This window comes from Danio aesculapii, chromosome 20, assembly GCF_903798145.1.
Source record: "Danio aesculapii chromosome 20, fDanAes4.1, whole genome shotgun sequence".
In the NCBI taxonomy this organism is placed as follows: Eukaryota; Metazoa; Chordata; class Actinopteri; order Cypriniformes; family Danionidae; genus Danio; species Danio aesculapii.
In genome coordinates, this window is record NC_079454.1 from 18,278,825 (window position 1) to 18,416,627 (window position 137,803).

Genomic DNA, 137,803 nt, shown 5'->3' on the forward strand with positions numbered 1-137,803 from the left:
TGACAGCAGATAATTCCTCCGCACTGGCTCCGTTAGACTGCGATAAAAACAGAATGAGAATTGAACTGAGCGAACAAGCGTGACCGTCTGACAGATGAGGCACTGGCTCTGATGAGTGGAATAAGCCTAATTTTTTTTTTCTTTCTTTCCACCCTATCCTTATTTGGGACGTTTATGTTTTAGTACACCCTGAACCAGTCAGCGCTTTGGGGGAAGTGACATTGTAGCTCTAGTGAAAGGCTAATTGTTTTTGGACCTAACCACTGCAGTTACGCATAAAAATTGGACGCAATCACTGTAAGGTAGAAATTTGGCCAATTATCTTGGCCAGGCATGGCTATTTTGTTTAGAGCTAATTGATTTTTTTCTCTTATCTGTGCGGACCATTTGACAGCTTGGAAATTGGAAAGGGAATGAAATTATTCCCATCTTTTGTTGTCATTCAGATGGTGACGAATCTCATGAATTGATCAAGACGAGCATTGTGAGAGAGCATTCTGTCCTATTCATCTAAGAACAAACAAAACCTTTACTTACTTATTCACTGGTGTGTCAATTCTGAAGAGATCCTGCAAGGGAAAAAAAAGAGAATTACTAGGAAAAAGCAGGGAAAACTACTGTAAAACTGGCTCTTTCTTTTCAAATAACATCTCCTTGGCAACCCAGCATGTCTTAAAGCTTTATAGTGTCCTATCAAAGAACCCCCACATGTTCCTGTTGTGAGTGACTGGTTCTTCACCGTGTAATCAGTAATCACTGTACCTCTAGACTCCTCACTTGAAGGTCATTAAGTCAAAGAGAGCACAGTATTGTTATTCATTGCAAAAAATATTGTTTTTTTAGCATTAAAAAAAATACAATGTGCAACCTAAAAATCAATTCCTATTACATTTTAGGCATTTATCTATGGCTTCCGTGCAGTGGATTCATGATTTGATTCTTTTCTGATAAGTAGCAAAAGAGGAAATTGCATATTGTCAGAAGGACAAACTGTCATTCAAGAAACCCACCTGCTATGTGTCTGTTTTTGTGTAATACTGTGGAAATAATTCTTATTGGCAAATAATCTTACTGCTAGATTGACTTTAAATTTATTGGTGCAGTAGGCTGCACAACTGGCAATACCTTTTTAAGATCTGATAATAACTGATGTATTGCCTGTGGGTAAAAATTATTACTTTATTTTTGACAGTGAATCAATCATATTACTCCTGACAATTGCAGCAGTGCATTAATATAGCATGTCAAGAACACTATGAATAATTATTATGGTTTTTATTGTTGGTTTGGCACATTTTTCCAAGCAATTGGTCTTTTTTTTTACTTTGTCCTTAAATCACAACATATCATCAAATGTACACATTTTGCAACATTTAAGTATATTTTATTAAGCTGTTAATATTAAACTTTTGATCTCAGCTCTTATATCATTCAGTTTAATAAATTTGTCTGTCATTTATTTCAACAGATCTTAATGGTTAATCAATTAATCATTTATGTCAATAGATTTTTTTAATTATGTCTAAAAAATTGCTGCCAGAGCTTTCATTCAAGAAATACCAATTACTACAGTTATTGTTTGTTTTGTTTTGTTTTTTGCTTGCATATATACAGTTGAAGTCAAAATTATTAGCCCCCTTAATAATTCCCGCGTTGATTTTTCGTTTTTTCGTTTTTAAAAATTTCCCAAAGGATGTTTAACAGAGCAAGGAAGTTTTCACAGTATGTTTGGTCATATTTTTTTCTTCTAGTGAAAGTCTCATTTGTTTTATTTAGGCTGGAATAAAAGCTGTTTTTAATTTTTTTTAAAAACATTAAGGTCAAAATTATTAGCCCCTTTTAAGATTTTTTTTCGATAGTCTACAGAACAAACCATCGTTATACAATAACTTACCTAATTACCCTAACCTGCCTAGTTAACTTAATTTACCCAGTTACGCCTTTAAATGTCACTTAAGCTGTATAGAAGTGTCTTGAAAAATATCTAGTCAAATATTATCTACTGTCATCATGGCAAAGATAAAATAAATCAGTTATTAAAAATGAGTTATTAAAACTATTATGTTTAGAAATATGTTGAGAATCTTCTCTCCATTAAACAGAAATTTGGGGAAAAATTAAACGGGGGGGCTAATAATTCAGAGGGGCTAATAATTCTGACTTCAACTGTAAATGACTTGATGTGATCTTTGATCACATAGTCATCTTTGTATGAATGTTTTTTTTAATATAGCTTTTGTCAGTTAGTCTGAACAGGTGTAATCTTTGCTGTGTTCACTGGAAAAAAATGTTAGGTTCCACACAATTGATTTGTGTTGGGACAACATGAAGGAATTAAGTTAACTTTATTAATTTTAACAAATTTAAGTGGATTGAACATAAAACAATTAAGTTGTCCCCGAAAAACCTCAAGAATTATATTGTTTGAGCTCATTTTAAATAGGTAGTTTAATATGTATTTTTTGAGTGTCTGTGTTTACAGTTTTACAGTACAGTAACATTCATTCAGCACTGACGGTGATGTGAACCTTGTATTGTTTGCTACTGAATGAACTGATTGTTAAAGTACTAATTTGAAAGAAAGATCTTACTGTTGTATTTTGGTGTTTAAACCACATGTTCTCAATGTCACAAAGATCTTGTGTTGTTAAAAACGATTATGGGGAATGAAAATATATGCAAATGCAATAAATCAGGTTTTGAAAGAATGACTAGTGTCATTACAAGTGTCATCAGTTTAAAGATCTGTACTAGGAGATTTGAAAATGTACATCGTAATTATGAACATAGTACCAAACCATTAAAAAGACTGCAATGCTTCAATTCAAGTTAACTTGTATAGCGCTTTTCACAATAATTACCTTCCAAAGCACCTACCTTCACACAAAGTGCACGTCATTACATTAATGTCAAAATCAGAAAACTTAAAGGTGCAGTAGGTGATCTGCCTAAATGCGATAAGTTAGCATAATATCTTTGAAACAGTCCCTCCCCTGCCGTCTAAAGCCACGTTTCCTGAAATCACGAACGCACACATTAAAGATGACCGTAGACAAGCCACTAGATCATGTCATTCACCAGTTAGAAAGCTTTACAGTACTTTATAATACTACAAATCTGAACAAAACATTTTATTATATCTAGCACGTTTTCAGTTGTGTAGCAAGCAAAACTTGTCAAAATGGTATCTCTCTCTCATGCACGTTGTCCTAAAGCAATTACAGTATGCTTAGTGGTTGGCTGGCGGCGTGCAGGAATTACACTTATTAGTAAGCCAAACTTACATGCTATTTCAGACTGAATATTCTGAGTAGCATGGTAAACAATATAGGGAGCGCGTCACAGGTTGTCATTGTTCAAAATGAACAAATGTGATGCGAATATAAAAGCAACTTCACCTTAGTAAAGCAGGCTAGGCGGAATAGCTAATAAACTATTCTGTTTTGTTGTTAAACTAAATAAAAATCTACATTATTGATGCTGTAAAAGGTCCCTTATGAAACTGAAAATAGTCACATCAATCTATCGCCGGAAGATTTCAGTGGCTGAACAACACTTCCGTGCATATAACCCATTCATAAGACAATACAATCTACATAACTTTGCGTGACTAAAATAGTTAAAAACAAAACATGACCTGTCTAAAAGAAATGCTTCAGCAATGGAGTCATCCTTCCTCCAGCAGACAAAAGTAACTCCAATATTGATTCAGGATTTAAAAAAATTTTGATTCAGCATTTGTTTTTACTGCTCTTACTGTCTCGTGTGCACGTGAACACGGTGCTCGTGCATGCGCAAATGGCAGATCTGCATGAACAGCTGCTCAGATATACAAGACTATATTTGCTGACAGACAGTTTGGGCTACTTATCAGAATTATGGGAGTTATTGGCCTGACAAATTTCAACTGGATGAACATTTTAGTCTTATGCCTCATACAGAATGTAAAAATACATATAAATACATTTAGATCATTTACTGTAATAATTACTACTGGAACGTAAAGAGACTTTCAACCAGCACAACAAAAATGTTTCTGAAAACAATCACCATCTGCACCTTTAGGGAGTTGTGTAATGGGTTGGCAGTATATAAACATAGTTAACCTGCAGTTATACAGTATATAGTGTCTTTCCAAAAGAAAATGTATTTACATGTAATTGTACTAATATAATGTTAATAATACTATATCTAATAATAATACAGGGTGATTCAAAAAGAATACCACAACTTTGAAAATCGGGAACTCTGCAAAGAAGAAAAGGAGAGCTAAGCTCTTTCTGTCATCGATTTAAGGAAGCTCTGAAGTTTCACACTAAGGAATTAAAAGAAGGAATAACTGCAGCTGTCCAAATGGTTACGCCGAAGACACTACAGAGAGTGTAGAACGAGTTCGAGTATCGGGTAGATGCCACTCGAGTTTCTGGAGGGGGTTATATTGAACATTTATGAACGTGTTTTCAACTGAATAAAAACTTTTAAGTGAACTTCACATTGGTTGATTACCCATTATGTTTCTTTGATTAAATACAGATTTTCAAAGTTGTGATATTCTTTAGATTCACCCTCTATATAAGGATACTAATATAATGGTTAACAATAAATATTCAATGAAGTGTATTTGTGTATTAAGTGTTTGTTGTTCTCAAAGATCTCTGATGGTTGATGTCATCTTTTCAAGCCACACAATTGAATGACACTCTTGCACCTTTTTTATTATAGTACCGTATGTTGCTTTAAGTGAACATATACAAATAATCTAAATGAGTATTGCCTACTGTATATATACTCCACTACAGTATCTGTTGAAATGAATCTCAGTGATTACACTGTTTAGTCTCTATTGTGTAAACCTCCCACCATAAAATACAATACAATTTAGTGTGTTCATGCAGCCAAGTGGTTCGGTCAGTGAACTATTTGTCTGTTTTTGTTTTTTTCACATCACAGAGTCAACAATTATAACAATCATTACAATGTTATATTCTGCCAGCATTTCAAACTGTTCCTTTAGCATCCGTTACTTTGTTTCATTCAAATGATTTCTTAAAAGTAGTCATTTAAAATGTCTTGAAAGAAATAAATGCTCTACAAATGGAATGGGAAACTCTTTTAATGCTCTGGTTTTTGATGCTTAGTTTATTAATGTTGTTTATAGTGTGTAACATGCACAGAGCATTCGAGTGATTTTTGTCAGGAGGGGCTCGAGTCACAGGACTAGTGAGCATGTGCAGTAGCAGTATGGCCTCTAGCTGTTTACAGGGCGTGGGAAGAGAAAATGGAAATTCACTTTTCTCAGAGGGATGTTTTTCAACCAACACACACACACACACACACAAACACACTAACACACAAAAACAAGCTTATAAATACTACTTTTCTCATTCTGGTCATCATAAAATCTGTCAAACAAACTATACAATTCTGAAGTGGTCTAAAGTTAAGTTGATGGAAAAAATCTGGAAAATAATAATAATTATTATTATTATTAATATTATTATAAAGCACCAATAAACTTCAAATAGCTAAAAATGGCTTTTAAAAGTTAATACACTGTAACTCTTCTGATGGCTTGAGTACGAGTTACAGTTTGAGTATGAGTTTAAATCATGTATAAATTATATATATATATATATATATATATATATATATATATATATATATATATATATATATATATATATACACACACACACACACACAGTTAATTATTAGCCCCCCATTGAATCTTTTTTTCTTTTTTAAATATTTCCCAAATGACGTTTAACAAAGCAAGAAAAATTTCACAGTATGTCTGATAATATTTTTTCTTCTGGACAAAGTCTTATTTGTTTTATTTCGGCTAGAATAAAAGCAGTTTTAAATTTTTTTTTAATTAAATTTGTTAACCCCTTTAAGCTATAACTTTTTTCGAGTCTACAGAACAAACCATCGCTATACAGTGACTAGCCTAATTACCTTAACCTACTAACCAAGTTAAGCCTTTAAATGTCACTTTAAGCTGTATAGAAATTGGGAAAAAAAATTTAAAATATCTAATAAAATATTATTTACTGTCATCATGGCAAAGATAAAGTAAATCAGTCATTAGAAATGAGTTATTAAAACTATTATGTTTAGAAATGTGTTGAAAAAAAATCTTCCCTCCATTAAACAGAAATTGAGAAAAGAAATGAACTGGAGGGCTAATAATTCTGACTTTAACTGTGTATGAATATATATATATATATATATAATAAAAATATATATATAAAAGCTTGTTTTGCTTTGGCAAAACAATCTTTTAAATTGATTGTATTGCATTTACTGACTGTACTTTTACATTTTTTTCCTCACTAATATACTCAATTAAGTATAAAAAATGTGGTTTAATCTTTACATTTAATAGATCTTATACAGGCATTAAACCTAATTCAGTTTGTTGGTGCATTCAAACGTCTTGAAATTGGAGGTAAACACAGTCTGTATTATAAAAGGGATCTACACAATAGTGAATCAGTAGTCTGTGGTGCAGGCAGAGACTGTATATCAGTCATTAAACAATGAGGGCTGCTTGTCCCAGCACAACCCTGCACCGTCACTGCAGAAACCACTCATTTACCTCCAGAGCTGCTGTCGCGGTCACCTACCGTCCCATGAGAGGCAGCATTGTTCATTAGTTGTTGTGTTCTGAATTGAGTGTATGAATTTGTTTTGTCTTCATCTTTATATAAAAATATTGCCTGTGAATGTGAATTACATTTCAACATTTTCCATGTGATATTTAACAAAGGAAGGACATTTTCACAGGTTTTCCCATTGCTGTATATTTTCCTTCTGAAGAAAGTCTTATTTCTTTTAGTCTGGCTGGTATTAAATTAGGGCTGCACAATATTGGAAAAATTGGACATTGCGATATTTCGTTTTTCTGCCATATACATTGCAATTTATCATTAATTTAGATTGAGATGTTCAATGATTATGCATTACATCTGCTTACAATATAATAAATAAATTGCATAAATAAATTCAACAGAGCAAAGATAAAAGTCAGGGGAGTCTAACAGTGTTCAGGTACAGAAACTAAAACAAATCTAATGTAAAATTACATGGTCTTCATTGTATAAATCATTCGAAAATATTTATTTTTATTAAAAGTTATAAACCAAACAGTTTTTTGTGTGTCTAAATGCTTTAAATGTTAAAATTCTCTGTTTTAAAAGTTCTGAATTGTGTGACTGATCAACCACTTTATTAGGTACACCTGTCCAACTGCACCTTAACGCGGATTTCTAATCAGCCAATCACATGCCAGCAACTCAATGCATTTAGGCATGTAGACATGGTCAAGACGGTCATGGTCAGTTCAAACTGAGCATCAGAATGTGGAAGAAAGTTGATTTAAGTGACTTTAAATGTGACATGGTTGTTGGTGCCAGGCAGGCTGGTCTAAGTAGTTCAGAAACTGCTGATCTACTGGGATTTTCAAGCACAACCATATCTAGAGTTTACAGAGAATGGTCAGAAAAAGAAACTATCCAGTGTGAGGCAGTTCTGTGGGTTCAAATGCCTTGTTGATGCCAGAGGTCAGAGGAGAATGGCCAGACTGGTTGGAGCTGATAGAAAGGCAAGAGTAGCTCAAATGACCATTCGTTACAACTGAGGTATGCAGAAGAGCATCTCTGAACGCACAACACGTCCAACATTGAGGCGGATGGGCTACAGCAGCAGAAGACCACACCACTCCTGTGCCACTCCTGTCAGGAAACAAGCTACAATTCACACAGGCTCTACAAAATTGGACTATAAAAGATTGAAAAAACGTTGCCTAGTCTGAGGAGTCTCGATTTCTGCTGCGACATTCAGATGGTAGGGTCAGAATTTGGTGTCAACAACATGAAAGCATGGATTCATCCTGCCTTAAATTAACGGTTCAGGCTGCTGGTGGTGGTGTAATGGTCTGGGGGATATTTTCCTGGCACACTTTGGGCCCATTAGTACCAACTGAGCATCATGTCAACACCACAGCCTACCTACTGTAAGTATTGTTGCTGACCATGTCCATCCCTTAATGACCACAGTGTACCCATCTTCGGATGGCTACTTCCAGAAGGATAACCCGTTATGTCATAAAGCGTGAATCACCTCAGACTGGTTTCTTGAACATGACAATGAGTTCACTGTATTCAAATGGCCTCCACAGTCATAGATGTGCAGCCCTCAAATCTGCAGCTACTGTGTGATGCTATCATGTCAATATGGACCAAAATCTCAGAGGAATATTTCCAGTACTTTGTTGAATCTATGACACGAAGGATTAAGGCAGTTCTGAAGGCAAGGTGGGTCCAACCCAGTACTAGTAGTACCCAATAAAGTGGCCAGTGAGTGTATAATTCCAACTCAACATTGCACATCCTGCGATGTGACTATTGTGGATGTGAACATTGCAATATTGATGCTGAAATGGTATATTGTGCACCCTATATAAAATAGTTTCTTTTTAACAGTTAAGGTCAATATTATTAGCCGCCTTTTAAGTCTGTGTGAAATAAAATTTACAATGTTTATTTTGCTACCGTACTTTGTTGTTGTGTTTATCCGCTGAAAAAAGAAAGTTTGTTTTGTTAATATTCAAAGTCTGACCGTTTGCTTCCTTCTCTGTTGACATCAGTTTGCCCGCTTCAGCCAAAATGTTCTTAACCATGCTCCTTCACTGTGCCATCAACATCTCCAGGTACAAATTTGAGAACCAGACAAAAAAATTATGTGCACCCCTGAGAATGACATTTAAAAATACCTGTATTAAAAATAAATTGCCCTGCTATAAAAACTAGGTTAATTAGGCAGGTTAGGGTAATTAAGCAAATCATTGTATAACAGTGGTTTGTTCTGTAGACTATAAAAAAAAATGCTTAAGGGGGCTAATAATTTTGACCTTAAATTTTTTTTTTTTTTTTTTAAACCGAAATAAAACAAAAGACTTTCTCCAGAAGACAAAAATATTATAGGAAATACTGTGAAAATTTCCTTGTTCTGTTAAACATACTTTGGGAATCATTTCAAAAACTTCTGTGAGCTTCTTTCATAATATTAGATCAGAAAAAGCTCATGAATACCTGCCTGTAGATGATCCCCAAGAAATCTGAAATGTGGTGAAAAGTAAACAAGTTGTAAATGGGAATTTGTCTCCCGTGAGCAGTGATTGGATCAAACAAAATGGATCCTACCAGGGAAAATGAGGGCCTGAGTGGGTTTTTAACACATTGTTAGTGGTTGCTGAAGTGTTCTGAGTGGTTTTTAACACATCATGCAATGGATGCAAGGTGTTCTTTTTAACATGCTGCTTTTTCACCACACTAAAATGGATGGTGGTGTACTGTAAGTGAGTGATATTGAGGATGACCATGTTTTGGGTAGATTTCTGTGTGTGACTATTCCATTAGTGATAGAATTAATTGTCATTATGGTTGCTAAGATGTTTTGTGCGATTTTATCAGTCCTGTGTTCTGAAGCTGCAAACATGCTTTGCACAGTTTTAACTATGCATTTGGTATGAAGTTCTTTTTTTTTAGCATTGTCAGTTTATTTAAATGATCATTATTTAACCCTATTAATTGATTTAACAATATGTACAAATTCTCCTATTTTTTAAAATCACATAAAATATATCCCATTAAATCCACCTGTATTGTTCTGTTTATAAGTTTCTAGAGTAATCTAATGCTAAATTAAAAGTAGGATAGAATGTCTTTATTGCCATTTTTCAAGTACAAAGAATCTGTACTCAAAGAAAATGTGAACCTTTATTGATGAAATTAATCATGTGGCTTTCTCTTTCCCATTTTTTCTTTAAGTAGAGGTCATGAATATCATCTTACATAGAGGTTTCTCAAAACTAAACAGCTTAATGGTGGTCAACTTGGTGAATTTAACAAACAAATCAATGTGAAATTGTTGTGTAATTCAAGAATTAGTGGGAATTACTGTTAAGATTTTCAATTTGTATGTTTTGCAGAATGTCAAAAGTTAGCATGACCGGGTGGTTGAGTTAACAGGTGTTTTCTTCTTTCTTTTTTTTTTTTTTTTTTTTACAGTGGCTTCCAAAAAACCTTCCTAGAGAGGTCTGGATGCAGACCTGGTGTAGTGCAATCTGATCTGCATCCAATGCTTTTTAATGCGCTCACCTAACCCCACCCCTAACCCTACCTCTCACAGTGACATCACTAGCTTCGTTGAGTGCATTGTCTGACATTGAATCACTATATGCAGTCTCAGCTTGCATCATCAAGGCTGCATCTAGATACTATTGACACGTCCATACCACTTCCAGTGTCATACCACTTCTTGGGATAACTTATAACTGCAGCACTGTCTGAGATCATTTCAGTTTTTTGTTGTTGTTTTTTAGTTTAAATTCAAGCAATTGTTCACTTCAGTTTCTTGTCAATCTTATTTAGCAGTGTAAAATATCCTTACTGTGGTATATCTTTTCTGCATCAGTCTCTCTGCGTAAATCCATACAGAGTAGATGGAACTGAAATCAAGCACATGCAGAAAGCGTTCAGTTTAATTTTAAAGGGCACCAATTTTAACCATTTTTCAAGATTTAATATAAATCTTTTGTGTCTCCAGAATGTGTCTGTAAAGTTTCAGCTCAAAACACGCATCAGATTATTTATTAGACCTTTTTAAATCTGGGGGAAATGCAAGCTGTTTTACCATTGTAGCTGTTTTTGTTGCCAGTGCCTTTAATGCTAATGAGCTGGTTCTCTCCGCCCACTATTCTCACATGCTTGTCACAGCCATAGCCTTCACGTAGACAAACAGCCCAGTGACAGACAGGAATAAAGCAGATCTCCTTTACTACAGTAAGAACTTTCACAACGGTTATTTGATACATTTGTCGTGAAGTTAATTCAAGCCTTTCTAAAGCAATGAGTCACACACAATGCTGTTATAAAGTTCACTTGCGTGCACGCATCCAATTGGTGTGTGTGAACCGTTGTGTGCACTGTTTGTATGTTTATAACCACCTCCGAGGATCGCCAACCTGATTTCACAAAGTAGGACATGTTTCTGAATTAACATCTATGTAATCCTATGTAACAACATTCCAATCAGCCAATCAGAATTAAGGCATATGTTTACCATCTATGTTAAGTTTAGGCTTACGGTTAGGTTTACGAACTTCTACATGATTGTTATCCAACTATTATTCCCCTCTGATTTTGGGAGTAATCAACAGTTTATTTGAGTTTAGGGGTTCCAACAAAAATTATGTTCCAGGATCAACATAGATGTTAATCCAGGATCGCATCGTACTTGGAAAAATCATGACGTGCACAATTGGGGATGTGTGTAAACATAACATTCTTTAGTGCATTTAGTTATTGCCCAGCAAGCACACAACGTCATAAGATGTTATTATTAAGTTAGATTTAGGTGTTGATGTCAGGTGACCAAAATTAAATGTCTAGACAGCATCTAAGGACAATGTTATTTTGATGTCCAATAATGACGTCAAATGACGTTGATATTTGGTCGATTTTTAGGTTGTTAGAAAGTAACCAAAATCCAATGTCGACCCAACATCTAAAAGCAACATCATATTGACGTCAAATACTGACATTTATTCATCAGGTATGGCAACCAAAATGTCAATAGTGGTAACGTCCACACAATGTCAAGCTGTTACATCATTAGACGTTGATATTTGGTTGGATTTAGGTTGGTTGTTGGACATTGATGTTGACCTGATGCTGAGTTCTGAGGTCAACTCGATTTTCATTTCCATACAAAATGCAACGTCCCCATGACGTTGGGGTACAGCGTCAATCTGACATCTGCCTGCTGGGTGTTTAAAGCCATTTTGGTCAACATAAACATCCGTCATCTTCTCATCAGTGACATGCATCAAAACAGTCTCTGTGTCAATGCGTGTAAAGACTTTGGACATCTTCTTGGACACTTTGAATACTTCCAAACAGTTTGCTGCAAATAGAAACTGCCCAATTTCTTGAGGTAGTTCATTATGATGCGATTTACCTCTTTACTTTTATGTGTGATTTGACTGGACTCGCAGGACTGATTTTTCTAATTCGCATAGAAAAGAAAAAATAAAGTAGTGACTGCAGGTTGAAGGAAAGTAGTGAAGTAAAAGTACAGATACAGCACTAAAAATGTACTCAAGGGTAAGTAAAAGTACACATTTTTAAAACTACTCAGTAAATTACAATTCCTGAGAAAAACTACTAGATTACAGTAATTTGAGTATTTGTAATTTGTTACTTTATGCCACTGCCCCTGACTTATACTATAAGCTAGGCGTTGTACTTCAGTCATGTTTCAATATGCAAAGCATTCTTCAAAATGTGTTTAGCAGCATGTGAGACAGTGGTTGCATTAACTGGCCCAGACTGACCATTTAAATTAGGCTGGGTAACTTTTTCTACAGTATGTATGTTTGCTTGTTTGACTGCATTTTAGTTCACCCATCTCTGTATTCCTGAACTTGTCGAGTGCATCATAAAAAAATGTGTATTAAATTATTTTATTTTGTACTTTTGTTGATGCTTAGTAGGGGCGACACAGTGGCGCAGTAGATCGCAGGTTCGAGCCTCAGCTGGGTCAGTTGGCGTTTCTGTGTGAAGTTTGCATGTTCTCCCTGCGTTCGTGTGTGGGTTTCCTCTGGGTGCTCCGGTTTCCCCCACATTCCAAAGACATGTAGTACAGGTGAATTAGGTAGGCTAAATTGTCCGTAGTGTATAAGTGCGTATGGATGTTTACCAGAGATGGGTTGCGGCTGGAAGGGCATCCGCTGCGTAAAACATGTGCCGGATAAGTTGACGGTAAATAAAGGGACTAAAGCCGAAAAGAAAATGAATGAATGAATGATGCTTAGTACATTCTTTCTTTCTTCTTTTTTTTTTTTTTTGATAAATCACAATATATTTTTGTTCTTTAGTATTTGGATCCTCATCTTCGGCTTTTTTGCTGATTTTTGTGCATGTATAATGTGCATAACCAAAACCATAAAAAAGGCATTTGTGATGTCTTTAATAGGTCAGACACACACCCTTTGAAACCTTTTCACAATTTAATTTAACATTCTAATCTTGAAGGTTAACTGTTAAAGCGATTGTTCACCCAGAATGAAAAGGATCATCAGTTACTCATCCTCCACTTGTTCCAAAGCTTTTTGGGTTTTTTTTCTTCTTCTGCTGAGCACAAAATAATACTGAAGAATATTGGAAAAACTGCCATATATTTCAGTTTTAGTTTTTTCATAATATCTTGTCTTATCAGAATATCTTGTCCTGTCAGAATATCTTGTCTTATCAGAATATATTGTCTTGTCTTCAACAGAAAAAAGAATTGAGTGAGTACAATGTGAGTAAATGGAATTTACATGTTGGGGTGAACTTTCCCTTTAATTATGGGAATTGCTTTTACGCACATTTGAATCATAACTGTGTTTTGTAACATTGCATTGTTTATATTTGGGAATGAAGTTGCATTGTATTCACCTTTGCTGTCACAAAAAAAAAAACTACTTTGTGTTGTAGAACATAAGTGACACAATCTGTTTGTTAGCTCTCTTCATAACTAAATATGCATATACGTTCATGGTTAAAAGTGAGGATGTAAATAAAAACAAAAGCTATTAAATGACATCATTTACAAAAAATAAAGCGATGGATAATAATAGATACTATACAGTACATCTGTTGAAGATTAAAGTTCTTTTTAGCATGGTCACAGTTTTTAAAATGCAAAAATGGTCACACTTTATTTTAAGGTACAATTCTTGCTATTAATGAACCATTAACTAAGCCTTTTAGCTCAAACTCCTAATTTCCTACTTTTAAGAGGCTGGTTTTGGGTATTGGGTAGGATTTGCAATGTTGAATAAGATCACACTTGATGAGACTTCATAAACAACCAACATCTTAATAACAGGCATGTAATAAGCCAGTAGTTAATGGTACTTAACCTAAAGCGTTGCCATGAAAATTGACGCACAGCGTCACTGCTCATCAGTTTCTTTGATTTTATTATTATTTTTAAAAAGTGCCTATTTTGTTACTTACTTTAAAACTGAAATGAAGGTTAAAAATAGATCTTAAAGAAACACTTACACAATTACTTTTGGAAATATGCTCATTTTACAAGTCCCTTAGAGTTTTACCATTTTTTAATTCTTAAATAAATAAAAAAATAAGAAGAATTTAATTTCATTTTTTTATTTATTATTTTTTAAGATCTTCAGGTATAGTGGGAGCGTTTATAGCTTAGCTTAGCATAAATAATTTAATTGGATTAGACCATTAGCATCTCACTTTAAAATAACCAAGAGTTTTGATAACTTTCCTTTTTTAATCCATATCGTGTACTAAGACCAACGGAAAATGAAAAGTTGCAATTTTCTAGGCCAAACTGGCTAGGAACTATACTATCATTCCGGCGTAGTAATCAAGGAACTTTGCTTCCATATCATGGCTGCAGCAGGCGCAAGGATATTTATGCAGTACTTTAAAATCAGCTAGCCTAATACACACTGTAACTACAAAAGAGTCAAGCTTTAAATGAGAAAATTATCAAAACTCTTTGGTCCTTTTAAAGCAACATGCTAATGGTCTAATCTGATTCAATGATTTATGCCAAGCTAAGCTAAAAGTGCTCCCGCCAGAGCTAAAGATTAAAAGATGAAAAATGCTAAACCCCAAATGATTAACTTTAAGGGACTTGTAAAATGGGCATATATATTAAAATAATTGCTCCATATATATCAAAACAATGTGCTCCTCTAAAAATCTACAATTTGACTTCATTTCAGTTTTTAATTAAACCACAGAGTGAGCAATTTTTTTAAATAATAATAACAGACAAACAGTGACAATTTTCACAAGAATGATGATGATTTATGCTAAACTAAACTAAAAGTGCTCCCGGAGACCCGGCGATCAGCTGAATGGATTAAAAAAATGGTAAAACTCAGGTGACAAAAATACTTTAACAAAGTAAAAATTTCACTAACCTGGAATATCTTGACCGCAAAAGCCAGAACACACCTACACATGTGCGGTCAGCAAGAACACACAAACTGCATGGTGTCCAAATAGTAAAAGAGAGAGGCATTTTCTTAAGCTCGACACCAAGTAATCAGGCTGAGCGCAGCACATTCCAGCTGCAGCGTCCAATCCCATAGTGCCCGGCCAGACATCTTCACATTACTTTCACTGTCCCCTCAAACACTTTCCCTCTGATATCCCCAGTTCCAGCAACCACCTGTTTCATGTCTCTTGCTCCTCACAATCAGAAGACCCAAAAACTTTAAAATGAGATCCAAAACAGCTATTTCAGAGAATGATGAGGCTGAAAAGCAAGCCAGAGGGTCCAGCAGCAGGCTTTAGAGAGAGGGAAAAGTATCTGTAGGCAGTGGCGGCTCTGTTCTGATTACTTCACCAGTCTGTCAGTCTGATTTGAGAGCAGACGGAGGGCAGGGAAAGCTCCATGTAGAGCCAGATCCAGCTCTCTCCACTTCCCACGCTCCCTCCATCAGAAAAGACCCGTCCCCGGAGTGTGTTTGCACTCTTCCTGTGGCTGCTTCTGTTGATAAGGATGGAGTCTCATTCAGCGTTTATGTGCTGGAGAAGTGGGCCGTCTTTATGGCCCACCACACATGTGTTACTGTGGCAACAGGAGATTGGGCTGCTCTGCCATTTCCATAGCATTCATTTGCTTTCTGTCCTGCATGTGCTACTGAGGTGTTCAAGTCATATTACTTAAAAGTCTAATGACCCGAGGGGGGGAAAGTAGACCACTTTTTTCATGTAACAGCATGAGAGCTTGGTTAATTTATTTTTAGGTGACATAGTCAGTGTAACTATTCATTCAGGTGATATTAATTACCTACATGTTCTTACTATATGGTTGTGGTAAGGTTTAGGGTTGTAATTTTGTTTGTAATTACTATAAGTGCATGGAATGTGTAACCACATAACATTAAATTGTTACTGAAACTTTTACCATTTAAACTTCGCATTGGACTTTTAGATATTGTCAACAGTTCTTAATGTTTCTCAAAGATTCTACAATTACAATTTCATTAAGGGCGTAGTTCACAATTGTCATTATTTATAAACCCTTCACTTGTTTCTTCATCCTACATATTTCAATAAATGTTAGAAAACTGGTAGCCTAGTCAAAGGTCTCAATTGATTGATTGGCCTCAAGAGGATTTGTAGTATTTTCTAAATTACTCTGGAATGCTGCTCTTATTATTAATCAATAAACAAATATCCCCAAACACAAATTCATTTGTTCAGTCATTCATTGTGATTGTCCCAGCCAGAGCCCATTCTTCAACCAGATTGAGCATCATATTTGTCATTGAGAAATTGGTTGTATTTAACCCATTTTGGTGTGAGTCTAACTACAGTGTGAATGGAAAAATATTTATATATAATTAATTAATGCAACGTTTATTATATTTATTTTAAATTTTGTGTAAGTGATTGAAAAATGAGATTTTTTTAATTCATTGCAATTTTTAATGAGAACATGAGCTCTTTATCACGGAGCCAATAATATTCGGTCACACTTTATTTTAATGTACAGTTCACGCTATTCACAAACCATCGACTAAAACTTTTAACTTCTAAATTGCTATTTATTAATAGTTACAATAGGTACTATTTGGGTTTAGGTTTTTTAGGGATGTAAAATAAGATCATACTTTATAAGTGCTTATAAACAGTTAATATCTTAATAATAGACCAGTAATTAGCCAAGAGTAAATGGTGTGAATTGATACTTAAGCTAGTGTTACTTAAATATTCTTAGTTTTCAGTGGCAAGACCACGTTCTCGTATACCTGAGAGGTTACATGGTTACTATATGTGTAAGTAGTATGTAACTATACTGTATTTACACATTGAAACATAGTATCTACAGGTGTAATACTGGTGTAATTACTCACATGGAACTTACTGAATATTATTATATTTGTTGAACTTACTATTATAAGTACAAATGTGCAACAAGACATTGGTAGCTACACTTTTTTCACATTGGAAAAGTTCACATGTAAGAAATGTAAATGTTTAATGTTAATGTTTCATTCTTATTTGATATATCTTATTCATATTATTAATTAATAAGATATTATAAATCTTATTACAGACAATATGTTATTGTTGTATATATATGAAAAAGCCAGGTGTACCTGAAGTGTCACAAACACCTTTTAAGAGCTCACACTTATATATTGACTGAAGCTATTAGCAGGTTTGGCATGCTGTCCGGGAAGAGAACCCTGGGCTCAATTATCACTGAGCTCAGGGTTCTCCCCCAAACAGCATGCCAAACCTGCTAATAGCTGCCTGGTCAGTTGACATGTAAGGGGGTCCGAGATCAGCTACAGTAGGTCTCGAGCTCCCCCTGGTAAAGGAGAAAAGGAGGAGATGGGGTGGAAGAGGGCATTCTTCCAAAACAAAGATAAGGCAATACGGGTAAAACCAGTCTATTTAATGTAGGCTTAGATCAATCTGATTGGATTATCGCTGATTACGGATGAAAGACCAGCTATGATCAATAATATCACATGCTTCTCTCAAAATTAGTTTGTAAAACTTCACTTAATTTTGATGTTTGTGTGGCATGCACTATTTGAAACTTTTTTTATTTTAGTTATATAATTAACAAGCTGCTTATTTCATAAATAAAATAAGATATTTCAATTCACGTTGGAAACATCTTTAGTATGTTTTTTTTTCATACTATAGAGGTCAATGGCAGTTACCAACATATTTCATAAATTATTCAACACTTTTTTGTGTGTTAATCAGAATAAAAAGACCTAAAAGTTTGTGATATTTACTTCTTTTGGGTGAAGAAGAATTTTTGGGTGAAATATCCTTTTAAGATGCTGTAATTTCTTATTTATTACTGAATGCTGCTCTTACTATTGGTCAACCAACAAATATTCTCACACAAAGATTGACACCATTTGTTCAGCCAAAACATCTTTATTCATACATTAAGATCACAATTTTAATAGAACATGAGCAGTTTATCATGGAGCCAACAATATTCATACACTGAAAAAATTGCTGAGTAAACTTGACAGTATTACTGGCTGTTTTGGTGGAAGCTAACACTTTTTTTGTACAAGTGCACTGTAAAATATTTATTACAATTGTGCTGTAAAAGTACATTTTACAGTATTACTGGCAATTTCTATACAGTATTAATAACAAAATTTACAAGCATACTGTAAATTAACAATTACAACAGTGCTGTAAAGCTACCAAAAAATTGTAATTGTTAATTTACAGTATGCTTGTAAATTTTACTTTATTACTGGCAACATAAATTGCCAGTAATGCTGTAAATTTTACAGCAATTTTTTACAGCTTACTCTTCAGGTTTCTCTAGTAGTCAACCACACAAATAATTTGCACATCTTAACAATTATTATTGTGTTCACATACTAAACTGAGATTAAATATTTAATAATAATAATAAATAACAATAGTAAATTTGCAAGATGCATATTTGAAAATGTCCCACTGACCTACACTAAAATTATTTTAAAAAATCAATCCATTACTTGAAATGAAATTAAATGTGTACTGAAAAGGCGAAAACAAACAAAAAAGACAATTTTACATTTATTTGGGATATATAGAACTATATATTATACATTATTATAGTAATATATTATTATAGTACATTATATAGTACATTATTGTAGTAATATAAACATACATTTTATTATTTATAAAATAACCATTTATTAGCTATGTTTTCATCCAAAGATGCGAATTAAATTTATGCGCAAAACAGAAATATTGCAAATAAGACACATGAGTAAAGCAGTGTTTCCATCTCAGTAGTCAAAGCGAACAAAATCGTCACTTCCTGATTAACTGGTGCCAAATATCAACAGTAAAAACTGAATTTGCTGCAGTAGGAGAAGCTGAGTCAATCTTTTCCTTATTTATTAAATGACTTGCGTCTCAGAAGACAGTATGCCAACACGCAATGAACTCGTGGTAACATTTGAAGGTGTAAGACGTGAAGCACAGATGCTCTTGACTAATCTGTAGCTAATAAAACACTAATTCTGAAACGGTTTAAGGCATTTTAGAATGACCAAAACATTTCAGATGTTTCACAATGTGCTCAGCCAGCTGGTTTATCCATTCACACACAATTTTATCATCACATGATCTCTTATAACAAAATCACATGACCTTTTTTAATGCGCATACTGGAAACTGTTTTCATCTTAGTTTATGCACATCTTTCTTATCGAATTAAACGTTTTTCCTACTCAGTTATGCGCATATGTTTTAGATGTACATCTTGGCTTTTTATCAAGCAATTTTTAATGCCTATATCCAAAATGCGCAAGAAATTGGTGAATGCAAACATAGCTGATGATAGTAGTTACTCGAAGCGGCTAAAATAAACCAGAATTACACCGATTAATGTTCACCATTCAAAATCTACTCAATAAATGTCTTCTGCCTTCTAAATCTTTACATACTTGAAAATTTCAAGCTTAAATTTAGATGTCATTTAATTAATAGCTTTTCTGGAAGTTTGAAAGTCTCCCATCCATTTACTTAAATGAAGTGGTCAAACTTAGGTTCACTTTTCTGTTTGCACACTGATATGCAGCTGGTGTTTTTGCATTTCTTTGACTCATGATTTGACTTCTCTTTCCTGTAGGTGTTAAACTGTCTATAGCCACCACTGTGCCTTTACAGAAAGTATATTTATACAACTAGAGTTTGCTTAAGCATTGAAAGGTAAATTTTTTAACTATCATATCACTATGTTGAAGAACTAAGCTTTGAACCACTAATAATTAGTATAAAGTAAAAATTAGCTCACTCGTGGCACTGCGAATTGACAATTTTGAATGACTTTGTCACTTTGTTGCTGTCAATCACCATAAACATGCACTGTTGACATAAATGAACATTATGCATCACAGTTTCTGCGTTTCAAATATCCAAAACCAAAGTACTAAGCTTGTGTAAAACTTCACTCTTTTTTTGCTGCCTGCCAAGCTCCGGCACGGCTTCTAAAAATGCAAATCAAGTTGGATTTTGTGGTATGTAACACCCCCAATGCTCGTTTCAATCGAAAAAGACAAAGAAGCATGTCATCAAAGCCCACGTACATAATTAACACAGACCCTAAAACTCCCGAACAAAGAGCACTAGAGAAAATTGGGTGTAATTATGACTCAGTTTTTTTTTTCTTTCATTTCTTTCTTACAATTTTTTTTGAAGACAAGGTTGGTGTTGCTGAGGGAGCCATTCAGATAGAAAGAATGAATCGACAGAGCTGCACTTCTCTTATCTGCTGATGGTTGTTTATCTAGAATACTGCTATAATGTTTTTTAAAAAGCTCAATATATTTACATACTAAACTAAAAGGTCTTAATGGTTGTCCATGTGTTGTACAGAAGTGAAAATAAATACGCTCAACCGGGAAAGTAAACACTTCTCCTTTTCCCTCTCTCTCTATATATGTATATATATATGTATATGTATATATATATATATATATATATATATATATATATGTATATGTATATGTATATATATATATATATATATATATATATATATATATATATATATATATATATATATGTATATGTATATGTATATGTATGTATATATATATATATATATATATATATATATATATATATATATATATATATATATATATATATATATATATATATATATTTAAATATATATATTTAATCTTCATATACATGAATATCTTCTCCCCTATACCCTTAAATAGTGCACTATTTGAGGGTACAACCATTTTTAATGATGTCTGATACCATAGAGAACACTCTGATGTGCACTCAGTCAATTCCACAATGCACTGCAATAAGTGTGCAACCCTGGCTCACAATCATGTGATGAATGAATTTCCACATCTAACCACAAGATTGCATCCACAGCATCCACATTGGTGTATTTTTTAAAAAAATTTGATTAAAGTAACGTTTGTGCTGACACAGTGGCTCAGTGGCTAGCACTGTCGCCTCACAGCAAGAAGGTTGCTGGACCAATTGGCATTTCTGTGTACAATTTGCATGTTCTCCCCTTGTTGGTGTGAGTTTCCTCTGGGTGTTCCGGTTTCCCCCACAGTCCAAAGACGTGCTATAGGTGAATTGGATGAACTAAATTGGCCGTGGTGTATGTGTGTATGGGTGTTTCCCAGTACTGTGTTGCAGCTGGAAGGGCATCCGCTATGTAAAACAAATGCTGGATAAGTTGGCGGTTCATTCCACTGTGGCGACCCCTGATAAATAAAGGGACTAAGCCAAAGGAAAATTAATGAATTAATGATTGAATGAGTAAAGTTTGTTTACATGACAGAAATCAAAATACTTTGTCACTAGTAAGCAGTTCACTAAAAAGGAATTCAGGGATTTAGCAACCAACAAAACCTAGTGCACATATCCACCTGCATTTTTCTTGATTTTTCACCTAAATTTGATGGCCCTCAGACTATTTTTTGTTTTGCTAGGAATATATGACCATATTATATATATATCAAAATAAAGAACTAAGCCTCTGCCCAAAAAAAACAAACAAAAACAAGTATTTTATTTTATCTTTATGTGTTCATGTTTTATCTCCACTTGAATATAGATAGGTTTCATCAAAAATGTCACATTTCAGACAAAAAAACAAACAAAAAAAACATTTTCCTCAATGTAGGGCCTTTTCAAGACATGTAGTATTGTAGGGATTATTTAGAGTTTTAACCCAAAGAATGACCAGTCTGTCAGATGAAGAGAGTCAGAGAAGTTTACTGAAGATAGTTTGCAGTTTCATCAGCAGAATCCAGCTTCAACACTCGCAATGAGTTCCTAGGCGGCTCTGCTTACAATCACAAATCAATAACAATTATACTCTCACATAATGTCATTAACTGTGTCATACATATGGGCGTTCCACGTGGAATAAATTTTAATAAGATATTGTTCAGAATTGTACGCAGGCACCCACGTTGAAATTTTATTAAGTATATAAACATCAGACATCCACAAGAGCTGACTCCAGACCTGTGAAATGGATCCACAATAAAAAAAACAGTATAATCTACATTCAGGCAGTTATATCCTTACTACACAAAGTCTATCTTCAATAAAAAGTAGAATCACTTTAAAAGAATTAACCGTAAAAATAGCAAAATCCCTTTAGACATTTTAGATAGTATTAACTCATAGAAATAACAATAGAACAGTTGTTTCCAGTCATCAGCCCTTTCATTCGAGGTCTCCGTGACCTCGGACCTAGTTTGGTTACAAAGAGACAGGCAAAGGCACTGAACGTTCTTATTTTAAGCAATGTGTTAACTTTATTCATTATTCAATAGTCATATTAATAAAAGTAATGAGGAACAGGATGATGAGAAAAGGATACATGCTGAATACATGTGACTTTATTCTCCATATGAGAGGTGTCTTTAAGCTGCCATCACCAAACATGCCTTTTATATAAAGTATTAAATATGTTTCAGTAGTTCAGTACTTTCTCCTTGTGTCATTCCATTGTTTTAAAAACATAACAATTTTTTCATATGTTTTTGTGTTTGTATTGTTTTGGTTTTTACCAAAATCTGGTTCAATTCCATGTCAACAGCTTCTTTGTAAATATTATTTTCAGGAAAAAACATGAACAAACGTGTTCAATACTTTTTTCCACCACTGTATTTAATAGCTAAGGAAAAACGGTTTTCACTATTTGAAGTTTAGGCTTTTTTGGTGATGGCAATGGAGAATGAAGTCACATGAATTCTCAGGTGTGATTTTATTTTTTATCTTTTTGGCTGTGTTTGTTTTGTCCATCCAAACTGATCTTTATTTTGTATTTTTTGTTGGATTCGAGTCAGGTGATTGGCCAGGCCATTCTACAGCTTGATTTTCTTTCTCTGAAAGCATTTATGTTTCATTGGCTGTGTTTTGGATCATGGCCTTCATGAAATGTCCACTCAAGTTTCATCTTCATCATCTATCAATGTAAATGTTGGACTGAAGCAGCTAATATTAATTTACACTGATGAAGGTCAGAGGGTTGCTAAATAACTTCTGAGAGATTTCAGCTGCTGTCTGGGCTTTCACTGCCTTTTTACTCCTCCCTTTCTTAAAGTGTTCAATATTTTTTTCCTGTGTCACTTAATTTTACTACACACAACTTCATTTGTAAATTAATTAAATTTGTTTTGATGTGTTTATTTGCTTGTTATTAATATTTGGCGAAAATTTCCAGTGAACAGCACCTTTAGAAATATGTTTTCTGAGAAAAATTCTGACATGTTCAAATACTTATCCCTTTAACTGCCCCACCAAGAAAAAAAAATGGACTGCATTGCTTGACTCCTAAGGTTATTAGTTAACACACACAATGCATTTGTTTTCAACACATCCCATCATTTTTAAAATATCAACTTCTACCAAATGGTTGACATGTCGGTTTATGGTAAAAGTACCGGAGTTAATACATATACTATGAAAAATCTGAAAATATGAAGTGTAAGACCAATGTATTTTACGAAATATTCAAAATAAAACATATTTCAATACTAAATAATCTTTATTTTTAGAAGTATGCCAGAAAATATTTCAGATTTTCATTTAACATGTTTTTTTTGTAAATCAACAATGCTGTGTGTGTAAATTATTATTTAAAACAGTTATCATTTAAAACAGGAAAAACACGGTCATACACATGGTATATATATATATATATATATATATATATATATATATATATATATATATATATATATATATATATATATATATATATATATATATATATATATGTCATCATATATACTGATGACAGTAAATAATATCTTAGTAGATATTTTTCAAGACACTTCTATACAGCTTAAAGTAACATTTAAAAGCTTAACCAGGTTAATTAGGTTAACTAGGCAGGTTAGGTTTTTGTTCTGTAGATTATTGAAAATATATATATAGCTTAAAGGAGCTAATAATTTTGACCTAAAAATTTTTTTTATTAAAAACTGCTTTCATTCTAGCCAAAATAAAAACAAATAAGACTTTCTCCAGAAGAAAAAATATTATCAGACATACTGTGAAAACTTTTACCTCTGTAAAACATCATTTGGGAAATAGTTAAATATATACTTTAATTTTGCTCCCATGACTCCTCACTCAGGACATTTGTTAGGGCTTCCCTTACTGTAATGCACCTAATACTAGTCAATTATAAGAAAATGCTGCTGCTTAATTAAAGTTAAGCGCACAGCCAAGTTAACAAAATGGTGGCTAAGGGACAACTTTGAAAATGTGCCATTGTGATCGTCCTAGCCAAAGCAGAGACTTGTCATTATAGGGCACTGGTTGTATTTAACCCATTTTGGAATAAGTCTGTAACAACAATGTAAATGTATGTACATAAATAAATACATTTAAATTATAGGTATTAAATGCAAAATGTTGGTATATTTGTAAATTAGATGTTTATAAAAATGTACAATTTTAAATATTTTAAAAGGTTACTATGTGAGTCTTTTAATGTGTCATTCTCATTCTAAATATACCCAACAAGAGATTTTACTGATTAAGTTTTAACTGTTGAAGTTTACGGTTACTGAATGACAATTTAGGTGTAGATCTGAACCAAAATCTGAAACATTTTCACACTACCAGAAAATTATATGCAATATTTATTAAATATTCAAACAAAAACATTTTCCACAATGTTTTTAGTTAAGTCATATTTTTACAAATAAATTACAAATTCCAAAACTGACAACAAAGCATATCAACATTTATATCTCAACCACAATAACAGTATGTTGAAGCTTGAACTACAAAGAAAACTTTTTTCCTTAAGCTTTTAACTTCAGGATGTAAGACATGCCTATTGAATACATTAAAAAATCCGTAAGAAACATATACAGGCATAATTTAGACAAAATAATTTGTATTCAGACTTGTGAAATCAGCTCTGAGAAAAGTCTTTGTCAAACAAGCAGTACAAATGTAAAGCAACAATATTCACATACAGTAAAACAGTCTTTGCTGGTGTATTAATAACACACGTGGCAGCTCATATATGCTATGATCTGGATACGCTGGGATTTAAAGGCAGGATCATCAAGTTGTTCACGCACACATATGCAGAGGCTCTGTTCCAAACTCTAGTGATGTGACTACCCAGATTAACACACTAATACACAAATACATTTAACACAAACTACTGTCTGGAAATTAATTATGATTTTAAAAAGTATAGAATATCATTTATATGCGTGAAAGAGTAGAATTCTTTTAGGGATCGTTCTCTCTTTACCCAATGAAATTACTGAATTTTTTTTATTCAATGAATTTACCATAGGCGACATGTCGGCTCAGTGGTTAGCACCATCACCTCACAGCAAGGTCACGGTTTCGAGTCCCGGCTGAATTAGTTGGCATTTCTGTGTGAAGTTTGCATGTTCTACCCATGTTTGCGTGGGTTTCTTCCAGGTGCTCCGGTTTCCCCCACAGTCCAACGACATGCACTATAGGTGAATTGGGTAAACAAAATTGGCCGTAGTGTATGTGTGTGTGAGATCGAGTATGTATGGGTGTTTCACAGTACTGGGTTGCAGCTGGAAGGCTCTATATATATATATAAAAAAAAAAAACATAAAAAAAAATAAAAAATTATATATATATATATATATATATATATATATATATATATATATATATATATATATATATATATATATATATATATATATATATATATATATATATATATAAATTGTTTTATTTTTTTTTATTACATGACTTCTACTGATCTAAAATCCACTTTTAGAATTACAATACATGATAAATGTAAGGGAAATAAGTCTTCACTAATTTTAGTGTTTGATCACCAAGCCTGATGATCAAAAATATATAGTAAAACAATTAATCAACGGTAAAAAAATGTAAACCTAAAATAAATGTGGATATCACTAAAAATAATTTAATATTTTACATTTTAAATATTATAGCTAGTATATCTATATTTAATCTTAATCAGAATATTACACTGGTATTTGAAGGATCATTTAAAAACTGTAAAAAATTCAGCACTGCCTTTATAGGAATAAAACAAATTGTCCCAGCCAGAGCCCAGACCTCAACCTGATTGAGCATCACATTTGTCATTATGGAGCATTGATTGTATTTAACCATTTTGAACTAAGTTTGTAACAACAGTGTGTGTACCATACAATTTTTTTAATGAAACATATGCAGTCTTGATGTCTTAAAGGTTAAATGTGATCATAATTATTCAAAACACATTTTAAAAGTGAACTTTAAATATTTATACTTAGTCATATTGTTTCTCCAACTCTACCATCTTGGCTAATATCCATTAAGAAATCATGGTCCTTAGAATTTAACCAAAGCAAGGTATAACCCAAAGGGGCAGTAATTGTGTGCTTTAAAATGGCTTCCTAGGTAGGCAGCTCACTAGATTTTGCAACCGATATAAAAACGTTCTGCGTAAGGCACAGTAATCTTATTTTAGTGCATTTTAATGTTCAAAGCAGCTGCTTCCTCTACAAAGTGGGAATGGCAGCTTTTTGGATGCCCATGAGCGTGTCGTAAAAGCAGTCCTCACTGACCACTGAACCCAGGCTCTGTACGCTATAGTCCCTGACCAGCAGAGAGTTGAGGTGCAGGCCTGAAGGGTCATCCAGCTGCTGACTGCTGCTACTCTTGCTCATTCCCTGAGCTTCATCTACAAAGTTCAGTCTCTGGAGTTGAGCTTCCAGTGCGCTAGTCAGAGAGCACAGTGTGGATCTCTTGCTCATGCTGTTGGACTGCTCTCTGGAAGCCCTGAGCGAGTGGCTGGGGATGGGAGGTTCAGAATGAGCGTATCCCTCTGGCAGTTTTGGGCTGTCTGGTGGCCTCTGCCAGGAGTGTGATCTGAGTGCTCCTGGGTGGCTTCTTCTGGGAAGGTGAAGTTAGAGTTGAAGTCTCTCAGTCGCCGTTCAACTGGAGCGATTCTCTTGGCGTTCTCTCTCAGCAGATTGCGGATGGCCCGCACCGCACTGGCCTTGTTCTCCAGATTACTGCGCACAAAAACAAGACGACGCTACATTTAAAGTTTGAGTGAGAAAACTGAATATTGAGTTGGGGGCAGTTTCTGCACTTCTCATCTTTCACGTGCAGGAAAAGTTGGATGGGGCAAGGCTAAGCATATTTCAGCCAAACGGTCAAACTGACATCATCGGAAATAGACTGCTGTTCAAAAGCAGAAGCAAATGGTTCCATTTTGATTGAAGATTACCAATACAATGTTGTATTGCAAGGATTAACTGTTGACATAGGATGCACCATTTTTTTTAGAAAAGCAACCAAAACACAACAACGTAATAATACAATTACCAAAACCAAGAACAAAATCTGCTGTATGTCCTCCATTGTTGTTTACAAGGGTGTCTAAAAACTTTGGAAAACACGAGTGTTAAACATACAAACGAAGGCGTGAATCGTGAAAAACTAAAACTATCTGTTCTCCTATTGGTCAACAACACAGTCACAGGCTAATATAAAACATGCCACTCTGGTAGCCTCTTGTTTGACAATAATTAACAAAAGAAAATTGCATAATTTGACACAGTAATATTTTTGCCAGACAAAATATTTAGCAGTTAAAATGCAGCATGTGTGTGTTTTACTTAACGTTTTTATTTTTATTTATTTATTTTCAATGAAACTTAGCTAGTTTACCTGCTGCAGAGCTGAAAGAACATCTCCGGTCGTCCTTCCACTTCAGATTTGGTGTGAACAACTTCCCAGACACAGGGGTTTTCTGACCCTAAAGAATGTTAGAATAAGGAGTTTAAGCAAAACATGGTCTGGATTTTACATTTTGTCAACATACAGTTCATTTTCAAATGGGCTTGAAGCTTTTATGATAGGTGGATTTTAAATTATGAGCACTGAATGATACATTCGAGTGGTCCTTGAAATTCTTTACTTAAGTTCCATATTTTCCTTGGAGTTAGAGTACACAGATGGCCTCTGTTTAATGCATGTTAAACTCATGTTCAGTAGAGATATCTCTCAGATAAACACACACACCTGCTGAAGTTCCAGGTCGGACCTGAAGGGATGATACAGGAATGAGCCAGCGGAATTTAAAAGGATCCAGATCCCCGAGTCGAGAAGTCTATTATCAAAGAACATACACATTACAGTATTAGCGGTCATATTCAAACTTATTTTTTACTTTAGAAAATAAATGAATACAAAACATTCCTGCAAAGCTTTAAAATGGCCAAATATGAGTTAAAAGATCATGTGACTAAAGACACAAGTAAAGATCATCACAGGAATAAATTAGACTTAAAATATAATGGATAATGGTGCGTTGACACTAGACATGGTTAAAGCATCAGGCGTAAGTGATTAAAATGTTAATGCAAAGATGCGAATAGACATCCTGCATTCGTGCTGTGCTATCAATCAGGAGCTTGCTCGTGTAGGGGCGTGATTATGACATGGCGCCAGTTGTTTGTGTCCTCAGGGGAAATCCTCTTGCCGACACCAAACAACACTTCTTAGTCTAAAGCCTCCATCATCCAGGTACAGTTTCTGGAGGATTTGATGGACTCACAGAGCTGGATGCACCTCTGAAACGATCTAGTGGACACAGATATGGCACCGAACAAAATCTGTTTTTTAGCCTTCCTAAATCACACAGCCATTTAGGAACGAAACTAGAGTCACCGGGCAGACAGAAGCCCTGCCTATTATGCGAATCTGCATCTATCGTTAAGTGAAGTGTAGTGACACATGAATTAAGCGAGTAAACTCAAAATGTTCACGCATCTTTTTAAGCGCCAATATCATGATTTGTTTGCGCATGCATCTGGTGGGAACACTTTACTTGAAAGGATGTTAAAGGGGAAATGAAGCACTCAGTCAAGTTTACATCATTTTGTAAATGGGTTTCCACTTAACTGAAAATATATTAAACAAACTCTATTAATGTAACCATTTAGCAGAAAACGGCATGTTTTACTATAGCTTTTAGACCAAGGGGGCTACCTTCTTGGAATATCGCTGTTTCTGAAGTAGGCATGGGTTTTCAGGGTATTGTGATTACTGCTCTAAAATATGTTCTTTTTAAATCCCTGGGTAAAACACAAGAACTTTTTTCCAATTTAAACACAATGAATTTTATATTGAAAAACATTTCAAATATTTTGAAACCGTAAAGATGTCATGTTAAATAACTCAAATGAATCATTGACTTCTGCTGTCTTTATTTATTTCAAAAACAGACCTTTTTTTTTTACAATTTAAAGTGACATCTTTGGATATTTTTTCTGCTGGAGATACTGTTGTTATAAAAAAACAACAACAAAAAAGTTAATTAAAAAATAATACACATACCTTAGGAACGGTATTGCAGAAAATTTTGATGGTTTTAAAACCTTGACTTTTCCAAACCGCAGTATAACTTGAAAACATCCCATGCCTAGTCTGACATTACAGGGTTAGTTCCGTTCCCTCAGCTGAACAGACACAGTGGAAGTAAAGGACTGAACACGGAGACTGGACAGCCTAATTTAACCCAATGCGTGATGTTGTGGGTGTAAAGCTGGTGAAAATACAAGCATCAGATGTGTGTCTTATATAAAAAAAATATATATATTTATTCTATTGTTCTTTTTTCCCTTTTAATTATTGATCATTTGATGCGCGTTGGTCCACTCTCTGTATTACGCTGCCTGACTGCCTGTATAGGTTTCAACAAGGTCCGTTACTGACGTAATGGGTGCGGGTACTTTCACTTTTCACTACTACAACCTTCACCTCTTTTCGTGTTCAAACCAAACTAAGATTGGCTTTTCACATGGCATTTTTTTACATCCTTCATACATGTTGAGATGGAGTTGATCGACTTGAAAAGGGAATATGTCTTGACATAATCTACAAAGACGTGATTTAGTAAAGTCATATGCTTTAATTATTGCATTAGACTGAATGTAAATCCCCTCGTCAGGCAGCGCTGAAGCAGCGTGAGAGAGAGTGAACCACAGCGCATAAAACGAAAGGTGTTAACAAAAGAAAAATACACAACTTAAATGTTTGTATTTGTTGTATTTGCACAAGCTCTGCGATGCACGTCTACAATTTCATGCATTGTGTTTAATTTGGCTGTCCAGTCTCTGTGTTCAGTCCGTTACTACCATGGTTGAAACCTATACATGCAGTCAGGCAGCGTAATACAGAGAGCGAACCAAAGTGCATCAAAGGATCAATAATTAAAAGGGAAAAAAGAACAATAAAATAAATATATATATTTTATATTAGACCCACATCTTTGGGTTAAATTAGGCTTTGCAGTCTCTATGTTCACTCCTTCCAATGTGTCTGTTCAGCTGAAGGAACGGAATCAACCCTGTGACCTCAGACACAGTGACATTCCAAGATGGCAGCGCCCTAGGTCTAAAAGCTATAGTAAAACATGCCGTTTTTCTGTTTGTTTAATATATTTTCATTAAAGTGGAATCCAATGTAAAAAATAATGTCAATTTGACTGAGTGCTTCATTTCCCCTTTAAAATCATAATATGTCAAGTTGGCATAATAAACAATGTCATTGCATTTAAAATGACATAACTGAGCAGATCACACTTAATAACTGTTGTCATTATTGTCTAAAATATCATTCACATTTATGATGTGCCATGATTATAAAGGTTTCATGACAGCCTTATGAACACCCTTTCAAGTAAAGTATTACCATATATTGTGACCAGAAAATAAGGAAATTACTTCACACGTTTCATTGCTTTTGTTTTATTATTGATAAAACACATTGAGTTTAGGCGAGCATCAAGTATTAATGTATATTTCAAAAGCAGGTTTTTTTTTTTGTATATTTAGTGCTACACATATCTTCCGCATTGTAATATCATGAAATGCTCATAAACATGAGGATTTCCTTCTCCAAATATTAGCAAGGTTTCCATCCTAACATGTAACAAATCTTTTCAAAGTTTGCAAATAAAAACAAAATCCCACATGCGAATGGAGTGCATTTTAATCAAGTTAGAGTGGCTGACTGTAGTATTGGTAACCTAGCAACCAACAGTAAAAAAGGCAAGTATAATGGAGTCACGCTATGTCACTACTTCAAAGCAAGTTTATTTAGCAAATGTGTTTCAGTCTCCCATCATTCACATTAACCCTTTTTCATACAAGTTTAAAACAACCTCAAGTGAGTGTTAAACTTTTTTTTGTAAACGAATACATTTTAATTTGGTATTTTGGTATTTAGTAACACTCATTTCTTGTATGATTTTCCAAAGAATGATAGAAGATATTGATATACTTGAATTATTATTTACATGTCAAATAATGAACTAAAATGAACACAATTGCTTCATGTCACAACTCACCATTCTTTTCTTTAGCTTGCTTTCCCGATACACCAAAATGAGCGCTTTCTTGAAGACTGGAGGAATAAGAGCACTGACTTTAAATACCACACAGATTGTACAGTAAAATATGTGTGTATAGAAGCTTATTCAATCTCATCTGACTTACGGAAAAGAGTGAGTTCAGGGTCTTTCCTCATGCGGCCCAAAGAGGGCAGGGGGTTTTGCCAGAGCGCTGTGCTGTGAATGATGAACTCGCTCATAGAGATCTCCGTGACCTGAGACGCACAACATATTCATTCATTCATTTATTTTCTTTTCAGCTTAGTCCCTTTATTACTCTGGGGTCACCATAGCAGAATGAACCTCCACTTGTCCAGTATATAATTTATGCAGTGTATGCCCTTCTAGCTGCAACCCATCACTGGGAAACATCCATACACACACATACTATGGACAATTTAGCCTACTCAATTCACCTATACCACGTTTTTGGACTTGTGGAGGAAACCGAAGCACCCAGAGGAAACCCACGACAACACGGGGAGAAAATGCAAACTCCACAAAGAAATGCCAACTGAACCAGCTGGGGCTCGAACCAGCAACCTTCTTGCTGTGAGGCGAATCACAAGCCATGCACAACACACTGTCTTAATAATCAGATTATAAAGGCAAAAAACACAATGTAAGTGGAATTGTGCACACCTCCTTCTCCAGGCCGCTCTGTTCTGCCACAAGCTGGTCAAACACTGTGCCGTAGTCCTCGTAGATTTTCTGCATCTCATTAATGTGACTGGCCACTTTCTCCATCGCCTTTAATGCCTCTGTATCAGAAGTTAATAAAAAAAGGAAGAAACGAGGCTTTTGTTAATGCCATTTCTCAATACTTAGTAGGGGTGACAAGACACAAGATTTTTTTCAGAAGATTTTTATACAATTTTTTGGAATCCTCAATGATGAAATATATGAATGGAAAATAGTCTTTACTTCTATTTTAATAAATTATGCCTTGAAGGACATGCAAACACTGCTAAATATTTTGCTATAAACTCTACTGACTGGACAAACTTTGAGCTACTGGATGCGAGAAGTAAGAACTGATAGGAGAGGGTTGTTTTAATGATATTTGATACCACAAGCATACTGAAACTTCCAATTTTTTTCCAAACGGCACAAAAAATTATTTTCTTAATTAGATTTTTTGTCTTGATTATAGGCCAAATATCAAAACATTCTTAAATCAAAAAGCATTTTCTAGACAAGCAACACACATTGTCTTGTTTTAAAAAACAATATGCCAAAATTAAGTGAGTTTTTCCTTAAAACAAGCTAAATCTGCCAATGGGGTCAGCAAAATAATCTTATGTCAAAAGGAAAAAGTCAAGTAAATCAAGTAAATGAAATGGAGATTATCACAGAACCATTATGTAAATAACAGCACAATTATACTCTGGTAGAGTTTAAAAAATAAAAATAAATAAATAAAAATCATAATAAATGAAATGCTTTCTGAACAATAAGATGATGCTCAACACCTACATTGGTCTGCACAATGTAAGAAAAAACTTAAAAAATTTTTACTGCAGTGTAAACATTGATACCATGCACTGTGTTGACCTTATTCTTCAATGCAGAAGTGTGCTCAATTTTGAGATTGTTTTAGAACTTTCGATTCAGTTTCCTATGGGAGAAATGACTATGAATAATAAACAGCATAAAACAGTCAAACTGCTTGCTCTACAACCAAGTGTGTTCATGATTATACAGACAAAGCAAAATAATATAATACAAAAAAATCAGTTTGCAGGATCAAGCAGTATAACAAGCTGTTTTAACGCGTTAAAATGAATGGAAGTAAAATGAGACCGGAAGTCTCAAGCCAAAAAGATTAAATGGCTGCACCCGCTTGTATGCGAAGAATAAGGCAAATACTGCAGTGAATATACTTTAGAGAATGCTGTTTGAAACTTTAAATGAGAAAACCCTATGTAGTGCTACTTGTTTTTGGTGTTTATTGGGTTGCTGTAAACTTTGGGATGCTAACAAAGTCATTTTAAAAAGTCATTACAGCTGTAGATCAAAATCGGGTTGATGATTACTGAATTAGCATTATCCCATAGACAAGTTGTGAACTTGGAACAATAATATCCAAACCATGAAAGAGTGATGCAGCTAAGTTACAAGAGTAAAGGAGCACATAATAGAACATAGAGCATAGAGCACAAGAGTAAAGGAGCTGCATTTACACTGCAGTTCTTGATTATCAATTCCGATTTGGTGACTGAATTGGTTTTGACTATCTTTTAAAAGTGACTCCTATCCAGTGCTTAATTTGTAAATTGTGAGGTCCCAGAACAATTTGGGGTAACGGATGCAGCATGTGACTAGAGGAGAGAGAGAGGTAACGGAGCATTCATGCAATCAATCTGGTGGGCCAATTTAAGTGAATTACAGCTTGCATTAGTAGCTTTTATAGTGTGCATGTACTGTAAAAACTATTCTGTTTTTATTCCAATCTTTATGTATAAAATGTTTTCCCTCGCTGTAAATCTATTATGAAAAAATGTAACAACATTTATGCAAAGGGAAACTACAAGGACGCACTGTCTGTCACAAGGCAGGCACGTATCTTTTTTAAATACTTAATTTTATTATTATTAGTTTAGTTTTTTGCTTCTAAAATACTTGTTAAATGAGTTTAAATGATCTTTTTTTTTGTTACAGGTCAATTTTAACCCTTGATATCATCTATAGCCTAGAAATATAGCTTGTTTTGTTTGAGACATTGTACTCTGTTTAAAATAATCTCGTAAATTTGTCTTTTCGCCATTGATCTACATTTCAAATTAAGCACTGCTTTTTAAGCACCGTTTTATATCTATTTTAAATATAAAGTTAAATGTAAACTTATTGACATCATCATCATCATTAATTATATGGGTTTTTAAATTAAGTTTCTGCAAGCTACAAGTGTGCAGGAGCATATTTTTATTGATCTGAGGACGGGGATCAGTAAAATGAGGTGCCAGATCCGATTTTAGAGGTGACGGATCTGGCTTATTCCAGCACAAATTAAGCCCTGCTCCTATCCAATGCACACCTCGAAGACCCTCCAAAAAAGTGCGGGAAATAGGAAAATAAAGACCTGTTTAAAATGATTTAAGACCTACAACACAATATTTTGTCAGTCAAATCCCTATTTGCATTCTATCCATCCTAAATAGTATTCAAAAATAGAATTAGTATGTCCCAAACCGTAGTATGTTGAAAAGAGTATGCCAAAGGTTCCCGGATGGTTTACAGTACTATTTCCAGTAGAAGTTCGAAGTGTAGAACTGTTCGCACTCGATCCTCTAAGATTGCACACAATACATTGCGTGTTGGACGTTAATTCTAACTAGAAACTTGGGTGAAAAAGTGTAAAGGAACTACAAACATAGCGGACACGTGAGACCAACAGTCAAGTAGAGAGGCTTCGGTAAATTAGTTTGAAAGATGTTTCAGGTGAATTACGTTTACGGTGTTATATTTAATCTGCAACAACATGAACTTATATAAAGACCTAACTTCTAAATGCATAATTATACAAAGACCTGAGGAGATTTTTCTGCAAGAAAGACTCACGAATGACAGATTAACCTCCTGCTGCATCTCCAATATGGTAGGTTATTAAATATGAAAGAAATGTGGATGATTTGTTGAGATGATTGACATGGGGATGCAGTTAAGCAGCATAACAGTCTATTATGAGGAGCTAGTATGTCCCAAAGTTTGCATACTCTTCTGTTACGCACTCAAAACTACAGTGTGGACTTTTCTTTACTTTTAGAACATTGTATAAGTATGCGAATCGTGATGCAGAAAAAGACCCCGCAGTTCCCTTGTGATAACTGTTTGATTTTGGCTCACCTGTGAGGTGGGTGTGCTGGTCGCTCTCAGGGTCAGTGAGAGACACCAGTTCCCTCAGCAGCAGCGGATACTTCAGGACCCTCTGCACGGGTTTAATGAGGTACGACTCCAGCGTGGACGAGTGCTGTTTGGTGGGATTCCTCGCCTCCAGGAACTCCTTGAATGCACGGTCTGTTTTGGCTGTAATCCGAGAATGAAACAAACCATGCACATCAACTTTATTCTTGAGATGTCAGTCGGTAATATACCATGATACATTTGTCAGATGACTTATGGCTTATGTTTTACCTCTTTCCAGAACTTTCTGCACCTTAATGTGATTGGCGCAGAAGCCGCTGTAAAGTTTGAAGTGATCTGCATAGTATAAGAAAGATCCGCCCAAGGAGAAGAGAAGTTTCTGGAAGGGAGATTGAAAGATAAGTATGCAAAACAGATCATCTATCAAGTTTAGATCGAATTAAGACTCAAAAAATATCCAAACCACTGTAAATGTTAAACTAAGACTTGTTTTACTATTATTTATATAATTTTATAATTGTTTTAAATATTAGAATTAACTTTTATTTTAATAATGTAAATATTTCAGGGGAGGAGAATTTTTTATGAATCAAAAAGACAAATATTGTAATCATTGCCAATGAAGTTTTTGTCTAATAAAGTGTCAATATAAAAAAGAATCACTTATAATAATTGTAGTTGAAATCTTAGTCGTTTAGAAACATTAATTCATTTAATTTCTATTTGTAATTGTTTAATTTCAGTTTAGTTCACAATAACAACACTGGCTTAACTTGACCCTTGCACCCAATTCCAAATGACCTATTTAAATATCCCTCAAAAATGCCAACAAAATACTTTTATTCTAATATTCTAGGAAATCCAGACTTTTGTACGTTAGCGAATAAATCATACTTGATTTTCAGCATAATTTTTTACCTTGAGTTTCTCTGGAGAGTCTAGCGCATGGTAGTCTGGTGAGGAAGTTGTCCTGTCCTCTAGGGTCTGTAGGAAAACCCTCTGGAAGTCCAGCATCTCTGGCAGACTGCCGAACAGTGACTCCATCTATAGGAAAACAATTACCAACATGATGTGCAAAAACAAAATGAGTTTAGTTTCAGTTTAGTGGCCACTAAAACGAATCATTTTACACACCAAAACATACCTCATCATGACTAAGGAACGTTTCTCTTTGTAAAGGCTTCAGATAGATCTCAAATAGTGATCCGAGGTCCTGAACAAGACAAGAAGGGTATAATTGTGTAAAAGGAACACGTTGCTTTTTTGGAAAATAGCCTCATTTCACATTAGATCATTGAATCGGGTTAGAACATTAGCATCTCGCTCAAAAATGACCAAAGGGTTGCGATAATTTACCTTTTAGCTACTTTTCATTTTTCCACCAGTCTAAGTTCATGATGTAACTACAGAGGAGTCAAGTTTTAAATAAGAAAATTATTGAAACTCTGATCATTTTTGAGAGAGATGCTAACGGTCTAATCCGATTCAATGATCTATGCTAAGCTAAGCTAAAATTGCTCCCACCATATTCAGAGATCGGCTAAACTGATTAAAAATTATGAAACTCAAATGTTTATCTTTAGGGGAGTTGTAAAATGAGCTTATTATCTAAAATATTAGTGTTCATTTAATATAAGAAACACTATGTATTGATTAATGTCTTACATGTCTGTAATATTTTTAAAAATCTGTAATATTTAAAACGCCACAGCTATATACCTTGACATAAGATTTCTCTGTGTCAACCAACTCTTGAATGACCATGCGCAGGCGCTCTGTGACAGACATGTGACGTGGAGAGGACCTGGCAAGAGTATTTTCAGCAGAGTAAGGGTTCTTGTGGCCATCTGCCATGAGAACAGGTCCTTCAGGCAACGTCTGGTAGAGATTACACACCGTCTCTGGGTTCTACAAGGTAAAGGATAGCAGGTGATCATTGTCTTTTAATTCTCTTTTCTACTAGTGCTTTACTGATGACAGATTCGCAGTCCAAGACCAATTTGTAGCCAAATTGTAGCCAAAAATCTGAATTTTTTCATAAAATAAACTCCGTGACCAACAAAACTTTATGATTCGTAATTATTTAGAAGATGAGTTTTCCTGTTTGGCATGACGATACTGAATGCCTCGGAAAACCTTTGTGGTAATGGTTTATTGTATGTTGACACTTGACAAGAGATTGGCCAGACGGGTTTAAGCTGATAGAAAGGATAACTTGAAAAGATAGTTCACACAAAAATGAACTTACCCACTTCATGCGTGATTCATAAATTGGTGTTTTTCTTCTGTTTAGCACAAATATATTTTGAACCATGTGGGACACCGATACAAAATACTATGGAAGTCAATGGTTTCCAATTAAGGCCTTTCTGAAGGCAAAACAGGGTTCACAATGCAGTTCTTTTAGGGTGTACCTATTAAAGTGGCCATTGAGGACATTTTGTCGTACCACGAAAATATGGGAATATATATTAAGCATGTCTTAACCACAAACTGTATTTAAGCCTATTAAATATCTTATTTAACTGAAAACCCTCAAGTCTATGAAACCAGAAGTGTGATAATGCTTACTCATTTCCAGGTTTTATGGGACTCATTCCTGCAGCACTCTGGTGTTGATAAAAGCAAGAACAAGTTTGTTCCAACTAAAACATAATTTGAGTTGAGAGAAGCTGCTACTAAAGTCGAAATCAGTCACTCATCACATTCATCTTTTTATTTTTTCTTTATTTACATTGTGCCCTACCCTGACTATATCTTATCTTCAAACATGGTGGGATAGTTCACCGCAAATGAACATGTACTTACACTTAAGTGGTTCTGTTTTTGTTAAACACAAAACAGGATATTATAAAGAATGTTGGAAAAGGCTGCCATTCACTTCTATAGGATTTTTTTTATGTATTTTAATGTACTACATCCAACGTTTTAAAGGAATAATTCATAAAAACAATAAAATGAATGTTGCTTACTTTTTTATTTTATTATTATTTATTTTTTTTTTAGCAATAGCCATTTACTTCTATTTTTTGCTTGTCTCTACTAAGGATGTCAATGGCTATTGCTTAAAAAAAAAAAAAACATTTTTGGTTGAACTATCCCTTTTAAAAAACAATGTTGCTTTTTTTTTAATCAATATTATTTGTCTCCAGTGTCCTGTCATATATAAACTCCAGATGCTGTTCTACAATTATTAATAACATTTCATTTTAAGATGTCATTACACGTTCCATGTACTAACTACAGAAATTACAATTATTTATGCACACATACATGCAACTAACCCCGTATTCTAACCATACAGAAAGTAATTAGTTCATACAGCAAAGTAGTTAAACTAATATTTACACTGTAAAAGACCTTTAAATAAATCCAACTGTCTGATACAAGTTGCAGAATCCAGAATAAGCGTACCCTTTGAAGCCACGGGTATTAATTTTGTTTACCTGTTATGTTTTTTTGACTCTCAAAATGCAGGAAGTCATTGAATTGACAAATTTTAGCTAAAATAAAAAAAATAAAATCTATATAAGGGATTTCCTGAGGATGAGTAAATTAACAGCACATGTTCATTAAAAGTAAACAACCCTTTAATGCATTGGGTTACACTTTATTTTTAGGTGACGCAATTACAGTGGAACTATTAATTTAATGGAGTGATAATTAAATCGCATGTACTTGCTATATGTTTGAGGTTAGAATGTGGTTTTGTTTTAGGGTTGTAATTATGCACAGTTCATTGTAGTTACTATAGTAAGGGCATGGAACATGTGTAACTATGCCTTGAAGTGTTGAAGTAAAACAAGCTTGTCTTACTACTCGTTTCAAGTCCAAATATCTAAAGATTCTTAAATCAAGAGGCAGTTTCTAGACTAACAAAAAAAAGGTCTCGTTTTTCAGAAATAATGTCAAAAATAAGTGGATTTTTCTTTAAAACAAGCAAAATAATCTTATTTCAATGCAAAAACTAAATTTATTTTGCTTACCCCATTATTTTAAAGAAAAACGTACTTATTTTTAACATATTATTCCTGAAAATCAGACTATATTTTTTACTTGTCTAGAATTTATTTTTTGAAATTTGGGCTAGAAACAAGGCAAAAACTTTAAGAAAGAAAAGCATGTATGTTTTTGGGGGTTGAGGCCATTTTGTGTTGAACTATCCCTTTAAATGCTACTGGAATCAAAAGTATTTGAAAACACTGCCTGCCCCATCACTGAATCCATTATGAACGATGCATTCTCTATCAATGACCTGCTTCTTCATCAACACAACCCTGCGCTGCTGGATAAAACAAGCAAAAGCATTAGAAACCAGCTCCAGCAGTGCCAGAGGTCGAGAAATGTTCTCTCAGAAATGCAAATGCCATCCTGAAGGCTTTATCTCTTGAGCACATGTGGTGCACCTTCACCACAGTACATAAAAACCAGCATCAGTGCTGGAAATTCAGGCCATTTGTCATCGTAATCTGTGCTGTCAGAGGGTAATAAAGTGCTGACAAACTGATAAATCCCTCTGGGCTGCTCTGCAGAGCTGCTCTCAACATAGAAAGGATAAAAACATGATAAAAATGCATGAAATATTCACTCTTTTTTTAAAAATTCAATCATAATGAAGTGTGACTGAGAGTGTTTTAAGGCCATCGATGAGTATGTTCTGTTTTGACACACAATGCCCAATCAAGTAAGACCATTTGGAGGCCTATGATAATTATAGACCACTAGAACACAATCACACAAGGTGAACTGGCCCTGTGCATCCAATAGGCAGAACAAAACCATTTAACCACCAAGGTAACATTTAGTAATAACACATCATTCTGTATTCTGGCCGTTTGAATGATGGTAATTTCTGAGAAAGATAATAAGATGGTAGCAATCTTTCTTGTTGACAGTATTATTTCTAGTAATAATAAAATTTATTTTTATATAGCACCTTTAAAAAGTAGCATCTCAAGGCACTTTACAAACAAATAAATTGTGCAAAGATTTATACATACAAGGATAAATGCAAAAAAAAATGAATAATTAAAATAATTTTAAACACATAAAATAATAATAATTGATCTTAAAATCAAATAAAAGTGACCCTAAAATGTACGTTTTAAGAGATGATTTAAAAATACTCTACATTGCAAACATTACGTTATGATTGAATCGCCTCTTGCTACAGTTATGAAACACGACAAGCAGGAAATGTTCACAGGCCAGTGACATCACTACATGTATTTGTAAATATGTTTAATCATATTTTACTCCTGTGATGCAATATAATGGCATATAGTAATAATCAGCAACACAAAATACTGTTTAAAGTCTGGGGTCGATAAGATATTTGAATTTGCTTTTTTATTTTCTATTATTTAGTTTTTGTTTGCTTTTTGAAAGATTTGGAAAAATTAAATAAAATAAACATTAAAAATCTTTCTTTAAGGAAGGAAAATTAATGAATTATCTGGTCCTTAGTGTCACATAATCTGTCAGATATAATTCTAATATACATTTTAATAACATTATTGAAAAACATTGTTCTGTTTTATTTATTGGAACATCTATTTTGTTTCAGGATTCTCTAATGGACAGACAACAGCACTTCTTTTGAAACAGAAGTCTTTTCTAACATAAACCTTTTTTACAGTTACTTTATATCAATTTGATGTTTTCTGAATAAAAATATTCATCAAATCTTAAACCAATTGTACCAAATCTGCCCCCAAAAACTGATTTTCTAAAGGATTTATGTGGAAACTGAATACTGGAAGCAAGTAAGATTTCAATGAATATTTAAATTACGCAATGCTCCAGATACGCATCAAATAAATATTAGCAAAACATTCCTAGAATGGACATTTTAAACCAGACAATAGTCAAATATTATTGTTTGTGACACCAAGCATGCAAAGCTGTAAAATTCATTGAACAAGTCTCCCTCTCTCTAATCCTGATCATAGCTTCCTGTTTTCAACACATGCAGCTCACACCTCCCAAATCTGTTCTCTTACCTTTCTGTCCCGCACAGCCTCCTCCAAAGCAGGCACTCCTGAGCCCTCACCAAATTCCTGCTCCTGACACTGATCTGTGGGAGAGAAGTTGAAAGGTGGACTATTAACTAAAGTAAGACATGCAGTGGCATAAACACACGGATCGACTATGAACATTTGACCTTTATTAACCACCATTGATCTGGGTCTGAATCACAAAACATCTTGAGGCTACTAGCCAATGTAAAGGAACATTACACTTTTTTAAAAAAATAGGCTCATTGTATAACAGCCCTATATAAATAGTTGAGTTGTACCATTTTTGAATCCATTTAGCCGATTGTTGCGTCTGCTGGGAACACTTTCAGCTTAGCTAAGCATAAATCATTGAATTGGATTAGACCATTAGCAGCTCACTTGAAAAATTCCAAGAAAAGTGTTTCAATAGTTTTCCTATTTAATGCTAGCCTCTTCTGTGTTTACATTGTGCATTAAGACTGACGAAAAAATAAATGCTTGCTACTTTCTATTGCTATTTTCTAGGCAACTTTTCATACTGTATAATTGTGCCAGCTGCAGCTACAGTAGCAGAAGTCTTTGATTATGACACCAGTATGAGAGTATGGTTCCTAGACATATTGACCTAGGAAATAGTAAAAGGAAAATTATCAAAACTTTTTGAAAAGAAAAATTAAGATGCTAATGTTCTAATCTGATTCCATGATGTATGCTAAGCTAAGCTAAAAGTGAGAAAACACTAAGAGAAAACTCTCTGCTAAAAACAGACTGTTATTTGTTGGTAAGAATAAATATTTTGTGAATATGAGCCCAGATTTTTCCAGCTCTGCATGAATTTTCACTTCATCTCTACAATGCTTCGCATTGCACCAATTGGGATATCCTAACATGTAGATTTACAGTTAGAAATGTCATCCTACACTGTAAAAGCGAATAGTATTCCTTACTATGAAAATTCTAGTGTGTTTACTTAATTTTAAGCAAATTGTTGAGTTTACTAGAAATGTATTAGTGTTACTGACATAGTAAGGTATAAAGTTCCCATAACTAATGTAATTTGAGTAAAATTGCTTATAAGGGCTAAGTCATGCTGTTACGCATGCGTACTATTCCTGATGTCTGCAAATGTTGTGAGGTTTAACTTTTCCTGTCTGGGCGTTCTGACAGCTTCATGCTGTGAAACAAGTCATCCATCATTAGGTTCTCATCATAAAAACAGCAGGCGTCATTTCATTGTTTTCAGTCTGAATAAGACCAAACAGACTGCCCAGTTTTCACATTCACAAATGGCACAACTTGTGACTGACTTGCAGCTCGTTGCTTCTTTTTTTGACTTGGAAATGGAGAACGTTTACAGGACAATGGTGTCCTAAAAATGAAAATGTTTTACTTTGTGTTTTTGAATTGTTTCTGATACAGACAGCATTTATAAAATGTTCACAGACCTACAGAAATCATTTTATAAAAATCACTTCAGAAAGAAAAGGAAAATGCCAGTTGTCATATAGAATGCATGCACATGACCTCACATTTCACTTTTTTTGCTTATACATAGAAATAACACTGGCAACACATTAAGTTCTGTTATAAAAATGTAGCATTTTAAGAGACCAAAATGCAGTTTTTGATATAAATGGCCAAAATACATGAAGTTTTCTGTTGTTGGTTGACAATAATGCTGTGGAAACAGTCCCAACATTTAAAGTAAAATGAGGCATCACAAGTTAGAATTTAAATAATATTTGAATTTAATTTCATTACTAAAGATAAAATAAAAAATGTCTAAAACAATATTTTATAATAATGGAATATTTTCATATTTATTTATTCATTCATTTTTCCCTCATGAAAAGGGGAGCAGATGAGACATTATCATGTACCGCTCCAGCAAATGACTGGGAATATTATGCACAATTATTTACCCAGACCCCCCAGAAAAGTGTCGCCCTCTGCAGGTCATGTGAGGTTAATGCAGTTAAAGTACAGCACTTGTGATTGTGAGCAAAAATTAAATCCTAATATATGCACTTGCCATTACAATATTTTAGCTTGACAGCAAAACATTTTATTTAAATAAAACAATTTTAATGTTTAAAAACTGTTTTATAATTTCTAAATACTCTATTTTTAATTAATAAATACAGTCCTGATGAGCACAAACGTCTTCACTCAACTATATTAAAAGTCGCTGATGGGCAGTCCCACTACTGGTTGCCTACAGTAATTAAACTTTAATGATGTTGACTCTTTATGTATTGAATGAATTGGTTTTCTTGCCACGAAAAAGTAGTGAGGAGAATTGGTACATAACATGCTTAATATCAGTAATGAATGAGAAACAAACACAATTTTGCTATTGCATCTATATATCTATATATAAAGGCCAAATGCCTGTTAAATCTATTCATATTTATAAATATTTGGCATAAACCAAATTCTTTTTTATTCATTTTTTGAGGGAAATTACTGAAAGTGATAGTATACGATTTTCAAACCTTCTGATACCCCCGCACTGCAGTGATACATCAGACAAGCTCTTTCCCTTGGCATGCCACAATGTTACATTCTTTTAAATATTATTTGGAGTGGACAGACATGAAATGAATCCATGTTTAGAAGTTTAAAAGATATGGCTCCTCTAGTCTAATGTGTGACCCCCTTCTGAGAGTCTTTAAAATCTCTCTGCTACTCGGTTTAAGAGTGAATTTGTGTTGTTAACTTGGTGTTGTTGTGTTGGATGTTGTTCTCCTGTCTAACATCTGTGGATATGCAGTACAAATCCATATCATGTCAAAGAAGACAGAGTTTCAGAACACACCCACCCACTAATGGTGTTTAGGAGCTAAAACAAACTCCCCAAAAGTTTGCTTAGGTGAGCTGTTTCGAACTAGTGAAAACAAACTTGGATTTGGATGGATTTTGTTTTATATTCTAATAACTAGTGAAACCAACTTTAAAATAACTTCAATTTTGCTGGATTTTGTTTGAAAATAAAAAATAGCAAAACTAACTAAAAAACAAACATCGATTTGGCTGGATTTTGTTGTTAGCGAAATCAACTCAAAACAAACTTGGTTTTGCTAGTTATTATAATTTAGAACAAAATCTGGCCAAAACTCAAATCGAACTTCGTTTTGGCCAGATTTTATTTGAAATTCCAATAACAAGCGAAACCAACTCAAACCAAACTTCACTTTGGCCAGATTTTGTTCAAAATTATTATAACTAGAGAAACCAACTCAAAATTAACTTTGTTCTGACCAGATTTTGTTTGAAATTATAATAACTAGCTAAAGCAACTCAATACGAACTTCGATTTGATTAAATTTGTTTAAAATTATAATAACCAGTGAAATCAACTCAAAACAATATATAATTTTGAACAAAATCTGGCCAAAACCAACCCAAAACAGACTTCATTTTGGCCAGATTTTGTTCAAAATTATTATAACTAGAGAAACCAACACAAAATTAACTTAGTTTTGACCAGATTTAGTTTGAAATTCTAATAACTAGTAAAAACAACTCAAAAGGACTTCGTTTTAGCCAAATTTTGTTTGAAATTATAATAAGAAGCTAAAACAACAATGCGAACTTCATTTTGGTTAAATTTGTTTAAAATTATAATAACTAGTGAAATCAACTCAAAACAAACTTGGCTTTGCTAGTTATCATAATTTGGAACAATATCTGGTCAAAACTCAAATTGAACTTTGTTTTGGCCAGATTTTATTTTAAATCATAATAACAAGCGAAACCAACTCAAAACAGACTTTGTTCCAAATTATTATAACTAGAGAAACAAACTCAGATTTTGTTTGCAATAATAATAACTAGCAAAACAAACTTAGTTTTAGCCGAATTTTGTTTGAAATTATAATATCAAGTAAAGATAACTCAAAAGGACTTCGATTTGGCTTGATTTTGTTTGAAATTATAATAACTAGCAAAAACATCTTAAACTTCGTTTTGGCCAGATTTTGATAAAAATTATAATAACAACAAGCAAAACCGATTCAAGAAGAACTTTATTTAGTCCAAAATCCCTACCAACATTATTAAAAAGACCCTTGCATCCTTTCAGTTTGTTCTTTGATTTCTTTGAAATATACCCGCAGATGAATCAAGCGCAACTTCATTTCCCATGAAATTCACTTGTAAAACTTGCTTTTCATTAGCATAAACTAGAATATTTCTGAACTTTTGTTGCACATCTCCCATCGCTTGCCACGCCCACATTCTGTCACCAATGGTAACCAGTCAGTGTTGGGTAAAAAAAACAAATATATTACCATTTTAATCCACAATAACATACCAGAACTCATTTTACATTCTTTCCCTAAAAGTAACACTTTTAGTTCCTTTTTTAAGTGACTTAAGAATGTAATATATCACTTTTTGCCCAACACAGACAGTCACTGTTGTTCTTGTTCATTAAAATGAATTGGATTGTGCTGTTTTGTGTCGTTGGAAGTGTGAATGGTGCTTTTACTGTTTTCTGTAAAATAAATAAATAAATAAAAATGTTAGTGTACCTGTGCTCAGCTGCTCCAGATGAATGTCTGTGTGAGGATGCTGGCCTTGATCAGGTACACTGGGGTCACAGTCAGGCCAGACAGTGCTCTGCTGGTCTGGACTGTTTTCCTCGCGTCTGAGCACGAGATTGAGCTCTTGCTGACTGAAGAAGCTCTGCATGAGTCCTAGATCCAGAGACGCCACACTCACACCATTAAGAGTCAAGATCTCATCTCCAGCTCTCAGACCTAAAAAACACAACACACACCATAAACCACATCATAAGCATTCATGCTATTTAAGTGTTAGTAAAGGCAAGGAAATACTGAAATGTTACCGTGAAAAAATGCCAGGCCTTCAGGTTTCACTTCACTCACATAGACATGAGTTCTCCTGGAACCATCGACGTGGCCTGTGACGGCAAAACCTGCCGAGAGACATTACATTATATGAATCGTCTACAAAATTCAAGAAAGCATCAACACTCTGGCAAATATAAAGTAGGTATGAAATGGAAGTTGTGTTATTTTTAGCGTATCATGACGTATATCCAAATAAATTGGCTACTCTAGTGAAACAGAACAAGCGACAAATGTTTAATTTACAGCAAACTGAATCCATCATGAATGTAAATTAATCCATAAATATAACAGGGAACATTTGATTGTGTTATTGTTGTTTAATTCATGGTTAAACCTTTTAAAGCACTAACAGAGTTGTCATTTTCCACCATTTTGTGCTTTAGCTCAAGATGCTAACCTCAAACCAGATACCACATACAGTAGCAGATCTAAAACACAATGAGAGATTCACTTAAATATCACAGTAACAGAGATGGCAAATAAAAAATCTACTATTGGTGTGTCCTAAATATTCTGTAGATATTAATGCGATAATAATAATGAAGACGTAACTTGATGCAAGTCACATGCTTTTTTTTTAAATCAGTGCTTTACAGCTTGTCTTTGAGTTGACCAGAACGTATGAAGAGACACAAAATGTACTATTTTTATTACTGAAATTACAAATAATACTATTTCATGCAACTGTTTGACGTATTAAACACACAAAAAAGATCAATTTATACTTGGCTAATTTGACAAATTAGCTAAATATAAGATTCAGAATACTGAAGACGGTCAAATATTGAAATAATGGAAGTATTTAAGAGAGTATATACAGGACAACGTGTCTTAATAAACATGATATAATTTGTGTAATCATTCAAAACTGTTTCATTATTCATTCACTGCAAAATGTATTCTACAATGACCCATAAAAGTGAATATATCTATGGGTAAACTACCGTGCTCAAAAAAATTACTTATGCTGCTTGTTAAATCTACTTATTGAAAATGAGTTGAAATAACACAATTCTCACATGTTTTACTCAATTGTTTTATGTTCAATCCACTTAAATTTGTAAAACCGATTAAGTTAACTAAATGGATTTGTGTTGGGACAACATGAAGACCTTTATTGACTGTGTGTATTCTTCAGATTGTAACTCACCAAAGTCTATGGTTGTGTCTGGACGGGACATGGTTAAGCTCAACACATTGATCGGCCACACTTCAAGTTCATCGTAGGCCTGTTCATTTAGAGCAGATCCTCATTAGTGTGATTTGATTAAGTGTGTATAACTAAACAGTTTGCTTTATGACACACAAAAAACTCCCCTTAATACACTTCATTGAACATGTACGAATAGCAATCACCTATATAGTATAACTGCAGTTCAACTATGTTTATACACTCACTGGCCACTTTATTAGGTCCACCTTACTAGTACCGGGTTGGACCCCCTTTTGCCTTCAGAACTGCCTTAATCTTTCATAGATTCAACACGATACTGGAAATATTCCTCAAAGATTTTGGTCCATATTGACATGACAGCATCACACAGTTGCTGCAGATTTGTCGGCTGCACATCCATGATGCGAATCTCCAATTCTACCAAATCACAAAGTGCACTATTGGATTGAATTCTGGGGACTGTGGAGGCCATTTGAGTACAGTGAACTCATAGTCATGTTCAAGAAACCAGTCTGAGATGATTTATGCTTTATGACATAAAGATGATTCACGCTGGAACATGTGCATTCATTGATGCTCTTCTGCATACCTCAGTTGTAACGAGTGGTTACTTGAATTACTGTTGCCTTTCTATCAGCTGGAAACAGTCTGGCCATTCTCCTCTGCCACTCACTGGATATTTTCTCCTTTTCGGACCATTCTCTGTAAACCCTAGAGATGGTTGTGCGTGAAAATCCCAGTAGATCAGCAGTTTATGAAATACTCTAACCAGCTTGTCTGGCACCAACAACCATGCCACGTTCAGTCACTTGCATCACGTTTCTTCTCCATTCTGATGCTGCAGCAGATCGCCTTGACCATGTCTACATGCCTAAATGTATTCAGTTGCTGCCATGTGATTGGCTGATTAGAAATTTGCGTTAACAAGCAGTTGGACAGGTGCACCTAATAAAATGGCCGGTAGTGTATACAATAACTGTAACTGTTAACAGCAAATTACTAATTAAGAACCTTCACTTTTCCGAATCTGATTGTAATGCAGTAATGTGCACCTTTTCTAAAGCTGCTTTGAAACAATAATTGTGAATTATATATTACACTAAACAAATAAACTTGAATTGAATTGAATGATGAGTGTTTCAATATTCTGACCACGGTTTTCAGCAGATCTGTTGGTGCTGGAGTGATCCTCTCAACATCATGGCCCAGATGTCTCCTCATGAGCAGGATGTGCAGAGCTGGATCTAGATGCTTTACCTACAAATACATCAATTCCATTCATATGAAGCACATCTCAAATCTCAAAACAAATGCATCCTGGTAAAACTAAAACCTCAGCTGTTTGTGCTTGTTATTCAGCTACTGTACTGCGAGAAGAGACTGCTGAATTACCTTACATGCCAGCGAGAGGACATCGGAAACCAGAGAGTCGTGTTTGATTGGGACGCTGATGATCTGACCATCCGGGACGAGCACAAACACGAGGCTCTCCAGGCTGCAGTCCCACAGATTACCTTCAGGGGGAGCTGCGGCATGCAGTTTGGTGAAGACGTCCAGTCTCTGCTGACAACAGGCAAGATGAATAATAATAAACTGAATCATTTAGGAAATGAATAATATAGTACACTTCAGTGTTTCCAAACCAGGTTAATTAAGTATCTTCTTGAAGGTGCTGTATGTACGTATTTGACTCTTCTAAAGCATAAAAATACCATAATATTTTGCAGATATTCTGCTTTAAAAATGTGTGTTACGAGCCAGATCGTCTGTCTTTGTTTTGGTTCCTTTAACCCGCCCACTGCCAGTTTAGCCAATTATATTTCAGCATCCTGGGTTGCCTTGGTGCAAAACCACGCATTTCATTCATTCAGTGATGAAGGCTCTCAAAGTATGCATCCATGACTGAAATGTGACCTCCGCTGGACAGTAACAGCCCCGAACCGAGACGCAGATTCAGAGTTCCACATGAGGTGGTTATTAATTAGGAAATAATATAAATATTATGAACGTAAACATTGGGTAAGCAGGATACATTGTAACCCTGTGTACTAACAACAAAATGTGAAGACACTTGCAGTGATAAGTGCTGTTTGGACCTGACGAAACATGACAGAAATTTAAATACAGCCATTTAGAAGCACAGAATAGTGCACTTGCTGCACTCCAATGATATGGTAAGGTTCATAATCTAATTAATACATATTAAACCTCTTTAACATTATTAAAAGTAGATGCTGAATCACTGATATGTTGGTGTCTTCAATCTGGCTACCTGCGCTTGTGTGTTTTGTCAAATTTACATACTGCACCTTTAATCAAAACCCCCTGACTCAACTTTTAAATCTGATAAATATATGGAGTCAAATCAGCGCCTAGTAAACTTACAACATAAAATAAAGATTTGCAAACGAAAAACAAAAGTACTGAGCAAAAATTAAAAATAAAACAAATCTCCAAAACTTGCAAAGGGAAAAGCTGAGAAATAAAAAGGAATTTTGCAAACAAAAAATAAAGTGCAAATAAAATCAAGCAGCGCAAAAAAAAAAAACGAAAGTATTTTTATTTGCAGTTTCTTTTTATTTCTCAAAACCTAAGTTTGCCTTTTTTTGAGAATTACATTTTTTTTTCATTCAAATAATACTTTATTTTTTATTTGCAAAATTTTTTAATTATGTTGCAAGCATATAAGGCCCAGATTTGACTCCTTGGGAATATTTGATTCTGGTACTAGATGTTGTTTAACTTTTGAAACCAACATAGTTGACAGTTGTCATCGAGTTGGCGTTTTCCATCATTTTGTGCTTTAGCTTAAGATGCAAACCTCAGACCAGATACCACATTAGTTTTTATGAGTTAACAAATCATTAATCTACTATTGGTGTGTCTTTAACATTTTATACTATTTTTTATTTTTATTTATCATTGCTTATTTATTTTTATTTTATATTATAATTTAGGCATTTTCTCACCTTGGAATTAAACCAGTAATATTAATACAAACATAAAAAAAAAATATATATATATATACACACAATATTATTATATATAACTTGTAATACATAAAATAATTTATATATAAATATATGCTCAAAAAAAAAAAAAAAATATATATATATATATATATATATATATATATATATATATATATATATATATATATATATATATATATATAATTTGCGATTAATGTTTATATTCATTATAACTAACAAAATATTTCACTATAAATAAATCTTAACTGCACGTTTCTGTTAATGTATATGAATCATAACTAATGTTAGGACTTTGTCATTTCGTAACATTTTTTAAGGTAATCAATAGTGCAACACTGTGTTAATTCTACCGCTGACTTTTTAGTAAACAAAACATGCAAAATTCCTAAGCTGTGATGCTGGGCACATGAAACGCACAAAAGTGTGTTTAGCACTCTCCTTTTTCTGTGAGAGTGAGAAATGGGGGGCTCATGTCTCTTTCACTGACTCAACTCACAGCTGTCACAACAACCTGCTGATCTGTTGACAATACGCAGAGCAAACACATCAGCGCAGCAGAAATGGAGGAGGATCCTTCTGTGCGCTTCTATTGTCCTTCAGATGAAGCCTCAATATGGGCATCTGACGGCGCGAGAGCTGAAAAACAACTTTAAAACGACTACTAAACTGACTTTGAGAAGCTTTTTTTAAGTAGTCTGAACAACAGTCAAGCTACACTTTGAGAAAAATGTGCCATTGCATCTTTAAAACTAATATAATCTATACTTGACCTGATCTAATGTTGACAAAGTATATATTGTTGGAACGCTGTTTTGCAGAAAATAACCAATATACACATTTATTCAAGTTTAACTCAACTCAAGTTTAAACGATTCTTATTCAAACAACCCAATGGTTTATCTCTCTTTGTAGCACTCATTTAAAATAATTTAACAAAATACATTTTCCAATGTTTGTTCAAAATATTGAGAATATAATTGAACATTTATTTGTCAAGTGGTAACAGGAATTATCAATTAGCCAAGTGAAAGAGGATATATACATATATATACACATATAAATATACACATATACATATATATATAAATATACACATATACATATATATATATATATATATATATACATATATATATATACATATATATATATATATATATATATATATATATATATATATATATATATATATATATACATATACATATATATATATACATATACATATATATATATACATATACATATATATACATACATATACATATATACATATACATATATATATATATATATATATATATATATATATATATATATATATATATATATATATATATACACATAGATATACATATATATACATACATACATACATATATACATATATATACATACATACATACATATATACATACATATATATATATATATATATATATATATATATATATATATATATATATATATATATATATATATATATATATATATATACACATAGATATACATATATATACATACATACATACATACATATATACATACATATATATATATATATATATATATATATATATATATATATATATATATATATATATATATATATATATATATATATATATATATACATACACACACACACACACACACACATATATATATATTTACGGTTGCAAAGAATTGATGTTATTTATTACTTGATTGTTCAAGCTTCCTCACAGAAGTGCTCTGTTTGTTAACAGAGATGTTGAATGTTAAAATAAGGTGAATTTAATGAAAAATAAGGAACATCCTGGATCTGTTTCTTTGCTCTTCTTTATCCTTTTTTGTATTATAGAAGTATTGGATCGGGTTTAGTTATCGGTAGATACTCAAAATCAAATGACTTGGACTCGAGGGCAAAAAAAAAATCTGATTGGGACATGCATAATAATTATACATATTTGGTTTTCAAACATGAATCAGATTGTTATTCATTATATTGTTTTATGAATTGGTATAATTACCTCTGAGCTGCTTTGTGTAGATGGATGACCAAATGATCCAGAGGAATATCCTTCAAATATCTGCATCACAAAAACACAAACACATGAAACACAGCATAAGACAGAAAAGCTGCATGTGTCTATCTCTGGGCCTTAATTAAAAGCCATTGGTCTGAGGCGCCAGCTTTGATACTATTCTGATTGTAGATCGCGGCAGAAATAACCCTGAGGTTTGCTGGGGAAATAATGAGAGGTCTGGGAGATGCTAAAATTATAGATGTATAAAAGCTGACAGATGGATCAAGCCTTAATCATCAGGGTAGAGTGGTAGACACCGTTTCCCCTCCACGCGTCCTGCTAACACATAAACACTGCGTCTGAACAAGCGCATACTTATTATAAAGATGTAGTCTACACAAACAGAGAGCATGGCTTACAAAAAAAGAAGTTGATGTTAGTAAACTTCTTTTAAACAACAGAAAAATAATCTTTGAATCGACTTAAGTAATTCTCTGCAAGGTATTTAGAAATATACATTGCACTCTTTCCCACTATTGATGAGATAACTCCTTAGTTAACCCTTAAAATGGCTCATTTTACGAGTCTCCTAAAGTTAAACAGTTGACTTGAACCCTTTCTGAATCCATTCAGCCGATTTCTTGTTTTGACATCACTGTTAGCTTAGCATTATAAATTGAATGAAATTGGATCATTAGCATTTCATTTGAAAAATGTAAAAAAAAATTTTACATTTTTCCTAGTTAAAGCAGGTGTCTTCTGTAGTTAAATTGTGTACTAAGACAGACGGAAAATGGAAAGTTACTATTTTCTAGGCCAAATTTACTAGAAGCTATACTCTAATTCTGGCATAATAGTCAAGAAACTTTACCGCACCATGCCTGTACCAGGCGGAGTGATATTATGCAGGTTTTTTTATGTTTATTTTTTTGTACAGACATTTAGAACAATTGAATCAAGTCCAATTTTTGTGTGTTTTACCATAGATTATTTAAGAAAAAATGTAAATGAGGAACCTTATTTAAATTCAGATTAAGGGTTAAGAGAAAACGCATATGCGATATTGACTATTTTTTTGGTTTTTGTTTGGCAATCCATGTTTTAGATTTATTTTGGTAAGTGCAGCCCTAATGCAATGCTCTGAATCAGATACAAGACTTCTGTGCCTCCTGAGAGTGAAATATAAAACAATCAGAGTGAAAGTCAAATGATATATCTTCATTTCACTTATTCTCTTCATTATTAACACTAGCTACAGTAAACTGATCCACCTTGTCGATCCTATGTATAAAATATTCTGAGGGACATCAAATTTATGTTAAAATCATCAAATATCATGGAGGTTAAGAGGTTTTTATGCTGGTTGACAGGAAAAACACAGAAAAGTCATAGTACTGTATATTTAGCCTATACTTTTTCACTGATGCATGCTTAAAATTATTAGTATCCTTTAAAGGGCACCTATTTTACTCCTTTTTTAAGATTTAAGATAAGTCTTTTGTGTCTCCAGAATGTCTGTGAGTTTCAGTTTAAATCACCCATCATATTATTTAATATACCTTTCAGAACATGGGGATTCTTTCATAACTGTCAAGACAAGCGTTTGTGGTGATAAAGCAAAGCTGATGTAAATCACTGTAATTCACTATAAACATGCACTGTTTTAAAAATGTTTTAAACTTGTATAACTCATTCTTGAGGTGCAGATGATCACAGAGAGCTGAACAGATCTTTTAATCCCAGTTGCTTTTTGCGCATGTCCTGTCTTGTTGATATGATTATACGTGATACAATGGAGACATGTTAATATGCGGCTGTCAATCAATTTGGTGGGCGAGGAAACCACACTCCACGTTCTGGAGGGCCTCAAAATGGGAGGGATTTGGACCCTGTTTTAACAACAGGAAATTAAAAAAAGAGACTTATTGTCTTTATAGCAAACTAATATGATTGTTGACCCACTATACCTACACACAGTTCTGTCCAAATAGCTTACAAAAGATGATTTTCATCATAGGTGCCCTTTATGTAAATGCCTGTAAGTTCACGCATTCTTCATGATTAGTGATATTTAAGTGAACTTTATTTGTATTACAAGCAGTTTGGGTGTAATTACAGTTACAGAGTAACTAGTTACTGTAATTTAATTACTTTTCCACTGATCAAATAAGGGATTTCTTATAATGTGCCTGCCTTAAATACTTGGCCAATTCAAATCTTCTTGTTAATTCTACTTTTTGTTATACAAATATTTTTTATGAATAAGGAAAGTTACATTTATCAAGACGATTGAAGACAATGATACATATGAGGTTTAACTTTAAGTATTACATTAACGAAGCTAAAAGGCACCATTCTGCTTAGTAATTAGAAAAATTATTTACATACAACTTTAAGAATGTAATTAGTAATCAGGTAACGTCACAACTTGTTTTCCATCACTAATTATTTACTGTAAATATTACAAACTACTATACTCATAGGTTAACTTGAAGTACAAATAAAAAGGTTGTAGTACACTGCTATCACACCTACTGTACGCTTAAAACTACTTTTATATACTAAAAAGTGTGGAAATTTAGTCCCAAGTGGTTCAAGTATACAATTCAATTCATCTTTATTTCTATAGTGTTTTTACAATGTAGATTGTGTCAAAGCAGCTTAACATAAAAGTTCTAGTAAATTAAAACTGTGTCAGTCCATTTTTCAGATTTGAAGTTCAGTTTGGTTCAGTGTGGTTTAATTTTCACTGCTGAAAGTCCAAATACCGACGAGCAAATCCATTGATGCACAGCTCCACAAGTCCCAAAAATAACAAAAGTAAAGCTACTAGTAAGCTACTTCAATATATACTTAAACACTACTTATATTTCCTAAAGTTAACTTAAGTATACTTCTTTTTCATAAAGGATGGTTCGTTCTCTAGTTAATGGTGAAAAAGCAAATTCACAAAAATTCACTGACCCAAGCAAGAATGTGCCTCAATGTCTACAAAGACAGCTAGGTACTTTATAAGCTTAAACCATAGCTTAAATTAAATTTCACAATTGACTGAACTAAAACACTCTTTATGAGCAACAGCACAGTGAGCATCACGCTAAAAGTGCTGTTCATGTGACACACACACACACACACACACACACAAACACGCACACACACACGCACACGCACACACACACGCACACACACACACACACACACACACACACAAAACTTGACCTAGTTCCAACAGAATAAGACATTAGCAAGACGCTAAGCTAAAAAGACAATACTAACAACAGCAGTTGTGCTATAGGAATGTCCCATGGATATTAAAGGTTTTTCCCACCTACATCACAAGCAATCTGTCTGTTTACACCAGACATGATTACTCCATAAGAGGCAACAAAATCAAATCAACAAAAAAGTTATAAATAGAGTAGTAGTAATAGATCTAGTACAATGCGCACATACAGTGAGTAAAATAAGTATTTACATCAACATTTTTTTCCACAGAAAACATTTCTAAAGGTGCTGTTGACTTGAAATTTTCATCAGATGTTAGTGACAACCAAAGTAATCCATACATACAAAGAAAACAAAACTACTTAGCATAGAAATTAAGTTATGTGTAATAAAATTAAATGACACATGGGATAGAATTGAACACATGAAGAAAGGGGGCTGTAAAAAGAGATGGAAAGCCCAAACAGCAACTAAAATCTCTCAGTAGCTATTCAGCAGCCCTGACCCTCGTCAGCATAAATTAATATTATCTACTTCTACCAATACCTGCATTACCAGATGACGAAGATGAAACTTCGTCAATGATTTTGTAATTTTGTCAGCAAGACAATGATCCCAAACATAGCCGCTCAGTTGGTTTCAGAGAAAGAAAATAAAGCTGCTGAAATGGTCCAGCCAATCACATGACCAAAATCCAATAGAAAATACAAACTAAAGATCAGCGTTGAGAGATGAGACCCACAGAACCGTCAAGATTTTAACACTCTAAAGTCTGGGGGGTAAAACACACCTGAGCAATACACGTGACTCCATTCTCCATACAAAAAAGCATCTTGAAGATCTCATTAGCAAAAAAGCCTTTTATACAAATTATTTAATCAGTAGTTTCAGGACTTTCTCCTTGTGTCATTCCATTGTTATTACACATAACACTTATATTTAATATAATACTTAATGATGAAATAATAATAATAATAATAATAATAATAATAATATAATACTAGGGGGTCTGATTTAAAAACCTGCAACAATGAAATAGCTGTAAATATTTCAAAAAAGTACTGAAAAGTATAGTACACATTTACGGAACAGTAGCAACTGCACAACTGAACATGACTGAAGCACCTTAGCCCTCTGGAAACAATCACACACCGCCCCCCATAGCCCTGCTGAATCACACAGCATCACACACACACTACATTTGTGTGCTGGAAATCACATCACAAGCGGTCTTTCCTCTCAGACTCCAGCCAGCTTGCAGCAATTAACCGCATACAACTCACAGTAATTCCCGTCTTTTAGAATCTTGCACTATTAAGGGGCTGTTTGACCAGATTTGGCCCATTTAAGGATGGATGATTATGAGGCTGGAACCAGCGAGCGCCTGGCTCCGATCTCACGTGAGGCAGTCTACATAATCAAACATGTGCATTTGGAGCTCACAAAAAGCCTCTTGGAGAAGGAATGCTGATCTGGCCTTAATTACGGCAACTGATCCAGAAACAGTACTTTCCAAAACAGCCCCCCCAAACGCTTTTGACAGCAGAAAGGAACAGGACCGCTGTGTGTTTTCCTGCCATTTGACCTCCTGAGAGAGCTTTGATGAGCAAGTCAGCGGTTGTTTGTTTTGTCCGGCAAGTGTGACGGTGTTTCCCACCCTGACACCTGCGAACGGCACTAACACGCTACTGTGAGACTCAATGAGTAAAACAGGACTGTGTTTTAAATGAGTTTTCAAGACTGCAGTCATGAACAGGCGACTGATCTTTAGCTTAAGACTTCTAATTTAATACACTGGGTTCCACACAATTCCTTCATGTTAACCCAAGACAAATTGATTAAGTTAACATAATTGTTTTAACAAATTTGAGTGGATTGAACATAAAATAATTAAGTTGTCCCAAAAACAACCTCAAGAAGTGTGTTGCTTCAGCTCATTTCCAATAAGTAATTTGAACAAGCAGCAAAAAAACTTTTTTTTGTGGTCAGGGTCTGGCAGGTCTTAAATACAAGGTTTCCAAAGTTTCTGAGCAAATATTTGTAATGATTTTTCAGTTGTAACAATAACGAAGTAACAACTGAATTGAGAATTGAGGTAACTATTCCAGCTGAATGAATACTTTACAACTAAAAATGTTTACAGGCTATAGAAAGTTCAGAGACTTTTTCAGAAGAATTTAAATGACTTTTTTTCAATCAAATAGTATAATTATCATACATGAAGAGTTTAGTTCAGGTAATTCTTGAATACTGTCTTCATTGTATATAAAAAAATACAACGAATATGTTACAAATGCTATAATTTCTTATACACATGTGGTTTAAATCAGAGATGCCCAAATTAGGGCCCGCGGGCCAAAGTTTGCCCATGGTAACCTTTGATTTGGCCCAACAACCAATCTGATGGAGACGGTTGGGGCGAATGCCTCAAACAGAGATCGTCATTTCTAATTTAGCATAACCTTTTGTTTGTTTGTTGGTTTGTTTTATTGCTGAGCTACAAAAAAGCAAAACTGAAATTAAATGTTTTAATTAAATGTTGTGAATTAATTAGATTTTTTTTAAAGAGTCATGAAACCCTAAAACACATTTTTTAAATGTTGACAGATATATAGGTGGCACATTGCTAAAAACACTATTAGGGCACAATTTGCTTGAAATCTTACAGTCACAGGACTTAAAATACGAAGCAAACAAGCAAATGAAAAACTTTCACTCTATTAAAGGTTAAACTTTGCAAAGTCTCCATAATGTTCTGAACTGTAATCTCACTCAAATTTCTTAGAAGATTAAACGGACTAAATATTGAACTGACATTGTCAACGTGACTATTACATATTTGACATATCGATGCTGAAATCATGATGCTGATATATCGTGTAGGTCTAATACATTGTATAAAAAAATAAATAAATAAAAAGCACACAATTCATTCAATTCAACACAAAACAATTGAGTAAGCCAATTTTAGTGGATTGAACATAAAACAAGTACATTCTCTCAAGCGAATCTCACGATATTGTTTCAGCTCATTTTAATTAAGTTGTTTGAACAAGCAGCAAAATCATTTTTTGGAGAGTACTCTGCTCTCGAAAAAGTAAACACTTTGCTGTAACTCAGCCTTACCTGGGACATGGACTGTCTCTTTTCACGGTTGCGTTTGGTCAGACTGTCCAACCCTTTCTGAGAAGAAAAGAGCAGTCCTCGTTTGTTCCGCGCACTTCGAGGATGAGAGCGAGATCGTCTCTTCAGTGTGGCCTCATCACGGGTGCATATCTGCACAAACACAAGCTCATTTAAAACATTTCTCAGAATCTCAATGCTCCGTCATCTTAATTCGATTTCTGTCCTGCGTCTCAAAGGTAGACTATTTTAATGTGTATGTGCCTCAAAGCATGTGATGGCTCCTCACCAGTGCATGAAAGGACGACACGGAGAAAATTCCCAGTCGACCTAGCACCATTTTAGATGGCCGTCCGGCAGTGGCTAGCAGGCTTTTTGGATTGGGCAGCTCAGTGCCTTGCAGGCTAGCCAGGTAACAGCGCATGCGGAAGAGCTCTAGGTTAAACTTCTCCAGGTTCTGTTCCCATTGCAGGATCTGCATGTCAGAGGCGAACAAGATTGAGAAATTAGACTGAAATAAAATGGAGGAAGCAAGATCTACAGCTGGAAGGCACATCAAAGGAATGAAATGTTAAAAAAAAAAAAAAATATATATATATATATATATATATATATATATATATATATATATCAAATATAAATATAAGGTTTATACTCCACCAGCTACACAATGCACTTTTACATTTTGTGATTTCCAAAAAACTGACACTTATGATTGCTTTTGTTAATCAGGGTCACATGTAAGCCTTTGGCAGATGCTTTTATTTTAAAGTACAATCCCTGCCAGCGCTGGGCCTTGAAGCTGCAATCTTTGGATCACTCTTACGCCCAAATCCCATGGGGTGTCAGCGTCAACAGATTCAGACATGCCCTCAGTCAAGCATTGATGCTGAAGCCCTGTCTAAATTGGGCATAAAGTCTAACTGTTTAACCATATGGCCACGGCTGCCGACCCACATGCACATATTTAGATATTTAAATATGACACAAATGTGTGGATTGTTAAGATATGAAGAGACAATGTCATTAGCTTCACTCAGCAGAAGACATCTCTTTGAAAGGAGTCCCAGTATCTGTGGACAAGAATATAATGGAGGCCTGAGCTCCTCGGTCAATACAAGTCAACGTAATTCATTAGAGATAATCAAGCAGTAATAGAAAGTCAGGTACATACTTTAAATGAAGATTAGGTTCAGTTCATCACAAATATTAAATGTGACATCTTTACCAACCACAACTAAGCAAGGTGAAGCCAACAGTTGGAAGCAACCCAAAGTTCTCTTGTTCTTATTCTTAAAATGAATTATTAATCTGTGCAAGTTAATCCAATGAAAAAAACGTTTGTTTAGGTAGTCCTCAATCAGTCTGACCATTTGATATACGTTTGAAGAGCCAGTCCTTCTGTTGACATCAACTTCATGGCTTCCACAGAATGTGTATATCAATATTCTTAACCACGTCCGTCTTATGTTGTGTTCACACCAGATGTGGGACACACAAATAAATCACACTATTTGTGTGTAAATAGATGCATGAACATTTTGAGTTTACTTGCTTCATTCATGGGCAGCACAGTGGCGCAGTGGATAACACAATCGCACCACAGCAAGAAGGTCGCTGGTTTGAGCCCCAGCTGGGTCAGTTGGCATTTCTGTGTGGAGTTTGCATGTTCTCCCCGTGTTGGCATGGATCTCCTCCGGGCACTCCGGTTTCCCCCACAATCCAAAAACATGTGGTACAGGTGAATTGGGTAAGCTAAATTGTCTGTAGTGTGAGTGTGAATGAGTGTGCATGGATGTTTCCTAGTGATGGGTTGCAGCTGGAAGAGTAAACGCTGTGTAAAAATCCAACTTGGATAAGTTGGAGGTTCATACCGCTGTGGCAACCCCAGATTAATAAAGTGAGTAAGCCGAAAAGAAAATGAATGAATGCTTCATTCATCAAATTTGTTTCATTCGTGCATCAAATTCACTTCACAATAGACGTGGATTTGTGTCATGGCTTCTGTGAGACGTGTCATCTGAGCAATATCACAATCGGGTCGAAACAGAAAAAAAGCTAAGAGATATTGCTAATTCCATTCAAAACCCAGGTGAGCAAAATATGTAAATTTTCTATCCCACTAAAGGCTTTTTTTCCATTATGTAGTTAATAACAAAATTGATACTACGTGCCCTCGCGTTGTTTTCATGTCACTTCTCGTGTGTGTTTGGTTGTGAGACGTAGTTTGTGGACCAAGACAAAGTTGTCAGCAGTTCTTCCTATTGTAAAGTCATGCAGTGTAAACCCCCTGTTGTCAATCTATCTTGCAGTGTTAGCACAGCAGCGACAGAATGCTACTCCAGATAGTCATGCAGTGTGAAAACATCTGTGACATGACTACTTTGAAAATTGTGCAATCTGTACTCGGCATTACTAGTACAACAAACTGAACACCATAGCTAAACTTAGCATCTACTTAGAACATCAACAATCTGATAATGTCTACCAATGATCTAGCAAACTCTTAGAAAGCAACACTGGCAATAGCCCACAGCACACATTAATGATAATTTCTGAGTGTTAAACACCACTCACATTTTCACACAAAAACACACAGATCTAGCTATGTAAATAATCTGAATCAAGGCAGGACATGAGTGACAGACTCAGATTTGAATGCTTGTACTATATTCCCAGATACTCTAGAGGCACTGTGGTGTGGTTTACACTCAAACACCAACATCAATGACTTAATTGCCCAATTTAGCAAACCCCTCATCTGAGCTACTTGGTTTTGGCCTTTAATCTTTGAAAACAAACCACACACATATATACATAAACATCCTCCAACACACAGACATCCGTTTTGTTCCTCACCTGGCTCTCAATAGCCTTCCTGTTCTTTTGGTCGCTGATGACAGACAGCTGCAGCTCCGCCATTTTCTTCATTTTACCATCCATATCGATTTTCTGCAGGAGAGATCGGCTTTGGTTCTTCAGCAAGCGCAGAGTGTCTTCTTTTCCCTGACGCTTAGCTAAATGTGATGCGCTGGCTGAGTGGATGGCCGTTACCCAGTTCTCCAGGTCTGTCTGGTTTTCAGCCTGCAGGTGAGAGGAAAGAGGTAAAAGACAATATAAAGAAAAGGCATATACATACAAGGGCGCTTTTGCTCTTGCTTTTCTTTGCTTCTTGACGTTTAATGTCCCGTGACTAAACAAAGGGTGGCGTTGTGATCGTGCAAACCAACATACAAAATCCCAGGCATAAATGCATCATTTAAAAAAGTGCATCAAGCTAGTTTTTTTTAGGTTTCAAGAGTTCACACTTATACAATGCTTGACAATCTTAGCAGGTTTGGCATGCTGTGTCGGGAGAGAACCCTGAGCTCTGAGACCGATGAGCATTTAAGAGGGATACGAGATTAGGAAGTTCTCGAGAGCTCCTCTAATTCGTTTAGCCTATACCTTGATTAAGAAGATGGTTCTATAGGAATAGACCGTAAACCACGCTAGTGTGTACGCATTAAGTGCTTGTGACTGTTACTATTGTTTAATTCACTTGTGTCACATGTCATTACACTGTAAGAGGAAACCAGTGTACCCGGTGAAAACCCACGCAAACATGTAAACTCCACACAGAAATGCCAACTGGCTCAGCTAGGACTCGAACCAGCGACCTACTTGCTGTGAGGCGACAGTGCTAACCAATGAGCCATCGTGCCACCCCACACTTTCCCGCACATCAATTCTGACCAATCAAAATGCAGTTTAGGAAATTTGTCTAGCCAATGATTGATGTGGATGTTGTCATGTGGTTTGTTTCAACTGGTTCGGTATGTAGTTGGGTCTGGTGTGAAACGGAACCAAAACGGCTGAAAAAAATGCTACAACATATGTTTAACCTTGGTCCGGACCAAAGGAAAGATATTACAGGTGTGAAAGCAGCCTTATTTATTACTTTAAAGTTCATTAAGCACCATCTAATGGCAGTGGTGATTTTCCACTTGGTTCACTCTGCTCGACAGCAGCGAAAATCAATTGGGTTTGAATGACATCTTAAAAAACACTGACGATTAGTATGAGCGAAAAGTGTACGAGCCTTAATGTGGAAATGGTTCTATATTACAAAAGAAAGGCCACATACCTGGAAGAGGTAGACATCTCCATAAGCATTGCTGAGGCAGAAGACATTCTCTTTCTTGGGATGCTCAGGAATGGCCTGTACAATACTGTCCTCAGCAAGCACTGCGTAACGTGGTGTGCATTCCTGCTCTGGAGAGGTCTTTCCATTGGATTCCCCTAATAAAAGAGTACAGCCTGAAGAAGACAAAATAACAGTCTGAGACAGAGCTTCTAATACAGTTAGAGCTTCTAATACACTTTTATTCCAAGCCAGGAAAAAAAAAATCTTGTTTTCATAATAAAATACTATGAAAGATCAAATTGTATAAGATTGTGATGATTTTCCTTAATTAGTAACTACAAATTTAGCTTAATTACAATTATAGACATCATTTAAAATTCAGCTTTGTATATTTAAGACTGTATTTTAGCTGGAGTAACTTGTTTTAAGTTTGTCGTTTTAAACATGCTCAATTCAAGAAATCTTTCCAGATAGAATTATCTTACTGCACTGGTAGATTCTTTTACTTGTTTCTAGTCTGTATCTTCTTAATTCATTCATTTATTTTTTTGCAGGGCACATTATCCATTACAGCAACATTTTGAAAACATTTCATTACATTTACTGCGCACTCATCCTTAATTCTACAATCTTACCTTTGAGAGTCACCCAATATTGCCTCCACTTGCGCCTTGTTACCAGTTCCAGTTTGCGGTCCTTGTGGAGTGTAATAAGGGGCTTAAAAGCCAACCAACCCGCCCTCCGCACGACACCTTGCTCCTTCTCAAACAGGAAGTCCATTTGCTCCATGGAGCCCATTGAGCCACTGCTGCTCTCCCCTTCAGCCTCCCAGATCTGGAGTCCATCAGCGGTCCCAGTGCTGCTGCCAGTCTCCAGGCCTTGCATAAAATTCTCATAGATGTTCTGCCTGAGAGTTGCACCTTGGTTCTGCTGTCCAAAAGGGCCAGTTGAGGTGCTGTCTAGCGGTGTCTGGGAAGACATGGGATTCCAAAATGGTCTGGATTCTTCCAGTGTGCCCTCAGCTCCACAGTTAACAACCTCTATGCTTGGTTCCTGTGGATCCTGAGGTACAAGAAGGTGTAAATGTACATAACATGCTTTCAAACCTTTCCTCTGTCTATCTTCTTTCTGACAACTCTGCAAATTAAGGTCAGTCCAAAAAATAGACCCCTTGCTTAGTGTTTCACAAAGGTATGCCATCTATTGATAAACGGCAACTTAAATTAGAATTTCATACGATTTTTTCAAACATACCAGAAGATGAAAGTTTAATTTGATAACTTATGCAATATAACTTTGACTCAAATCGGAAGGTCTGCTATTCTGACTTATCCTGACAGACTTACAATAGTAATTCCCATAACACCAGAACAAAATATTACAAATTTTCTCACCTGCAGCCTTCGCTTTTTCCTGCTTAGACTTCCCGTCCAATCACTGAGGCGGCGGATGCGACTCTTGAGCGAGTCCTTCCTTGTGTTTCCATCAGGAACTGCTTTTCTGCATGGCAGGGTTTGCGAGGTGTAATGCCGGGTTTCCTGACTCTCATCTTGGGAGTTCGCATCCAGGGAAGAGGTCAGTGAAGCTTGGAGCTGAGGAGTATCCTTGAACTGATCTGTCATTAGAATGCCCACAGTAGGGAATGGTAGAGTCATATTTGGGTTTGTGTATTGGTCAGACAATCCGTTGTTTTCCAAATGAAGGAGCACAGAATCTCCAATACCACTGTCCTCCTCAACACGGTTGCTATCACTGTTTGCATACTGACCGCCATGAACTGTTGTTTGGCAGGTAAGGCTACTTGTATGATTCTCAGACTGTTCTGTGTTGTAACCATTAAAATATCCAAAGTCCACTGTACGTGTGGATGAAAGTGTAGTATAGCCACTACTGTTATCCGAAGGTTGGCTGTTGGTGAAGACATTGTCACACAGATCTGTCCCATTTCCCCAAGGCGAGTCATACCACGAGCATTCCGAGCTAAGAGAACTCCCATTACTGGCCCTTTGGCCATCAACAGGTCCACTTCGACAAGTTCCCAGAGACAGCTCAACATCCGGCTCCCTCCGTGCATTGGTGAACTCTACCCTCAGACTTCCATCATCACGAAACAGAACTTTGGGACTGCTCTTACTGGCTTTACACTCAGAACTGGGGTTCCGCATAGGAGCCTGGAGGCCTCCGCTCTGCTGTCTGTATCCTACAAAAAATCCATTTCCCTGAAATAAAATGTTGTCATAGTCCTGGTGGCTCTCTGCACATATTTTGTCACTAGATCCCTCCTTAATGCAGTCATATCGACGTGACATGTACGGTTGGTGGCTTTTGTGTGGTGAAAAGCCATTTTTGGCCTTGTACCCAAAGGTGCTGTCAGAGTTCTTCCACCAAGATTGTGGCGAGACCACGTCCTCTTTGGAATTGTGCAGCTTCAGGGAGCTAGACTTTCCCTTACCAGGGAGAATGAAACTGCTGTACTGACTATCTGAATTGCCCATGATGATCTGTGAGGAAAATTATAAAAGAAACAACAAGGCCACAGTTAAAAATACAGTCTCTAAATCTTCGTATCAAACCATCCATTTTATAATTCTAATTAGGCTAATGATGGCATCAATATTTCCTTTGGTGATTAATTGATGAAGTTTTCATCATGATATACTGTATGCTATTATCACAATATTGACTTAAGCTGCGAAAAAAGATTACTTTAACAAGCTGACTACCAAAAAAATACTTTATTTTAAATATACGCATTTAAAGTAAACAATTGTCTCAACCTAATTCAATTGCAAAAGGATTATATAGTACAATGGGTAACACTTTACAATAGTCTCATTTGTAAATCTTGGTTAATCAATTAAATTCAACAGTGAGGAAAAGTCAGATTTATTACAGTTACTATATTAACATAGTTAAAAATAAAACTAAATTGTATTAGCAGTTAATTCCATTTAATAAACGATTGCGACTTGTAATTAGATTACCACTACTATTTTAATGCGTCATTAGGCAATAACTATGAAATTAACATTTAAAACTTTCATTATTTTCATTGTGAGTTTAGTTCAGTTAACCAATATTAATTATTTTAGCCTTACTGCTATACTATATAAATAGTCATAGGATTTTAACTAATATTCCAGCATGCAGTAGGCCAGATTAAGGAATAAAATACCTTTGAACTATTATGCTAACCAAATAAATCTCCAAGCACTGAATGCTGATATGAACACAACTGCAAACACAATCTGAATATTCTTAAAAAGCACTCAAAAAGTATAAATAATAAATACTTATTCACTGTATTTCGAAGTGCCCATATATCACTATTATACATGTTCATTATCACTACATATTGCATGTCTAATTCTAACTATGAATCTGTCTTTGTATCACTCCATCTAACTATGCACTAATCACTCCTACCCACACAAGCACACACAGTATTGCGTATTAATAAAGTTTAATTTACCTTTAAAATGCCATTTGTCAAAACCCAAAAAGATATTTCTTCATATTTCTTTTAGAAGTATTCCTTTGCATCCTCTTCTCCCAACGTTCTCTGTGCTCCTGCCCAGTGTAGCATCAGACTCTCACTGAGTTCCTCCTCCTTTCACTGTCTCTCTGGCACAGCTGTTCCCTCCTCTCTCTCCATCGCTCATCTGTGGAGGAAACAGAGGAAGGGAGGAGCATGTGTCAGTAACACACAGTCGGCTCTTGTGTGTGCACGTCTGCAGTGGGAAGCCCCATGCGCTCCATCCCCCAACCCCAAATCTAAACAGACCTCACGCTTCTGTCCTGCCGCCACATTCCATGACGTAGCACTGCAAGCTTTTACAAGGGCAGACTTCATACAACCTCACCGTTTATTTTCAGACTAGGAAATTCCTCACAGTTTTCTTTAGTATTTGCCTGTACACCATATAATAGTGTTGTCAAAAGTATCGAGTTTGGTACAGATTTATACTGAATTCTAAAGAATGGCTATTTACATTTACCACATTTGAGTGCATTCTTAAACACCACTGATTGGCCATTGTTTAAATTGACCATTGAATGGCCCATCACCGGTGTTTAAAAACCCGTTCAACAGTGCTCAAATGTTAGCGGGAAAGGGAGGTTTTAAAAATTACAGTACCGAATTGTACCGAACTCGATACATTCAGGCCCATTGACAAAGGTCCAGAATTTGTCCCATACATGAGCTCATTTGTCCTATTTTGACTGCTAAGCATTCATAAATTGTGAAAATAACCCATTGAAGAATCCTCTGTTGGCTGTCGTTTTGGCGTGACTTCAGCTAATCAGTTTTGACCAATGCAAACAATTATTTTTGAGTCCAACATCTGCTGTGCAAGAAAACATACAACCTTAGGTAAGTTCATTCATTACTGACCTACTGTTAAATAAAGAAAACATTCACAATTAGCTTTTATTCCAAAAAATTACCAATAAAAAGGCGTGAAGCACCATAAACAGCCCATATTAAAGTTAATTTAATACTAATTAGTCTATTGTTGTTATCTATGATTTCTTAAATTTACTTTTTTACAAGAGAGGCTAGAAAAATCTTTTTTATTATTATTATTATTATTATTTTTCAAATGACAATTCTTACCAAAGAGTTGTGCTGGCTGATTTGTTATTTGTGTAATAAATAACAATAAAGTAAAGTTTTTAACTAACTTTGATTGACTTTTTTGACAGACAGACAGACAGACAGACAGACAGACAGACAGACAGACAGACAGACAGACAGACAGACAGACAGACAGACAGACAGACAGACAGACAGACAGACAGACAGACAGACAGACAGACAGACAGACAGACAGACAGACAGACAGACAGATAGATAGATAGATAGATAGATAGATAGATAGATAGATAGATAGATAGATAGATAGATAGATAGATATCTTCTATCTTCTATCTTTCCCGAACTCTCACATTCAATCTGCCCAGTTGGTGGAATGAACTCCCTAACTACATCAGAACAGCAGAGTCACTTGCTGTCTTCAAGAAACGACTAAAAACACAACTGTTTAGTCTCCACTTTCCTTCCTAATCTGCAACTGCCTCTCTGGCTATACCACTAACTGTGCCCTCTCTCTCTCTCCCTCAAAAAAAAAAAAAAAAAATTCTACTAATGTTTTGCTTCTTAGACTTTTACACACCTGAAACTTGTCTATAGCGCTTGTTCACTGCTGCTCTTATAGTTGTGTAAATTGCTTCCTTGTCCTCATTTGTAAGTCGCTTTGGATAAAAGCGTCTGCTAAATGACTAAATAATAAAAAAAAATAAATAAATAAAAAAGATAGATAGATAGAGCCTAAAATATCAAAAATGTCGTTTTTATAATTAAATTGAAGATGAGGTGAATAACTACAAAAAGGTCCACTCGAAAAAAAGAAAAAAAAAGAAAAAAAAAAAAGAACCACCCCTTGGCTTTGGGCCTGATTTTGACAACACTACTTTATAGGTTTTGTAACTCAATCCCCCCAAGAACATTATGCCCTTCTCAAACTGTGCGATTTCAGACACGACATATTCAACCACTTAATGGCTATTGTGATCGAGTTTTCCCTCCAATGAATTTATGGTAGATTCAGCCACAATGAGTGTCAAACCAAGAACCAATAAAAGCACTGAATCTGATGACAGAATCAGCACAACAATATAAAACCACCCTTGTGAAAATGTGAAAAACAGCCTTTTTTCAGGGTTTTTTTTTTATTGAGGCAGGTTGTGAGCAAATTTACCTCTACAGTTTGTTTATGTTTGCTGTGAGGTATCATTTCAGAACATAAAAAATAGTGAAAGTGTCACAAATTGATGACGTAAATATTTTTCCGTCAAAACGTTCTTGCGTTTCTGTTTGCCACATCTCCACTGTTGTTCAGTCGGACATTATGTCAACTGAACTCTTACAGTAGCTAGGTTTTCATTCAAAAATGCAAATTAACTTCATGTGCAAAACTGGATTATCACATAAAAGATAAGCGAATAAAGCAGCGTTTCCATCCAACGAGTCAAAGAGAACAGAATAGTCACTTCCTGATTAAGTGGCGCCAAATATTAAATATAAAAGTGGAATTTGCTGCAGTTGGAGAAGCTGTGTTAATCTTTTCTTCAGTTAATAAATGACTTGCACCTCAGAAGTTTTAAAGGCGTGAGACGTGGAGCACAGACACTCTTGATTCTGGAGGTCATTAATAATATAATATCAATACTGAAATGGTTAAAGCATTTTAGAATGACCAAAACAACATTTCACATGTTTCACAATGGTTTATCCATGGTTTTATCTGCTGGTTTATCCATTTACACACATTTTTATCATCACATGATCTCTAATAACAAAATCACATGACTTTTTTAATGCACATACTGGAATTTGTTCGGTAAAACTGTTTCCATCGTAGTTTATGCACATCTTTCTTATCAAATAAAAAGTTTATTCTACTCAGTTATGCGCATATGTTTTTATATAATATATATAATATTATTTAATACGCATTTTCAAAATTTATCCGCATCTTGGCATTTCTATCATCCGTTTTATGTGCATGTCCAAAATGCGCATGAAAATATGTGGATGGAAACGAAGCTAGTGTGACATGGGAGCTATGTTCACTTAATCTGACATGCTACAATTGTTTAGCATTATTAAATACCATGAAGTGTGAATCACGCATTAGGTATGTGCACAAAATCTTTTACATTTGTTTGTGGTAGCATTACTTTGTCTTGAAGCCAGAATGGGATCTGCAAAAGATCTGTAACAAGCATTTTATTAATTTCAGGATGAAGTGCTCCTGGCTGCTCAGGAATTCTCATATCCTGTAAACGTTATTGAGGAGTTAGGGGTGAGAAGGGACTTTGGGGTTCTGAGTGAGCCATCCTGTCGGAGCAGCTCAAGAGTATATTCGGAGTGCTGGGGGAGGACTAAAATACACACCACCCCAACCATGACCTCTAACCCTGGAGTGAGCAGTGAATGCCGCCAAAACCATTTTTTTTTTGTTCACACGACCAAGCTTCAATGAAGCAAGCAACAGTGTGCTGGAGATTCAGCAGGGAGGCTGGCGGTTGCTTCATTATGATAAGTACCAGCAGGCGGTGTAATGTTATGCTTCAAACACTGTGCCTTTGTAAGGGACAGAACGCAGAGGCAGCCAATGAACTTTGTTGATGCCAGACGCCGGGCTGCAGAGGGTTGAACCAGGGCATTGTGGGATGCGTGTCCCGTCCCATTCAGAAAAGACGATCTGAATAGCAGTCGCACACATTGTGAGCCTCATTGTGTGTCTCACTAGCCATCTGCTGCCCCAAGAAGTGAGATCAGTCACCCTCGACCCGCGCAATTCACTCATCCCAAAAGAAGTGCAAGACTGAGCGGTGACAAGATGCCAAACTTTACAAGAATTCAACAGGCTCAGCTATGTGTTAAGTCAAAGACGCTAGTTGAAGGATGCGTGTGTGTGTGTTTTGTTATGTATAGGTATTTTCCATCTGCTCTTGACACTGAGCAACATACGCCTTTTGTGAATTCAGGTCTACGTCTGCCACTTCACTTTCTTGGTCATACTGTTGTTTGACTTGTCTCAGAAATTTGGGAAATACTTGATTATTTTAATTAATGTTCTATGGACATTGATGACACCTCAAATCATGACTTATTAACGTCTAAGGTGTCAATTTCAGCTGGTGTAGAATAAAAGTTCCTTAAAAAGTCACCCAATAATGTAAATGTTGTTATTAAATGCTCACCCTCATGTTGTTCCAATTCTGCGAGATCTTCGTTCATCTTTAGAACACAAATTAGGATATTTTAGATGAAATCCTGGAGCTCTCTCCTCCTCCATAGACAGCAACGTAACATTCCAGAGATGTTCAAAACATTGTCAAATCATTCTATGTGACTTCAGTAGTTCAACTGTGATCATACAAATCTCCAAAAACACTTTTGTGTACCAGAAAACAGTAAAAACGACTTTGTTGGCCAATGTTTTTTCGTCTTCATCAGGTCGTCAGGGTGTGCATTTACTAAGGACAGTATGATGTTTTACCATCAGTCAGCAGCGCAACATGCAAGCGTCGCATTGACTGTAGTAAACACACGCTGATCAGATGTGGAAAAAAAATAGATTGAAGATTTTTTTATTTTTCTCTTGCACAAAATGGTTCTTAGAGCTTTGTATAATTAGAGTTCAGCCACTAAATTAATAATAATAGTAACTCCTTACATTTATATAGTGCTTTTCTGGGCACTCAAAGCGCTTTACACATTTTTGGGGGCAATCTGCTCATCCACTGAAGCACTGAAGTCATATGTTGTGTGTGTATGTTTTAAATGTTTTGCTTCCTTTTCTGGACTTTGAACATCTCAGAACTGTTGTTGTCTATAGAGAATGAGAGCATTCTAGAATTAATTGAAATTGTATTAAAATCGCAATCTCGATTTGCGTGATTCCCAAATCACTTACAGCACGATTTTCCCGCAGTATGCTATTCGAACCAATCATAATCCAGCGTGCCTAAAAATAGCGTGGAAGCATGAGGCCGAGCTTAATGACATATACCCTGCATAAACAGGGATGATGAGTTCAGCACAGGAGGACTTGGCGCCAAAAAAGTCAAGTGGGTATTGCTGCAGCCAGGAGACCTCCAAGTGGGAGGGACTTATACCACAAGTAGGTTGGGTTTATGTGGTGTAGGTGGAGCAGATATTAATAAAACACAACAGGTTATTGTGAGGTTGGGTTTAGGGTTGGGGAAGATGTAGACGTTAATAAAACAACAGGTTACTGTGAGGTTGGGTTTAGGGTTGGGGTAGGTATAGACGTTAATAAAACAACAGGTTACTGTGAGGTTGGGTTTAGGGTTGGGGTAGGTGTACACGTTAATAAAACAACAGGTTACTGTGAGGTTGGGTTAAGGGTTGGTGTAGGTGTAGACGTTAATAAAACAACAGGTTACTGTGAGGTTGGGTTTAGGGTTAGGGTAGGTGTAAACATTAATAAAACACAACAGGTTACTGTGAGGATAGTTTTAGGGTTGGGGTAGGTGTAGACATAAATAAAACACAACAGGTTACTGTGAGGTTGGGTTTAGGGTTAGGGTAGGTGTAGATATTCATAAAGCACAATATTGGACAATATGCATGGGTAATGTACAAGACATTAAATAAATAAAAACACCATGTTTGTACAGCCCACTTGGAGCTTTAAGGCCCACTCACTTGGAGCTGGCTCCGTTTATACCCTTCTCAAAAAAAGTCAACATCTGTGGTGTAAGATTACTTTGGATACAGGAAGGCTGATGTATTGCAGAACAAGGTCATTTGTAAGACCTGACAGTCACATATTGCGCCTAAAAGCGAGTGGAAAGCACGAGACGCATTTCTTCCTTGAACATTTCCAACACGCTTTGCACTCTTGCTACTTTGTTGTTGTTAGTCTAGCATCAACCATTGTCTCAGAGGATGACAAACTAACAAAACACTGCTGCAGTCCCGATACAAGTTTTATTTATGGAGAAAAGTAAAAAGCACTGGGTGTTTGGCTGTTCTGTGTTTGTCTGAGATAATTAGTCTACCGATATGTGTATATTCCAGTATGAAGCTGACCGGTCAGTTCTTTACGTGACTCACGGTGCAACATTCTGAAAAGTTTACATGTTTTAAACTCTGTGCGCCTGGAAAACACGCACATGTCACTTCCAATATGCACCTGCAAGCCACACGCCTCCATGCCGTGCACTCGCAGTTGAAAAAAGTGAACTCTGAGCAGAAAAAGCACACTATGTCATTCGTGTGTTTTTCATTCTCTAATCAAATGAAAGCAGAGGCGGAGTTTCCATTGAGGTAACAGAAGTGTTTGTGCTGTCAAGACGACTACAGAGAGTTTTGAAGAAAGGAGGAGAGACTTGTGGTTGCTGTTTTGAGTTATCCGGAGCTGTATGAATCACAAATCTTAAATATCTCAATATTTTTAGATATTAAAATGATACCAATATCAACAGCAACACTCGCGCACATTGTGCTGCTGATTCAGCCATTGCCTAGCAACATAAAAAAAGCGCAGCCCACTTCTTATTTTCTTGTTATTAAAAGAGGCAGTGCGGTGCACCTCGCATTTTTGGAACGTAACAGAGCGTTTGGTGTGATCAGCCCCTATTTCATGAAAGCGTCACAAAGAGGTCTATGACAAACAAAAAATAAAAATCTGTGGACACATAGAAAAGTACACGCAACTAGATATGTGGTCCAGCTAAACATCGGAGCCTTACTTGAGTTTGACGGCGCACACACACACTGTTGTCTGTTTATTTGTTTTGCCATAGGACTGTTCTAGAGACAATTTATGTCTGGTTTAGAGACAAGTTACAGGTCTTTGATTAAGATCTAATTGTTTTCCTTTGGAAATATGTTTCAGATTCACACTGTAAAATGTCTGCGTCAGAATCACAATGCTGTTCAAGAAAATCATGATAGGTTTCTTTTGCCCATATCGCACAGCCATCTCCTTAATACGAGTGAAGGTCTTGGAATAGGAAGATCAGGTGAGTAAGTAAATAATAATAAACTGTAAATTTTTCAGTGAACTAACCCTTTAAAACTAAACTGAATAAGGACACTATATCTAGATTATCATATAAATGTGTATGGGTTCTTTGACTTGGACAGCAAGTAAAAACCCATATCACTCTACATTTATGGTAGCAAGTTTTACACTACTCGCATGTAATTCAGAAACTATAAAGGTCAGGTACAAGTTGTAGCACTGCAAATTTATTGTTTCATTTTAAAGCCGACCAGGTGCATACTGTACTGTATCAACCCAAAACACAGCGTAAATGCTGCTCCAAATCAATGAACAACCGCAGATCTGCAGCTTGATAAAAAACACATGCACATCTACATACACATCACACCCAGCAAACTAGCAAACCAGTCTGCTTGGCCCCAAGAATGAGGGCATTATAAAAGTATGTATTTTTATAAAGGACAACCCTAAGTGGTTTTGGGAGGGGTGGTGAAGGCAGCTGGACCAGACCATCATGACTGGGCCTCTTGTTTGACCCAGCATGCCATAACTACCAGCACACCACCTTTTAAGACAAACTACCACACCAAAGACAACACCGAGCACCAAGGAGGATGGAGGCAACGCATAAAGTAAGCGATTTATAAAGCGTTTTTAATTGTTCTGGCAGGCTACTTTTAAATAAACTTTTTTATTTGTTGTAAATCACAGTGTTTCACAGTGGTAAAGAGAGAAATCCAACACCCACCCCCATCCGAAAAGTGGTCAAAAGTGGACAAAAGAGGTGTGAACGCTAATGTGTCTCTTTTGTCCACGTTTGATTGGATCACCGAAAATGCATCTTAATACCAGGTGCAAACAGGGCTTTGTTCCAGAAAAGGTTCCAGGTGTTGATTTCATGATAAAAGTAATGGGTTGGATCAAAAAAATTTAACAGGAAGTGTGGATTGGCCCCTGTGTGTGGGAGCAAACACCAAAACTATTTGATCCCAAAAGGATTTTCTGGAACATAAGGGTTATTTACAGCACACTGAACAGCAGCCATTGTGGGGGTTTAAATCATTTGAATAAATGTGTACGTGTAGTGTACTTTAAATCTTAGAAATGACATATTTTTAGAGTTAACATGTAGTACTTGGGGATTAAATTAAAAGATTTACTTTAAAGTATATTTAAAACAGAAAAGTCAGTACAAGGCACTTGATAAATGTGGAAAAAATATTAAAAAGCATTTATTGGTGTGGCCTTTTATTTTTATATTTTTTTCACATTTTTCGAGTTCCTTGGACTGACTTTTGCTGTTTATTCTGATGAATCCCTTACCCAAAGGGCACCGACACATTGTTTAAGCTTTTTTTGTTTGATTTTGGATTTTTATATTCAAAAGCTGTTTTAATAATCAGTTATTGTGTTTTAATTCACAGGATACACTATTTGATGTGTTTACTGATATAATAAAGCACAAGTATGTCTATTAGATTCTAATGTTATTCAAATTTATCAGGTTTCAAGTCAAATTAAGTCTTTTTAAGAGCCTTTCAAGACCATTAAGAATTAAATTTTTGATTTATACAGGGTTAAAAAAATTGTAATGGCCCGGTATTATAATGAGGAATCGTGTAATTGTTTCTAGTTTTTTCCCTGAGTAGGGAATTAAATTTGGGGAATTTGTCATAAAAATGTCTAAAAGCTGTTGTGAATTGTATCTCTTTGCAATGAAAAACTTAAATGTAAAAAATAAGGTTTTATTAAATTCTACTGTTGGTCGTTGGATGGATATCAACCCAAATTGAGTAGCTTTACTTGGACAAAGCAAAATTACGACCTGTTTAAAACAATTTAAGACATACAACACAATATGTCAGTGAAATTAAATTTTTTAAATTTAAGACATTTTCACTAAAAAGTGAATTTACTCTAAATGCACTAAATTACAAAACAAGTGTGTAATTTGTTGTGTTTACACACAACAAAAGGTGTTTAACTATCTGCTTTTAGTATAAATGCAAACTATACCAATACCCATTTAATGGTAGATAGGTCAAAGTCTTATTACAAGTAAGTAAATATCTGAAAACATCACATTTGGGTTGCATTTACGTTTTAAAATATACTATTTACTGTAGATTTCAGTAATAAGTATGATAACATATGCTGCTAAATGGCAGCTGTTGTTACATATTTTTAGAGTTAACATGCAGTACTTGGGGATCAAATTAAAAGTTTTACTTTAAAGTATATTTAAAACATGTTTCAATAATCATTTGTTGTGTTTTAGTTTACACAATACACTATTTGATGTGCTGACTGATATAATAAAGCAAAAGATTCTAAACAAAACAAAAGATTCTAATGTTATTGAAAATGATCAGGGTTTCTGCAGGTTTCATCAAGTCAAATTTAAGACTTTTTAAGAGCCTTTTAAGACAATTAAAAATGAAGTTTTAGACTTATACAGGGTTAAGATTTTTTTCTAATGGCCCGGTATTATCATGAGGAATTGTGGAACTGTTTTTAGGTTTTTTCTCTGATTAGACAATTTTATTTGGGGAATTTGTCGTAAAAATGTCTAAAAGCTGTTGTGAATTGTATCTCTTTGCAATGAAAAACTTAAATATAAAAAAATAAGGTTTTATTGAGATGTATTGTCTGTCGTTGGATGGATATCAACCCAAACTAAGTAACTTTACTTGGACAAAGCAAAATGAAGACTTGTTTTAAACTATTTAAGACCTACAACACAATATGTCAGTGAATTTAAGCCTTTTTAAGGCATAAAATGTAGGTTTTGAAATGTAAGACTTTTAAGACCCCCTAAAAAGTTAATTTACCCTACTTTAAATGCACTAAATTGCAAAAAAAAAGTGTGTAATTAGGAATACATTTAAATGCATGACATAACAGTTTCACCCGGAATAATATTAAAGTGTATTTTGATTCACAATGAATTTGTGATGAGCAGATAATAATTTGGCAATAAGCTTCAATATTATTTTAATACAATTTCAAAGACACAGAGCTAATAGTGAAAATGCTCTTAAGACCTTTTTAAATGTGGCATAAACAAAAAATGTTCAACTTTCTGCTTTTAGTATAAATGCAAACTATAACAATATCAGTTTAATTATAAATAGGTCAAAGTCAAATTAAAAGTATCTGTAAATACCTATAAACATCACATTTGGGTTTCATTTACATTTTAAAATATACTATTTATATTATTTTAGTAATAAGTATGATAACGCATGCTGCTAAATGGCAGTTCTTGTTCACAAGGGAAATCATAGCTTAACACAACACTAGGCAATGGAGGAAATAGTTTTCCAATTGCTTTGGCTGCTGTTATGTCAATAATGTCAACAAAAAAGACTGACAAAGAGATGTGATGGGCCAAGGTCTCAGATTTATAGCGTTTACACGACACAGCACCTCTATTAGCACTAACACAATAGACTGTAATAAGTACCAAAATACTGGCAATTTGCAGGACATTGGTTTTTTGATTGCTCTAGAGAGCCGCTCATTCAAAAACAATTAGTGAAAATACTTGCGAATCAAGGATAGATGTTTCAGTCATTGATTTTGCTGATTTTTTTAGGGATAGTTCACCAAAGAAATTGCAATTTCCACAGTCTCCACCAGTTACACACATTTAAAATTGGTTTCTTTTTTTCCCTGCTTAACAACAAAATATTTTGATAAACCTAATCCAGTGTTTCTCCTAGACTTACAGCTTTTTGGGGGGGCATGTCATGGTGTTAATTTGTTTCGTTTAATGACAGCAGTAAAAACTGAACAATTATTTGAACTGTACAAGATAAAAATTTACATTTATTTTTATATATTTTTTATCCACAAAGCGTGCAGCTTTTGTCACTGCAGTGTATCTTAATGGGCTTCTGGAAGAACATTTCAAGTACACTACGAGTACACTGATATAAGTATACTTACTAAATAAAGTATACTTTTATACTTGACCTTTACTTAAGTATACTTCTTTTTCCTAAGGGTGTATTTACTGCCTTACCTAGATCAGTCTTGTACAGCCGGTGGAAGTATTGCCGCTCTGACAGCCAAGTTGGGTCAGAGCTAGGGATGCTCCCATCAGGATTTTTGCAGCCCATATTGAGTACAGATTCCGTGTCATGGTGATCGACTGATACTGAGTACTGATTCTAATGCTTCAAGCTTTATAATGCATTGAGCACATTTTCCCTCTAAGTATGAACCTTAAGAGAAGATCTTGCCTTACCTAAGAGAATAAATCAAGGAGGCAGCATAAGCTATAATACCTTAAACACATTTAGGTGTGAACGTGTCATGGCCAGAAGCAGCTTTACAGAAAATAATTCATCCACTCATTTAACTCTGGCTTAGTCCCTTATTTATCAAGGGTTGCCACAGCAGAATGAACCACCACAGAAAATAATATAATACAGACATAAAAATTACAATGCATTTGGAAACCCTGCAAATGATGAAAGAATTCAACATGTTTCAATCAAGAACAAGTTTGGAGAACACATTTGATGCATAAGAAGTTAAAATGCACAACTATAAATCCATTACTTCATTACTAAAAGGAAATATGCCTATAAACTACTGTTTATAGCAATGAGTGTATTACAAGAAGTTGTATTATTAAATATTCATGTTATAAAATAAAGTTTAATTATCTGATAATTGCAGCTAGCTTTTTTGAACTTGTAATATTGTCAACACAGAACTTTCAGTTGTTATTTGTAAAAAGGCCTAAATACATGCAGGACCATTCAAACATTTTACTCGTCTCCAACTATTGACAGCAGAACTCTATGAGAGAGAGGGGTGGATTTGCACTCGCAATATCTTTACTGCTCTATTCATTTAACCTAACAAATGTAATGCATCTGTGCCTCTCGCGATCTGTTCTCTTGCTCATTCACTCTCGTCGCCATGATTTACAGGTATTTTAACTCATTTTTGGGGATCATGGGGCCGGTATAAACTTGCGAAAGACTCGCGGGGCTTCCAGGAGAGATATCATAAGGTTGGATGAGATGCTAGATATGGGCGATCGCTCCGTTTACGTCACAGCAGCTCAAAACACTGGAAATACAATAGCTGTACTTGCAACAAAGAGAGCATCACTCGCGCAAGTCACGGCAATAAACTGTAAACAGGTCGCACTGCATCTGTATATTTTAGCTGCTGTGATGCCCCCACGCATCATTTACCTGTGTGGTGGCTACTGTAGGCTATGCATAATACACGGGAGTCCTGTTAGACCCATTTACAGAGAGTGGCTATTTAGAACTCTGCTGTGCACGATTCAGAGAGCAGAAATTTGTAATAGCGCAATCATGTAGAGACAGAAATTACATGCCGTTGTGTAAATAAGATATTACATACGGTTATTTAGCTTGTTTTTTTAACAAAGTTGTGATCTGGCACTTTATTTAAAGTAAAATTAAGGGCGGGGGGCCCACTAATATAATGGTAGGGGAAACACTGTAATCCTGTGGTCTTTTTTCCCATGGAAGTTGATAGCTGCTGCTTTTTTGCTGCTTTTGTGTTCAACAGAAGGAACAAACTCAAATAGGTTTGAAACAATTGGAGGGAGAAATGATGACGTTTTTTTTTCTTTTTGGGTGAACTATCCCTTTAAAGTTTCACTTAACTTATAAATATAATTTATATAGACCATGTAGAATACACCATTTTTGTGCTTACTAAGGTTAACAAATGCGCACTAAGGTATACTTCATTGCTGAAAGTGTAATTATTTTGGAGGGTACCTAGACTCTTTTAAGATGGCAACAACAAAACATAAGCTCGTAACAAACAATAAAAATCACCTATTTGAAAGGTCGTTCATTCTAAGCCTCTCATTTTTAAATGTTTACTGTTATCTGATTGGCCAGATGGCTCAGTCAGTCTGTCTACTGAATCAAAAAGCCCATTACCAAATCTGTTCACGAGGATTGTCTCATCATTCATAAACACTTAAGACAGCAACTATTAGATTGTATTTACTATATTGCATTCTAGCCTGCATCCAATGATAAAATATTGGAAGAAATAATTGATCAAGCCCAACCTCCATCACAAACATGACCAGTGTACTTCCACTAGTTTTACTTCTTTTCGTGATACATTATGAGATCTTATAGCTTTGTTAGGTTATGCAAGAGCACTCACTCCATAGCTGCAAGTAGTTTTTTTTGTTTGTTTTTGTTTTTTTACAATTTTTAAGGTTTTCAAAATAGTCTTAAGACAAAAATTTGGGTTGTTTACTGTAAACAAAATGCAGGGTTCCACACAACACACTGATTACAACAAATACTTCCAACACAAGGTTAAATTTGGATTAAACGTAAAACAATTAAGTTGACCCACAAAGATTGTGTTGTTTCAGCTCATTTTAAAGGGCACATAGGTTACCCCTTTTTTCATATTTAATATAAGTCTTTTGTGTCCCCAGAATGTGTCTGTAAAGTTTCACCGTTCCCACGTGCCTGTCAGCAATCGCTGCGCTCGGCTGCCTTAGGAAGCAGATCTCACATAACGTGTGTGAGAAATACTACAGTAAGAACTTTAACAATCAATATTTGATGCATTTTTTGTGGAGTTGCAACAATGAGTCACACACAATGTCATTACAAAGTTCACGCACACACACAGCGAGGACACAAACCCATAGCGCAGACACATACACACAGATAGCGCAGCAGACACACACACAGAGAGAGAGAGAGAGAGAGCACGTTAAGCTTTGCACTCGTTTTGCACGCATATGTAATATCCACTGCTGTATGGATATCTCTTATATTAATGTACAAAATAAACCTGATTTAACGTCACCAAACCGTGATTGAAGCGTCTTTCTTATAATTGTTCTGACACGCGGCTGTGCTGATTAAGTGAATCTGAAGTGAATCGCTGTAATTCATTACACAAATGCTCTGTTTTAAAACATTTTAAACTTGTTAAACTCGCTCTTGATCATGTTTGATGATGATTAATGAACCTAGCGAACTGAGAACACCTTTAATTCCCGGCTGCTTTGTACTCGTCCTCTCTTGTTGATATGATTATACACGTGACTACCGGACATGTTAATGCGTGCAGCTGTCAATCAATATTGGTGGGCGGGGGGACCGCACTCCTACGTAAAGTTGCGGTCGATCTGAAAACTGCTCCACCATTTCTATGTCGTTAAATTTGAAAAAAAAGGACTGGGTGTGTTTATTTCACCCCAATATGACAGTTTATACACTATATCTACACACATTTCTGTCCAAACAGCTTGAAAAGTAGATTTTTCACCATAGGTGGCCTTTAAATATGTAGTACACTTTTGGAGGGTAGATTTAACGACTTTAATGAAAGATTTCAAAATGTTGGCAAAATGTATGTCCCTGATTTCCTAGAAGTCTGATAAATTGAAAAAATGAAATCTAAATTAAATTGCTACATCATTACACAGAAGCAAGAGATTATGCGTGATCATTTCATTAGATAGGTGTAAGCTAAAGTTTTCTACACATGCACAAGAATCATTAAACATATCAGTCTACAAAATGCTTCCCCCCCACCCCCCATTTACACTTGTGTTTAGCATCATCCATTTGCTGACAGACAAAGCATTTTATAACCAGGTTTAAAATAAGCTTTTATACATCAAAACCATGAACCTATTTGTCCATATTGATCAAATGTTTAGTCAGTATGTTGTCTTCTGTAGCTGTTTAAACATTTAACTATTTGAATATCTACACTCTCAGAAATAAAAGGTACGCAAGCTGTCACTGGGGTGGTACCTTTTAAAAACGTACAAATTTGTACCTTAAAGGTCCATATTAATACCTCAAGAGTACACATTAGGACCTAAAAAGTACAAAACTGTTCCTCTTAAAATTTTTAGATACTAATATATACTTTTGAGGTACCCACATGAGGGACCCTTTAAGTACAAATGTGTACCTTTTGAAAAGGTACCACCCCAGTGACAGCTCGTGTACCTTCATTTCTGAGAGTGTATTCAATTCATCTTTATTACCATACAGCTTTTTTACAATATGGATTGTAAAAGCAGCTTAACATAGATGAAGGAAAGAGAATAAAAAGCCATACAAATATTTTTGATTGTGGAACATTCCAGCAAGTCAGACAGGCAGGAGAGTAGTGTACAATGCTGGTGTAGGTCTAGTTAAATTAAGGTCCAAAACCCAATTCTACCCCTTATGCCTTACCCTTACCCCTACCCCTCGTTTTGCATGTTCATGTGAAGGGGTACAGGTGTCCCAATTCTCTTTAGCTTGAAGGCGTAGGGCTAAGGGGAAGGGCCAGATAGCATGGCTGCATACAGTAGTAAGGAGATGCACTAATTAGTATGTTTTGTCCCTATTACAAATTTTTATGACAATCATATGTTTTAATATATTCATAACCACATTTGTGTTTTACCATCATGGTAAAAAAAAAAAACACTAAAATAAAAACAGCTACATTTTACTATCTATAATTCCTAATAATAACTCCTGTATAGTAGTCTCACAACATACTTTCACATCTGACACTCTATATTCTTGTGTTTACATAGATGAATGTGGCCATGGTGTAAATGCACAGTACAGTTACGAACTTATTGCCACATTATATCGTTATGATTTCCTGAAGATACATACCAAAAAAATAACACAACTGGAATAACTACAGCAGTCGCGATCGTCTGATCTCATATGAAGTAATGACGTGTGCAGGTGTTGTAGTGGTGTCCAATTTCTTAGGGTAAATTTTGAACCCCTTCCCCTTCACAATCTGTTTCAAGAGCCAAGGGGAAGGGGTAGGGGTACAAAAATAGAATTGGGATTGGGCCTCAAACTGATTCAGTTCAGCTTTGTAAAAATGTGACGGATCTGAATTAAACGGAACTGAACTACAACAGTGTCAGAACAGAAAAAAAGGGCATCTACTAATTCCAGACGTGTCTAATTGACCAGCTTTTAACGTTGACCAATTCCTACTGGATTTGTTAAAAAACATTCACACCCATGAACCTTTTACTGATAATAGCTACTCGTAGCAGGTAGCATTAAAGGGAGGGACATGCAGTACTATTTCTAAAGAGTATCTGACTGGAGAAAAAAAAAGGTTCATATGTCACCTCTAATTCTGGTCTTATTTCCTGAGATAAAGGAAGAGACTACATTTAAGTTTGAAAAAACAAAGGAAAAAAAAGTCAAATTATCTCTTTTTTTAAAAACAATTGTTTAAAACAAGGCAACAATCAAAATGAAAGAAATTGGAATATGTGGTAGAACGGGTGTTGCATGCCTTTTCCTGACAGGAAAGCGGTTTTGTGCGTCACAGAACAATCCATAGCGGAAGGAAAGCAGTGCAGGCCGCTGTGAAGCAGCTCACAGGAAAACCATGTTGAACCAGCGGAGATATTACAGACAGAGGGCAACATCTGTGTGCGCTGGCCCATTTTTCATGGGAAAAAGTCCAGGGATGCTTGGATAAGGCAGGACTGGAGGGAACAGCACCAGGACACAGGAAGCCTGGCTGAACCGGTTTCTTCCTGAGACTTCCTGAGAAATGTTTAGGATGAGTTTGTTTTGGTTTTGCTTTGTCTATTCGAATTTACATTAATCAAATCAGTTTCTATTTAAAACCAAAATCTCCAAATGTTAGTAATCAATATCATATTTTAAATTAAAAGTACGCATACTAGAGAGGATGTAGTTATTATAGAAATAGTATGCTAACATCATTTGGGAAATATTTTAAAAAGTAAACAAACTTTAAAGGGGGCCTAATAACTCTGACTTCAACTAATATATATATATATATATATATTATATATATATATATATATATATATATATATATATATATATAATATATATATATATATATATATATATATATATATACATATACATATACATATACATACATACATACATACATACACACATACATACATAATATTTAAATTAGGTTACAAATTCAAGCAAGCCCACTTCATTTTAACAAGAGACCTGTGACTTACGACTATGCAGAAATTAAACGTTGGAGGAAGCAACTGTATGCGATTTTTGGAGTATTTAAATGATTTTATACACATTATAGTTAAACACTGCAAAGCTTTATTTATTGGAGCTGTATGTTTTACTCTGGAGGACTAACGTTTGGCCAGCGCTGTGTTTTAGCACCTGACTCCCACCAGCAAACCACACAAACACACAGTTGCTTGCCACTAATGGGCAGGATGCTGCGGTTACAATTGAGCCCCAGTAAACACAGCAATCCTACACCTTAAACGCACCAAAACACACACACACACACACACACACACACACACACACACACACACACTCCTGAGCACTACACAAAAAAAATAAATAAATAAATAAAAAATTCAATATACCTCTGGATGCAATGACAGTTTGTATATTTGAATAACAGATGACGAATTATGATTTTTCATAGAATATAGTTAGTTCATTGTTTGTTGCTAAGTATACAGCCCAGGTTCTATAAAACACAGTTAATAACATAATGGTCAATTAATACACAAGACATGTCACTTGCATAACTTTGAATGGGAAAAGTGTCACGGTCAATATGAGAGCCCTATCTACTAGTACAGGAGCCAATGATCGATCACAATAGACTGACGTTTCTAGTGTGCTTTTACGACAGTTTGGTGGTCAACAAACACACTGGAATCTCAGTGAATACCTGCTTCTCAGACATAAGAAATATATCCACATGAAGCTTGAAATCTGTAGCTTTAAATGAACCAACTATACTTGAAAACAAAAGTTTTTTGGTCTTTGTAATCTGTATGAAAGGAACGCGAGGTACAGTCCATCCTGTCAAACGCACATCACATGACAGCAACTACTCAAACGCCCCACAAACAAAGGTGTCGCTGTAATTTCTGGATTAGATTCGTCATCAAGACCAAGTTGTGAATTACTTCAGAAGACTAGCGCAATCAGACGATCATTATTAAGAGGATGATAATATGTAACACGGCCGTAAATAAGGTTTGTGTCGTGATCTTGTTCCTTTCGAGTGCACGTGCACTAGCTTAGGCAACCTGAAAAAAAAAACACAGATTTTGTTTGATTCGAACGTTTAGAAATGAAACTTACGAGAATATTAAGGTTTTATTTTTATTGCTTATTCCAAATATGTAATGTAATCGTAAGCTTGGAAAACATGTTTTGGAGAATTTGATGTTGCCTTATTCAGACAGAATGCCCGAGCATACTTCACGAGAGGTATTTCAAACATGGCCACCGAGTGAAATTACTTGTCTTAAATGGACTTTGGTAATATAGATCTCTTTGTGATCAAATTTCAAAGAGTTTTCTGCTTTTGAGAGTATGTGCATCATTTAACAACTTTTAATTTTTAATTTAAAGACAAAAAGAAAAAAGAAAACTGATTGATTTTCAAACACGCTGTTATTAAATATAAAATATTTTCTCTCATAACCATTTTGAGTCAAGTGCTTACTTATTTTATTTTAGTTTTGTATTAGCTGAACTTTGACATATTATGAGGTAGTTCATAAAAAAAAAAAAAAAAAATCTCCCTTCACTTGTTCAAAACATGTGTTTATTTCTTCTGTCACACACAAAAGAAAGACATTCAAAAAACTCTAAACCACATGAGAGAGAGAGAATAAAAGATGAGGTAATTTTCATTTCATTTTGGTGAACTATCCCTTTAATGTGCCTAAAAAAGATGTTCTGTGTTAAGTGAACCGTTTTTCTTTTTTCTTTTATAACTTGAATTATAGAGAAATTCTAGCTTTATTTTAACATGTTTTATCATACAGTTAATGCTTGTGGACTCAATTTGTGTTTGTTTTGTCAAAGTAACTGACATATAGGAAAAGTCAGCTTACACACTGTTAACACAACAATTATGGTAGTATTGTAAATGATAAACCTTGCACACCCTATTTTATACCTGAAGTTTGTGTCAAACAACCTTTATTCTCTAAATAATTATCAAAATCATCATAACTGTGAACCCTACCTCTGGAAATACACAATTAATAGTTACAAAGTATATAAGCCCTGGTCATATAGGGGGAAAAACACTTCTGAGTAGCAGCACAAGCATTGCTCAACACCAAATACAAATTTCTCCAAGTTAAAGTTACCTGCCCATTCTCTTAACTGATAAATGGTCAGTTTTTCCTTCTTGACAAGGAAAAACCGACAAAGAAAAGAGTCATTTCCCTTGGCCATTCACTGCTATTGAACCGTTTCCTGCCACTGGGCCACTGACCAATCAGAAACAGCTTTCTCTTTTCAAATAGTCATAGAAATCGGTCTGCCCATCGTTTATGTCACTTCAGGTCAGTAGTTCTTGGTCAGATATGCATGGGAACAAGATTAGTAAACTAGCCAACTCCTTAAAAACAGAAATCTGGAATGGTAAGAACTCTTCTGGGTTAGAATCTGAGGAAATCCACTTTAAAAGCTTGAATACACTGCATTCGTGAATCATAATGCGAACCAAATTCAAAGCTCACAAAAAAAAAGAAAAAAAAATCCCAAATGCGAATTAAGTGCATTTCCAACAAGTTGTTAGAGTGGCTGGCAGTAGTATTGGTCACCTAGCAACCAATAGTAAACAAGGCAAACATTACGACTGCAATTCATTAAAATTCAATTTCGATTTTGGCCTCCAACGATTATGAAAATAACATTTTACATAGATAAGAATGAAATGGCTTGGGAAAGTGAAAACATAAACAGAACTGCGCAGCTCTAATAATAATAATAATAAAATAAAAAACGAAGTAGTTTTGTCCAGTTTTCAATCCAAATATCTAAAAGAAAGAAAAGGTTTTTTTTTTCAGTGCAGTTATACATGACAACAGATGGAAAAATGAATGATCCAAAAAAGGCGAGTTACATAAACAGACCACTCCAAGGTAGCACGCAAGCTCTTCTTGCATAAATGTGCATATGCGCAAATTAATGATTCACTCCCTGAGTCATATAAAAGATTTGTTCAAAATGAACGAATCTTTCAAGAACGACCCATCACTGACGTGATATGGAGGAACATGCAATGCCGGTGTTGAATCAAAATCTGACACCCTGGACAAATCTGTCTCCCCCTTGCATGCACCACGTCACACAGAAAGAGTTCTCTTTAGATATCTTCGATATGTGCACTGTTTAATAGTTGTGCACAATATATACATGTAAATGTGTAACTAAAAACATATACAACTGATTTAATTGTTTATAAAAATCACACAACTGTGATCTATACAGGATGACTTATAACAACTTTGTAATTGTGACATAAAATACTGTGTGTTTCATATTTACATTCAATTTCTTTTCTATCCAACAATACTTTTTGTTGTTACTATTTAAGTGTGTTCCTTTTTTGCTCTGACAATGTAGCTATGTTTTCTATGGTTCTGTTTACTTTGTTATTAGCACAACAGCACAGTAGTTCTGTGTATAGTGTTAAGCAGAAAAAAAAAATATTTTTTTATTATAATTTGAAATGTTGTGCAACAAAGTTTTAGGCAGGAGAAAAACCTGTACTGTATTTATTTATCAAATACTTTGTGCAGCTGTCATTTTGTAAACAGGAAGGGAAACCCCTGTGTTTGAATAAAATTTCGCACAAAAATAGTTTAATAAGGTTTTAATAAAGACATTAACTCTCAAGTAACCATTTATGGGAAAAATACCGTATACATGTCGTATACAGTCATTTCTCCTAAAAATACAGAGATATGATTTTTTGCCCATATCACCCAGCCCTAGTTATTTGGCAAATATTTTTATCACCCATTATTTCGCACAAGTCTAAAACCACCTCAAGCAAAGATTTTTTTTCTTCAGCCAAATGAGGGATCTTTATTTGAAATTTGTTTCGTTTCTCATGCAATACTTCTAAATGCACATGTGTGAAGGAAGCCCGGCCACTAACGGTGAGCAAAGATGATCACATTTAATACATCCACACTACATTGTTTTTGAGTACTTGAACCACTCATGGATACTCTTTCTATCCACAAGATATCACAATTACAAAAACATGGCTGCACCTAGACATCAAATGACAAATATTACATCATGCAGACTGTAAGCAAGCTAAAGCGCAAAACAAACAAGTGAAGTGTACTTAGGGTGTAAGAAAACCCATCTTCTGACCCAAAAGACAGCTCTGTTGTCTTGTTGGCTGGTGCTCATTAAATGCTTCATTTCTAACGTTTGTTGCAGTTGTTTTCACATTCAATCATCCTCTGCAGCAAGAGAACCTCCTCCTGGCTGAAAGGAACATGTAAACAAACCCAAAAGACCCTTTGTTCTTACATAACTGGGCTGGATTGTGGTTCCTGTCTACACCAAAAATCTGATCTCACCACCGGGAATTTAAGAGGCGTGCCTCTTACACAACACAGCACGAGCACTGGACAGATGGAAAATATTGTTGCAGAAAGACTCATAGTCATAGGAGAACACATTGAATCAGAGCATTCTTCAACTATGCTGTGTGTTGACCATTGCTGGCGTTTGACTACAAGTGCTGTGTGTATTGACATTCATTTTTCAAAAAAGGCACATTTTCAATGTATAGAAACCCAATATAAAGTCTTATAATATATATATTACATTTTATTCATTCATTTTTTTCGGCTTAGTCCTTTATTTATCAGGGGTAGCTACAGGGGAATGACCCGGCAACTATTCCAGCATATGTTTTACGCAGTGGACGCCCTTCCAGCTGCAACCCAGTTGTGAGAAACATCCATACACACTCATTCACATACATACTACGGCCAATTTAGTTTTAGTCAATTCATTTATAGCGTGGTGGGGGAAACCAGAGCACCTGGAAGAAATCCACACAATCACGGGGAGAAAATGCAAACTCCACACAGAAATGCCAACTGGCCCAGCCGGGATTCGAACCAGCGACCTTCTTGCTGTGAGGTGACAGTGCAAACCACTGAGCCACCGTGCCACCCTATTACATTATGTTATATCTCAGAATTACAATTTTAATTCTAGCAGCTAGTTTCTCATCGATGCCACTACATCACCCAAAAAAAGACAACATAATCTGCTTGGAGGAAAGTCAGAGGTGTTCCAATTGAGAGTTTTAAATATCCAACATGTTGAATATTCATGAACAGAAATACCGATGTGTTAGGCCAGTGGAACCCTAAGGACAAACATGCCAGTGATTATCACCCAAAACTAAACATTATCCAATCAGAAACAAGCTGACAGAAGATGGAAGCACAGTAATGGTGCAGCACCATATCAAAAGGATCCGCTTGTCAGTTTGTGAAACAGCTGAATGTTTATACATTTATGTGTCCACCATGATTATGGTCAAGTCTCAAGAGATTTTACATTCCCTGTGTCTATATTTAGGACTGTTTTTGAAGATCTGTTTGTGTGTGATGTGCTACGTTTGTCACTACCTAACAAAAATCTTGTCGCCTATCCAAGTTTTAGGAACAACAAATAATAACTTGACTTTGAGTTGATCATTTGGTATTAGAAGTGGCTTATTTGAAAGGCAAAGGCCTCTAGATTACGTGTATTTTACCAAAATACAACGTTCATGGCTTGATTTTTAATTCTTTAATTAGGACTATAAGGTCTGACTTTGCTTCGACAAGTCTTGTCACTTAACAGAAATAATGTACCGTGTAGAATATAAAGTCATGGTGCAGTGGAAAAAGAATTAATATTGTGTATGACTCCCATGAGCTTGGAGGACTGCATCCATGCATCTCTGCAATGATTCAAATAACTTATTAATAAAGTCATCTGGAATGGCAAAGAAAGCGTTCTTGCAGGACTCCCAGAGTTCATCAAGATTCTTTGGATTCATCTTCAATGCCTCCTCCTTCATCTTACCCCCGACACGCTTAATAACTTTTATTATTTGGTGACTGGGCTGGCCAATCCTGGAGCACCTTGACCTTCTTTGCTTTCAGGAACGTTGATGTGGAGGCTGAAGTATGAGAAGGAGCACTATCCTGCTGAAGAATTTGCCCTCTCCTGTGATTTGTAATGTAATGGGCACCACACAAATGTCTTGATACCTCAGGCAGTTGATGTTACCTTCCACTCTGCAGATCTCCTGCATGCCCCCATTCTGATGCTAACCCTAAACCATGACCACAGCTTCACCAACCTTGATTGATTTCTTTGACAATCTATGGTCCGTGCGGGTTCCAAGAAGTCTTCTGCAGTATTTATGATGATTAGGATGCAATTCAACAGATGATTCATCAGAACGGTGAAATCCAGGTTTTTTTTTTTTGTGCTCATGTTTGTGGTCTCCAACATTTAGAAAATCGTAGAACATTTAAAAATATATTTTGGTATGTACCAAACCTGTTACAGTAACTTTGGTTTATTCAAAAATGTTGCTGCGAACCCCCTTTATTCACACCCTGCAATTATTTCAATAATATCCACATCTTATTTCCGTCTGTTTGCTGAAGGGCTGATAAACAGTGTCTGGATGATGGTGAGAATAAGACTGCTCTGTCCTGGGAACACTGCACGTGTAATTAAAAGCAGCTGCGGCTGAAGGCTGATCATTATACTGCAGGGAAGGCCTGGGAAAAGTGGATGATGTCATGAGGAGCCCGTCTTAAAGCAGTTGTGTGTGGCGTTTTGTGTTTTACTTCACAATTCAGTGAGGGATGGGAAAACATTTCTGTTTATAACCAGAGGGTTAGAGCATGCTGGGAATGAAACCAACTCTTACAATGTGGTACATCTCATTAGAGAAAACACACTGTTAAAATAGCTGAGGCCTCTTCATTTCCTCAGAATGGAAACAGAATTTTTTACAAAAACTCTAGAGATAATGATATTTTGATAATGAGCGAAGCAAGGACGACACACTGGCGGACGGCTTTCCAGAGGTCCGTTATTAACTCAGAAGTGGGATGCTGATAAGATCATATTTTGTGCTTTTAAACAGCAAAGCGGCTGATTCGAGGTCCTTGAGTTTCCAGTGTGGTGCAACCACAGCAAACCCCATGAACCGCTCCATGCCCCCCTCACCCAAATGGACGCCTAGACTAACAGACCGACGACTCCCGAAATTACAGCCATGGGCTTGCAGCACTCATCATTACCATGTGCTGCATGACTACAAATCTCTATTTCTTTTAAGCTATTGGCTATTCACTGGGGTTCAGCTGTTCTCTGGTATTTAGTTGTAGTTTGAAGGATACCAGTGTATCCGCAGGCCGTGTGGAAATGGGAAGATCATTCCAACAGCGAGGAACATTGAATGAAAAGATCTGGGAAAAGTGACTTATAGCCTCTCTGTGATGGTACCGCAAGGCGGTGCTCATACTCTAACTCAGTGGTTCTCAAACCTTGGTCGCGGAATAATTTCAAGGGGTCGCGAGAGTGATTTAAAAATTGTGTCTTTTTCAGTGATTAAAATATATATTTTTTAGTATTACAAGTGAAAGCTAATATTTTCTGATTTTTTAAAAGATATTACTGATTAGTATTTACAAAAAGTGAAAGGAACATCATAACTGTGCAGCGAATAACTCGCTAGTTATCAAAATACCACGCATCTGGATGTGAAAACCAGAACTGTCTACTTTGACTAAGCATAAGAGCAAGACCCCATCAGACAAAAGTAGGTAACGTCAGAAATATCAGGATGAATTCAAAGTATTTAGGACACATTCAGGCAAAATGCATGTTTGCACTTGAAATGCAGCGCTCAGGAACCATTTAAAACAGTTATCATGTCAACTTGCTGCAGTAAACAAAGCCCGTAATGCTTGCCTGCCTTCACGCTCTTCTTATTGGCCCACTACGCTAGAACCGAACGCTAATGGATTGGTTAAAATCAGCTGTCAATCACTCAGTCAATGCCTTCTGCCTTCAGATGACAGGAGCGACAACCGTGAAAATGTAATGCGCTGAAGATGAGAGAATGACAACAACACTGACAGATTTAGTTTTAGACACCACTTAAAGCTACAAAAAACAACACATCTGATTACTGATCATGTGGTGAATGTTAATCCACCATCGACACTTTTCGAAGAGGGGATAAAAGACTTCCAGTGGCTTCAAGTCTGCTATGAAAATAACTAAAGCATTCACAGTAAAGTCTGTGGGACTGAATTTTCAGTTTGCCACATCTACACATTTTAAGCACGAGAGGTTCTGTTTAATCCTACATTTAATCGCCAGATGCTGTCAGCCTGGCAAGTGGGAGCTATATGTAAAATTTAACACCACGTACACCGTCGTAAAAGGGCTTGCAATGACTAAGATTAAACTAATTTTGCAGCTCATGAAAAGACTGGTATTGCTATTAAAATGATGTATGCAAATAATAAGGTCTGTGTCAAAAGCATCTGTGCAATATCAGACACCACCCGTGAGAACACCACAGTTCGTTAACAGATCCATTTGTGTCAAGCAGCGCGTGCAGGGCCAGTGACCGGTCCATGTATCTTTTGGTCACTCAATTATATTATAAAAATGTATTTTCTTGTGATAACGGGATTTTGTCGAGACATATTGTCCTCACGCATGCATATATATTTTTGCTTGTTAGTTTTGATTAGTGTTGATTTCAAATGAAATAAATCTGTTCATAATTGGTGGGTGCGACTAAATTTTGGCTGGTGCGCCTACATTTTTAAAGTTAGGAGCACCAGTGCTACAAAGCAAAAATGTTAATTTCGAGCCCTGTAATGTATAATAAATATTGTTAAAATATTGTGAACAGCTTAAAAGATGTTATTTTTATTGTTTGTATATGCTTTGGTACTGGGGGGTTGCCAGTGGCTGTCCTGTAAGCAAGTATCAGTGATTTCAACTTGATCCGAGCTTCAACCAGTAATCAATGCAGAGAGATAAAAAGAGGTGTTACATGGGCTCTCTTTGCCTCATTGAAGACTAGACATGCTGCAGCATGGTTAGCTACCCCCAACCATAACCCTTAATGGGTGATTGTCGGTTAACAAGTGAGAAAAAACATGAATGGGCAGTAAAAAAAAATTAAATGTCAAACAAAAATCCCAAGTTTTTCCATGACTTTGACAAAATTATTTAAAATTATCTGACTTACAATGTCTGGAATAGGCTTTTATTCACAAAATTCCCCTGTGAAATTCCTGTATAGAACAAAAAACAAAAACAAAGGTACGGATATATTTTAAGAACAGTCATTGAGTACGTTTACATGGACGCCAATTTTAATACAATTTAAACAATACTCTGATCAAGAGTCTACATGTAAACAGCGATTTTTAATGACCTTTATCTGACTAAAGCCATAACCGAACTAAACAGAAATGGAATTAAGATGTGGAGTATTTCTATTTTAGGCATATTATTAAAGTGCAGTACAGACATGTAAAGACCTTAAATCAAACTATTACCATTTTGGAGTAGTTTTCACAAGAGAGCACATTTTTGGTGCGAGCAGGAAACAATGACTATGCTGAGAATTCTGGAACAAATGGACATTACGAAGTCCCTTGACTTTGAAGTGACTGTCACGAGGGTATGAATGAAAAGTTAGTGAATGAAATGGCAGAGGTGGCCTGTTGTGTGAGAATTTGTATCCGCCGTTGTCTGTTTGCACACATAATGTGAGAAATTAACTGCAGTTTCTTGTCACAAAAGGAAAAATCACATATGGCATGGCAAACACGAACTGTTGTTGCATAAAACGCCAGAGCAAACTACCATCGAATGGTGATGAATGACAACAATTGAATTATGTACTATAACATGTAAAACAGAAACATGAAAGGAAAACTCAAAAAGCAACTTAATCATATTATTGTCTTATTCGAATTAAGGCAAATAATTCGATTACTGCTGTCTAAGGATGGATGACGCGAAATGTTTTGACACGGTGTTGAGATGCCGAAGCGCAAGTGTTTTGAAACACTGCACCGAAGCATGATCCAAAACACCCAGGTCACGTGACTAAAGTGATTTAAAACACCCAGGTCATGTGACTAAAGCGATTCAAAGCCTGTGTCATTTAAAGTGTTTCAAGACCTGATGAATCTTTGTTTGATTGACAGGGTCAAAAAAATCTCAGGTAGTTTAGTGGACTGAGCGTGTGCACAGAGAAACTGTGCTGCAAATGTCTCAAGTTCAAATCCAGACCCAGAAATTGTAACAAAGTACTTTAATGTTATTTTTTATGACCAAAACAAGACACATTTATTCACTAAGTGTTTATTCGGATGTCAGACCGATGTTAAAACAAAACACGTTATAAGAACAGAGCATTTAAAAACTAATGTCTATAGCTGCATCCCCGTGGATTCAAACCCATTATCTCATCATGTTAGTCAGGAACTCTCACCACTTCACTAAATAACTTAATACCCTAAATATACAACGTGGGATATAATTCCTCAATTTGTGTAACTGTTTCTTTTCTGAAGCTGTTCCAGAGCAATACATAAAAATGACCACTAGAGGTAGAGACAGGTTTCAAAATGTTTCGAAGCTTCAACACATTTTCTTCGACTGTTTCAATGTTTCACAAAGCCTCGCTCTGCCAACCACTACTGATGTCTATGTAAATGTAGTCAATGTAAGTTTCTTCCAGTTGCTTTTGTCTTTAGCCTATTCTCCATTGAAACAAAGGGATATAAACTGGACCTAGGAAGTTAAACGGAAACAAAGGTATCAACTACTTAAAAATCAAGCCAATCTTGTGTTCTGACACATTTGCACCTTTTCTCTAACGTGGTTAAACTGGGTTTGGTCCAGACTCCAGAATCAGCGAATTTACCTTAATCCGTACATGCCAAAAATGAAGAAAAAAAGGGAGTGTTTGGGTTTGCCAAGGACAATGTCGGCCCTGTTTGATTTGGACAAGAGTGAATTCCCTTCCACCGTATGTTGACTTTCCACATCGGATCCCTGCTGGATGTTCAATGGCTCTTTGGCTTCCAGATCTGTGGGTGTTCAGCTGAGCGTCGGCCACGTGGATCACCGGATTCGGTTTCACACTGGTGTTGAATGAGAAGAACGGATAAAACGCCAGACATTCTACAAAATACGGCTTTAGTTTGGCTTCCCCCTTTAAACGCAAGACCTCTGCAAATAAGACCTCTTTAAGTCCACAGACTGCTGACAGGATTGTTTAGATGACTGTAAATACGTGCTGAGCTCTATCCTCTCAATAGCCAAATAAACACACAACAAAAATGACAGCGGTGAGGAAACGGTGGTTAGCAAAGTCATTTTATATGATCATAGTAAGCTCTGTAAATCACTGGTATCCAGTAATTGAAGTTAAAATGACCCTGCTATGATAGCCTAGTTATAAATATTTGTGACCCTGCACCACAAAATCAGTCTTTATATGGAAAAAGCCAAAAAAAAACATTGATTATAAATTATATATTTTCTTTTATGCTAAAAAAAAAAAAAAATCACAATATTAAAGTAAAGATCCTCTTCCATGAAGATATTTGGCAAATTTGCAGCCATAAATATATCAAAACCCAATTTTTTTAGTAATATACATTGCTGAGAATATTTTTTATAATTTAGACATAATTTAGACATAATTTAGACAGATTTGTCGTATGGACATAATTGGGACAGAAGTGTTGCATCTCAGCCAATAGTTGTCCTTTAAACCAATGGAAATATTATTAATTCAACTTTCATATGATAAATTCTATTTCCGAAAATTGACACTTAAGACAGGTTTTGTGGTGCACATTTAAGAAAACAAACAATATCTGGAACTGAAGATACCACCTAAGATATTTAAGACCACAAACCGAATCTAAAAATATTTTTGATATAATATGTTTGCGTGGCACACTGGCATTGAAGGCAGAATTGTCATTCTATATCTATTTCTAACATTGCATGCACATTAATTTTGTGTGTTACTTAACAAAATTCACTGTTTGATTTTACTGACAAAGATGTCCCAAAAAAAATCAGTCTACATGATTAAACAAGGTATCTACCCTAGGAATTCAAGGGAAGGATGTATCATTTTGTAAGTTTTGTTACAAGCCGTTCACTAAAATGGCAAGTTCACTTTTGATGGTCGAAAAGTCGTCGCCTAGCATGGACCGTAGTTCAAAGAGAAATACTTCTGCAGATCTCAGCGTTTTGATGAGATTATTTCAGTTTTAAGAGTCTGAATGTCGCCTGAAGTCGTATCGAGCTCATTCCATTAAACCCCTGCAGCTGTACGTTTATCCGTGGATGTGTTAGCTGTTGCAGGCCGCTGTTGCGATGGCTGCGCGTTAGCCCCTTTATTACCTTAAGATTTCATCTTCATTGCACAAGATTAGCTTAAAATGAACTCTGTTAGGCACAATTATCTGCAGGCACTTGGTATTAAGGGATGTCCAGATTCGATCAAGTGATTGTTAATTGGGCCCGATCACGCGGTTTCAGATTCGACCAAATCGGACGTTACCTCAGGACTTGAATATATATGTATATTATATATTCTCATTATTTTTTAACACATCTAAAGTTTTGCAGTGGCACAGAGTTAGACCTCTTTCTTGACTACACAGAAACAGCAATGCGTGCGGCATGACATCACTTTATTGCAGAGGCGCTATTGGTTAAATGCCGGCAAAGTAGAACACGGAAGCAACTTGAAGCGGAAAGCGTGAGTATGTCTGCGGTCCGGAGGTGTTATAAAGTTGATGGTGACAACATTGCCATAGCAAACTGTGAGATATGTAAACTTGGTATTGCCTGCCAGGTATTTTAGATTGAGGTGCTTTTTGTTTTTGTTTTTTATTTGATTTTTTCTTTATATTCACTGTTGTCAAAGTCAAAAAGTGAAGAATTGATGTGATTTATTACTTGATTGTTCAAGCTTCCTTAGAGAGGTGCTCTGTTTGTTAACAGAGATGTTGAATGTTAAAATAAGGTGAATTAAATGAAAAATAATGAACCTCCTGGATCTGTTTCTTTGCTCTTCTTTATTCTTTTTATGCATCATTGAAGTACCAGATCGGGTTTGGGTAGATACTTAAAATCAAATGACTCGGACTCGAGGGCAAAGAAAATCTGATCGGGACATCCCTAGTATTAAGTAAAAAGCTCTGCAGGGCCTCCTACGGCCTGTTTCCACTGACTGGTACAGTACAGTACAGTACAGTACGGTATGGGTCGGTACGGGTCACTTTTATCAGGCTTGTGTTTCCACTGCCTAAAGTGTACCAAGGGTACCCTTTTGATGGGTGTGGTGTAATGCAGTGGCAGTTTGTTCATGATTCAGGTTTCTGAAACAATTTGGTCCTGTGTTTTGTCAGGCTTCTCTTTTGTTTAGTTTTTTGCACTTCACTCTCACGTTTGTCCCTTTCTGAAAGGATCAGGTGTCGGAAATACTTCTATAATCATGTGCATGTTATTATCATCAGTTCAAGAAGTTAGTTATTTCAAATATAGACGCGATCTCGAGCTCCCAGGCTGTGAAAGTGAAAAAGATCGCACTTTTAAACAGGCATGTAAAACAACAACAGGACATGGCAGATTTTGTTCTTCTTGGCTTTGTGGCTGTTTCATCAAGACGACGACATGGTTTGATTGAGCTCGAGTCAACCATGGCTTGTTATTATGTATATATTATAATGGTGTAATGTCTCGGCTGTGTTTTTAAAAATGGGGTTCCTTTGTTTTCATTCTCCTGCTTCTGTGAGTGACGTATCTCTGTAAACCAATAGCGTTCAGCTGCGTGTCTTGCTCTGCCTTTTGGTACCCTTTATCCTGCTTTGCACCCTTTGCAAATGGTGACCAAAAAGTGGTGCGGTACAGTATGCTTTTAGGTACCTGTTGACAGTGGAAACGGCCATAAAAGCGTACCGAACCAAACTGTACCGTACCACTCAGTGGAAACAGGCCACTAGTAATCATGTCCTACTTCATAGCTCACCTAACCGGAAGTCCTAATAAGATAAACTTATTATTGGCTAGGGCTGCATGATATTGAAAAAAAAAAAAACTTACAATGCGATGTTTTTTATTTTCGGTGATTTATATTACTATATAGATTTGACCAAATAACTTGAATAGCTCTATTTTGAAAAAAAAAATTGACATTTATATTGAATGCGATTTTTTTAGAGTGCATCTGCAGAAAACATAATAGAATAATTACCAGCATAGATTAATACAGTAGAGCAACAAAATAAATGAAGGAGTCTTATGCTGCGTTCACACCAGACACAGATGAGCGAGTGATTTACATGTTAAGTCAATGCAAAGATGCAAATAGACATCCTGCAGCACGATTAGCATGAATGAGGTGGCAAATTTGACGCGCGAATGAAGTGAATACACTCTACATTTTCATACATCTATTTACATGCGAATAGCGCGATTAATTTGCGTGTGCCATATCTGATGTATACACAGCATAAGAATTGTTTTGTTTATAATTTATGATTGTGTCATAATCAAGCCCATACAAGAGCAAGCTCATGATTGGTTAACATGACATGAATGTCCGCTGAACTTTAGATTTTTCAACTCGAGCAAGTCAAACGCATAAAACACTCAACTCATTTGCGCAAATCGTGCCACAGGATGTCTATTTTCGTCTTTAGATTGACTTAACATGTAAATCACTCGCGCTTGACACTTGGTCTGGTGTGAACGCAGCATAACAGTATTCAGGTTCTGAATTAAAATAATCAAATGTGGAATGAAATTGTAAAGTCTTCATTGTATACACAATTAAATTAAATCATCAGTATTGGAAAAGCTACTCTACTTAAAATGTAGCTATACTACATTAAAAGCTACCATCTGATAAATGTAGCAAGCTAAGCTAAAAGCTAATTCGCAAAAGTACCTTAGCTACATATAATTAATTTTCATTAAATTAAAGCAACTTAAATCCAGGTCAGTCATATCTTAGTGATGAATAAAACTGTCGTCAATGAAACGTATGAGGCATAATTGTTCAGGAGTGCGTTTCCCAATCAACGACGTAACTCAAGGCTCAAGTATCAAAGTAGGATGCATCGTTTGGGAAAAGAACGATGTAGTGATGAGTGTTTCCCAAAGCTCGTAGTTCCTCTGTCGCATCGCTTGAACCATGTAAGTTATAACGTGAAACGCCTATAATAACGCTCTAAACGGGGTGGAGTAACAACTTCTTTAGAGAAGAACCCCTTAATTTATTTGTGCAGATTATATTGTTTTACAGGCACACGCATAAAAAAACAATATTAGTTTTGGTAAAAACATGCACTCACTTTCCAAATTAATTGAAATATATGTAAACAACACATATAGGACCCATATTTCCTTTACAAATATTATTATTGAGAACATTACATATTCTATTCTCAAAACATAAAATCACTTACAAAAGCTAACACGTATTCTAATATCATATATAAATCAGATAAAAGAATAAATAATGAGGCTATTTGTTAAGAAATTAAATTTGGTACTTATTAGGAAATAAAAAAAAATACTTTAATAATAATATTAATGATGATGACGATTATTAATATTATTATTATTATTAAGTAGGATTTTGTTTATTTATTTTATTTTTTTTAAGTCTACTTTTACAATTTGACACATGCAAACCACTACAGAAATGTTCTAACCAACAGGCCCATGTCAAATGCAGTATAGATACTTAATAAATAACCTACTGTTAATTAAAAGCATTAACGTATGCTATGGTTTTTTGTTTTTACAAACTTTAGAGAAGTAACGTAAATTCTGCTTTTAAATAATAGGTCACCTTTAGCTTTCGTCATGAGCCGCTGTGTTCAAAATGACATCAATGTTTTCAAAGTGCACTGCGAAGGGAGCGCAATTGTAAACATGAAGATCGTTAAAACTAAACTGTAAATATGCTTAGAAAACAAAATACAACTAAGAGTGATGACTTTTTTTTTTAAAAATGATTCCAAATTTAAATGTTAGAATGTTTTTAATGAATAGGGCATAGGGGGATAACTGGGAATAGAACACAGCCAGGAACTTTGATTCTCACTACAGCTCCAGAGGTGTAGTTGCAAGCACAGAAGTTTGCATCACAGTTTGCGAATGTTTGTTGGAACGACAGATTTAGGAAATGCCAAATCAACAACCTATGTTTGTAACGACACAACTTGGGACCTTAGTTGGCTAACGATGGCGTTCAGAAACGCACCCCAGTTCAGTTATTTACTGTAAATAATATGCTGTACTAAACAGAAACTAAATATAACAGCAAAAACTAAAAATCCAATAAAACCAGGTGTTACACATTTAAAATACTAAAGTTATATATATATTATATTATATTAATTTGAGTACTTCACTATTGTGTAGTTTAAAGACATCGTAGTACTTACTATAAATTACTATATTATTTTTTGAGCACAGCATCAGAAATAACGTTATTGCATCTTAACATGTACTTCTCGCAGCATGGTCACAAGGAATCCTGCTTCAGAAATAACTCCCTCAGTCATCAAGCAAACTTTTCGTGTTAGCGAAGTCAACGACCAGAGTAAGAGGTGGCAGTAACGCACGAAAAAGTTTGTTGTCGACCACAGTAAAACAGGTAGAAAAATAAATCATCATTCTTGCCATCATATGGATTTTCTTTCACTGGTTAGACACCAGTCTCACAGCTCCATGAATGTCGGTGCAGCCACTTAATGATCCGTGATCAGAAAAATGTAGCTTGTGTGGACGCTACTGCTCTACTTGCCTAAAAAATTGCTTCTCTACTGAAAAGCTATTTAGAAAGTAGTGACGCTGCCACCACGCTACTGAGAAATGTAGTTAAGCTAGTAGCGTCACTACAGCCCAACACTGAAAATGATTACTTTTTTAAAGCTACAAAATGCCATCATTTGTTGTGCCCAAATGCTTTAAACTCACTTAAAATGCTTACACAGTCACAGGCCTTCAAAACACACACAAGTGATAAACTTACATTTTTTACATAGTTAAACTGAAACGACTCCACCTGGACAACTATAATCCGGACTACACATTACAGATCCTACGATGTGACAATTGAGAATTCACACATTGCAATTTGATGCTAAAACGATATATTGTGAAGCATTAATATTAGAGCACATTGTCACTCTTTAAGTGAAGTTAACCCATAGGTTTTTAGTAATCTCCAATCAAAATCGGACCATTTGCTTTCATGTTTAGAGTGGCGGTCCTTCTCTGTCGACGTCACTTCAGCCACAATATACTTAACCATGCCCTTTTTACTATTAGTTTGCTATGAGGGAATGATCTGCAAAAAGAAAGCCCCACCCCCTACTCAATATTCCATTTCAGTACATCAACATACCAAAATAAAGGTCTTAACAACTTCCTGTTCACACAGACTTTATATAGTGTTGCATTTAACATCAAATACTTTTCAAAGCCCACAATGCGCTCAACTCAATTGAGTTTTCAGTTTAAGTTTGAAAAGCCTTTCTGTTCTAGCAACAGGCCTCCATAAATCTCGCCTGCGCTGGTCCAAGGGGCATGTGGTGACACTAATTGAGTTGAGCTGGGCTAAAATAAGCTGTGAAGATGTTATCCCGCCTACTCCAGTTTTGTACCATCGCCATGGTCTTTGAGCAATTACATGCTTCTGCTGGGCCTCAACAAGCGGCCCAATGTTGCGTTTGAGCCAGGCTTTGCCAAAAAAACAACAGAACTCAAGTAGCACCAATGCCTATCGCATTCCTCCATCACAAAGAAAGTGAGTCTCTGCGGACGAAAATAAGGGTTAATTAGGGAGAAAATCCAGCCAAAATTGCGCACGGCAGCAGTTCAGACAGCTGGGAACAGAGGGTCCTTCTTCCAGCCCACAGCACAAAGGCAACAAGGCACTTTAGAGGGTGGATTAGAGCTGAGAGCCCTCAATGACTAGCAGTGGAAAAAGGAAAACAGGAGAAACACGTAACGCATGCCAGGTCCAGCCTTTATTCTCTCTCCTCTTTTTTTTTCTTTGATAAAAGTTAAATGGCACACAACACTAATTACAGTACGTCTTCCAAAGCAAAACAAACACAAACAGCTGGCTAACTTAGTCAGCAAACATTTGACACAAAAAGCCTGCATGATTGGCTATTCAGACTAAAAAAAAAATAATAAAAAAAAAAAACACACATTAACATAACAAATATTGCCTAACCAGGAAAAAAAAAGATCATGCCTTCTGTATTCTGTATACTCAGCAAATATTTCTGTTTCGACCACAAAGCAAGCTCCAGTGGATTAATTGTGAGATATATTTTAGCAGTATTGTATTGTAAAGTGTTTTTCTCTCACATTTTAATCTTACTAACAGTATGTTGATGTTGAACTTATCGCATGTTTGCATGTATGCAAATCAATCATCGGATTTGTTTTCCCTTAGTACCATTAATAATTTAGTCAGTTGAATCCCAGCTGTTTCTATCATGGAAACAACTGTTAATTAATAGATAATGTGATCTATTGTAACCTTTCCATGTCAAAACTGTATGATAATAACTCTTCTTGTGGATAATATTACAAAAAGACTTCGCATTTTGTAGTAAACATTCAATTTCTGTTTAAATGTTTAAATTATATTTATACGGAGTAACAAATTAATGCCCACGTAAAATTGAATAATAATTTTTAGATATTGTTTGCTTAATATTTAATCTAAATGGAATACCTTTATCTAAATGTAAATGTAATAATATCATTATTAAAAAGAAGTACTTGCAAATACATTTAAAACACATGGAAAACAAGTCCCAATAGGAGTCAAATTTAATAAATGACGTAATATACTTAGATTTTGTCTAAAGTGACTAACAATTGAGGAAGCATTCAGTGATCAACAAGAAGAGGCAATACATACAAGTGCTAATAATACAAAATAACTCTTTGTGCTCAGAGAATTGAGTGCTAGATAGAGAAAAGAGTATGTCTACCAAGCGGCAACATCGCGCTCTCTCTCATGAAGCTAATACAGAAGTAGCTGAAACTGCAATTCATTGAAATTCCACTAGGCCAGGCTCCATAATAGAGCACATTTCTATTGACCCCAATGTAACAGCAGAAAAAAATAGGTGTTTACAGCCTGGTACAAAAAACGATTTTGGTGTATGTAGCTAATATTACACCATGACAACTGTGAGGGGGTGGATTTTTTTTAACTCATCTCTGTTATTTATATTAAGTTATATTAAATCTGCATAATTAAGGGCGTGGCCACTTGAATGATGGCTACGTCTGGTCGCAGTCACATTGTTCCGGTTGATTAGCCACTGAACTCCGCATATACATCGTATTTTTGTTTTGTTTTATGTGGCTTTACACTGTTAATTGCCTTTTGGAATTGTTTTCTACAATTATCAGATAATGTAGCATGCTGTGCACTTAGTAGTGCTCATAAACCATTCAAGTGCCCTCTATTTCCCAGGTGAGTGAAAATCTTATATACTGATATACCACATCTACAAATGTATTTGTTTTATTTAAGATCATTTATCATTTATTTTTCTTTAGACCTGTAATGCACTCCAGAATTTGACACTGTTAAGGTACAAAGCGTCTTGTCACTGTGGTGGCACTTTTATGGATCAGATTTTTACCTTTGATGAAGGTTCAATATTGTATCTGCAGGTTTTGAAAACCAAAGGTACATTTTGGTTTCCCATGGTACAAATCATGTCTTTAAAAGGTACAAACTGCAATGGTGCAAATTTGTTTCTCTGTTTTAGATACAATTCTGTCCCATAAAAAAGGTACTGCCCAAGTGACAAGGTTTGTACCATTTTTTCTGAGAGTGTAGAAAAATAAGAACAATGCTTAGTGGCTCAGTGTATGACAACAGTGTTTTTAAAAGTCTAAACACTTTATAGATTGAGTACACAACCAAGCACATGTGGTCCAAACACAAACGAGCCACAGGTAATGAAGTATTTCTCCCAAAGAAAAGCCTGTGTAAAGGCGTCTGTAGCTCCACTCATGCTCTGCGTCTTTGCCCTTTTTTAGTAACGCCCTGTCGGTGTGATGACGCGCAAACAAAATGTTGACAGTTGGCCACGCCTAATTGTAGCTTCATTTGCGCTCTTCAGATACCTATGGATTTTACGGTCTATGGTTTTTACAGGTGGTTTGTCAAGCCCACTTACCTATGTGAAGAACACTTGTACAATTATTTTTAGGAGATATGGGGTGATTGTAATAAAAGGGTCTGGTGCAAATGTGCAAAAATGTTGCAAGTGTCGGTTAAAGTGTCAGAGGGATGAAAGAGTGTGTTTTCTACAGGTGGTTTGTCAAGCCCACTCACCTGAAGCACACTCAGATTATATCAAATTATAAAAAATGTTAGTCAAAAAAATAGAACACTGAAGTTCATCTAATTGCATTCAACATCATTTTGATTTATTTGCAATTAAGTTAATGCAATCTTAATCTCTCAAATACAGTGGGTAAGGAAAGTATTCAGACCCCCTTAAATTTTTCACTCTTTGTTATATTGCAGCCATTTGCCTAAAATCATTTAAGTTCATTTTTCCTCTTTAACGTACCCACAGCAGCCCATATTGAGAGGAAAACACAGATTTATTAAAAATGAAAAACATGAAATGAAATTTCACATGGTCCTAAGGATTCAGACCATCAGTATAAATCGGCAGAAGCACACGTTTGATCTAATACAGTCTTTTTTGAAAAGATGCAACAAGTTTTTCACACCAGGATTTGGGGACCCTCTGCCATTCATCCTTGCAGATGCTCTCCAGTTCTGTCAGGTTGGATAGTAAACGTTGGTGGACAGCCATTTTTAGGTCTCTCCAGAGATGTTTAATTGGGTTTAAGTCAGGGCTCTGTCTGAGCCATTCAAGAACAGTCACTCAATTGTTGTGAAGCCACTCCTTCCTTATTTTAGCTATGTGCTTAGGGTCATTGTCTTGTTGAAAGGTATACCTTCGGCCCTGTCTGAGGTCCTGAGCACTCTGGAGAAGTTTTTCATCCAGGATATCCCTGTACTTGGCCGCATTCATCTTTTTCTTGATTGAAACCAGTCGTCCTGTCCCTGCAGCTGAGAAACACCCCAACAGCATGACGCTGCTATCCCCATGCTTCACTGTTGGTACTGTATTGGACAGGGGATGAGCAGTGCCTGATTTTCTCCACACATACAGATTAGAATTAAAGCCAAAAAGTTCAGAGAATCTTATTTCTCACCATGTTGGGGTCCTTCAGGCAGGCTTTAATGTGTCTAGCCCTGAGGAGAGACTTCCATTGGGCCACTCTGCCATAATGCCCCTACTGGTGGAGGTCTGCAGTGATGGTTGACTTTCTACAAGTTACTCCCATCTCTCGAATGCATCTCTTGAGCTCAGCCACAGTGATCTTTGGGTTCTTCTTTATCCCTCTCACTAAGGCTTTCTTCTCCGATAGCCCAGTTTGGCCAGAAGAAAGGATTCTAGTCATCCCAAACATCTTCCATTTAAGGCCACTGTGCTCTTAGAAACCTTAAGTGCCTCAGAAATTTTTTGTAACCATGGCCAGATCTGTGCCTTGCCACAATTCTGTCTCTGATCTCTTCAGGCAGTTCCATCATAATCTTCATGATCCTCATTCGCTCTGACATGCATTGTAAGCTGTAAGGTCTTATATAGACAGGTGTGTGGCTTTCCTAATCAAGTCCAATCAGTATAATCAAACACAGCTGGACTCAAATGAAGGTGTAGAACCATCTCAAGGATGATCAAAAGAAATGCACAACATCTCAGTTAAATATATGAGTGTCACGGCAAAGGGTCTGATAGAAGCATGTGACATTTCGGTTTTTCTTTAATAAATCTGCAAAAATGTCAACCATTCTGTGTTTTTTCTGTCAATATGTGGTGCTGGATGTACACTAATGAGGGACAAAATTAACTTAAATGATTTTAGCAAGTGGCTGCAATATAACAATAGGAGAAAAAAAAAATTTACAGGGGTCTGAATACTTTTCGTACCCACTGTATGTCTTTTCTTTTCTACATAAGTGTGCTAGCATTTTATCAAGGTTTCTCCTCCATCTAAATTTGGCTACACTCTCGTACCCAAGCCCAGACTAATTAGGTGTGTGCTATAAAATCAATAAGAAACCAACAATCAAGCCCACTGCCCTTGTGCTCATTGTAGCGTGACCTTTGCAGCTGAGAGCTCACAAAGCTTCATTAGTATTCGGGCGGATGGGAGGCATGAACTCTGCGGCTCAAAAGGTCAATGAAGAATGGCACATTATTACAAACAAACTAGACATATCTACATCATCTATTTTTACCTTGGTTTGCAACAGGTCTGACATTTAACTAATATACACACCACCTAAATTATAACTGGGTTATTACTGAACTTTTGATTCATATTTTAAATGAAGCTGCACCTATATAGTGTGATTATTATAACGATTTTACTGCTTTTAAAGGTAAATAATTTTAAATAAGATGAATGATTTAATCCTGATATGTGAAGAATTAATCATTTGTTGAAACTTACTGCCTCAAAACATTTGTGAAAACTAATTTTACACTGAAAACAATTATTCGTTGGATTTACAATTTATTTTTAAGCTAAATGGTTGCAAACTATTTATATGAGCTAAATTTAAACAAACAAACTAAAATAAAATTTAGTAATGTTCAACATAAAAATGTAGTAAATCCAATGAATCTCTTTTTTAGTAAAGTAAAACTTAGTCCACATGAAATCAAAATTTATGTAAATCAAACTGAAAAAAAGTCTGCAGCAACTTCTAACTCATAGGATATAGGAACTGTTTTGTGATGATCTCTCAGTACTACTCAGTTCTTAAAGTCCTTATCTCGACCCTTCAATCACAATATTGATTATAATTTAAATTTAAAAAATTTACAATTGTGACATGACCACAAAACAGAGTGTCAGTTTTATAATAATAATAATAATAATAATAATAAGCTTCCCATTGATGTATGTCACTAGCTATGTTTGCATCCAAATATGTGAATTAAATTTATGCGCAAAACTGAAATACTGCATAAAAGATGTGCAAATAAAGCAGCATTTCCATCCAACGAGTCCAAGAAAACAAAATCGTCACTTTCTGATTAACTGGCACCAAATAATAAATATAAAAATGGAATTTGCTGCGGTAGGAGAAGCTGCATGAATCTTTTCTTTCTTTAGTAAGTTACTTGCACCTCAGAAGACAAATGCCGACATGTAATGAATGTGTGATGGCGTTTAAAGGCTAGAAACGCGAAGCACAGACGCTCTTGACTGTTCTGGATGTAATTAGCAATAATAATAACGTAAAAGTAATACTGAAATGCTTAAGGCATTTTAGAACGACCAAAATAACTTTTCAGATGTTTTACAATGTGGTCAGCCTGCTGGTTTCTCCTTTAATGTTCTCATTCATGTTTTTATCATCACATGATCTCTTATAACAAAATCACATGACTTTTAAATGCGCATACTGGAATTTTTTCTGTAAAAGTGTTTTATCATAGTTTATGCACATTTTTTCCTATCAAATAAAAAGTTTATTCTACTCAGTTATCATTTTCAAAATGTATGCGCATCTTGGCATTTCTATCAACCGTTTTTTCATGCGCATATCCAAAATGTGTGTAAAAATAGGTGGATGGAAACATAGCTATTGTTAGGATAGGACAATACTTGGCAGAGACAGGACTATTTGAATATATGGAATCTGTGGTTTCAAATAAACAAAGTACTGAATAAAAATCATGTTTAAAGTTGTGAAATTAAGTTCGTAGCAACGCACATTGCTAATCAAAAATTTGGTTTGATATATTAAGATTTTACTCCAAAATTTCTTCATCAAACATTACTTAATATTCTAATGAATTTTGCATTAAAAGAAAAGCTGATTGATAATTTAATTTAGACTTTTTTATTCTATTCCTATTTCCTATAAAAATACCAGAGCAACATCATACTGGTTTTGGGGTCCAGGGTCACAATTTGGTTGCAAACAAGTCACATAAACTCCAATCTTTATAAGTGCTTTTTAGCTATTTTTATAGTTGTGGATGATGGTTTCTTTCAGCTCATCTTGAACCAAACCACAGACTCTGTTCACCACAATGGTAAGCCTACAAATTTCTAACAGCAACCTCTGTAAATCCCAACACAGCACAAAATTAACACTTTAATGTGTCTCCGAATTACTCTTGTGCAAAAAAACACACACAATAACACATAATAATTGTAACGAATAGCTATTTTACTTAAAAAAAAAGTGAATAAACGCATTGTGACTCTTGTCTTAACTTAATTATTATAATTATGCACAGTCCATTTACTAAATAATTGTAATAATAATTAAACTAATCACTTTTTACAGTGTATTCTCCTTATACAGTCTGACGCAAAGAAAGCAGAGAAAAAAATATGAGCTTCTACTCAGACAGTTTAAAAGGTGCAGTTTGTAGGATTATCAAACCAGGATAGTGGTTGAACTAGGTATTGCAGTCCAAATTCAAAATATCGGAGACACATGCAGGTAGCCAGATTGACAACATTAACTGGAGTGAGGGTGTCTGACAATCAACCCTTAAGCTTCTCAGCTAATGTTTAAATTTATAATATTTGAATTTTTTACTAATTAAAAACCACCTCATGTGTATTTTTAAAACTCGGAATCTGCGTCTCATTTCGGAGGCTGCTACTGTCTTCTGGAATTTTAATTTTCGGTTATGACATGAAATGAAATATGCTACTCTATGCTACTATAAGTCGGTAAACTGTAGGGATCCTCAATTTATTGGTGGTTTCTGAATTGTCAAAACACCTCTCAAAACACTTTTTTCAGACATTTTATATTTGTACATATGTAAATTACTGTTACACCTATTTAAGAACATTCGAGCTGGTTTAAGTTCTTAGCTCTTTCCTTTTTATTTTATTAAAACGATATTCAACTTGTTTGTTAATTAAATCCCACTGCTATTTAACCTAATGGTTTTATGTAACAGTCAAGTTGCATGTAGATTTGCTATGTGAAGGAAATTATTTTTGTCATGCTGATTTATGAAAAATCATGAATATAGGTCTATATATTAACCTTGCAATTTTAAAATTACTGCGTTTATTCCTTTGCGTAGACTATTCAGTTCATAAGATCAGTGCAAACTTAACTAAAAATCTAGAAAATAAAATAAGTTGTTGACTGTTTAAAAATATAACATTTTGAAATATTTATCGGCTGATAATAATCATTATCAAGCACTGTGCATGCTTGGTTGACACTCAATCGTAGATACAAGCTCGATGACTGAAAATTTTGGATGGAGATCAGATGTACAAAAGACATTACAAGCACTGTGCATGCTTGGTTGACACTCAATCGTAGATACAAGCTCGATGACTGAAAATTTTGGATGGAGATCAGATGTACAAAAGACATTACAAGCCCAAATGACGCCTGGACAGATTTCAGCTTCTGAAACATTATACCAAACCTCAGCATTACGTTTCTACGCTGCAGCTCCATGTGCTTGCAATTTACCAACAATTATTAGGTGCATTAGCGTCACTGAATAAACTTGGCATGTCAGATTTCCAGGTGCAGGTAACTGGCTCTTACGCTCAATTGAAATCAGACAACAGAGCTAATTTGTCACAATCAAAAGATGAAATCTAACTGCTTGTCAGCAATAAATGTAGTGTATAGCGACTGCAGTAGGAACAATAATCCATTGCCATCAGTTAACAACAAGCCACAACCAATGACGTTCACTGATGTCACACAATGCATTGTAAGGAGCCAAGTGTGAACATGCACAAACGTGATTAAGATCTCGATCTTCAAGATGGTGGAGAAGATTTTCAGCATGTTCATTAATTGGTAAAAGAAAAAATACTTATTTTTAGAAAATATTTGTCGCATATTTCAATCTAGTTCATGAATCCAATAACCAATTGTAAACTATTTAATTAAAAAGTTAACAAATTAATTAATGCATTTAATGAATCTAAAAGTGTCATGTGGTGCAACTAATCCTTCCTAGATTTCACTTTCTTTTTTGCAGGAATTTGTGTAGACCAAAAATTGCATTGCATGCAATATATAAGAATTAAATTGGGTGGAGTTAAGTAGATTATGAACAACAACCATTAAAAACATTTAATTTCACCGCTTAACCATTTTCTTTTCCAAAATGACTTTTTCAGCATTAGGTATGGTTACCGAAACACTTTATTGGTACCGGTGCTAAATTATAAAAGACGATCGATAATCTCTGATCTTAATGTTTCTGCAATCAGTACTGGAAAATTATTGCTAAATAAATGTTACCTACAGTAGCATAATTTAACTGACCAACCTTTTCTAATTTGCTATGTTTTATATCTGTCTGTATTGTTGGCAATCTCACGTGAGAAATGTTTGTCTTGTTCCATCCAATACAACAGTGAGGGTGTCAAGTATAAGCTTAACGCCTATACGCTGCCAATAGGCAAGCCATTCAATAAATATGATTTTACTGTGTTTTGGGTTATAATGTATATTTTACTATAAAAACTAAATGTAGCATGTCTCGTTGTTATTTAAAACATGCAATTCATAACACACCAGAGCTGTAGGCCTGTGTATGCAGTGTGTAAACTTACAGGAAGGTGTTGGTCAATAGTCATATGCCACCACGATATTGAACTCCAATATCTCTGAGGGAGATTATGTTACCAGCCAATATGAACTTGAGAGATTTTACAAATAAAAGGTAGGCTATTTTAAAAAGGAACAACACGCAAATAACAAAACAAATAAAATTGGTCATGAGGAGTTCAGCACTTAATCTTGCCAGTGTATGCTGTGTAGCGTGTAGGATATAGCGCCCTTATGCAGCATGTGTTGGCAATTCCTGCATGACTGAAAGTGAAAGAAAAAAGAGGAAAAGAGGAAACCCCCACCCTCACAGTGATACCGGTATTATCGGTGTTGTCACATGTCGATTAACCGGTGGGGAAATTTCCTCACTGTCACAACTATACTTAACAGGTGCCAAAAACGTTGAGGCGTCGTGTGGCTACATATTTATATGACCATCATCTTCACTGTATGCATAACAAAACAAAGCCTATAACATAACTGCCTCCTTTCATTTTCAGAAAAATAGGAAACATACCCTCTCTTTTGCTGAATATCAGTTTTAATAATCAATAATGGCCATTGTAAAAGTGTATCGTACAACAAGTTTATACATTATAAGAAATAACGGCAAGCAATCAGTCAAATATGTAGAACCAGTGAACGCGGATACATTAATTAATATATAAAAGTTATCTTTGCACTCAGCCAAAACGTTACTCGAGAACAAGTAATAGACCAAAGTTGGGGAATATGTTGTTAGATATAGACAACAAGATGAATTAAATAGCACGTTTAACAAATATAGTGAGATTAGATTCAGCGGTACATTCTTGATGAACCGTTCGATGTGTACAGCTCTCACCTGGGGAGCTGTGCTCAAAGCATCCGCTGACTGCCTGCAGCGCATGCCAGAGAGTGTGTGTGGTCATGTTATGTGCATTTTCAGAAGTGTAGTGTGGACAGAGAGCTGTTCAGAAATGCTAGATGAAACGCCAGTGTGGACGTGGACCGTTTTCGTTCTAAAACACTGTTTTAATACTAAAATGTATTAGTTTAAACGGGGCCTGAGAGTCATTTCCAACTGTTGCAAACCATTGTACACTATTTTACAGAAAAATTATTTATTTATTTGCTTTGCAATTATTGGTTTCATGTTATTTTACATTTAAAAAGTAATAATAAAATAAAGTGTTGTTAATTCGGTTTTATTTTTTTTAATAAACTACAAAAAGTATCGATAATGTACTGAACCGATAATTAGCATCAACAAAAATAGTAATACTGGTAAAACCTTTAAGATACCCATCCCTATTCATCATTAAATTTTAATTTAATCAAAATCATCAATTTAAAATTGTGAAAGAAAACTAAAAATAGTTTGACAACAGCACAACAAAATCTGTTATTTTATTTTATTTTTTTACTTTTTTCCGTAAAATAAAAACTGGGTTTTTTGAAAAAATTGGGGTTTGATTTTTTTTCTCCTTATGGCTCTAAATCTTCCACATTACTTCAGAACACTTGAAACAATAAGCACAAGTTGGATAAACTATATTTTTAGGGAACTAGACAGCCCCTAGTAACTGTCTACTTCAATTCTATGTATAGAACGAGTCTTTTTCGGCCATTTGGTTTGGCAAAATATGAGTATGCATGAACGATCATGACAGAATTTATATTTTTGGTTGAACTATTCCTTTAAATATCTACTTTCCGTCCATCCCAGGCCTCCTTAAGTAAACATTTTTGGAGGATGATGCCAAATATAGTGTTTCAGATGCACACTGTCATGGCCAAAACTCCAACTGCAGCTGAAAATAAATCAGAGTACACGTTTCATATGATGTGGCTGCTCTGATCAAAAAAAGCCGGTTTGGTAAGATGCCAGAGGAGCGAGTGGTGGTGATTATGGGGTAGTGTTTCCACGACAGATCCACTCTGGTATAAACCTTCTGCTTTTGATGCTGACAAATGTATACACCAGAGTTTCTCAACTGGTTGGGTCGTGATCCAAAAGAGTGTCACACATTTTGTTTTTTGTTTTTGGAATACACACCTTTGAAAGTTGTTGATGCCCATTTCACTGTTAGTTCAAGTACATGAGAAGTGTACGTTCTCCTTCTTTAGTGCCTGTGCTCAGATACTGTAAGATGTTGAAAGGCAATGCCAATATTCTAATGTAATATTTGTTATGAAATAAAATCTCACCCAAAGGAAATTTACTTTCCGAACTGTCAGCCGTTATACTATACTCATAGCACACACTCTTCAATGCGCAATTGTAACACGCACCATGTGTATGACTTCATTATACAGTAAATAAAGAGCAAATAAATTGCCAATGTGCAAATTCAATGGTTTTCTGTAAATAAATGATGTTACTATTAATGATTTAGCTGGTTTTCCTTTATAGATACTATTGGTGTTGTGTGTTATTTCCTACTATGCATTTCTTACTTCTGATGAACACAAAACAAGATGTTCTGAAGTGATATGGCAAAAATGCAATCTCGATAAATATTTTCCATGTTGAACAATAATGATACATATTTTGATAGAAGTTGTTAATAGGTATGGGCCGTTATACGTTTCTGATGGTATGATAATCTTGGATAAAAATTTCACGGTTTCACAGTATTGTGATTGGTGCTCGATATTCTTAAATGTCCGTGTAAAAACTAAACTTTTTTTTCCTCTCTCTGTCTTCAAACACAATATATTTTATTTTGAGAAACATTAATAATATTTTGGAGCAGTAAACATGTCAGGCTAAATAATTCAAATGAATCATTGACTTCAGCTGTCTTTATTAGTTTCAAAAACACAGCATCTTTGGATTTCTTTTCTGCTGGAGATACTGTTGTCTAACTAAAAATCGTAAATAAAAATGTCTTACACATACCTTAGGAACAGTATAGTAGAAAATTTTGGCAGTTTTAAAACCTTGACTTTTCCAAACCTTGGTATACCTTAAACGGTTATCATCCCATGCATAGTTGTTAATGCTTCCAGATTTAAAAGAGTACCAAGCCACAAAAATTAGAGAGTCCATTAAATGGATTAACATATTTTAAGCCGATAAATTCAATATCAAAACACTTTTAGAATCCCATTGTTGCACATTTCTGCTGTGTGATTGGCTCTTAGATCATTATAGAGTAAAAAAGTCTAGAGCATTGTTATTGACATAAATTTTATAGCAATTTGATATAATATTGTTTATCAGCCCAGCATTATTCTGAATAATGTTGGGATAATAGCGGTTTTCATTGCCTATGTTTTGAACTATCACATAAAGAAATGCTTAATGGCAATGTAAAAGTCCTCATACATTTTGAAAATGTGCATAAAAAACACATGCACACAACTAAGTACAATAAACTTTTACCATAAAAGTTAATAAGAAATAAAATGTACAAAAAAAAAAATGTACTGAATAATTCCAGTGTGTCCCATAGTCCCATATTGGCTTCTTCAAATGCTCAAATTCCATTTTCCTTTTTGATATTCAGTGTCAGCTTATCAGAAAGTAACAATTTTGTTTTCTCTTTGGATGGAAATGAAGCTTTATTCACCATTTCAGGGCTCTAGAGTGTCACCAATTATGTTGCATATGCATCCAAATTTCTCAAAAAATAAATTAATTAAAAAAAAAAAAAACACCAGAAATGTAGTTCAAACAGACACACATTAGACCCATGTCGTGGTTTAAACCAATCAGATATATTGAAGGGCGATAAGTTATGTTTATGACACTTGGCTAAACAGAATTTCCTCCAAAAAAAAGATACGAATCATGTCCTGCCAGCAAGGTCTCAAAAACACAGCTCACAAGATCAAAGGACTCATTTTCAAATGCAGATTCAGTGGTTCATAAATACATCTAACATAACTCATATATGTATGAGGAAAGTAATCCATGAAATTTATATGTACATAATTGTGTAAAAATTGTAAATGTATTTAGGTAAGATATATGTGCGCGCATTTGTAAAATATATTTTTGCTTTTTACTTGTGGATTTATGAATTGTGTTTTGAATGTACAAATTGGAGTTGTGGATTTATGAATTGTGCATTTATGAATTTTATTAATGCAAATGTAATACTTAGGAGCTCTATACGTGTAGTGCCTGTTGGGCAGATTGCTAGTTTATAAGTCAATATTGCCTATATACAGTAGATAGCGATTTTTAAAAAGTGTGTTAAAACCTAAAACTGTGTTAAATGCGATGCTGTTGAAAATCGAATCTAGCATGGGCGAGTTCTTTCAATGTATGTGCATGTTAAAGATATATATATAGATATATATATATATATATATATATATATATATATATATATATATATATATATATATATATATATATATATATATATATATATATATATATATATATATATATATAAAAATGGGGGAAAGCGGCTTAATGACCATAGGAAAATGTGGGTCCCATGGCCAAACCAGTTGAGAAGCACTGGTATAAACTGAGCTTCCTCTACCAAATCCTGTGTTTCATTCATCTGCAGCTGATGCTTTGAGCACCATTCACCTCAATCCACTCTGGGAATCCAGCTGGTCTATGGAGGCTCTTGAAGATCAATAACAAACACTATGAGATGGTGACAACAAAGAAACGCACACACACACAAAGCCAGCGGATGGGGGTGGTTAAATCTCAAAGATATAATAAAATGGCATGAGGACCCTTTGCGGGCAACATGTGGTGGATTTCGTGCAGTGTAAATCATTGATGACTTTTGTCCTATAAGCTTAAGGCCCCTGCTATTAAAGGACATATGGATGAAGACTATACTGCTCAGCGTTACTAATTGGACTTTAACTGGCTATCATTGAAATGAATGGAGGAAAATCACATTAATAGCAGGCTTTTATTTAATACCGAGCCCACTGGGACAGGACCTGTGACATTATAATCTGATCGCTCAATGCCCTTCCTGCACATATGAGTGTCAGCAGTACAATGGTTCTTCCATCACGTTTATTAGATAGCGAATTTGGGTGATCTAATATTTCTTCCCAAACACTCTCTGTGACCATTGGCTAGGAAAACAGGTAATACACCAAAACTCACACCATTGGTTCAGCTAATGCCCCATTACATACATACATACATACATACATACATACACATAACTATATACATACATACATACATACATACATACATACATACATACATACATACATACACACATATACATATATACATACACACACACACACACAAAGCAATATGAATACACAAAGACTGAATAGCTCTGTTTGGAAAGAAATCATTAATTTAAATCGACTGGGGTGATTTTTTAAGAGTGTGAATATTGTATAAAAAATAATAACAAATAGTAAGCAAAAATAACTACAACAGAGCAAAGAAAAAGTACAACAAATAATAATAAATTTGTTCCATGTCGCTTTAAAAAACAACTTTCTGGATAAAATCAAAAGGGTTTGAAAAGGGTGTGCACAGACTCATGCACATGATCTGCCCTGTGCTGTTGTGCCTCTCAACCAGCGTGGACAGTGTGTGTGTGTGTGTTAACATAAACCAGTTTTCTTTCACTCTAGTGGAAAGCATGTTAACATTGTCTGAATCATTTATCACATATACTGTGCTCAACACACCATTCACCATATTGACTAAATATAAATGTAAATAAATTGTAGTGAACGGAAAATTCTACAGAAATAGGGCTGCACAATAAAGCACATAAGATTATATGTTGATTTATTATGCAGTAGAGAACATTTGCACATTTCCTTGAACAGAAAACCTAATGAGTAGCTAAAGTGCAAATTAATGTCATTAAAAAGGCAGATCTATATTATTGGCGGAAGTGGGTGTCATTGTAATTTGCATTGCAATTTTCAATGCAAATGTTATCAATGTTTGGAGCATACTAGCTTATAGTTAACCTTAAGGCTAACATTGTCATAACAAAAGCCAAAAAACATCATGCAGAATCAAAATTTGACAAAAGCAAAAATATTTTCCAAATATTATATCTTCGTTTGAACAGTATTTCTACCTAAACAAGAATATTTTAGAAACATAGTGTTGCATTTTACTTTAAAATAAAGATAATTTTGTTTCATATTTGGCTATGATGAACTGACAACCACACATTTGTTGTTTCTTGAATATATTTACCACAGATGCTACTTTGCACTGAGCATACTGTCTAATGCTGTTTATTAATATTGTGACAAGCAGCGTTGTGACACATTAGAAATGACTTTTGTGACACATTACACATTAGACTTTTGACTCATATTGATGTTTATAGAAAATTTTCAAATACAAATACTATAATCTATTATCGTCAAAAACTTAATGTACCCAACATAAAAGTGTGTTAGGTTCAACTTTGACAACTCCAAACTCAAATTTCGCAGCCTTTACGAACAAACAGACATCAAACACAGTGCTCGAAAAATGAAGAAAAGTTTTCTACTCACCAGAGCTGAACTGAACTGGTCGTTAATCGCTGCAGTTATGTTTAGACGAGAAAAATCCTTCAATATGGCATCATCATCGTCTTCACCTTCTTCTAGAACAAGCACACGTCGTCCTTCTGCCTTTGAGCGCGGAACGCCAAATGACCATCATGAGCCAAAGCGCGCGCTGAAACCACTCCTCCAAACAGTCTCCAAACCGTCTCCAAACAACCCACTTGAAAAACACTGGGTTGTTATTCGCATTCCTCTTGATATTAGTCGTTATTATTCAGCTTTAGTGGAGTGCACGTGAGTAAAGTTACTTCACGCACTGTTTATTTTCACTGTGTGGTCCGAATGTTTGTAGTCGGTTATTTTCACTGATGAACATGAATTTACTCTTTTTTTCTCCTCACTGAAAACCATTTCCTTCGAACATTTTTATATCGTGAGCGTGATGAGTTTAGTTTGTAGTGACATGAGTGGACGGTTAAAGGGATAGTTCATCCCAAAATTATTTGTGGTTTACTTACTACTTTCAAACGTTGACAATGTTCGTTATGTTAACTCCCAGAGAAAAAAAACGAATGTCAATGGTTACAGGTTTCCAGCATTTATCAAAATATTTATGTGTTCAACTGAAGAAAGAACCTCAAATTTTCAGTTTTGGGTGAACTATCCTTTGTGTGAAATTACAAATGAATGGGAAAATTAGCACTCCTATTATAGGCTATTTTAAAGGTTTTGGATGTCTCCTAGATGAAAACATACAAGTAAAACAAAACACTTACATTTTTTCATAATAGCTACACACACACATGACATCATTTTTCAAGGATTGTGTCCGAAAGGGCTGAAAGGTGCCTGAATCCCAATCTTACTTCCCTTACTTAAATTTTACCACACAACATCATAAGATGCTAATATTAGGTTAGATTTAGGTCATGACATCAGGTGACCAAAATTCAGTGTCTAGCCAGGATCTAAGTACGTTATCTTGACATCCAATAACGCTGTTGATATTTGATTGATTTTAGGTTGTGTTGGAAAGTGACCAAAATCCAACGTCTGATAGATGTCATAGTGGTAACGTCCACACAACGTCAAAGTGGAACATGATTAGATGTTGATATTTGTTTGATTTTAGGTTGGACATTGACGTCGACCTGACGTTGGGTACTGACGTCAACCAGATTTTCATTTTCAAACAAATACATCTTCCACACAACATTGGGGTACAACGTCAATATGAATTCATGTTGACGTCCTGTGCCTGTGTAACCGGTTCTGCGTTGTGTTTTCTTTGTTTTATGGAGGAATGACCAGACAGACATCTGCAGTTGTGACGGCTCTTTACTCACTGATAATAAACAAAAAGCACAGCTTTTACAGTGTGTCTTCGCCCTTACAGCTTTTCTCTCCCATGTGCAGTCAGTGCAGAAAGGGGAGAGATGGAGAGAGAGAACAAAACTCCAAACAATATCGACAAAGTGACAAAACATACCTGATAATAAACAAAAAGCACAGCTTTTACAGTGTGTCTTCGCCCTTACAGCTTTTCTGTTAAAGGGAAAGTGCAACGCGTTTAGCATTCACATGTTTAAGTTAGACAAAAATAAATCAAAACCTCAATTTTAGTGAAAACACAAAAATAGTGAAATATATATGAAAAATAAAGGTAGAAATATTATTTAAACATTAAAACTAGCTTCAAAAGTTATTTATAAAGTAAAGATGATTTGGGATTAATTAGAGCTTAGCAGACACCCACCTCTCCCATGTGCAGTCAGTGCAGAAAGGGAAGAGGCGGGTGCAAAACAGGAAATTAAACAACGCAAGCTCCCTTAGAAATTTAAAGGAGAAGACGCACACACTAACAAACACCTCAGGTATACTTAATAAACATGTAAGGTAAAATACATATTTTGTGTAATTCTATACATAAAGTGAATTATAATTTTCATACCTGTTACACCTGCAATGTATTTTGTCCAAGAGTTTTATCACAGAAACAGAAAAACATTTTTTAAAAATCTTCATCTTCGTATCTGTTGCTAATTTTTATTTCCCACAATCCTGTTTTTCATTACTGATAATCTAAAGAATGAAAATGGCTACTGTTAGCTGCACTTGCTGGTGATTTTGTATTTGAAAGTATATTTTTACCAACTTCTTTCTGGTTTAATTTTGAATTAAGTACTAATTGAAGCTAGAAAGTACATTTATATTAGGGAATAAGGATAAGCCCTTCCCAATGGTAAAGTCTAGATAGGATACAGCTGCAAATACGCACAGCAATGTAGCATCATTTCTGTGATTTTGGTTAACAATTATTCATATTTTTGCAGTAATGTGACAGCTGGGTTTAGAGTTGGGGTAGGGGTAGACGTTAAAAAATAACATTTATTGGGTAATTTAATTGATAACATAATACTCGTTAACTTCCGGCTGCAACCGTATCTGATCTATAGCAACAATCCTTCCCAATGGAGCACAGTGTGCGACACTAATCAATTTCTCTGTGCAAATAATCAGGGGAACCTGATGTGTCCATCAGTTGTAATCAAAAATTGAAATCGAAATTTCTGCTTTATATACCTGCAACATTTCAATCATTAATCTTTGCTAAGTTGTTCTGTTACTATGTTCATTAATGGTTAAATATGAATAGATAATTAGACAACAGTTTCGTTTGCCATTATATTTTATGATTTGGTTCAAGTCATATATGTTTCATGCTATTCAAGAAGCACTGGAGGAATTTTGCAATTGAGACAGCACTTAAAATGCCCTACTCTCTGATCAGTGCCATAACTATTGAATAAGACATTGAGACACACCCTCAAAGATTTGTTCAAAGATCTAGTGTCTCTAAACACCTCCTTTCCATGGACTTACTCTGATCTGATTGGTCAGAGTCATACCAGTCTGTTGTATTTATTTGGGCATCAGTTTTACTAACTAGCTGATCAGCTATCTCATGCCAATTGGTAGCTTCCACCTGGGGATACTCTTCCCGAGGCCCTCAGACTATGCAGAGTCACTGATTCGACCCAAGACCAACGACGAGATGATCCCAAGGTTTCCATATCCTGGACCTGGCCGAATCCTGAACAACTACTGCGATGGTCATGGAAAAGTGGAGAACATGAGACTGTTTCCTGTGATGCTCCAGAGACAGACGAGTCTTCGCTGAGGCCAGCTTCCAGCCTCCTCCACTGAGACTGCAGCTCTGCACAAGACATTTGGCCAGCGGAGAAATTAAAATGGTCGTGCCCAACTGAGCCTGGTTTCTCTCAAGGTTTTTTTCTTCACTTCCGCCTTTAGTGAAGTTTTTTTTCCCTCTCCGCTGTCGCCACTGGCTTGCATGGTTTAGGATCTGTAGAGCTGCGCATCGTTGGATTTCCTCTTCAGTATTTGGACTCTCAGTAGTGATTATTAAACCACACTGAACTGAGCTAAACTGAACTGAACTTAAACACTACAAACTGAACTACACTGTTCCTATTTACTGTGACCTTTTATGTGAAGCTGCTTTGACACAATCTACATTGTATAAGCGCTATACAAATAAAGGTGAATTGAATAGCTTTTTGATTTAGTGGCTAATTCATATGAATTTGTAAAATTTCTTTTGTACCTTTTTGTATGATTTGCTCATTCCAAATGATGGTTGGGTTTAGGGGTGGGGATTGGTGCCACGCCTACTTTTAAAAGTCATACATTTTTGTACGAATAAATTATACGAATTAGCCCCCAAACCTTCATCATAAGCAGAATGCGTGCGATTCTCAGTGGTAACTTTTGTACTTTGTTTGTGGTTAGTTAAGGGAAATTGATATTGCGTTTCTTTGTTTTTATCTATATTGGGTCAGAAATAAACCAATAGCTAAGATGCCACCAAACCAAAAAATAGGTCTGTCACAATAATCAATATATCGACTTATCGCACAACACATGGATATGACCTGTCAATTTTGGTGATGCAATATATATCGACCATACATAAAAACTAATTCTGGCTACATTTTAGCTGATTAAGTAACTTCTCTGTATTTATTGGAGGTGTCAGTGTCAGTATGGTTTAAAAAAACACTATTTCCTATAAAGTACTATGGTTAATTTTCATGTTGGTGTCTGACAACTGAAAATAGATCTGATAGCAGATATCGCAGCCTTACGCTTTGTTAACATTTATTATTATTTATTTGTTTAGGATATACGTTTTCACATTCTGATTACAATGTCTTATTAAATTGTCACAATTAAATTAAATATTCTTAAGAATTAAATATGATGTGTTCTTTGGAAGAGTGTACTTAAATTATGATGCTATCCTATTGTCATTCTGGCATTATACAATGAATGGCATAAAATGGTCATAAAATAACAATAATATTGTTTATTGCAATATATTTTGGTGCAATATATCATACAACAAAAAACAGATATCGTCACTGGCCTACTGAAAAATAGCATATTTAAGATAAATGGGTCAAAAATCTCCCTGCACAATTCAACAGAATCTCCCTAACTGTCATGATTACAGCTAAAATGTGAAAACAAATGAAAAGTGTCAAATGACATTTGAAAACAAATGAAAAAGCATTGCATTTAGATCTGCATGTCTTTTTAATCTTGTTTGTTAAAACCATGAGAACAGTAACCACATTTCAATCACACCCATTTCATTTTAGTTTGCTGAGTGATTGTTTTCTGCCACATGTGGACAGTTTAATGAGTTGATTGTATAACAGTGTTCTCAGCACATACTGTACTAAGCAGAAGCTATGCAAGTGATGTTGTAGGGTCACATAATAATGACAACATGATGGATGTGGCAGAATTACATTCATACTGGATATATAACACACTTTTAACAGTTGCAAGAGCATTTCTTATTGAAAAAAACACCTTCTCTGAGAGTGTTTATTTTTTATGACCTGTGTAATTTAAACTTTCCATGCCATATGATACAGTAAGCTGTAACCAATGTAAGCTTACCCCTTACATAACAGGTGTCAAACTCCTGGAGGACCGCAGCTCTGCACAGATTAGTTCCAACCCTAATTAAACACACCTGGTCAAACTAATTCCTCAGGCTTGTCCTTCAGGCCTGTTTGAAACCTACAGGTAAATACGTTGGAGTTGGGTTGAAACTGTACTGGGCTGCGTTCCTCCAGCAACTGAGTTTGACACCCCTACCTTACATCATTCCAAATATGTATGACCTACTACTTCTGTGAAACAGAAACTATTTCAGAGAACAGCTTAAATTTCAGAGTTTCCTTCCAAAAAAAGCTATTGTATTACTGCAAGACTTAAAGGAACACTTTTTTGGAAATAGGCTAATTTTTCAAGTCCCCTAGAGTTAAATAGTAGAGTTTAAAATAAATTGAATCCATTCAGCCGATCTCAGAGTCTGGCTGGAACACTTTTAGCATGGCTTAGCATAAATCATTGCATCTCTTTCAAAAATTACCAAATTTTCCTGTTTTTGTATGCTACGTCTTGACTGACCTGTCTTCCCCTGAAATGTATGATGTTTGAATGTGGTCGGAGGGGTTCAATTTCACTGCATGTAACAGTGTTGTGACAAATAAATGTTCATCATCATCATCAAAGATATGATAATTTTATTTAAAGTTTGGCTCTTCTGTACTTACATTGTGTACTAAGACCAGGAGAAAATAAAAAAGTTGTGATGTAAAGACAGAAGAGTCGAGCTTTAAATAAGAAAATTATTAATATATATTATTATTATTATATGTTTTCTTGGACAAGATGCTAATGGCCTAATCTGATTCAATTATTTATGCTAAGCTAAACTTAGCTAAAAGTGCTCCCGACAAAATGAATGGATTTAACAATGTTTAACACTATGGGAGTGGTAAAATGAGTCTATTTCCAAGAAAAAAAAAGTGAAGTGTTCATTTAAAGTTCACAACTCATTCACTCTTTAGATTTATAGAAAGATCCATATCCTTTAGTTTCTCCTTATGTGTTCAACAGAAGTAAGAAAACCATTTAGCGGCATCTATTCCTTCAATGCTTTGTTGTCTTAAGGCTGGCTGTGTAGAGACAAGACAGTCCACGTGTCTTTGTAAACACATTTTAAGATATTTAATGTGTTAACAGGAGAGGCCTGATTTCAATTTCTACAAGACACTTTGAGCTCTTTCAAACAGCTTCCAGACTGTTTTGTCTGAAATCTTTGTAAAGCCATTGAAGAATGTTAATAAAACCAAATTGCGATCTTAATTGTAAACAACAAAAAATTTGGTAAGCTTTAAACATGGTCAAGCAAATATTTGATGCTTATTTATCAATAGAAATGGATCACAAGCTAAAAATATAATAGCATTTATAACAATCTACTTTAAAACAAAAAAAACTCTTGAAAAGTTTAATTTGTAAACGTTAACTACAGTAGTTAGGACCAAACATTTATTATGTTTTCTTTTTTTGTATCTGTTAGCAATAATAAACTTGAGCTAACATGAACCAACAATTTTTTAGTACTTTTTTTTTACAGTGTGTTGTTTTTTTTTTTAAAGCGCTTAGATGACTACATAAAGTAAACCTGATGTTTTAAAAGTGTCTAGTTGGCTTTACTATAAAAAAAAGTGAGTTAACCCATAGTTTTTAAGGCGGTTAGTTGACTTTGAGTAAACTTGTTTTTAAGTGATTAGTTGACCTAAAAAAAGTTATTAGTTCACCTAAAAAAGTGAGTAAACCTGTTCCCTTAACATTTTTAAGTAATTAACTATGTGCATAATTACAAAAATAAGTTAAGTCACTGTTTCTTGCTTTTACTTTTTAAGTACTTTTTAAGTTATTGCAGTAATGTGCATAGATGGATTTGCTCTTTGGTGTTTGGACATTTAGCAGTGAAATTTAAATCACACTGAACTTTACTCATTAAATTAATATGTGTTTCATTTGTAGTTAATTTATGTCTTATTGAATCCAAAAAAGCTATTCAACTCATCCTGAGTTTGTATGCATGTTTTTAAGATTTCATAAATATATTGCTCTGTAAACCCAAATAGTTGACGTTACTTTAAATGGCATTTAAAGTTGTTGCCTTAAACCAGTGGTTCTCAACCACTGAGTTGTGGACCGGTACCAGTTCGTGGATTAATTGGTACCGGGCCACACAAGAAATCATTAATTATTTACATTTTATTTATTAAAGTCTGAACGATCTTTTATTTTGAAAAATCATTTATTTTGAAAAAGGACCGTATTATCTTGCTTACATCTCGATCTGATCTCAGTCACTTGAGTGCCTAAATTTAACCCACAACAGCAAAATTAGTAAGAAACAGACGTTTTGGAGAGTTTCTTTTTTAAGGGGATAAGGCCCAGTGAAGGACCTGCGAACTGGCAAGCAATAGATCTACAACACATTTGTCAACAAATCAGGTGAATCCTCCAGCTGTGCAAGAAGATTAACTGATAGAGATCGCAAATGACGGCAGCCTTTTAGGGGCCATTCTCATATTGCGTTATTTTTTGTTATTTTCAGTGGAGGTGCTCAGCTTGCACGCACAAACGGCGTGACGCGCTCGCACTTTCCAGAATCACCCAGATGAATGAATGCCACAAATGCATTGCGAGTCACAAGAAATAACCGATCAGCTTCAGCTTGTATGGAAAATACACATTTCGGTAGACTAATTACTTCTGACAAACACAGAACACCCAATCAGAGTGACAGCAATGTTTTGTCAGCTTGTCATCCTCTGAGAAAACAGTTGATGGTCGCCTAGAAACCTACGAACCACAGCCACCACCTCCCCCATCCTAGTCTGCGGTAAAATTTTCAATTGTTGACCGGTCCGCGGTGATAAAAGGTTGGGGACCACTGTTTTAAACCACTTTCAAGTTTTTACACAAGGAGAAACTAAATAGCCCTACAGAAACATCAGAAGCTAACAGAAACCTCATTGGTCAATCACAACATTCCAGGGTATGTTTTGGGGATAAAGTACATCCAGGTGGTGGTTATCACAGAATAAACCTGACAGGCTTATCAGCAGCCTAACGCAAAGCAGAGCACTGTTGAATAAGGCCGAAGGGCTTTATTCTGTGAAAACAACTGCCTGTATGTACTTTATCCTACTTATTACATGGTTACTTGCCACAAAATGTCAAAATTAGAAACAAAAAACATTGCTCTGAGCCATAATAGTTTATTAATTCTTTACTGAAAATTACTAAATGGAGCATACACTAACTTACATATTTTTCAGTCACAAGAAGACGCTTAACAGTGAAAAACAGTGGCGTTATCCACTTGTTAAGTGTGATGTCACGCAAAGCGGCTTTCGGGTCGAATCGCTTTGTCAAGCTGTATGGGGAGACTCAACAAATGGAATAATAAATGTTTACAAAGCGATGTAATACTTTCGTAAATCACGATCGCATGATGAATCTGTGTTATTAGTTTCAGATGTTATCTGAGAACAACACACCTTGAATAACAAGCACTAAAACTATTAACACAGGCTCATCTTGGTGCTTCGAATCATCTTGACCGTATCATATTCAATATTTATATGCTTATGTCATGTTCGAATGTTTCCCACCATCTTGTGTCTGAATAATTAGATTAGTGTATGCTGCATTCAGCCGTTTTCGTTTCAGCTTAACATTTATATAAAGAGCAAATTATTACACCTCAGATCAATGTTTTGTGTCTAATTGTTTAGCTTTGTGGCAAGTAGCCATGTAATAAGTGGTATAATGTACATCCAGCCAGTTGTTTCCACAAGAACTTGCTTTTTATTATTTCAACCAATCTCTGAAACGAATCGCCATATATTTCCCTCCTCATTTAGCTTTCGTAGGCAGTATAATTCACCATCAACCCTTTGACCTCCCATCCCACGGAGATTCAAACCCAGACTATTAGAATGCATGTTGTCCATGCTTGACTGGTTAGGTCTTCGCTCCATTGTCACTCCCGCTCTTCTGTTTGAGGTCATGTCTGTTTAGAGGGTGGTCCTCATTCACGTGTGTGTGTTTTGTTGTAGCCTGCAGCTCAAACGGTGGCTGCTGATCACACAAACACTATTACACATAGCATTATAACCCCTGCCTCCAGCGGGTGCAAACACATTGCAATCTGACTGTGACATTTCACGTTTCCTCATTAATGGCAGCAGCGGTCGTTCACGCTACCAAATCATAGCCGAGGGACACAAAAGTTAGACATCTCTTGAGAATGTAGACATATAATCATATCATGCAATGGAAACAACATCAAAGGCCTCAGTGGGTTATGACGCGCCCGCAGTAGATATAGTCAGTCAACATTATCATTCATTTCTCTCCACCGAGGCGGAAAGAAACTCATCATGAGGCTTATTGACACGGAGGATAAAGAAAAATTGAAGTTTGCACAGTGGGATTTGAGGAGAGATTAAAGGAATTGTTGTCAGGGACGTTTAATAAAGGCCTCTGTAGGGTGGGAAGCACCCATAACTGATTGTTATTCAGAATGAGATCCATGTTTAAAATAAATATAGATTCCTGTGCAAGTTGTAGGCCAAACACTCTTAAATCGGTGGTTTTACTGAATAAAATAAAAAATCTGTTTATTTTTGTAATAAATTATCTTTCAGTCGATGTATGGTTTGTTAGGATAGGAGTTAGGTTTGAGTTTGAATTATTTTGGTTGAATTGTTTAAGACATGTAACAGACAATTTTGGAGATAAGCTGTTTGTCCCAGTTCGAGCTGCATTTCTACCAGTGTTGTTTGCAATATTTTTTTAATTGATAGAATTGTGAATGTTGAAAAGTACAGATAGGCTTCAACCTCCTAGGGCTTGAGTGTCCACATACGAGGACAGCACATTTTAGCTCTTAAGTGGTTATTTAAAATACTTTGAATGTTATATATTTTGTAACAGACATACAATGTCATCCTGCAACTGTTTTGCAGCATATGAAATGTCCCAAACACTATTTTTAACTGTCCAAAATGGGGAAAAAGATTTTGTGTTTACTCTCTGATAGTCAAAGCAAGTAAAAAAAAAATATGTTAAATATGCATTAGATATGCATAGAGTCTTTCTCTAAAAGTACATCATATCAAAAGATGATACTTTTTGTGTATGATGATTTTTATTCTAATTAGTTTCCAATAAGCCCAAATAGCAAAGAGAAATAAAAAATGCATGTAAAAAACCTTGGGCCTTAAGAGGTTAGTTCATTATGCCATTCCTTCTGGAAAGGACTTCAGTGGAAAAGTTTTCATTTTCAGCATCATAATGATCTGCTAATTGCAGTGAAATCATATTTGGAGCGAGAAAACAGTTGATGAAATACAGACAGTGATTAAATGGCCTCCACAGAGTTCAGACCTGAATATTATTGAGGCTGTCTAAGATCACCAGGACATAAAAGTATATATATGACACTCTAAACTTAAAGAAGAACTCTGGAAAGTGCTAAAAGAAGCCTGATAATACATAGCACATTATTTCAGGACAATTAAAACAAACAGTAGTGCCAAGGGAAAACTTTTGTTTGAAGAAAAAAGCAGAAAATAAAACAGTCATAAAATGGCCTCCACAGAGTCCAGATCTGAATATTATTGAGGCTGTCTGAGATCACCAGGACAGAAAAATAAATATACTAAAGAAGAACTCTGGAAAGTGCTAAAAGAAGCCACACAGCACAATATTTCAGAAAATGTCGGTAAAAGGTGCTCTATTGGATTGAGTTTTGGTGACTGTGGAGGCCATTTGAGTACAGTGAACTCATTGTCATGTTCAAGAATCCAGTCTCAGATAATTTGCGCTTTATGACATGGTGCGTTATCCTGCTGGAAGTAGCCATCAGAAGATGGGTACACTGTGGTCATAAAGGGATAAACATGGTCAGCAAAAATACTCAGGTACACTGAAAAAAATTATTCAAAGATGATTTCTTGGATTTACAAAAATTTTTTACGTTAAGTGGTTGTAAACAATGTATTTGGGCTGAATCTAAACAAACAAATTAAGTTGAACATTATTAAATTTAATTTGTTTGTTTAAATTCAACACAAATAAATTGTTTGCAACAGTTTTGCATGCAACACTTTTTTCAGTGTAGGCTGTAGTGATGACATGATGCTCAATTGATACTAATGTGCCCAAAGTGTGCGAAGAAAACATCCATGCTCTCATGTTGTTGATGCCAAATTCTGACCTTACCATCCGAATGTCACAGCAGAAATCGAGACTCATCAGACCAGGAAACATTTTTCCAATCTTCTATTGTCCAATTTTGGTGAGCCTGTGCAAATTTTAGCCTCAGTTTCCTGTGCTTAGCTGACAGGAGTGGCACCCGATGTGGTCTTCTGCTGCTGTAGCCCATCCACCTTCAGAAGATGTCATTTGAGTTACTGTTGCCTTTCTATCTGCTTAAATCAGTCTGGCCATTCTCCTCTGATCTCTGGCATCAAGAAGGCATTTGCTCCCAGAGAACTGCCGCTCACTGGATATTTTCTCTTTTTCAGACCATTCTCAGTGAACCCTAGAGATGGTTGTGGATGAAAATACTCAGACCGACCTGTCTTACACCAACAAACATGCCACGTTCAAAGTCACTTAAATCAGTTTTCTCCGCCATTTTGATGCTCGATTTGAACTGCAGTAGATTGTCTTGACCATGTCTACATGCCTAAATGCATTGAGTTGCTGCCATGTGATTGGCTGATTAGAAATTTGCATTAACTAGCAGTTGGACAGGTATACCTAATAAAGTGGCCGGTGAGTGTACAACATTAACATTATAAGTGAACATCAATAAACATTAAAATATTATTATTAATTATAAAATCCATGTAATTTCAAAGATACACATTTAATATGGCACTTTACTGATAAGTTCTATAGGCTTATGCAGAGTGAATTTTACCTCAATAATAACAAAAAACAACAAAGGAATGGAGATAAATGTTCATGAGAAAGTGGCAATATTATAAGTATGCTATATGGAGTCTCACCCTAAACCATGAAACTAGTCCCATGTAATTACAGAGTGTCGACAACAATTCCCTGGAAAATGAACAAACCCTTCGCAGGGTTTTATATTTTTGCTAGAATGAGCAATAGATTCTCTTATATACTATTATGAGTCAAACCAGAAGAATGAGTGGAGAGATTGCTGCGCTGTGGTTTACAATGAGTCACAGCTCAAAACCACAGTTCCCCCCGGAGGAATGTGCTGGAACCTCAACATTTCTCCAAAACGACATTTTCTGTCTTTAGCAGGCCAATGAAAGAGCCAATGTCGCATCCACAGAAAGAAGCCACACTCTATATAGGAGGACACTTTTTGAAGCTCTGGTCTAGTTTGCGGAGCTCGGTCTGAACTGGGCATGCTTGAATGTATACTGAAAGATGGAGCTGGGAAGTCATGACAATTTTAGGAAATGACCACTTTCATTATGTTTTTTATTACAGTGCAAGTCAGGAAATTATATAATGGTCTGCTAGTCAAATGGCGACAGCGATTTAAAAAAAATCTACTGTAAATATTGCTCATTGTTTATATTACAGAGCACAACAGGAAGGTTCTGAACATAAATAATCCATCCGTTTTCTGCATTGTTAATTAGTTGTAAATGTTGTTTTTTGTTGATCATGTTTACATCAATTCAACTTGATTATTTTTTAAACAATTGTGTTTAATAGCAGAATTTGTGCCGAAAACTACATTACCCATGATGCTGTGCAGAACACTGAGATCATTAGATCCCTGAGATCCCTACACTATTAAAACTTTTAAATATGTATGTAACAACTTTAAATGAATAGATTTACATTTCTCCATAATAATTTATATGTTTTAATTTGATCGAGCCTTTTGAAATGCTTCATGGGACTGTAGTTCTTTCCATTATTAAAGCCATTATAACACCTACTGTGGCCGAGAGAGCTCAAATGCGCTGCTGTAACCCGACCGGTCCTACACCATCCAACCCGCTCCAAGCTGGGATCGAACCAATGACTCTCTGGATGGGAGTCGGTTGTTCTAAAAAGGAGGTTAAAGACCATGGACTCTAGCGTCTGTTGCTTTAGCACTTTTTCGGGTTCAGAAGAGTGAGGTTTACCTACACAGCACCTCACTAGCTGGCCTCTGTTACACTTACCCCACTAAACCTCACTCCCATCCAGGTCAGGGCACCAATGTAACTCCTGCCAGTCCTACACCACCCAACCCCCTCTAAGCTGGGATCGACCCGGCGACTCTCCGCATGGGAGTCAGTTGCTCTAACAAGGAGGCTAAAGTCCATGGCCTCAATCTTCTGTTGTTAGAGCACCTTTTCGGTTTCAGAGGAGTGAGGTTTACCTGCACAGCACTTCACCAGCTGGCCTCATTGCTGTTACACTGCAAGTTAAGAAAACACACACAATTATAAAAACACTGGGCTACCCGGATGACCTGCTGTACTACTTTCGAGATTCTGAAGTGTGCGGACACTACACTATCCCATGATGCAACTGAAAAGGATGAATAGGAGTGAAGTGAACTAATGCGGGTAGGTCATGCGATAATGACCAATGACGGATATATCTTTATTCCATTTGTACTACTCACATTAGGTGCATCCCAAATGACACACTTTGCACCAGGGGTCACCAAACCTGTTCCTGACGGGCTGGTGTCCTGCAGAGTTTAGCTCCAACCATAATCAAACACACCTAAATCAATTCAATTCATCTTTATTTCTATAGCGCTTTTACAATGTAGATTGTCTGTCCAGTTTTCAGAGTTGAAGTTCAGTTTAGTTCAGGTCAATGTGGTTTATATTTCACTGCTGAAAGTCCAAACACAGAAGAGCAAATCCATCAATGCGCAGCTCCACAAGTCCCAAAAGTCCCAAACCAAGCAAGCTAGTGGCGACAGTGGCAAGGAACAAAACTTCACCAATTGACGAAAGTGAAGGAACCAGCTAATCATTACTGGTTCCTTCTAATCATTACAGCTCTTACTGGATTACTTAACTTCCAGGCAGGGCTGTTGAAGCAAGTTTAGGCTAAACTTTCGAATTGGTGACCCCTGCTATACACTATGCACTATACCAGGTTCCTTGAGATCTACCTTCTTGAAGAGTTGCAACCTTGATCAAACACACTTGTCCTTAATTACCAAGTGCTTCTTAAGATCCTACTTAGTTGGTTTAGTTGTATTTGATCAGGGTTGGAGCTGAACTCTGCAGGGAGGTAGATCCATTCAGGAACAGGGTGTATATATATATATATATATATATATATATATATATATATATATATATATATATATATATATATATATATATATATATATATATATATATAAAAATAATTAAAAAAAATATATATATATATATATATATAGTCGGCTGTATAGTGTAGAGTTTAGTGTCATCCCAAATGTAAAACTAAGATTTTTTTTTACTAAACAGAAATTCAAACCACTTCTCAGGTGACGTTTAACACTTGCCTAATTAGCAAAATAAATTACCAAACTAGTGCCTGTCATGAGTACAACTGCAATGACTATTGGGGGCGGCACAATCACTTAAATGTGAGAATTTTGGTTGTACAATCCAAAAGATCCAACCTCATCGGCCAAAAGCTCTGCATCATCTGCTACATGAGCATTGTGTGCATAAAGTGTTCAACATTCCAAACTTCTTAGGTATTTAAAGTACACTTATTTCTTTTTAGAATTTCTTTGAATTTTCAGTGTGAATGCACTGCTTATACTACAATATGGTCTAAAATAGTGCATAAGTATATGACTTTGGATGAATATATTTTTTATAGAATTTACTTTTCTAATGGTCGTGTAGTGAATTAAAATTTATTACCACAGCCATATCACCCTGCAGCCCAAGACCAGTTACTCACTGAAGCCAAGCAGGGCTGAGCCTGGTCAGTACCTGAATGGGAGAACACATGGGAAAACCAGGTTGCTGTTGGAAGTGTTTTTAGTGGCCAGGGCACTCAACCTGCGGTCTGTGTGAGTCATAATGGCCTGTATAGTGAAGGGGACATAATACTATCAGTGGGTGCAGTCTTTCGGAAGAGACCTTAAACCGAGTTCCTGACTCTCTATGGTCATTAAAAATCCCATGGCACTTCTCGTAAAGAATAGGGGTGTAACCCTGGTGTCCTGGCCAAATTCCCTCCATCGGCCCTTACCATCATGGTCTCCCAATCACTATCCCATCCACTAAATTGACTCTATCACTGTCTCTTAACTCCCTCTATAGCTAGTGTACGGGGAGCCCACTGGCGCCGTTATCCTGTGGCTGCCATCGCATCATCCAAGTGAATGCTGCACACTGGTGGTGGTGTGGAGGACCCCCCCCCCCCCCCCCCCCCCCTCATGATTGTGAGTTACACAATAAATGCGCTATAAAAATAACATTACTTGCATACTTACTTACCTACACAAGTAGTAGGCGATTTCAGATGCAGCCCAAATGTGGAGACTGCTGCTTTAGATATTAATATAGACACTAATATGTTCCTTATGGAAAAGTTTTGAAAAGGTACCACACAAATGGCAGATTTTGTACCTTTATTCTATTAATTTGTGCACATACATTGATGTGAAATTCTGGACCGCAACACACTTATTAAATTTAATTGACTGGCCACATATGACCACTCTGAAGAAATATGGCCTCATAGATAGTATTTTCCGTCAATTCTCCGTCCAACACAGACACTTTCTCTGTTCACAGAGAGTGTCTGCCTTCTGTCTGACCTCTGCACGTTGTTAAATGGCAGTGTGTGGCGTAAATAGACAGTAACATTGTTATTTTGAGCCCAGGAGACATGAGTTTACCCTCTCTTCACCTCACAAGAAACAATGATACATTTCAGTCTGTCTTTTTACACAGGCTGAAGGCCATTACATCACATACTATCCTAAAGGTTTTTGCTTTATTTTGAGGTCAAAAAATTATATTTCTACCATTCAAAATGCAATAATGTATTAATAACAATCAAATATATGATGCGTGACATTAGAATATAAAATACCACATAAATATGATAAAATTTATAATGAAAATAGTGGTATCCCAGAGTTACAGTTTAACAAAAATGTATTATTTTGAAATTAAAATCACTCTTATGACTTTCTTCTTCCTATTTCCCGAAGATCTATGAAGAAAAGCCCATTGTAACACCATGTAATATTTTCAGTTATTAGAAATTTATCATATCTATCACATGATTTCATATGAAACTTTCAGTTGGCGTCACTGGTGTGACCTCCTTTAAAATACTAGAATATAATCTACTTAATTTAGTGATTATATGGTGATTGTCAGCATGTGGTTAGATACCTGGCAGCAGACATTTTGTAAAAATCATTTTCACTGGTGTTACTTTTCTTCTAGGTAACACCAGTAAAATCCATTAAGTGTTTCTCACAGGTGATTCATTCACAATATATTCATAAACAAATGTACAAAATCAAGCTGTAATTTATGTTTTCATGAAGTAAAAAGTTATTGATTAATGTGGACTGTTTAAATGTAAAATAAAATAAAATAGATTTTTAGACATGTTGCCTTACCAAAATTTGACGTTCCCGTTAAATAACCCATGTACTGTTGCCTGAATTTCAGCCTTGAAAAACATCCTTCAGAGGTTTCCCACGTTTCCACCACAGCAAATTTGTCATTTTTACTCGATGGTTCCCCCTGCAGGCCGTCAGCTGAAAGTGTCCAGACTTCTTTATTCTCATGTTAATGCGTGTCAGTGAAGGAGAACGGGACAGAAGCCGGATTAACTCTTTGTGCTGGGAGACAAAAGATGGCGGCAGATGGCCGAGCGGTATCCGTGTGCTGGACTTTTCTCAAAAAGTTTCTGTCAGTATACATTCATGTTCATCTCTCACAGATGGCATGATGGAGTGCCAATGAAAAACTTTTGCATTTCGTTTGCATTAAGTGTAAGATGCTAAAGGATCTTCACACGGATATATATTTTAAATATTCTCTTTTGCAACGACAACAATATAGCTACTTCAAAAATCTATGACGAACAATTATATTAGCAGTTTAATTTTTGGTTTTATTATTTTATGTCGGTTCAAATGCTTATAGAGCATCTCATCTGCAGAAACTAAAACCATTTCTTTATTAATTTCAAACAGGTGACTAATGCTAAACAACATATGGCCTATGCTTAATATTTTAATGCAAAATGTTTATTCGGGTAAGTCTTTTGGCATTTTTCTTAAGCCGTAACCGATTTGTTTCTAGCTTTATTTATGGTATTAAAATTCATTTTATACCCAATTTTCATTCATCAAAAAAGTTTACAAATTTTAGTCTTTATTATGTTTAGCATCCTTCTTAATTTCAGCTGAGTAATTTCATCTCTTTAATCCTTTTGTGAATAGGCATTTATTTAAAATATTGTTTAACTGCCACTTTATTAGGTACACAGGTTTCTTGAACATGACAATGGGTTTACTGTTCTCAAATGGCCTCCACAGTCACCAGATTTCAATCCAATAGAGCACCTTTGGGATATGGTGGAACAGGAGATTCGCATTATGAATGTGCAGTCAACAAATCTGCAGCAACTGCATGATGCTATGTCAATATGGAACAAAATCTCTTTTCCAGTACCTTGTTGAATCTATGAGATGAAGGATTAAGGCAGTTCTGAAGGTAAAAGGGGGTCCAACCCGGTACTAGTAAATAACAACATCAATCTTGTTATTTTCTTTATTTATATGCGTCTCTATATAGGCTATTTTTCTTTTTGTCTCATGTTGTTGTCATCATATTAGAAATACTGCATTGTTTTACGTTTTTATGTGTTAAGCATGTTTAAGAGACTGTTCTTTATTTCATTCCCTTTCGCAGAAATCTCTAAATTTAGTTCTCATATGACAAATTGGATTAAGAAAGTGAAACCGGACTCTTTTCTCACAGATAATCAAATCATTCTCTTTTCTCTGAATTGCATTCATTCCTCTCAAAAATGACCTTTACAAAAGTGCTGTCAAGTTGACATTAAATGAACTTATGATATCAATTTTCTCACAAAAACAACCACAGTTAGGAACTAAAACATTTTACCAGACTTACCAGAGCCACCAGCCACAAATGTATCCATATTTTGACATTTTGGGGAAGACAAAATTAGAAACACATCTAATTGGAAAAATTGAAGTTGTTGTTGTAGTAGTAGCTGAATTTACTCATGTTAAGAAGAAAAAACTGCATAGTATCACATTGATACAGTACCATAGACTTAGCTACTATATTATATGCAGATCTCTGGAATACTTCATTCTGATTGGTCAGTCATAACATTTCCAATAATAACTTGCAAAATTGGTAACACAGGCTCGTCTGGGTACTTGGAATCATCTCGACCACTGGTGAGTATGCTCATATAGGCCTAGGCCTGCTTATTTTTTCTTATAACTGTTTTTGATTGTTTGGCGCCATCTTGTGACTGAGTAAGTAGATTAGCGCATGCTTTACTGTTCATTAAAGAGATAATTACAGCCCAGATCAACGTTTTGTGTGAAATTGTTTAGTTTTGTGGCAAGTTCCCATGAAATAATTGGTATAATGTAAATCCAAGCAGTTGTTTTTGCAAAATAACCCTCTACTTCACAATTCATTATCCTGTGGGGGAAAGCTGCTTAGATGTACATTATCTCTTACATACTATTGTTCAGGATTTCAAAATCTATATAATGTGAATATTAATAGATTCATTATTTGGCATGGTTGTTGTTGTCGTTTTCTTTCAATTGTATCTTCTTCCTTGTACTTCTATAGGAAAACTTCTATATTCACACACTTCCATTTTCTTTTCAGATGAGAAACATCTTTCAAAACTTGGGCAGATATCTACACAACTGCATGTTTTCAGCAGGTCAGACACATAGCATAGCCTACTGAAGATAAGATGAACTGAAATGAAAACACTGCAGCAAAACACCACAGTGAAACACATCAGATTAGACATTAAAATCAATACAATTCATTCTTCCTGATTTATTATACATATCCCTGATGAAAAAAAAAACAGCCTTGTTTCAGAGGGGTCTTGGTTATTTCCAGCCTGGAAAATGACCTGCTTAACCCCATTTAAAACCAGATTGACCAGCCTGGTTTAAAATTGACTTAGCTGGTTTTGGCTGGGCTCCCAGCCTGGCTAGGCTGATCAACCTGGTCATCTCCCAGCCTGACCAGCGGAAACCAGCCTGGAAATTACCAAACCCCCTCTAAAACCAGACTATTTGCCAAGCTAAAACCAGCTTAGGATAGTTAAAGCAGTTTTTTTTTCCAGCAGGGATTTTAAATCCTACCATACCTCATTCCAAGGTGTCCGCGGTGTCTTACATTTAAAGTCTATACACAAATCAATTTGTACCAAAAGCCAACAAATATATATTTTTGATAATTTAATTGCCTCCACAATATGTGTACTTTTAATAATGTTAAACGTGTCACGAAAAAAAATGTTTAAAATAGTGTGTACAACTAAAGTTTTCTTGTTTTGGCACATTAAAGTGTTTTTTTTTTAAGCAAAAAAAAAAAAAAAAAAAAATCCATTGGCCCAACCGGGCCATATCATCCTACTGAAAAAAACAGCTTAAACCAGGCTAGTTTTAGAGGGGTTTTGGCCATTTCCAGCCTGGTCTTAGCTGGTCAGGCTGGAAAATGACCTGGTCAATCCAGCTAAAACCAGCCTGACCAGCTAAGACCAGGCTGGAAATGGCTGGAAACCAGCCTGGAAATGGCCAAAACCCATCTAAAACCAGGCTGGTCAACAAGCTAAAATCAGCCTAGGCTGGTTTAAGCTGGATTTTTCAGCAGGACAATAGTGTTTAACCCTGTGTAAGTCTAAAATTTCATTCATAATGGTCTTAAAGGGGTCTTAAATTTGACTTGAAACCTGCAAAAACCCTGTCATTCTCAGGTAGGCATACAGTTAGCATTGTTAACCTTATTGCTAACTAGCAAGTGTTCAGTCCCAACTTCTAAAAGTTCTAAAAGAAGCTTAATACTTTTTTTTGGTTCACACTTTATCTTAAGGTACAATTCTTGCTATTGGGTTTAGATATTGTGTAGGATTAGAGATGTAGAATAAGATCTACTTTAAAAGTACTAATATACAGCTAATAAGCAGGTAATAAACCGATTAAATAGTGAGAATTTGTTTTTACATTTTGAAAGAACCAAAAAAAAAAACACCAGACATTTTTATTTACTTTCGCACTTTTACCATGAATGAATAATCCAAAAAGTAAACATCTATACAGTTGAATCACAGACATTTATACAAAAATGTACAATACTTAAGACACACTGCATTTGTAAAATCCTAAAATATGTACATCTAAAAAAAAAGATTTTACGTTTAAAAACAGGTCAATTCTCAAACTCCTAAAAAGATCAAATACAAATTTAGGGGAAAAGATGAGAAAACGGAGAGTAGATTTCATACAAGAACACAAGGGCTTTAAATACACACTGTATGATGGTTAAAACAATGTAGAAATCTTATCGTAACATGTTCCAAAGTCACTAATATTCCACAAGTTATCAAATCAAAAAGGTTTTCGACCCCAAACATGTCCAATACACTATTTAAAACAACGCTTTAACTGATAAAGCATTACAAGCACATCTTATCAAGACAACAAATGATGTCAACAAGCAAATAAATAGGTTTAAAATGATTCCGAATAAGCGAAGAGAGGAGTTTGGCTCAAATTTGGAGAAAAGATCATTTTCCTCAGTTCCTCGATGTGTATCTCCAGTGTTGAGGAGTGTTTCCGGCTCTGCTGGGTGTCTGTTTGAGTGTGTAATGGTATTGTGATCTTCACAGGCTGGTCTCTGTGTAAACACGCACAGCAGGGACCGCAGTGTTGGGGCCGTAGAGCGACTGGCGTTGAGTTTGAACCATAGGTTTCTCCACGTTACTCTTGTGTTTCTCTCCGATCTCCTGCAGCAGGAGCACATTTGCGTCTCGCCACTGTCTGTATTTAGATCCATTTAAAGATGGTTCACTCAAAACCTGCTCAATGGCCTGGAGATCAGCCTCTTTAGCCTGAAACCACACAAACAGAGAGTGAGAGGATCATATGCTGGTTAGTTAAAGTCAAGCTATTGTTTTGGTTCATCAATGCTGTCATAGTATTTGTAGACTTGCTGGAAATTAAAAATGGTATAGTTGTGCCATGTGTATTCTTTGTATTTTAAATATATACGCTCAT

General features: G+C 35.4%; 3 protein-coding genes across 4 annotated transcripts in view; all 3 read right to left on the reverse strand.

Moving 5' to 3' along the window:
* Positions 1-15,558, reverse strand: part of LOC130213823 (claudin-20) — a 20,066-nt gene extending 4,508 nt beyond the window's left edge. Inside the window, exons 1-3 of one of the 2 annotated variants that reach the window (XM_056445609.1) lie at positions 15,017-15,558; positions 538-569; positions 1-37 (exon numbers count right to left, since the gene is read on the reverse strand). The exon at positions 1-37 is cut by the window's left edge and continues 4,508 nt beyond it. The gene's annotated coding sequence lies outside the window, so the exon portion shown is untranslated. Of the gene's footprint in view, positions 38-537; positions 652-15,016 lie in introns of those variants that run through there. The other variant, XM_056445610.1, reaches the window with a different exon arrangement.
* A 10,290-nt stretch (positions 15,559-25,848) lies between these two features.
* LOC130247738 (rho guanine nucleotide exchange factor TIAM2) lies at positions 25,849-116,688 on the reverse strand. Its single transcript, XM_056481172.1, is given in 27 exon segments — positions 25,849-27,003; positions 27,006-27,127; positions 27,789-27,876; positions 28,143-28,230; positions 31,474-31,529; positions 31,622-31,730; positions 32,158-32,276; positions 35,362-35,541; positions 35,650-35,758; positions 36,298-36,423; positions 36,524-36,592; positions 37,099-37,287; positions 41,382-41,455; positions 45,914-46,141; positions 46,231-46,320; positions 47,406-47,484; positions 48,582-48,686; positions 48,822-48,992; positions 52,435-52,494; positions 58,783-58,932; positions 59,069-59,254; positions 61,639-61,863; positions 62,906-63,078; positions 63,541-63,967; positions 64,300-65,406; positions 66,378-66,567; positions 116,563-116,688. Coding segments are annotated over 25 exon segments (4,716 nt in total). The 5' UTR covers positions 65,401-65,406; positions 66,378-66,567; positions 116,563-116,688; the 3' UTR covers positions 25,849-26,611.
* A 20,125-nt stretch (positions 116,689-136,813) lies between these two features.
* Positions 136,814-137,803, reverse strand: part of LOC130247967 (connector enhancer of kinase suppressor of ras 3-like) — a 115,141-nt gene continuing 114,151 nt past the window's right edge. The window contains exon 24 of the mRNA XM_056481483.1: positions 136,814-137,637. Within this exon, the coding sequence (XP_056337458.1) occupies positions 137,410-137,637 (228 nt within the window). The 3' untranslated portion in view covers positions 136,814-137,409. The remainder of the gene's footprint in view (positions 137,638-137,803) is intronic.